Genomic DNA, 144,179 nt, shown 5'->3' with positions numbered 1-144,179 from the left:
TATGAATGTTATGAAATTATGAATGTGGTTATGAGACTGATGGAAATTAACTTTTATTTTAAAATAAAAGAGTGATTAAAATGGAGTTAAATTTCAGAACTGGAGCAACAAGAGGAGAAATTGGGAACTTGTATCACAGAACAAAAAAATTTCAGTGAAGCCCTTTTCTTTAAAAATAATGGAGTATTAGAAATTCAAACTACTTGAAGAACAATAGTTCAGCCAATCAAGGATCAATTTATAATGACAATATTTGATAGAAATGCATAGTTACTATTATAAATAGCTAAATCCTCTTTTGGCAAAATTTTCATAGATGCCTCCGTATTTTCTACAACTCTGGATGAGTTAAATTAATGTCTTCCTAAGAGTCAGACAGTGAACATCTGGTTTGCACCACTAAGATCTGAAGTGTGTGTTTGTATGTGTACAAAATAACTTCATTGCTGACCTCCTCCTTCATTGCTTGTCTTCTCTCTCTGCTTTGAGACCAGAAGAAAAGGAAGGAAAAAAAAAAAAAAATCACATGCCCTGTGATCTCAACACTTCACTGAGAGCAAGACCTCAGCTTCTCACAGGTTTCCTCTGAAAAAACATTCTAATAGAAGCGTCAAGGAGGAAAAATGAGACAGTCATGAAATTAGTCATAGCTGTGTATTTTCCATCTCCCAAAGATGTCAAATTTGGATGGTGTTTTCCAGCTGAAACTTTGTTTCAGAGCGTTAAAACAATCTTATCTGAACTGAGATAGTTCCTTTCTCCCAGACTCTCCAGCTGTATCCAGCTCTGTTGGTCTGAGAGGTCCCCAGGCTGGCTGGGCTGTGTTCTAGTGGACGCCCCTCTGCTTCAGATGTTTATCTGCTTTATCAGGAGGAGAGTCTGTGAACTTAGTGCTGAGAAGGAAAAGCTTTCAGATCTCAGAAACTTTGGACATGGCAGACAATAAAAATGAGGAAGGGAAATAAAACCAGAAGACAGAATTTTAAATAAACACTGGGAAAGAGATTTTGCTGGTGGCACATATGACACTTATTTTTATATATGCATGTATATCTCATATACTTTATATTGCTGATTCTGAATTCAATTTATGTATATAGTTATTTGGACAAATCACAACTGTCTTGCAGGCATAATTTTTCCCAAGCCTAGTCTAGGACTGGACTCTTTATCCAGGCAGCTGTACTGAAAATAATATCTTCGTAATGGAGTGTTAACTCAGCCAGGAGACACAGCTTCAGAGAATTAAAGGAATGGGACACAAAATCCCAATGTCCTGACACCACTTATTATCTCATTTATTATTCTCTGAGGAACTAACTGAAGAAAATTGAAGGAGTCACCTGCATTTTGCTGTTCTCTCTGCTTTGGCTGCTCTATGGTAGGTCAGGCTCAAGGTTGTGACAGTGCGAATACTGAGATCCGCTCTCCAAATATGAGTTAATGACCATGGATGCATGTAAAACATCACAATTTCTCCTGCAGAGCCTATGATCTTCCCTTAAATCCCAGACCCACCTTTCTGTCTTTCTGGGCCAAGGATTTAAAATGGGCAACCAAGCTGCCTCTGATGTGGAGTGCCCAGTCCCAAGCATGAGAAATCCTTGCCTTGAAGGTGACAGCCAGGCTTTCCCTGTGGACAATATGTCTGTCCACGTGCTTAACGCTTGTGGCATCTGAAATTGGCATTCCCTATGGGGACTTCCACACACTCCTGGGATCAGCAGTCAGCTGCATGAATAAAGCAACCTCACCATCTGCCTGTTCGGAGGTAGGTGCCATTTACATAATTGCATTGGAGAAGAAAGGGCATTTCTAAGGACAACCCTGAAGTAGCACTCCATTTTTTTCAACAGTGTTTATTCATAATTGATTTCTTTGCCAGTATTAGTACATAAAATCCAGCAGATAAACAGCTTTGCTTTGGCTTTCAGTTCTGCGGAGATACATATGTTTCCAATTCATCTGCCTCAAATATTAGAATATTATTCTGAATATGCGTCCTGGTATGCACAGTTATCAGTCTGGCCTCTTCTACCACACCCATGGGGTGATCAACTAACCCCATGGGAATATGAAGCAGAAGAGTGAAAGGGAAAAAAGGTTATTTCTGAGCAAGAGGATATTTTTCTCCTAAAGGAGTCCCACTGAGGCCTGGAAAAGTAAGGCACCTCTCTGGCCTGGAGACCACCAGATACTGAAAAAATAATATGTCAAAATTAACACCCTTGTTTGCCTCCTCTTCTGACCTGCACAATGACAATAAGGATTTTTAGAGGCGAAAAGCTATCAGACAATTAGCTATCTGCCAGTCACTGGGAATGAGTACCACTGCTGTCCTGCTCTGTGATCCTGTCTCAGGAGCTGGCTCAGCTCCTGGTGCAATGAGATAAGCAAAGCAGAGCTGGGACTTTTACAACCAACAAACATACTGGTATTAACCAGTCCATAAACAGATGGCTTGTAGCAGATCCACCCAGGCAAGCAAAATAAGCCTTTAACAAGACCAAAACTCAGGTAGGGAAACAAATATGATACCACAGCTTCCTCACAGTCCAATACCCAAGTAGTATTTCCCCTCCCTTCCAAAATATATTCTTTCAAAGTGACGGTTGTCCTTGTAGGTGACAGATTGAAGATCTGGCAGAACTTTCCTTAGTGTGGGTGAAGTCCTGTTCCTGGCAGTTTTGTTGTTACCACTGCTGTTTGTTTTTGCTTTGTGAAATAAAGCTGGTCTTTCCTCTGATGGCATTTATCTGCAGTTGCTGATGTTAAACTGAGAGATCACTTCACAAGCCTCTTAAAGACAAGCCTCTTCAAGAATGTGAAGGGAGTAAATGACCTTCGCTGATTTAGAACTATTTTCTCTTGACTAGCCTAACCTTTCCGGCTTCAGTATGTGAGTATTATTAATTTCCTCTTTAACTCAGCTTGAATCCTAGGAATTTCTACAGGCTTCACTCCTTGAGACATTTTAGCTAAGAATTACTAAATTTTTTTTGTCCCTGTATGAAGCAATATTGTCCCCATATGAAATTACTTAAATACATACAGGCAGAGGCTGCAGTTATTTTGAAGTTGTCCCATTCACCCCTGTGGGTTTTGGATTTAAAAAATCCCCCGAATAAAATTTATCAAATTCTCAGGGTCCACAGTTTTTCAGCCAACAAGCAGCTATGTTTGAGTTCGCAGCCACTCCCTCTGCTCAAATAACAATGATGTGATTTTGATAGTCATAGCCACAACAAATGTCTTGGGAGAGCTTTGTGAATCTTCAGTGTGTGGGTTTTTGCAGGACGCGGCTCCCTGCACTTTGGTGAGGAGGGGAGTTTTTATGTTGTGTTAATCCTTCAGCTACCTAAAAATGTTGTGAGACATTTAGGATCTGGTTAAACATACATTCCCTTTGACAATTACTGTGAGGGGAAAAAGCTGCATACTTTTCCCCATTCAAGCTATCTAATAAAGCTGGCTGGTGTTGTTATTTTGATTATATGTCCCACCTATTCTGCTCCTTGTGTGCCCTTGCACAGCAAATTGTGATGCTAAAAGGGGTCTGTTGGTTTGGACTACCTTCAGATTTCTTACCATTATTATTGTTGTCTTGGTTTAGAGGGCAATCTTCTTTTCCAAAAAAAAAATGATGTAACAACTGCCATCAAGCTCTGTGCTGGCACAAAAGTGCTGTATGCCACATCAGATCATTTCCTTTCACTTGCAGTAAATATGCTCTCCTAAAATAAGCTTAAGTGGTCCTCTAGCTCAAAGAGGACACTGGTGTTTCATTACCTCCATGGCAGCACCTTTTACGTGTATGGAGAAGTCTAAGGTAGAAGACTACCGCACTAAATAGAAAGCAACTCCAAATTTCTAAACAAAGATGTAAAGAAGATGTCTCATATTTCTCTAGAGGTTTGCAGGATAAGTTCCTGGCATGCCAGCATACAAAGGGGCTAACATAGAGCATTTGAGCCTACAGACAAAATTCCTGTTAATCCCAATGTTTCCCCAAAGGACTGAGTAGGTCTCTAGGAAACAAACACCAATAAACAAGACAGACAGCATTACCTTTTATTCATTTCTCCCAAAAACGCACTCTGATGCGTACATGCTGGAAGAGCTGTAGTACTTTTCATCTGTGGCCAAAAGAGCTACCAACAGCTTCTCCATTTTGTCACAGGCTCAACATTGCTCATCCCATCGATGAACATTTGTGTGCCATCACTAACACTTTCTCCAAGGAGTGCAGACTGTGAATTTGTAGAAAGTTTGACAAGAAGTCCAGCCCATCAAAGCTACCAAGTCTAGAGCATGACCCACCAATATATTATCTTCTTTGATACTTTTTCTCCAATTAATCTTAAATCCTATAATCCAGTTTTTGTCTATATAGACCTGACACTTATGCATGTCTTATAATATTCCGCCAGGGATGAAGAATTACTTCCTTTCTTACACTTGTTGGGTCCACCCGAGCAGGCTAACCACACCAGGATGAGTTTATTGAAGCATAGTTCAAGAAACCATGTAAGAGTTTGAACTGACTAGGAACACAACTTACTAATACATGTCTGAGAAAGGAGGATCTGGTACTATGAGCACAGGAGCTCCCATGTGAATGTTCCTGTTCTCCTGGGGCACAGCAGCTAGCCTCCCTTTGCCACACTGTACTAACAGGATGTAAAATTTTCTCTGTACTACACTTGTGCTGGGAGGGTGACCATGTGAGTCATCAGAAGGCGATGAGATGAGGTGATGACACTCACAATTTGATATGCAGGAAAATAACCACTAAATCACCTTAGTACTTTGTGCCATCATAGCTGCAAACATGAACAGGACAGCAGGTCCTAAAGCATCGGTGTGTATCAATGTGCTCCTAAATAAATGTTTACTACAGACTGTACTGAAGAAAATTATGCCAGAGAGGTACTTAAGCCTTCAAATCTCGCTTGCGCATCCTTGTTCATTTTCCCCCACCCCTCTGGCTCTGTTGAGGCTTGAAGTTGATCCAGGAGAAGAACTAGTTATGCAGTCTTCCAACACTGGTTCAAAAAGCTTTGTACCTTCAAACACCCCCCAATGGCCTGATCTACCACCCAGAGCATTTGAAACCTTTGTGTTTTCGTCTCACTGTCACACTCTGCTGGTGGGATCAGCGCAGCCTGAATGGAAACACACACAGAGTCATAGAATCATTTAGGTTAGAAAAGACCCTTGTGATCTTCCAGTCCAACCGTAAAACCAACATTGCCAAGTTGGGTTGGAAGGGACCTTCATGACCATCCAGTTCCACTCCCTGCCTTGGGCAGGGACACCTTCCACTAGACCTGGTTGCTCCAAGAACTGTCCAACCTGCCCTTCGATGCTGCCAGGCATGGGGCTTCCACAGCTTCTCTGGACAACCTGTGTCAGAGCCTCGATATCCTCACAGCCAGGAATTTCTGCCCATTATCCCATCTAACCCAGCCCTCTGGCAGTTTGAAGCCATTCCCCCTTGTCCTGTCACTCCAGGCTCCTGTCCAAAGTCCCTCTCCAGCTCTCTTGAAACCCCTTTAGGCACTGGCAGGGGCTCTAAGGTCTTCCTAAAGCCTTCTCTCCCCCAGGCTGAACACCCTCAGCTCTCCTAGCCTGTCTCCAGATCAGAGGGGCTCCAGCCCTCAGAGCATCTCTGTGGCCTCTTCTGGACTCACTCCAGTAGCTCCATGTCCTTCTGATGTTGGGGACCCCAGAGCTGGAGGCAGCTCTGCAGATGGGGTCTCACCTGAGTAGGGCAGAGGAGCAGAATCACCTCCCTCGTGTTGCTGGTCACGCTGCTTTTGATGCAACCCAGGATATGGTTGACTTTTTGGGCTTATTAGGACTTGAAGACACAGAGTTTGGAGCAGAGTCAAGGCTGGACAGGTTAAAAGCAAACCATTGACTCTAGAGAGTGATAGCCATAAACCACGAATACCAGCCTTAGACCAGGTCTCAGCCACTGCTCCTCTGGCTTAGTGGCATAGAAAGTATACATGCTCTCTTAGTAAGAGACAGAGCCTAGAATGACGTGCTTGTAACATGGAACGCACAGCTCATTGCCTATGTTTAGGTAGGATGAATCCAGGCCCTTCTAAAATGTTTACAGTGCCTTTTATTTGTGGCTTGAACCGGAAGATAGCAATTATACACATCCCAGATGGAGAAAGATGTTTAAAAGGAGACTTGGTTATACCAGGAACCCTGTTGCTTGCTTTTTCTATTTGGCTGTTTCTTCACTTCTCCTACAGAAGCAGCAGGAAATCTTCAGGGACTGGCTTTCCCTCCTCCCCTGATTCCAAGAAAGTGACCTCTTTGATCTCTTTTAGTAACAAAACCTGGGCCTGCCCTTTTTCCAGCGGAAGCAAGTGACAAACTCAAATGTTCACATCCTTATCTGGGTATAAATTGGCACAACATCTGGACTTCAAAGAAAGTCCCCTGATTTACACTTCTTGCAGACCACAATCCTCATGGTAGGTGGGAGCCTGTGTTGTCAACCTTGGTCAGCAAATTACTTAATTAGAAACAGTCATTAAATAATCTTTAGTCTAATGTTTATTTCTCCAAGCTGAAGTGGTTACACTGCTTGTTGCTGCACTGCATCATACTAGAGAAGGCTACAGCAAGGCTGTTCTGCCTTGGTGGTGGATTTCAGTGCCCATGCTGCTGGGATGTGTTTGCTCACAAGAAAAAGTGAAGTTTAATGTTTATATGGGGAGAGGGAAGCAAAAAACCAAACCACTGCAGAACTTCACTGTGGAAAACTTAGGCAAGCAATTTCTTCTTTTCTGCTTTCCTCCCTCCTTTTCAATGACCAAGTTTTACCTTGAATCTAAGATTCCAAGTGAAAGAAGCCCATGGTTTCCTCCAGACTGAGGTTATGCAGGTGATTTCTGCTGTCAGAGTAAGTCTGGGCTCATTTTACAGCTTTTCCCTTAGCCGGACCCTTTGCTGAGACTGTCTAGGCAGTTGGTTTTCATTGCACTGTCTTGAAGCCCTCTGGAACACATTCACTACTGGGTTTATAAAGAAGGGTTTGGCAAACAGATCCTTCTGCTACACATACATGCCAACTCATGCAATCCCACTGCCCTAGGAATAAGCCCCAAAGCCCATGCTAGCCATGCTGTATTTCTCACTTACAGTAAAAGGTGTATTCCCACCCCCAAGTTTGGAGGGGCCATGCCGTGAAGTCCTTAGGCTGAATTCTGGGGTCTCAGTTCCACAGGCAAGTCTATTTTGGAGTTCCAGGAGAAATGATATGCAGACGACCCCCTCCTATGACCACTGACTTTAACTGCCCAGGACCAGGGCCAAGTCCTCCAAGCATCTCATCCAAAGCTCAGCTTTCTTTTCTCAACTCACTGTCCCAGGAGCAGCCCCACAGCTCTATGTGCTCTTCATCACCTCTGAAGATGGGAATGACAGGAGGATGGTCTCCTTTGCACATGCCATTTCAACTTTTATCTTTTTTCCCCTCAAAAACAATGTTTATGCTCTTAAATCCCTATTCCTTCCATGAAGGCATGCCTTCAGCCTCCTTATTGGGCATTGGAGGAGAAAGTCTTGGCTCATTCTTCCCTCTATGAACAACATCTTGTCAGTTTGTAAGGAAGAATGGGATTATTGACACATGCTTTTATATGTATTTTTATATGAGCCACTTAAAAATGCAGTTTCAGATGTAGCTCCGCTAGGGATGAGTTCTCAAATAATGAGTCCATTCTTTCAGGAAGGTCATGCTGTCATAACAAACAATTCACCAAAATAGAAACAGTACCCTGGGAATCTGAACATCAGAGTGGAAAGTCAGTTTCCTGGCAGATATTTGTAAAGTGCTTTGAAGATGCGAAGAATGACACTGCTGCTATGAAGTATTTGTTCTCTTTTTTTGTACTATGATGATGCCGAGCTTAAGGATTTTTTTCAGTGTGTAACACAACAGAAGCAGCATCTACTCCACACTTGGGGATTTTATAAAAAAAGAATACAAACCAACCCCCCCAAATACCTCCCCCACTTATATAAGAAAATCTCTGTGATATCTCTGCTATCAGCAGAAACATAAACAGTCCTGATTTATGTATAGATTTTTCCATAGTTCTCACCACTGCGGTATCTGAATGACTCTACAAATATTTAATAGCTACAATATTATGAAAGAGTAATGTGAAGTATTGTTGTTTATATTTTGCCCAGAGGGAACAGAAGCACTGAATTAATTAATTAATTTAAAAACACAAAGTGAAACAGAAGATTAGATACTGAATGCTGATCTATTGAATCGCAGTTTATTGTTTGTTCCATAAGACAATGCCTGTTAGTTCAAAAAAAAAAAAAAAAAAAAAAGGAAAAAAAAGAGAAAAGGGCTTTATCCAGAAACTATTTAGTGTAGTTTTTTGGCATGAGTTGTATAACCCAGATAAGATTATCTCAAAGGTTCCAGATAGGTCCAAAGTCTTGGAAATTATGAACTTTCTCTAATTCCTTTGTATTTGGGTGTAAACCATTCTGGCCACGTACAATCCCCCAAAAGAAGGCTTTTGTGTGTTGTGAGTGGGTGTTTGTGTCCGTTCCATGTCTCAGCTGTGTCATGTTCCCATCAGATGGGCAGGAGAGACATCTTCCAAGTGCTCATCTGAGAATGGGGTAAGAGAGAACATTATAAATGACTCCAACTGTTGCCTTTCCCTGGTCTTAAAATTAAGAACCAAACATGGTTTAAGGGAAAAGGGTTTTTACCTCGGTGTTTATTTAAGGATCCTTAAGGTGCACCACTTTGTCCAGGTGGAATGCACCGAAATGCACTCCGAAAATGCATACGAAATGCACCTCCTGAAATTCACACACATGATAGGTCGCGTATACAATTTATAGACCTTGCAAATTAGCATATCTATCAAAGATTCCCCAATGAGAAGCTTAAATTAATAGCATGATATCCCCCCATCCAGAGGAAATCCCCCCTGGATGGGCCTATCTTGGTTTACAGGATGTGTTCTAGAGAGGACCTTGGTTTCTCAGGATAGCATGGGGCTTTCTGGCCCCAACTGTGAGGCCTCCAGGATGTTTGGTCTCCTGGCTTAACGGAATATTAGGACCATGCTAAGTTATTGGACTTCAGGAATTACAAGTATGCATGCTAAAAGCACTGAGGATACTTAAAAGCTATATAAAAGGGTATCTAAAAGGTATATAAAAGAAAAGGTAAAAAATCACCATGGCATCACAACAGCAAGAAAAATGTGAGTTAGAGCTCACCAGCTTTACAGGCACCGAAGGAACCAACCAAGAGCTGCAGCTCATTAGGAAACTGCGCTTTATAATTTCTTGTGTTTGTAGTACTCCTGGCATTTCAAACAGTGAGATGCACCTTTTACACTGTAGATGGTTTCTCCTCTGGAGAGGTGATTATCACACTATTAATTTTTAGCACCAGTGGAGTGTGATAGCAGAGTCTGGCTGCAGATGAGACACCATCTGATCTTCAGTTGTGGCTCAGCCCGATTAGTCATCCAGAAGGCAGATTTGGGTTGGTTTATGTTCATCACCTCTGATATGACCTCCAGCTACTCTGAAACAGTCCTCCCACAGCAAAAGCTTTGCTTTCCTTGGCTTGTATATCTCAAATAATCCAACTGTCTATTAGACTTCCTATTAGGATGGGGACAGTCATGCCCTGGTATCTACTGAGGTTCATGAGAAGGCTTTTGAGGGGATGGGTGGGTCAGTGCTCCCCAAGTCCTAACACAACCCATGCCACTGCTCTGGGGTGACTGCTACTCCACAAAGTTCAAAGAGTAGCCCTGGTGCATAAAAATGTTATCAGACCCTTGACATGACTGCAATTGGTCAGTTTAAGGTGATTCAAGTCAAGCTTCATATTGATGAAGTGGTTCCTGTGATTATGGTGAATAAAGGTTATTGCTCCCAAACTCAGCTGGAAGGGAGCTATCCATACCATATACACCAAAGAGATGATGGGAATGATAAATTTCCCTGGTTACCTGGAAATAAGCTTCAGGTCAAACCCCCCAAATGATTATTTTTTGCTTTGGACCCTTTAGCTAGAAAAAGACTAACAATAAATCAACCTGTCAAGATAGCTTGAACAAGCTTTACCAGCTCTGTTTAGGTAGTAGGGGATTTTATGAAGAACAGAGGGGGAAGCAGATTTCTTTTCCAGTGTTGCCCTTGTTTGCTGTCTATTAACATGGGGTCTGTTGTCAGAAGCACTCATGTTTTTACCTGTTATTCACTCTTTGTGGAGGAGATTAGGCTGACTATGAGTTGGCATCTCTTAACAAGCTGCTCCCAGCTGTTCCACATAGGAGCATGGATGAGAAGAGGCATAGCTTTATATGACTGGGTGATTTTTTGTTTCTTTTTCTTGTTTGCTTTTCTGTGACTTTTGAGACATTTAGAAAGACTAAAACAAGATACTTCTTTTGTTTTAATCCTACTTAGCAGGAAGACCATTTTCTTGGTCTGTAAGTCAGACCTGGTTGGAGGTCCTTAAATGCTGGAGCAACCCACGCAAAGTGTTTATTTCCACACTTGAGAAATGGTTATAACTGAACTCTTTCCAAGGACACAATTAAGAAATTATCTACCTTCCTGCCTGCCAGTAAGGGCTTTCTGTGTTACTCGCCTGGAAGGCTGTTGTTTATTGTGGTAATAAAGGAGATGAAATTTCTTCCAATGAATGATAAGAATAGATTGATTGTACAGAGAAATTGTGGTTCCCCCATCCCTGGAAGTGTTCAAGGCCAAATTGGATGGGGCTTGGAGCAACCTGGTCTAGTGAAGGTGTCCCTGCCCATGGCAGGGAGAATTGGAACAAAATGATTTTTAAGGTCCCTTGCAATCTGAACCTTTCTCTGATTCTATAGTTAAGTCCTGGTCAGGACAGAAAAGTATGATTTAAAAGTGCTTCAGTTTGTTACTTTGCTGTGGAATTGCCCTTGTTCCAGTATCTGCTCCACCAAGCCAGATGTTGCCAGCAGAAAGAAGTTTGTTCACACTCCCCTACTCCAAACAGTCACTGCTGACCAATGCCAGAGGCAGGAAAATGCAGTAAAGGGACTGGCAGGTATCACACAAGCTGGTATTTCTAGTAACTAAAGGAAACTGACAAACACATGGGTTGTATTCCATTACACACCAAATTCTGTAAAAGGAGTGGCCGAGGGATAAAAGACAAAGGCAGTAAAGACTATGTTGCGTAGATTAACATAAACAACCCTTTTCTCCTCAAAGAGAAGGCGTCTCTGAAGCACCCTTTAGGACTCAGTAAAGAAATGTTGGGGTCATACAAAATGAGTTCTATGAATATGTCAACTGAATACTCAGGAAAAACATTCAGGAAAAGCTATTATGGGGAAGTCATTACTTGGAAAGGGATAGAGAACTACAGGACGATGCCAGTTAAGAAATCACAGAGTATACAAGTCTTTTGCTCTCTGAGCTTTACTCCTTGTCAAAGATATAGCAGAATTAGAAAATATTTCAAAGGATCGGAATGAAGAATGTTATTTTCAGACTTGTATGAACACACTATGACTGTCCAGCCTCATAAGAGATTACATGAGACAGACACAATAAATATCTCTACAAAACAGGTACTCCAGGTCATAGAGAATAATTGCACATTGTTTTTAGTAATGGCAGAATTAGGGTCATCAAATGATTTTATTGGCCAGTAGGCTTATAAAGAGTCAAGATTCTGACTTTTCACAAAGTCTGGAGTCCAGTTATGGACATCCTTGTCAGCAGGTATTATGAATACTGAGCATTTATACAGATCCTAAAGACCACTGTTTAAGGGAAGAAATATACATAAGAGTATTCTGATATTCATATTCATACACAGAAGTACAATCTAGAGCTTCACAAGCCTCTAAGCCACAACTCTGTAGGCACAGAGGAGTTATTGGGGCAGTATCACTACCCACTGGTGTTGTTCGTATGCTTCTTTCCCACCCTTCCACCCCAGAAGGGATGGGGAAAGGGAACAGACCTGGCCTGATTCAACACAGTCATCGTTATGCTCTTAACCTGCTTGTAAAAGAGCTTGGAAAGGTCTACAGTCACTTTCTAGTCAGCAGAATCACTTGCCCAATGACCCAAACCTTTGCTTTCTTTCAGCATGTTGAGCCCTTGCAAAATCAGCTACTTCCCAGGAAGGTGGGAGACCTAGGGGATCTCAAGGCACCCCTTCAGTAATGTTGGCATGAGGAACTTATATCTCAGCAAGCAAGAGAGACCAGGGCAGGTTTTTTTCTTTGTTGCAGGGGAGCAAAGCCTCAGAGGGGAGCAAAGTCTCAGAGCCAGTTAAGCAATCTGGGCAAAAGCTTTGTGGGTAGGGACAGTGCAGAAAGAGTTGGATGCCAGTTTCCCAAGTTTTGATCCCATGTCTTGCTTCCTGCAGGTCTATGATACATCTGTGATGCTCTGCAAATAATTAATATCAATTCTGCACTAAAATAAAACCAGCAGTGGCTGAACAATGAGGATTCAGCCAGGAAATGCCTATTCCTTGACCTTTCACTCCACTTGCAGATAAAACCTAGAACAGACAGCAAAACTAATTCAGCTTCAATCTCTCTTACTCTGTGTCATCACTGGCCATTGTCCTCTTGCTCTGAGTGAATACTCATCTCTGCTACCCGGGAGATTTCTGGCTGTTTACATATTGAAATATTCTCCCTTTTATCCCTTGTGGTGGCTTAATGTCTCATTCCCTCTTGGCTTCCCTACATTCCTGGTTCAAAATTTCTCTATATGGGACCATTTCAAATAAGAAACAGCTCTGACCAAGGCAACTGCTGCCTCATCAGCTTTCATTTCTATAGATGATTACCAGTGCTTCAGTTATGATTGTGGTGGATTTTTGTTCTCTACCCCAGTGCTTGGAACACTGATACGGGATTTTTAGTCTACAAAGTTCTCTACATATTGGTCCCATTAGGACCTCATCTGTTACTGATGCCATCTCTGGATGCCATTGCTCTTCTCCCAACCATCCAGTTTAATTCATGTTGTTGACTTCTGTTAACATCCCCCTGGTTTACCGTGAGCAAATGACGGGGATTGGCATCACACCCTCCAGTCCTTGTGTGGGAACAGGCTACTCTCTGTCCTCTGGGATCTCCCCCAGCTTCACCATTTCTCCTTTTATATCTTCCAGTCATCTCTGGAGCCACCAAATGATGATATTTTTCTGTGGTCTGAGAATGTTAGTGACGGCTCACCCAAAAGGCTTATCACGGTGTGTGTGAAAGTTGCTTTTAGGAAGAAAACTCCTCCTGCAACTGACTGCAGAACCTCAAACAGAGTGAAAGCTTCAAGGCAAGTGAGGACCCAAAACCTACATCCAGAAAGCTCTCAGGGCAAGAATACTTCTCAAAATCTGAAGGGGGGACATGACAGACAGGGGACTTACACAGCTAAGTCCTTCACAAAACACCTCTGATTGTTCTGACAGCTCTCTAAGGGCTTGTGGCATTTGCATACAGACTCCTGACAACATCATAGAATTATAGAATTGTTTGGTGGGAAGTGACCTTTAAAGGTCATTTAATCCAATGCCCTGCCATGGTCAGGGACACCTTCCACTAGACCAGTTTGTTCAGAGCCTTGTCCTATCTGGCCTTTAATATTTCCAGGGATGGGGCATTTGCCACCTCACTGGGTAATCTGTGCCAGTATTTCATCACCCTCACAGTAAAAAACATTTTCCTTATGTCTAGTCTAAATCTACCTTCTTTTGGTTTAAAATCAATACCCCTTGCTTTATTTCAACAGACCAAAGTTTGCCTCCATCTTTCTTATAAGACCCCTTTAGGCACTGGCAGGGGCTCTGAAGTCTCCCTGGAACCTCCTCTTCTCTAGGCTGAACACACAGAGTTTTTCCTAGCCTGGCTCCAGAGCAGAGGAGCTCCAGCCCTCAAAGCATCTCTGTGGCCTTCTCTGAACTCACTCCAGCAGCTCCATGCCCTTCTGATATTGGGAACCACAGGGCTGGAGGCAGCTCTGCAGGTGGCATCTCATCTGAGCGGTGCAGAGGGGCAGAATCCCATCCCTCGAGTTGCTGGTCACACTTCTGGTGTTCCAGCCCAGGGTATGGTTGACTGTTTGGTCGACTCTTTGGTCTTCAATCACACATTGCTGTGTAATCTCCAGCCTTTCATCCACCACTACCCTCTAGTCTTTCTCAACAGCGTTTCTCTCAGTCATCAGCTGCATTACCAACAGATGCAGGTTGTACTCCAGCAGCTGCTACTGAGTAAACATTTGGTAAGAGATTTACTTTTCCCAAAGACCATCCCATGTACACCAGAAAAAGAAGGCATTTGATACATCTCCACTTTACAGCTGACATGCTGAGTAGGTTTGTTGGGGTTTTAGTTTAGTCCTAGTTTTTTTTTTTCTGTTAAAGGAATTCCCCCCCCCACCCCCCAAAGGTTGCTAAGGGAACAAATCGCTGAAGGCTGGATACTTAAGAAAACAAAGAGCTACCCACTGAGGGTGGGGTGTGCCTGGCTACTCTTTTGTTTCACCTGGGTGTGGGGTCAGTTCGCTCTCGGCGTTCAGAGAGAGAAGCTGCTGGTTCTTTCCGTCCGATTTTCTTTCTGCGGAGAAAGATCCCAGGATCCCGGGCCCACCTTTCCTGCCCCGCTGGGAGCTGGGCCGTGGCCGCCCTGCCCCGCCGCTGATTCGAACCTTTGCTACGTTGTAGCCGTGCTCGCCCTGCCTGCCCAGACCTCCGACGGGTTCCCCGCTTGGATACATCACGTCTGCCACCCGGGATTTGTGCTCATCCCTGCTGCTCCAGCCTGCCGTTCCAGCCTGCTGTTCCCGAAGGTCCGGCTGGACACCGGAGCCAGCTGTCCAGTGGTTTGTGAAGCCTTTGTCCCATCCCTTCCCGGGATCCCAGGCCACCGGTGCCGCGTGCTCGCCGAGCTCGCTCCGGAGCGCCCCCTGCAGCCGCGGGGGAACCATCGCACCTGCCCTGCTCACCGGGAGCCGCCAGCGCCCCTGCCGGCTGCGAGCGGAACTGCACCCGAGGGGAAAGGGCCTGACAGCCGAGAAGGCTGGCACTGGGTTTGTGATTGTTTGCTGTTACTGCCATAGTTATTGTTGTTTGTTTGACTGGATATATATATATATATATATATATATATATATATATATATATATATATATAGTAAAGAACTGTTATTCCTATTTCCCACATCTTTGCCTAAAAGCCCCTAGATTTTCAAAATTATAGTAACTCGGAGGGAAGGGGGGGTCGCATCTGCCATTCCAAGGGAGGCTCCTGCCTTCCTTAGCAGACACCTGTCTTTCAAATCAAGACAGTTGGGGAAACAAAGACCTTTCACTAGCTAGGTCAGAAAACGGAAACATGCTTGAAGCACCTCTAGCCAAGACATGACCCTCCTGCTTCAGCACCAGGCTTTGTATCCTTGCTGCTAAATTCCATTGCCCAAAATTTCTGGTCAGAGAATATTTCCCTTCCCATGACAGTAAGGATCTTGACAGCTTGTGTCCCAGGAAAGAGTGAGAGAAGCCTTGAATATGTCAGGATATCAAATCAAGTCTCTTCCTTATATCCAGTGGAGCAAGAATGAGATCCTGGGTCACTTGTGTGAAGAAGTACCCGTCCATACATGAACATTGTCACCTGGCTGTCCCTTGTGCAACGCGTATCAGCTTCTCTGTAGAATCAGGTAGCAGAAGGTACCAACCTAAGCCTTATCTTTAGGGCTTTGATGTAAAATCGAATCAAAGCCTTGGCTGGAAGATATGAACATTTTGGTGCCAACTAGCAGGAATGTAGTATCTTCAGGTCTAGACAGTAGTTGAGCAGCAGTTCTGTCTGTCACATCCATCACAACAATGACAGACAATTACTAATGTATTTAGTCCAGACCCGGCAAAGCATCTGTCATGGGTTAGCATAGCTGCGGAAGTGATTCCTTTGCAAAGAGGTGCTTACAGCTTCCTCTATGACCTAACAGAACCTATCAACTGGCTAGTTTGAATATTGACAATTTTTTAAGCCACTTAAAAGGCTTGACATACCTCTGTGGTCCACATTTAAGAATGGGCAAACCTCAGGAAAGCTCTCTCTTGCTTCCGGCCTTGGGACAGGTAACTGAGCAGGGTCTGTGCAGCCCAGAGGGCCCGGGCTGGGCCCTGCTCGGCCCAGGCCGGGCCGGGACACAGCCATCCTGGAGCTGTGCGTCCCTGTTCCATCTGCGGCTTTCCCCCAGCCCTGCTCTGTGCAGGCAGCCCCTGGTGCGGCTGGGGCACACCTGAGACCCCTGCCCCGATGCCCAGCAAAGATCATGTGACCAACAGTGATAAGTGAACTCCAGCTGCGGAGCCAGGTGAGATTAACACTTTTTTAGTGCTGTAAGTTTCTCCAGAACAGATGAAGCCTGCAGACATTAATCCTCTTCCGAGTCTGAGGAAAAGGGATGGTGGAGAAAACACCATAGAGACACCGAAGTCAGTAAAGAAGGAAGAGCTGAAACCCTGAGGGAGGAGAAAGAGGAGATGCTTAGAGGTTGAAATTCTGTTGTAAAGCTGTGGTGGTGATGGACTATGATATAATTTCACTATAATTTCACGAAAGCATGGGGGGTTGGAGCATTCAAACTGTACTTGTAAGCAAAAGTACCTATGCAGAAACAAGCAAATGCTGAAGCAGCTGTAATTTGATGAGAAGTTTGAACAGGGAGAGATGGAAGCAATGAGGATTCTTGCTCCAAATCGGAAGGACAAGACCTCTGTTCCTAGAGATGCTCCCAGAGATAGTCCTAGAGATGAAGATGATGAGGACCCTTTTGCTCCCAGGGAAGGGGGAGGGCCTCTATTCCTAGAGATGAAGATGCTCCCAGAGATGGGTGAAGAGAGCTTTTGTTTCTGAACAGCTCAACCTTAAAATGGTGCCCCAGTAGCTCAAGATTGGACCCCAGAAAGCAGTTGTGGGAAAAGCTGTAAGTCGGGGGAAGGGACTCTCACATACGAGCAGAGAACCAACCCGGGCGGTTGTCTTGCTGTGCTACTGAAGCCATGAGAGAACTTCTTGTGGAGATGTCTCCATAGCATGAGCAAGAGAGACTCTTCTCCCTTCGTGAACTGAATAAGGTTATTATAGAAGTGGTAAACTGACTGAACATCTCAAGGGTTGTCTTTTTACATTGTCAGTGGGAGAAGGGAGAAAGGCGGGGGAAGGAGAAGTGTTCTGAAGGTTTGGTCTGTTTTTTTTTTTTTCCTTTCTTTTAGGTCTGTTAATAAACTTCTTTATATTCTTTTAAATTTTGTACCTGCTTTGCTTTCTCCTAAACCTTATCTCACAGAAGGTAAATAAGTAAGTAATGAGTATTTTGGACTAAAAGCACTACACTCTAATTGGTGTTTCTGCCTGGTTTACAAACTGAACCCGCTACAGCATCTCAGCCAAGACTACTCCATGACAGAGCTGGGATCAAAATCTGATCCTTTGACCTCCAGTCAAGTGCTTCAACCACATGAACACATTTGTTGTGCTATTTTCTCTCCCTTTTCATCAACTTTTCTGTATTTTTCATACCTAATTTGTTCCTGCTCATAAGGAAAAAACTACCCCCTTTCAAATGCATATTGCAATGAACAAAAAACATATTCATGGTCCTCAAACCCTTTTTTTTCAGTCTTTGTAAAATATGTTCTTTGGGTGTTTATTAATTACAAAGGTTGTGAGACAGGAATTTTAAGTACACTAATAAATGCATTCAGTTAAACAATGATGCTGGGAATTTCATCCGAGCAGGGGTTTATGCCATTAGATTACAGGAAAAGTTTTCTGAAACACGTGGAGCAAGTCAATACTTCTGGGGCTTCAGCTACAAGCCGCAAATGTGCTGATCCCTCACACATTGTCTGCAGAACAGGTAAGTGGGACAGAAATACTGCAGCCCGGGCACCAAGGGGCTGCAGCATGTCTGGGAACTTGTTGTTGATGGTTAGGGACCAACAGATCCCCTAAATTGAGCAAGGGGTGGTTATGGGAGGTCAGTAGGTAGAAAGAGGCTCAAGGAAAACAGGGAGAAACACAGAGATCTGCAGAACCCGAAGTTTTTGGACAGTGAAATGAACATCCAAAACTGCAGCCTGGACTTAATGTGCTCTTCACTACCTCGAGCCTTTAGGTAATGCATCCTTATAAAGAGCCACAGTATTTGGTATTTAATCTAAACACCTCCTGTCAGTCCTACAGGTATTAACACAACTTCTTGTCCCTGCCCTGGTGGCCATTAACATGTTCAGTGTTGCATTTTCTGCCTCTCCATGAGGAACAAGCATCATGACAGCCTTTTCTATGACTTCCCACCAGGTCCTTTACAAGTCCCTCCTTCTCCCAAGGGCTAAACTAACTGCAAAAAAGATCAGCTACCAGTGAGGACAGCTTCATATCTCCCTTCATGTCTCTGCAGAAATAGAGACTTTGAAGCATGTGTGCATGCTGCTGCTTCACGTCCTTGCAGGCTTCTGTCTTGGGTACTCCTAATCTATACGCCTACTTGCCCAAACTTGTTTGCTGTGGCAACTCCAAGCACCTTTTGCCTTCTCTTGGAAGAAAAACTCCTCACAAGTGCTGTTTCAGATTCTCTCCCTGCTCCCTGTTCTTGCTCTTTACGACTCTTGGCATTTTCCATCTGTGCTATTTCAGCCACTTTGCCTTGTGTCTTTCCAGCTGGATGGGGCTAAGCTATAAAAGGGATCTGACTATCTTCCCTCGTTCCTTGGCTCAGAGCCTTGGGCTATACACAGCTTGGCTAAATCATTCCATGCATTCCTTTCTCTTTGTAGTAAGAGCATAATTCATTGCAGAGGTCTTTTTCACCGTGCCCTCCTGAGAGAGAAAATTACTGTTTTGCAGCTGCCTTGACTCACACATCTTGGGATGAACTTATCTCAAGCATCTTGTGTGCAGAAAGATTCCATGGCAGCATTGAATAATAAACAGATACTGAAAGTTTGTGCAATTTGCGAGTAGCACAAAAATGCTTTATGTTCCTAGACAGACATTTCTACCCAGATCTTCCTCCTGCTGCCATTATTCAGTTAGAAATACATGGTTTCACCCAACTGCTCAAATGTCAGTATTCTATGAAGCATGCTTCAGTTACCATTTGGTGGACCATGACTTAGCTGCCTTTTCCATTGCTGACTCTGATGAACCCATAGTTTCTGACAAAGCAGACATGATCACATTGCATAAAAGCCATGTCCCACTCCAAGGATAAGGACAAGCCACAGTTTTAGCTTTCCTCTATAGAAATTTGGGAAGCAATTGGAACAAACTCACACAAACTTCGTCATGCCAATGTCTTTGAAAGAGTGTCTCAGGATTAAGAGGGGCATTTGCCTGATCTCTAAAGCCTTTTGCAGGCATCAAAAGTCACAAGTACTTTACTAAAGGTGTTTGTCCTAAGGAGAGAGGGCTAGCCTTAGGGCGGGGGCCATGGGGAATTTTATTTCTGTTTCCAGTGCATAGCTGTTGGCACTATATATTCATACTTTGTGCTTGTGTCTTCTCAGAAAAAGCATTTGAATTCATCAACTCCATACTGCAGCCCTGATGATGTTTTACACTGTGGTGGCCAGAACATGTGTCTGTCTTTGGGTGCACATGGGAGTGTCCTGGAAGGGATTGTGCATGCAAGATTTCCTGGGAAGTGCTGGAAGACTGTGTGAAATGGAGAGTGAAAAGTTATAGAGTTGGCTCACTCCTAAAGATAAATTAGCTTTTCTTTACTCTGGATGATCAGGGAGGCAGAATTGGGAATTATTCACGGAGATAAATTATAGGATTACATTGACAATACCCATTTCCTGCAGTCAGAGAGAAATGTGTGGGACAAGGTAGCTAGAGTTTTCCAAGTGTTTTCACACCTAGTTTTATCTCCCAGAAGCCTTCCATGCCAAAAGCCCATCCAAGTCCCTTATTACTGCTCATTTTCAAACCCAGGCTGGATATCCAAAGTCCAAGATGGCTAAAATTTCCAAGAGCCATCCACAGCCTGGTTGTTTTGCCCATCCTGGAAAAAGAACTGAGAATACCCCAAATTTGTCTGATCATTTGGACTGAGAAGTTATATCCTTCAGCATCTGGTGTCATGGTGAACACAGGACCCTTCTGAGAGTTTCACATCTCCTTCCTAGAAGAGGACTATGTTTGCTTATTCACTCGCACACCAAATTTTTCTTGTGTTCAGAGTGGTAACCAAACGTTGTGGAGTGAATGCACATCATCTCTGTGGTTTACATAGCCTGCTTACTGGGAATTTGGAAAGGTCAGTACAACAGCATGCCTTTTTGCTTCTCTGTATTTCAAACTTCAGGCCTCTAGATAAATATTTGGCTTATGCTCTGGACAGCTGCTGGAATGCGGCTTCTGGAATACTTGGTTAGGGTGAGGGGGCATTGCCTTTCTTCAAAGGGTCTTATAACTGGAGAGATAACTTATTGGAAGAGCCTTGCCATTGTGCATGTGCTGGATGGTATGCCCAGAGGAAAAGGCTTTTCTCTAGCACAGTTAGAAATGTGACCTTGCAATCTGTGCTGGGGGTGCTGACCTCGTTAGGAAAAGGGCACTGGGATTTTCAATGAGAAGCTCAAGCCAGGAGGGAATAATTTATGTACTTTTTGATCATTTGCTCCAGGGCTTATAGATTACACCCTGTTCAAAGTGTCCATTTTTAGTAAGCACAGAGCCTTAATTCCATTTGAAGTGCAGGGGATTTAGCATGGGCCTCTCTACTTTGACAAGTCTGAAACACTGAACACATACTCAGTGTTCTGATGATTTCAGTGAGAAAAAACCTCTGGGGGTCTGCTCAAGTGGTGACTAATGAATTACAGTCATACCAATACAGAGCTTTTCCCTCAGCTCAGATGTGACTGTCAGATTTCTTGTTGCTGGCTCTATCTCAATTTCTTTACTAATGTAGCCAGTGAGGTCTATAAAGTGCTCAAAATACTAAGAATTTGAAGATTCTTGTCTGAAGATAGCACTACCACAGATTTTACTTCAATGACACATGAAGATATTTAGAATCAGGCAACAAACTTGCTCGCTGATACAAAGCAATTCAGAAAAAACAAGGCGACCTGTGAGGACACTTCACCACTGCTTAGTTTTCTAGGTCTTGCCCCAGTGACAGCGTCCGTGTTTGGGGGAAATGGCACTCCAGGTAGTGCAGGATCTGTATTTATAGAATCATAAAGTCATAGAATCATAGAATAGTTTGGGTAGGAAGAAACCTAAAGATTTTCCAGTTCCAATGCCCTGCCATAGGCAGGGACACCTTCCACTAGACCAGGTTGCTCCAAACCCCATCCAACCTGGCCTTGAACACTTCCAGGCATGGGGCAGCCACAGCTTCTCTGGGCAACCTGGCCCAGGGCCTCACATATTAAGATGCAATTTAGTTAGTTAAGGAGCTGATGCCTATGTAAGAGGCTGCTCTTGTGTAGTCTGATTCTGCTTGCAAGGAAGAAGGCATGTGCCTACAACCTGCTCTCCAGGATGTAGCATAAATATAGGACCTGCATTTTGCACCAGCAAGTCTAAAAACACCTGGGGGAAAAAAAATCCTTTTCATCTATCATCTTCAGGTGAGCAGGCCATGAACAAACACACAAAAAGAGGTCCCAAGGGCACCTGGCAGCACAGAACATAGTACCCAACACACAGTGGTGAGCACAACCCACCTGGCTACTTTGGTCTGAGGTTCTGCACGCACATAAGCAAGATCATCCATCTGCCCACCAGACCAGGACTGTGGTCAAAAGGCATAAAATGCTTATATATCGTTAAATGCAAATGAGATTTTAAGGATGTAAAAAAGATGAGGTCAGGATGACCTGGAAGCCTGGAAGATATCAACATCTTCCCACAGCATCTTCTTCAGCATCCAAGTTTTTCTGAGTTTTTCCATCTAGGCTATATGAAATTTTGCACATCCTTTCAGTTATGCATATTCGTGCTATGGCTCCTCCCAACTATGCCCAGATACAATATTTTCAACATCTTGGTGCTTCAGTTAATTGCAACTTCCTCTACTCTAGTTTTGATAAGTGCAAAACAAGGATTTTTGAAAAATAGTTTTACATAAATTGAACTGCCTCTCCTAACTTAGTATACCAATATAGGCTTCTTCTTTTTTTCTTTAGCTCATAATTAAACCAGATGGTTTTCGTACCTCAGGCCTCTTTATGCTTGTCCCACCTTCTTTTGGTTTGGATCTAAACATTTGGATGCCACCTACAGTTGATGTGTCCTTTTTTGCTACGTCCTAGACCTCTCAGAAAATCATACATGGACCTGGACGGCATGTTTCAGTTCCTGGCTGTGTCCCTCTTGTGAGATTTTTCTCTGTACTTCCGTTCCCACACAGTATACAGGAGAATAAATCTTCTTTGCCCACTATTTTTAACTACTTGCTCTAGTTATGCCATTTAGTCCATATTTGTAGAACATCTCACACAGCCCTGATCAGAGATGAAGTCATCAGACACTACCGGAACCTAAGCAAAAATGACATTTTTAGGAAAATAAATTCTATTATCAATGAGGAATTCCCAATGAAATGAGTTATTTGGGTTCAGAAATGTCTTCAGAAATACTAGAAGTATGTAGGTTAGGGTAGATAAACTATAATAAATATTGGATGCCTATTGTTGCTGTCATATGGGGCTGGAGCAGACACCTGAGGGTCTTTGTTATGAAGTTCACTAAAAGAAATCAAGATCCCCTGAGCAACAGAAGGAGGTATTGCCAACAGCAGACTGGACACACTGCAGATGTGTGAGTTCTTTTAATACCCTCTCCAATTCTTCAAGAGGAACAGTTAGCAATTCTGAACCTGGGGATATTTTGAAAGTATGTGTATTTATATTTTATTTACTTACATAATCTTTTTCCCACTCATAATCTGATCACCTTCATGTTCCAGGAAAAAAAAAACCCGAGAAAGCCCTGGTGCAAACAATTATTGCCCTAATAGTCAAGATTGTTTTCATTTACTCCAGTACAGCACAGACAAGTTGGGAAAGAAGTCTTACTCATGAATCTGGTGCTGCATGAAGGGAAATTCCTGGGGAGTGAATTAGCAAATATCTCAACATTTTTTTCTTCCTTTTTTTTATGAGCACTCTATAAGTCAGCGTCAACTAAACCTTTTTTAATGATTTGTCATCATTTTATTCTGATCAGCACTTCACATGGAGCAATTCTCCTCTGCATGGCCTTAGCTTGTGCTGATTTTACCTTTCTGGTATCATGATGAAGTGACTTTTTGCTGGGAACAGGAAAAAGGACAAGATTTTTCACCACCACCACCAGGCTCCCTATCTTGGTGGGTATTGGTAGGATGTGGTTCAAAAACTCATGATGGAGTGATCACCTTGCAGCCAGGCAGGTTCCTGACTCAAGTGTGTGTTTGATTTCATAATCATAGAATGGTTTGGGTTGGAAGGGACCTTAGAGATCACCCAGTTCCAGCCCCCTGCCATGGGAAGGGACACCTCCCACTAGACCAGGTTGCTCCAAGATCTGTCCAACCTGGCCTTGAACTCTTCCGGGGATGGGGCAGCCACAGCTTCTCTGGGAAACCTGTGCCAGGACCTCAGCACCCTCATGGCCAAGAATTTCTTCCAATTTAAATGTACTCTCTTTCAGTTTCAAGCCATTCCCCCTTGCCCTGTCAGTACGTGCCCATCGCAAAAGTCCCTCTCCACCTCTCTTGTAGACTCTCTTTAGGATTTTTCCATGGTTAATCTATGTTTTTATCTGTCAGCTTGACAGAGAAATTTGGCCAATATAAATAGTTTTATCAAGCCTTGGTATGTCTTATTCCATGGAAGAAAGGCTTTAAATGGTTCAAAAAGAAGCCAGCAAATTGTCCTGGGAAACACTACAGGAAACAAGTTATCAATACTGAACTGCAGATAGTCCAATGCCTGACCTTTGGTCATAATTTCTACATCTGTTGATCAAAAAATGTAAGGACAGCAGCATAGGTCATCTGGGGAAACCTGAGAACATGTTAATAGAAGGTAACATGAAAAATGTGGCTTGTTAAATGTCTCTCCATTTCCATTTGAAATTATTAAGGTGGAAAAAGCTTCAAACTGACAAAGAGAAGGATTAGATTGGATATTTGGAAGACATTCTTGGCTGTGAGGGTGGTGAGGCCCTGGCAAATGTTGCCCAGAGAAGCTGTGGCTGCCCCATCCCTGGAAGTGTTCAAGGATGGGTGGGGCTTGGAGCAACCTGGTCTAGTGGTAGATGTCCCTGCCCATGGCAGCGGGTCAGAAATGGATGAGCTTTAAGGTCCCTTCCACCCCAAACCATTACATGCTTCTGTGAAATCAGAGTTCAAATAGCACTGGAACCACTTAGATGTAATACTCTACGGCATCATATTTCACCCTTCTAGCTTCTGAAGCACTACCACAAATTAACTATAATAACTTTGTCTAACACATTCCATACCACATTTGACCACCCCAGGGCCTTGATAGTGAAACCACCAGTTGAAAAGTGTAAGTTATTCCCTGCATTCAAAGAGCACCGACATCAACCAATGTTGTCCCAGAGGGAAGGTGGGTCCATTTTAAAGAAGGGGAAACAGAGACATAAACAGGGTTGGGATCAGTCTGACCAAAAGCATGCTTGGGTTTGAGTCACTCTGGGCTCTCCTTATAACCCAAGGGAAGATGGTCCCGGAGTGCAATTCACCTTCTTGGGAAGGCAGTGCCTAAAAGACATGAGGTGAAACACAGCCTAAAAGTGCCCCCTTCTCTCTACTGACTGTAAGGGCAGTCATGGATTACTCAATCAGGTATAGACATCAACACAAATATCTAAAGTCATGTGTGACTTAGAGTCACATCTTTCATGGGTTGCCCAGGACCTGACTGCCATTTAGCAACTGCAGCAAAGTCAGAAGCTCTTCTTTAAGATAAAATAAAATAAAATAAAATAAAATAAAATAAAATAAAATAAAACAAGATAAAATAAAACAAAACAAAATTAAATTTTCGAAAAATATAACTGGTAATCTGGTCTGAGGTCCCATGACTTTATCTGACTCAGATCCTGCTATTTGTCATATTTACATCTCTGTAGCAATAGGAGGCCAACACATTGTGGACTACAGGAAATGTAACAACTTTCAAGACCCTGGAGGATCTGTGGGGAATCAGGCTCATGCTTTGTGTATGATGCATGCAGATGACGCAATGCCTTCACATCTCACAATATGTCATACAAAGCATAAAGTGTGAAAGCTTGATTCACCATGAGTGGAAAACTTGACCCCAAATATCCTGCAATGTATGTTTTGTACTACTTTTTGTTCCCTGAGTTACTGCTGCACTTCTTAGTTCAAAAGAGCAATGGAGAAGATGGACTTCTCTTACATCTTCCTCATGGAAGAGGAATAGGAATCTGACAATTCCCCCATGGATTTGAGACTTGACACAAATGAAATCTGCTTCAGAGATGGAACCCAAACACCACCCAGCCCTACTATTGCTATGAGCTGTGAGTTTTAGTAGAAAGTCAGTGGTAAGAAGAGAGTATTTTCATCTGGAGATGGTCCATTGGCATGTATTTAGTGGTCTCATGGCATTTCAGCAATGGTCATGTGCCTACAAGAAAAATCGTGACTCAGTTGATACTCCTCCAGGGCACCTTGCACCTGCAAAAGACTGCTTGGAGCTGTACGGGTTTCTTTAGCTCAGACAGTGGTTTTTTCTTGTCATGGGGATGGTCCCAACAGACACAGCATGGAGAGCTGTAAGAGATGAGGAATTTTGCAATATCTCTAGATTGAAACCACCAGAAACCTTGAAATGGCAGAAGGGTGCCTTCAACTGAAATAAGGTGGAAAAGACCCAACAAGGAGACTTTTCCTCATCCTGGTATGAGCTCTGCTCTTTGCTGGGGTGGCCCTGGCTGGATTCAGAGCAGGATGGGGAGCAATGTTCAAGTGTTGCTTATTTCCTTATGATACAATTTCTAAGGACTCAGTACCAGCCTCTAGGTTCTGGGCACACAAGAGAGTTAATAAACATTGTTACTATTGGTGCCTTTCCTGCAGGTGCCTTTGCTGCAACTTCTGCAATCAAATTCCTTGGTAAACCTACATTTCCCTGTAAAGGATCACAGCTACCATGTACATCTTTCACAAGCCCCTGAAGCTTTGGGGTTTGCTTAACTCTAGAGTTTCAGTTTAGTTTGTCTTTAGTTTAGAGACACAGTTCTACTGAGTGAAATTTGCAGGCGTATGAGTCAAAACTGGGTTCCTACAACCATGTTTAGGTTTTCTGAGAAATGTGATCTCATTCAGAGAAGTGTTGAGAAGTTTTCTGTGTCAATGGAAAGCAGAGGTGCTCAGCACCTTTGAAATATTATCAGCCTTGAAGTGTCTAAATATAGGCTTTAAGGTCTAATTTGAGAACATGGTCTAAAAATAATGAAATTCTGTGGTTTTTCTTTCCTTGAATATCTACAAAATATAGAAGTTCTAGTGCAACATACTATCAAATACTTGTAATTTTGATTATTTTGCTTACCAAGCAGCTGCTTTTCAGTAGACTTAAGGTATTTGTTCAGAATAAGTTTGATGTAATATCTCTGTTGTCCCATTGAATTTTGGGGAAATTTCATTTTAAATTTTTTAAATCACTATTTTAAGTATCTTTTATGAATAAAGTCCTATGAATCCCTTGAAGATGGAACGTATGAGTGATGCTTTAGGTTTTAACTTTTATATTTTTCAAATCCTGTACTGCTTAGTGTGTAACTTTGAAGTTTCTTGTAGCCTATTAACTTCTGCTCTCTCGTGCTAGGTAGACATAACAAAGCCTCTCCGGGCCTGCTCTTCAAGGACACCCAGACTGTTCTAGGCCCAAAAAGTATAGATCAAAAGCCTCTGGGGGGGGGGGGGGGGGGTGGGGGAGACGAGCTTAGGGAAACTGCATCATTAACTGAAACTTTAATTGGAGAATTAACCCTGATACGCGAATGAACCAAACCTATAAAAGTGTGAAGAACTCATGACCTGTCGTCCATCTTGGGGTCCATTTTTGGCAGTAGCCTCTGGCTCCCCAGGGGGTACCTTTGAAGGTCTTTCAAATAAATACCTACCTTTATTCCCTCACTCCTGTCTAGTCTCTGTTTTTAGGTGGCCTCTCAAGGCATCATGAGGACCTATGCTTTTTTTTTTTTGTATAATAAAGCAAGAATAAAAAAGTTGTACAAATGCATGCACATGCCCTATATCAGGTTTTAAAAGTAGAGAACATGGTTTTGGTAAGATGTCATTTAACTGAGACATCTGATAAACTTCCACTGAATGACATGCATTTGCACTCTTAATTTAGTCAAATATTCTGTCCTGTATTTTTGTTGGGAAATACTCAGAAGAGCAGTGCAATGATCTGAAATTAGAAAAAACACCCACAAGAATCTCTCAAACTTTACCCCTATCCTCAATAGCAGCGTATGACAGGAGAATGTTGTACCAGGAATGTCACCTAGACACTTGTACAGCCCACTGACTGTGATCCACGGCCATCATTTCGCGTGTGTGGCAGGGATGGAGCCAGGAGAAGTATGAGGAGGATCAAGAAGGATTGCAGAGCCCTGTGTGTGCTGGTAAGAGACTCAGGAGTGCAGATAGTTTTTTCCTGGATGCTCTTGGTCAAAGGGAAGGGGTTTGAACAGTCCAGTTGAATGTGGGGAGTCCATAAATCCTTACAGGACTAGTGCCACAGCCAGGGATTCAGATATTTAGACTGTAAGACTTGCTTGGAGAAATCTGCTCTGATGGGGACTGATGGGGTCCTTCTGTCAGAAAAGGGAAAAAGCAATTTTGGTTATAAGTTGGCCAGCCTGGAAAGGAGGGCTGTAAACTAAAAGTTGCTAGGGAAAGAGAACCTCAGTCCATCCCACTCCTACCACTTTGATGCCAAGGCTAGCAACAGATGCCCAGAACTTGGAGAGGGATCACAGATCAGCAGAAGGGCACCTGAGGAGCAGTACAAAGCTGCTCCAGCCACTAAGTCAGCTTAAATGCCTCTGTGCAAATGCACACAGCATGGGGAATACAAGAGGAGACATGCCCACAGCTGCAGTACTGCAAACTTATCAGCACCATGGAGATGTGGTGGGATGGCTGCTACACCTGGAGTGTTGGAATGGTAGGTTACAGGCTCTTTAGGAAGGACAGACAGCAGTGGGTGTTGTCAATGACCAGCTGGGGTGCATGGAGCTCTGCCTGGGGATGGATGAGGATAAGCTCATGGGTCAGGATCAAGGGAGAGAAAGGGACAGGTGACATTGCATTGGGGCTCTGCTACAGGCTGCCTGTACCAGAAGGAACAAGTGGATGAGATCATCTATAGGTAGGAGTAGCCTCACATTTGAGCCCTGGTCCCCATGGAGGACTTCAACCACCCCAATACCTGTTGGAGGGACAACACAGCAGGACATAAGCCAGGAGGTTCCTAGAAAATGTTGATGATTACTTCCTTCTCCAAGTGATAGAGACGCCAAGGATGAGAGGTGTTATGATGGACCTGGTTCTCACCCACAAGGAGAGGCTGGTGGGGAATTGGAAGCTCAAGGGCAGCCTGGGCTGCAGTGACCATGAAGTATTGGATGGAACTCAAGATCCTTACAGAGAGGAGGCCACACAGCAAACTCACTGTCCTGGATTTCAGGAGAGCAGCCTTTGGTGTCTTCAGGGATCTGCTTGGAAGAGTATCATGGGATAAAGCCCCAGAGGGAAGAGCGTCTTAAGAAAGCTGTTAAATATTCAAGCATGATCTCTTCCAAGCTCAGGAGCATTGCATCCCAGCAAAGAGGTATTCAGACACAAACACCAGAAGGCCTACATGGATGAACAAGGAGCACCTGGACAAACACAAAAAAAAAAGCCTACAGAGGATGGAAGCAAGGAGAGGTACCATTGGAGGAATGCAGAGAAGATGTCCGGGCAGCCAGGGATCAGGTTAGGAAAGCTAAAGCCCTGGTAGAATTAAATCTGGCCAGGGATGCCAAGGGCAACAAGAAAAGCTTCTAAATGTAATTTGGTGATAAAAGGAAGACTAGGAAAAATGTATGCCTCTTCATAAGGCAATGGGAGACATGGTTACCCAGGATGTGGAGAAGGCTGAGATACAAAATGATGTTTTGTCTTAGTCTTCACTGGCAAATGCTCCAGCAGAGAGGAGGCCACAGAGATGCTTTGAGGGCTGGAGCCCCTCTGCTCTGGAGACAAGCTGGGAGAACTGGGGGTGTTCAGCCTGGAGAAGGGAAGGCTCCAGGGAGATGTTAGAGCCCCTGTCAGAGCCTAAAGGGGCTTCAAGAGAGCTGGAGAGGGACTTTGGACACGGCCTGGAACGACAGGACAAGGGGGAATGGCTTCACAGTGCCAGAGGGCTGGGTTAGATCGGATATTGGGCAGAAGTTCTTGGCTGTGAGGATGGTGAGGCCCTGGCACAGGTTGCTCAGAGAAGCTGTGACTGCCCCATCCCTGGATGTGTTCAAGGGCAGGCTGGCTGGGGCTTGGAGCAAGCTGGTCTAGTGGAAGGTGTCCCTGCCCATGGCAGGGCATTGGAACTGGATGATCTTTAAGGTTTCTTGCAACCCAAATCATTCTATGACTCCATGATTTTATATTTAGCTGAAGATGTAGGCTTTGAACTCCAGGCCATGCTTTTTCTGTATTGGAGCAACAAATCAAAAGAAACGTAGCAAACTTACCAGTTGCTTATTGAAATCCCATTAAAAATTTTAAATAGCCTCTTATTTCTCCCCAGTTATTCTCTTGTATGGTCCCACTATCAGTCAGGAAGGAAAAAAAAGGTATGTCTGATGCATAAATGCAATTATCTCATTTTATATAGAATTATATAGCTATAGAATTTAACTATTTTTTATAAAAATAAGTGGGACTTGTATTGCTGGTGTGAGTTTTCAAAGGATACCTGCTGGGTTTCTGAGCATGTGTATTATCTTCAGTATGATGATATCTTGTCTGAGGCTTAGATATTTTAAGTCAAATTAAGACATGATTTACAATCTGCATCACTTTTTCCAAATGACCATGGAAAGTCCCCAGCTGTGAAAGTTTCACCAAAAAAAGTGATGAACTGCTATTTGGCAAAAAAACCTACAGACCATTTTAAAAATTAAACTCAAAAGAAAGGGGGGAGGGGAGGAATGTGTGGTTTAAAGCAGTTAACCAGCTTACACTGTCTCCCCCTGTATTTCCACAGTCTTGCTGCACAATCAGCTACATCCTTAAAAGAAACCTTACTTGGTAACAGAGTCATGTATAGAGTGGGACCACACCACACACCACAGCCATGATGATGCATCCTGGGCCTGATCCAGAATGGGCTGGTGGTGATGGAAAGACTGTGCTTGCTTCCTAGTCATCTCGCAGCACTTCGCAGAGCACATCATCACTCACAAGGGCTTCAGAAGAGAGCTCCCAGGGATCCCATCTCTGCTCTTCTCACCCACATCAAGTTGAGTCAAAATTGCTGGTCATCATCTCCAAGGCATGATGTTCTTTCCTGGTGTCCAGAAGCTCCCAGCTCCTCAGAGCAAACCCAAACAGAGCTCTGAAGTTTTGTGTATCAACTGCAGACATGTGCAGCATGATCTGCTATGTTTGAACACATCATTTGGTCAGATGATGTGTCCTGAGGTTCCCTCCCATCCCTTTCCCTCTAGAATGACCTGCACCCAGGTATTATCCCAAAAGACTGTTGAGATCCCTTATCCACCACCATGAAATAAGAGTATATGGTGTGGCTCCAGTAAGAAAACGGAGTTGGGATCAAACCAAGCATTGCACCAAGCCCCGCAGATTAAAGTGTCTTTACTCCAACAGCCGTACAAATCACAGGTACACCCAAGGAATTATAGTTGCATCAAAACGGCAAGCAACAAAGTGAGCTGTAACTGGCTGAATGTGAAGTATGAAAAAATTCCTTAAAAGAGAAAAAGCAGGCAAAAATCTTGTGGCAAGTTGTTGCAACAAATGTCTGGCCTTGCTTTGAGCAGTCCTTGCCAATTGAGGTGAAAGTGTCAATGGTTTCCTTAGGTGACTTGCTCCCTTCTGGCCTTGTAGTGGGAGCACTCCCTGGGAAAATGTGGTAAGAAGGAACAATTTTATTTTCATTATTCCAAAGACATGCACAAGATGATTTATCTTGGCAGCAACAATTTCTTAGGAAGAAACTACCACTCACTGACACATCTCACAGCAGACACATCCCAGATTGCCAGTTCCCTCAGAGTTTGAATAGCAGTAGACCTCTCCTAGGCAGAAGAATTCAGCTTAGGACATCACAGTGTCCTTTGTTTAACCTTTGAATACTCTGTAGGCTCCTTCCTGTTAGGTTCTGCTTATTACTATCAGACAACTCCTAGACAGACATGGTGTTTCTTTATGTTCAGTTTCAGCCAAACTTGGAACAGCATCCTAAGAAACCCAACCTCTCTGCAAAGCTTTATGTGAATCCATCCCATGCTCAAGGCTCCAAAAATCCCTTACAGGTTTTGGGAATGAAAAGTTTAAGTTAAGTTAAGTTGCCTTCAGACCTGTAAATCTGTGAGCTTCATAAGCAGTTCAGTTTGTGTGATGCTGCAATATTACTCTTTAACCCCTTTTTTGTGAACAAGACCCAGTTTCCACCAGACACGGGCATGAGATCTTCTCACAATGGGTTTGCAAGCAGGCACAATAAAAGTAATTAAAACGAAAGTGTTTTGAGGATGCAAAGGTCGCTAGGTGAGTGCGAGCAGGAGACTGCATCAGGCTAGGGCAGAGGAAATGAAGAAATGGAAGCAGTCTGTGCAATGGAGACCTTGCTGTTGGAGGAAACATGGCATCATATCTCTGAGTGGCGTCACTTGTGGTGGCAGGAGTGGGTTTGGGGGACTTTTTACCCTCCAGATCTGCTGGCAGGGGGATTGTGCTGACTGAGACCAGCTTAGAATCACAAAAACCTCTACCCACGCACAAAGGCAGAAGTGGGTTCTCAAGTATGTCTTGCCCTTCTCAGAAATTACTATCACAAACTAGCGGAAGATAATTTGAAATAGTTCTAAACCTTCTTAGGCCACAAGTCCTCAATAGCTAATTACAGCTGAGACACCTCTGAAAACATCTGGGCTACCAAACCCCATATCTGTCACACAATACATGTGGATTTTGCCTCAGATCATTTAGTCAAACACTGGACTCAGATAACTGAGTTCAGGGGTAATTTGAGCAGCAAAGAACCTCTACCTTTTTTTACCAGTGTTATGCAAAATTGAGCTTAGCAGCTGTCTCAAAAAAATCCACTAGAAAATCACATCAGTTGGATTAGGATTTCATTGCTTTACAAGTAAAGAGAAATCCACAGAATTGATCCCTTTTTCTCATTTCAAGCCCAGCCTTTGTCAAATCCTTGCTCTGCCACTTCATCCACTTCATCTCTGCCACTCCTCCCAGACTTCAGGGCAGTATTGCTCACACACCACCCAATATCAAAATAGTCCACTCTGTGCAGTGCAGTGAGTGGTGCCATGGGTGTCATGACCGTCATGGGTGAAGTGACACCTAACAACACTTCCTGGCGACACTGCTTGGCTCAGTTATGATCACACTCTTCCATCACTGTCCAGCTCCATTGACCTGCACAAGAAGAGGATGGAATGGTATTGCACTCCAGATGTTGCTGCAAGGACAATTGTGGACCCCACAACCTCTGGACAGACACTTCATTATCTCAACATGTGCAAAGTGAGGACATCCCCAGTGCGTGCCTTAGAGGCTGGTTTTGGGTGCCTGCTCATTAATAGCCTGGAAACCACCACAAGAGGTGATACTGATGCCTTAAATAACCTAGAAATGAAAAAACACACTTCTGAGAGAATATTAGTCTGGGAGGTAATATAAAGACTGGTCTTTACTGTAGGCCTCCAAGGGCCAGATATGGAAAATGCCTAAATGCTGAAATGCCCACCCCCACCTGGAGTGAATACAATTTTATAAGTTTAGCAAATTAGCATAATTGACAAAAATTACCAATTAGGAGCACATGTGGTAAGGCAATTCCTCCCTGGTTCAACCCCTTTCTAAATCCTTCCCCTCAGATGGGACTAAACGTTGTTTATGAAAATGTGTCTTGAAGAGCTGGTTTCAACCTTGGTTCCCAGGAAGAACCAAGATAGGATAGGGACCTTGTACCTCCTGGGGCTTGGAGCTCTGGAATGTGTTTTGTCTTTCTGCCTAGGGAAAAGGTAGGGAAAAGTACTGGGACTAGCTACAATTACAATAATAGACTACAGAGCTACAAATATATATGTAAAGAATATAGAGAATATATAAAAGCAAAAATAATTCTGGCAACATTACCACCATGGAGCTCAGCAGCCAGCCAAGGCACTCAGCTGCAGCACAGCACAAGGGCACCAGCAGCTGTGTAGGTAAAGCTACAAATTTATGTCACCCACCTGCCCCCCAGAAATATTGTTCTGATGCATTTTGAGGCAGTCAAATCCCTCTGGGCCCCCACTGATCCTCCTTCTTGTTCTTACAGGGCATTGAAGGGGAGCTTATATGATGAAATTCTTCCCTGTGAGGGTGGTGGCACAGGTTGCCCAGAGAAGCTGTGGCTGCCCCATTGTGGGTGCTAAAAAGAAGGAGAAGAGGAATTTTCCAGCTGCTGAAGCATTTGTGAAGTTTTCCTTTCTCATGCTTTAGCTGAGAAACAGTGAAAGAGGTTTTTGTAAACTAACTCTCTATCTTGCACCTGCACAGTCTTGTTTTGGTTTACTGAAGAAAATATTTTGAAATAGGCGTGTTAGCATTCAGCCAATCACTCTGGGAGGTGTATGGTCAAGCAGCCAATAATGCCATTTCTCTATTGCGAACCAAGTTATATAAACGAGGTGATAATTAATTAAATAATCCCATTTTATCCTGGGCTTGAATTCCATGTCATGATTCTCACCGTCCCTGGGGACAACAGCGACATCCCTTTCCTGGAAATGTTCAAGGCCAGGCTGAATGGGGTTTGGAGCAACCTGGTCGAGTGGAAGGTGTCCCTGCCCATGGCAGGGGTGTTGGACTACATGGTCTTTAAGGTCTTTTCCAACACTAACCATTCTATGATTCTATGAAACTCAACATTTTACATAAAGCCCTGGAGCCAGAAGCGACTTTCAGAAAGGACAAAGAAAAGTGTGTTTACTAGCAACCCTACACATTATTCCCACACACCAGATAAGATTTGTCTTTCAGATTAAAAGACTTTGACATTTACAAATCACCATGTAGGCTTCCTGGTAAATAATTTTAAAGTGGAAATTCCCCAGATATTCCAGGCCAACAACAAATGCTGCAAGAAGGAGAAAAAGAAACTCATAAGACTTTACAATGGTGAGATAGGACTAAAGGGCTGGAGAGAAGAAGCCAGTGCCCATATGTAATTGGGCACACAGATATCTATATTATTTGCTGTGAGATGCATGCAGCATTTATATGGCAGAAAGAGAATGAAATGGTGCTAAGAGAAAAGACAGGTTCAAGAGTACTCTTTTATGCAAAGGCAATCTGCAGCTTTGGTCTGTATTGTGGAGTGGGAGGCAGTTAGCCATGGAATTCAGTTAGTACCCAAGGCCCAACTTTTAATACCCACAACAATGCTGTGATCAGTTCCTGGATATGCTGGGAAGGAAAACTCCAGGATAACCAAGATTTCAGTAAGTGTCAATGAACCTTGTGTTGTGCTGGTTTCCTGGTACTGTAGGGAAAACAATCAATCTGCTTAGTCATTAGTAGTTATTTCTATCTACCTATCCACATTGGATAATGTGCAGGACGGTGCCATATTGATTGCATTTCTTACAGACTGGGTCAGGAGGACTAAGAAGTGCACCAGCTGCCCTTGATGCTTTGCCATGTTTACTTCAGGACAAACTTTAATTCCCATGGAGTGTACTGGTGTGAATCTGGGGAAAAAGGGAAAGAGCAACCACTAGTATAGAAACAAAAGCCTAAATCACTGAGACTGGACATGAATTAGAAATATTCATCACAGAATAACAGTGGTTTGGGTTGGAAGGGACCTAAAAGATCTCTGGTTCTAAACTTCCTGCCATGAGCAGGGACACCTTTCATTAGACCAGATTTCCTAAAATGGAAGCAAGATCTGTCCAGCCTGTCCTTGAACACTTCCAGGGATGGGGTAGGCACAACTTCTCTGAACAACCTGTGCCAGGGCCTCAACATCCTCACAGAGAGAATTTCTGCCCATTTTCCCATCTAGCCCTACCCTCTGTCAGTGGGAAGCCATTCCCCTTGTCCTGTCACGCCAGGCCCTTATCCAGAGTCCCTCTCCAGCTCTCTTGAAGCACCTTCAGGCACTGGAAGGGGCTCTGAGGTCTTCCTAAAGCCTTCTCTCCCCCAGGCTGAACACCCCCAGCTCTCCCAGCCTGTCTCCAGATCAGAGGGGCTCCAGTCCCTGGAGCATCTCTGTGGCCTCCTCTGGACTTATTTTGCATGATTACTTACCCATTGAGCAAATTATGCTGGCGTGCAGGGATAGAGGTATGATACATCACTGACTGTCTCCCTCTGCTGCTTAACAAGAACCCTGAAGCAATTTTTTCCCCATTTATGTCATTGCAGCAGAGCCGGTATTTCCCAACTGACCCAATACACTGACTATTACAATCAACAGACATATCTTATGATTATTCCAACCCACTTATTCCAGTCAGCCTGAGCAGAAATTAATTTCCCCCTTAAAAAAAGCCAATGACTTTTATTGTTATTTTGTTTCAGACTCTATTCAGCCCTTCAATTTCTATCTGTGCGTCAGTCCCCTCCAGCTGTGAATCTCTCGGCAAGTTCCCTGGCAAAGCAGCTTTTGTCCTGCCCTGCATTGCTTTAAGAGGATAAAAGCATTATACTAAGGGAACAATCATCTTGCTATTATTCTTAGCACCTTTGCCTTCACTCTGAATGTTAATGTGGACTAGAAGTGCCAGCTGGGGTGTTTTGTAGACTGAAGTCCCTGAGCAAATTCCCTCCACTACTGTAAAACCAGAAAGAGCATAAACTTGGTATAATCACATAGACATATTATCACAGATATTGAGTCCTCTTGGGGGCTTTATGGGTTTTGGATAAAGAACCCATTCCCTTCATTTGGGTGGGATTCAAGGGTGGTGTGAGAGATAGGTGTGGATAAGGCATAAATGAAAGTATGGAGTTCATAAGATTTAGCCTAGTTTTGTGTCCTATATTGAAGTTAATCCTGTAATATATAAATAATGGAAATTTCTCAAGGTCAGAGGGGTGGGTTGCACTTGGTTACATCTGGGCTGCACCAGTAAACAAAGTTTGCATTTAAATAAACAATTTAAAACTATGGAGAGAGTCAGACACTGGAGCTCTGAGGTCCTGATCCTGAGCTCAATGACACCCTCTTTTGCTATCAGAGAGACTTAGAGGTGCCTTTAGATAGACATTAACTTAGACACGTGGAAAGACCTCTGCCTACCCTGTTACAAAGCCGAATAACTGGCTTCAGAGCCCCATTTCCTTGTCTCCTACACATGCAGTTTCTGTAAAATCACTGTGCAAATTATAGATGAGCTGAAGTCTCGAGAGTATTTTTTAAGGTTCATTACTTTATTAGTTCTGTTTATCTTTCTGTTTCATGGTGACAGCCGAAGTAATCCCAGACTTTACGAATAAACTCAGCTTCACCTGTGTTTCGTTAAAGACCACGAGGTACAATACTTTCCACAAACACAGCCTTGTGAGGAGAGTCATACATATGCATTGTGCTGGAAATTATACTGTCCACATTTAGTGTCCATTTGGTGCCCAGTGAAGCCAGTGGAAACATAAAAATGCTGGCAGCAAATAAGGGAAACAGCTTTCTATTTTTACTTCTGCCAAAATCTCAGCTGAAGGTTTGTCAAGAGGTCACCAGTCCACCTTTCATTACAAACTTGCTGACTATGAACTTAGGTTGTTTGCTTGTTTGTTTGATTTTCTTAAGTGTCTGATAATCCATATAAAAGACTGAGAGAGTGTTACTGAACAAGTTTCAACTTTGAAAAGAGAAGCAATAGAAAAACAAACAAAAACCCCTCAATAAATCTCCAGCTAAAATGTTGCATCTGAGCAAACTACTGGCAGCAGTTTCTGCTCTAGGCTGAAACTTTATCCATCCCCCAGTGAGCCTTTGAGCCAAAGTCTTTTTTGGCCAAGTACAGTTTCTTCAGGAAGGTCAAGCCCTTAACCTCCAGTCCTTCTTCTGCTGGCAGCCTGGAGCCTGAATATTTTGGGACAGATATTCAGGGCTGTGGATCACTTAAAAAATAGGGGACCTGTTTGCCTTTCTTTGAGTTAGTCTGAAAGATATTATTCAAAGCTCTTTTTGCTGCATGATGGATTTTTCATTTTAGTTTTTAATCAAAAGATCTGTTACATGTTTTCTTGCTGCTAGTGAAAGAAACCACAAATAATTTTTCTCCTCACACACACACAAAAAAAAACAAATCAAAAACCAAAAAACCCATATATATATATATATATAAAAATATATATATAAACAGTGATCCTGTATGGGACTTTTAAGAAAAGAGCATGTAACAATCACAAAATATTCAAAGTATTCAAAGCAAGTGAAAAGCACCATAACCTTCATCCAGGAGACACTGGCTAACAATTTGTGCTACACAACTTGGCCTTTCACCCAGATGCTGCTCTGTGCAGGTTGTATGTGTGCACCAAGGTAGTATTTCTAATAATCTCCTTGGGGACAAAGAGCAGAAAAATTTACATCCTGAATGAAGCAGGGATCCAACAGAAGATTACACTGATGCCTGAAGATTACCTGGATGCCCAGGCTTGCTCCCCAAATCCATACTTGTAAAAGAGGGTGAAAGGAAAAGGGATTTTTGGCAGAAGGTCACTTATTATGTGTATCCTGAAACATCTGGAGTGTGAGATGGGCATCAGGGAACAGCAGAACAGTAGGAACAAGAAGCATTTCTCACTCCTAACTCTATGTAGGAAGGAGACCCAGCTGCACCCTTTCCTCTACTCTTCCTGTGCTGGTTTCCCCAGCAAGAAAACCTGCAGGCATGTGTGAGGAAGGAGCTAAAGCACCTTCCAGCAGGGCTCTGGTTGAGGTAGTTGGCCCCAAGTTAAGATACTTCAGTACACAATCAATTCAGATGAAGTAAGGGATCCTCTGTATTTAATGTAGCTTTAGTTTTCTATTAAGTTTCTGAAATAAATGTATGTCCTCAGTTTTTTAAGCACATCAGATGAATTTGCAAGAGGTTTTTGGTTTCTCTCTTGAACTTGGGTACCCATCTTCCAACTGGCATGTACCAAACACACCTGTGTCTTACCCAGGTTTTGCGTCCCGTTTCTACTAAGACCAATGACCACTGTTCTACCAGAAGGTTGCTTGGGTGATACAAAAGATGTTGGTATTAGCTGGTCCTTGGGAGGACAGTCTGGGAGGATCTTGGAATACCCAGCTGAGTGCTCAAGCTATCCATGCATTGAACCAGCAGTGTCTGAGAGGGCACACACTGCTCCCATACATGCCATGACACACGAGGCAGAAGCAGGAGCTTCCCAAGAGATGGGTGTGCTTACAGTGCTGACAAGGTAGGTCTCAGGGCTTCCTGACCATAGCCTGCCTGTTTGCCCAAGCACAGTAGCACATACTCCTCTCCCAACCTCTCCTCACACTAGCCAGACCCAGCAGAGAACATTTACACATCCTAGAATTAACAAGGTCAAAAGGAGAGCTGAGGAAGAGTCTGACTCCAGTTCTGGGGTAGAAGATTCAGTTGGGAGGAAGGGAAGATTTCCAGCTTTCTGGTCTCTTCACATAGGTTCTGCTATTTTCTCACTGAAATGGTGTTTCCTCTGGATTCCCTTCAGCTGTCCACTACACAACATAGACATTCCCATTCCTCAACCTCCTTACATGACTGTCATAGCAAAGACCTTTAGGCGTCATATGATGTCTTCAGCACTTAGGCTGGATGACGGTGGTGAGGACCTGGCACAGGCTGCCCAGAGAAGCTGTGGCTGCCCCATTTCTGGAAGTGTTCACGGCCAGGTTGGATGGGGCTTGGAGCAACCTGGTTTAGCGGAAGATGTCCCTGCCCATGGCAGGGAGTTTGGAACTGGATGGTCTTTAAAGCCTTTTCCAACACAAACCATACTATGATTTTATGAATTTAAGTATCTCAAATATAATCTTGTACTATTTACTCATAAAAATATGTTTGAAATTAATATATGTGGATTTATGTTGCCTACATAGGAAAAAAATAACAAATTTTGAGATGTGAATCTCTTCAACCGAATTACTGTTGGTCTCACTGTATCTCATTGTAATTTTTTGCTTTATTTTCTTTTCTATTATTTTGAACAATAATTCTCACATTGCAAAACTGTAAAACCAATTTTTTTGTCTGTCTTACAGGATTCTGGGAGCTTGCAGAAAAAATCACTGGAATTGACTGTCAGCTAAATGAGGCAAAACTGCTCTCCCAAAAGAAAAAACACTTTGGAAATATGTGGGTATTCACAGAAAGGAATGGTGCATTACTGAGACTTTTACAAGTCAAGGGGGTTTGGCCATTCTGCAATTGTTGCCTTAAGCCCCTAAAATCAAGAGCCAAACAAGGTTAAGGTGATAAAAATGCAGTTACCATTTAATGAAGGGTACCTCCAGGTGCACAACATGCTGACATACATGCCAAAAATGTGTCAAAAATGCACACGGGATACAGGGCAAGTACAGTTTTATAAGTTTAGCAAATTAGCATAATTTGCAAGAATCCCCAATTAGAAACACAGGTAATGAAATAATTCCCCCTCTTGGTTCAACCCCTTCTGAAGCCCCCCTCCTTGCTAGCTGTTTATTATCTAATACGTGGGCAAGTGTCTTGGGAAGGTGTCTTGGTCTTGATTCCCAGAAGAAGAAAGATTAGAACAGGCCTTCAGGAATTTGTTCATCTAATAGGAAAAGTATTGGAGTTAGGAAACTATATAACTGTACAATAATAGCCTACAGAGCTATGAATATATACAAAGAATATATAAAAGCAAAAATCATTTTGGCATCATTATGGTAGGCAAGCAATCTGCAAAGCTGCTGCTGGAAATTTGGTTGTTGGTGGAAGAAATACCTCAAAGAAAGGACAACAGTGACTCAGGATAACAGGTGAATGCTCCAGATTATGCTTACAAAGTTGTTTTCACACACTTTTTTTTGCAAGAAGCACAGAGCTGAGTCTCTGACTTGGATTCTCTGAGAGAAGAAAGAGGCAGTAAGGTCTCTTCATTCCCTGTGATTGGGCCAATGCAGAACACTATGTGGCACATGCATGAATGACATTGAGGTGCCAGAGCTTGTCCAGAGAATGGCAACAGAGCTAGGGAAGGGTCTGGAGCACAACACCAGGTTGTTTAAAGCCCCATCCAACCTGGTTTACTTATGCTTCTCCTGATAGGATGAGGAAATTTAAATGCTTTCCACACCAGCATTTCTCATGATGAAGATAAAGATCTTTTCCACCAAAAATGTTTCACTAGTCCTCAGATGAGAGACAAAAAAGACCCTTTCTTGCAAAAGAGGCTGGGAGCCTAAGAAATAACTAATTATGGGTCTAATTTCTCTCAGTAAAGATGCTACCAGTGAAAGCTGGCAGCTTGTGGAGCACCACACAAGTTTGCTTGTCAGCCTTTTATTGCTGTTGTGGGTTTTATACAGATACCTGCACAAGAAAATCAACGATAGACACATTTTTTTACCTTATCCTTAGCAAAAATAGGATTTATTAGGAAAAATCAAAGGTGGAAAGCATATTCTTATGCTCCTACATGAGAATGTGCCCTGTATCATAGTTTCTCAAGATATAGTGAGCAAAACCACATCTACTGAGGCGTAAAAGATCAAAGCCACATGTGCTGACGCATAAAAGATTAAGAATGATAGATCCTTCATAAAATGTTCGGTTTAAAGTAAGATGGAAAGATGCAGCTTGGTCTTAATGAGGTTTCAAGGATTTTGAAGGTTTGTGGTCCAAACTAATATGGAGCCTTTTTTTCTAGACAATCGGAAATAGGCAAGGACTGTCCAATTTCTGAAGAAATTATAGAGTATCAAAAAACCCTAGACGATAAGCAAATACCTTGTGAAAATTAATATCCAGTATAGTCTTTTGGGCATCATCTACTCCACTAAACTAAACATGATGAGGACTCACGCTGTCTCAGTGTCAGTGCTGCTAAGCTCCCCCCCCGGGGATGCCTCTGTCCTGGATGAACCAACTCCTTCCTCAAGTGCCACTAAGCACAGTCTGGGAAATAGCAGAAGGTGCTCAGACACCATGTTTTGGTCACAAATAGACTTCAGTAGTGTGGAAAAGGGGTGTCGTGCCAGTTGGTCTCAGTGCTGAAAAGCAGCCATGGGCAAGTCCAATTTGCTAATGTAGACAGAATCTTAGAGAGAATTAATTACTCCAGACACACTCAGGCAACAGAAATAACTAGGGGTCTTTGATGGGACAGCTCATGTACAACTACAACCCAAAAGAAAGGGAGGCTCAAAATTAGTTTCCTGAGCCTAACAGGAACAATACTTGTGCCTTTGGGGAAAGGGGTCACAGAAATTCCAACATGCTTTACTGTCTGGGAGGAATATGGATGTCATAATAGTTTTTCCTTGTTGCATCTTAGATCAAACACAGTGCACACGACAAGGCCTATCAGCATCCTAATTCTTTGCTTGTGCCATGCAAACACTCTTTTTTGCCACTTCAGAAATCTGACCCAGCTGCACAAAGCCAACAGCAACAAAGCTGAAGGAGCAGCTTACATGAGCACAGATTGATATTGCTTCACATACTACCTTGGTGTCTGCCAAGGAAGGCAGGAATCTCCCTTGGAATGGAGAATATAGTCCACTTCCTTCCAAATTACTATAACCATGAAATTAAGGGGCTTTCAGGCAAAGATATGGGAAAAGGAATAACAGTTCTTTACTAGAATATATATGTATAACAAGGCAAACAATCAACACCAGCAGCAACCACAAACAGAACCAGGAGCCCAGTGCCAGCCTCTCTCGGCTGTCGGGCCCTTTCCCCCTCGGGTGCAGTTCCGCTCACAGCCGGCAGGGGGCGCTGGTGCGCTTGTTCCCCGCGCCTGCAGGGGGCGCTGTGCCGCGAGCTCGGCCGTTTCTCTGCACTGGGGTAATGGCGGCGCAGGCGGCGGAAGGGATGGAAAAGGGGCTGCCTTTACAAACCCGTGGGGGGCGGCCAGTCCTGGTGCCCCTCTGGATGGCCAAATGAGCTGTAGCAGGAACCTCGGAAGCAGCAAGCTGGAACAGCAGAGGTCCGCAAAATCCCTGAGTAATAAACAAAATGTATCAGAAAACTCCACAGCTGTAGCAGGGGTCGCTGCGTGTCCCAGCAGAGCAGGGAGTGTGGGGTGTAGCGAAAAACAGCCCGAGGCAGCGGCAGAAAGCAGCGGGGCTGGGCAGCGGCAGCTGGGCTCCTCTGCAGCAGCTGCCCCACGCAGCTGGGGAGATGCGCCCTCCAGGAGGGGGTTCGGGGGTCGAGGTCCTGGTCTTTTCCTCTGAGGCACCCAAACAGATGGCAAGGGTTCTTTTTCAGTGAGGCAGGGTGCCAATAAGGTCTCAGTTCAATGGCTGCTCTCACGAGCAAAGGCTCACCCACAGCAGGAGAAGCAGTACAGGGCTGGGCTTAGGCAGCGGCAGCGAATTCTTCCCCCGTTAAGCAACAGCTCGATGATCCTCCTTCGATGCTGAGAGCAAAAGAGAGGACCCAAGCCCAACCCCTCATGACCCAGCCAAAATCTCGAGGTATCTTTGCCCTTCCTAAGAGAATGCACCAGCTGCACTCCTGCCCCTTCTCCGTGGCCACTTCTTTTGTCTCTCTTAGGTACCAGTCGTTATTTTCTCTTAGCAATAAATGGGAGAAAAGTCCCTGAAAGAAAACAAAAGGAGCAATCCTAATCTCCAACACGTGCCATGAGTGCAACCTGCTTCCCACAAGCCAGTGAATCAGTGGCAAAGCCAGAAAACAAACTTAGGATCCAAGTCCTAACCTGGTGTCTCCAGCAAACAAACACTAGATAACCAAATAAGCAAAAAAAACCCCAAATAAGGTAAGAATTTCTGGTAACTTTTGCCTAGAAATGTGGCTGCAGTATCTGTGGATAATTGATAACAACATAGACACAAAGCAGACACACTGTCCTGGTATTTGTTGGAAAGACTTGTCCAGCAACTCGATCCAAACTGCTGCAAGGAGGGTGAGATGGGAAGGGAGCCTAAACATGTTGCATCAGAGGAATTTATATCACATGCTATGCTTCACATGTGATGTTTTTCCCTCTACCTACTCACACAGTAGGTTTGTGACTTTAATCTGTTTATTTTTAGTAGGAAGTATAAATAGGTAAATACATGCTCTGAGCTGATATTTTAGGCAGGGAGGTTTAATTGTGTATGTGTGCTAATTGTTGTTATGTTTCTGGGTATTACTGATCTTGGACATGCTCCTGCACACTCCTGCACTGCAGGAGCATAGGTTGTTTGGCTGCTATCACAAACACTCCCTGCTACTACTGTACAAACTGCTCAGGGTGGAGGTTTTCAGCTGCCAAATAGGGCTTCGGAGATAATCCTCTTGTTTGTCTGCAGGATGAGTGGAGAAGAAACTGTGGCCGTGCAGGTTGTTCCTACACTACACTGGCAAAAGGCAGCCATCAAGATGGTCAAATGAGACACAGGCTCTTCTGTTGCTCTGCTTTTGCTTCTTTTGCTGCAAGAAGTGATGAAATCAGCTCTACCAGCACGGAAACTGGCTGAGAGCTTTGCCCACCTTGCTAAACTACGTGATGACTTACATCTCGCTGCCTCCAGCATGTCAGTGAAGACACTCAGGGCTCAGGTTAGTAAGAAACAGAGTTTTTCACCTACTGGCTATGTTGTAAGTCTGTAGCCACTCAAGTAGTTATGCAAGCACTTGGCCCCAGTTCCAAGTCCCACGAGCAGCATAAGATTCCTCAGTCATGCACAGATATCTTCTAGGACATCTTTGCATGGGAGCATTTGCTGAAGAAAACTTTATAACCTGGTAAATTTTCATTGAACTTGGAATCTTTACACAGCCCTCTCCTGATTCCCTATTTTGTTCTGACTTCCTGGGTTAAAAGCTCTGAAGGTGAATACCAGATTTTTTATAAACACTCAAGTTCAATTCCAGACAATTTACATGGTTTGGGTAATATCATCAAACAAAACAAAGTATAAATAATGCCAAACACCATAGTGCAGATATGTAAACAAATTACAAGGTCTTGTAAAATGACTTGATTTTGAGTAAAACCAAGAATAAAAAGGCAGTCCAGAGTTTGGTCTTCAAATGGCCCAGGTCAGCTTGAACTAGCTGAAGATCTATCAACCAAAGTGTTAACATGCTTCACTTACTTTCTAGACTGTAAATTAAACTGTAATTAGTCACCACCACCCCAAGCAAACAATCTCCTCTAATCACCTTGTCATGACAATACATCTTTGTAATATTGCAGATGCTCAGGGACAACTTATAAACAGGATGTAAGTGAACATCTATTAAAAAAATTAACTGGATTACTGCAGTTGCTAAATATTATTCCAAGTTTCATAATACTAAGTGCTTTAAGGCCAACATATAAAACAGCAGCTGCTGTTAGAGGAGTTTGTTTTTCTACGCATAATCAAATTTTGGCTTGTAAAAAGCTGTTATTTTTCTATCTTCAATTTTTTCCCAGGAAGTGTTATACCAAGCACAGACATAAAAAAAACAAAGGAGAAAAAAAAAAAAAAGCTGTCTTCCTGAATTTTTTTAATGGGTTTCTTTATTTTTCTCTGTAATCCACCCACCTCCCCACTCATCAGTTGCTGGTAGCTCTCTTCTGTTACATTGGTGCTGCTCATTCTGCATTTATGTTGTTAAACCAGGAGATTTCTCAGGTCCTGTGTCCAGCTAGGAGCCCCAAACCAGTTCCTGAATCCACATCATGATAATAATTTTTAACTCAGGTTCTTGTACAAATTAGAGCAACATAAAGGTGGAGTGTTCTTTTTGATACATATTACTACACCCAAGGGAGAGAGCTCCACCAGTCCTGCCAAGAGAAGGGTGATAACCCATTCTGCGTCAGCTACCAGGGCGGAAAACCTAGACCACGACACGGCTTTCCTGCATCACTGCAGCACCCTGAAGGTCAGCTGGAGGGTCTGCTTGACTCACAGTCAAAGAATAAAGCAAGGGGCAGACATGTGAACACAGACAGGGGAGCACAGGGAAGCAACAGTCATGCTCAGCAAAGGCCATCAAGGTTTCTGCAAGGTGTAGGTTTAGCTGACGGGGAATTTTATCAAGGATATGGCACAGAATGGAAAAGCACAGACTTGTGGTTTTGGAAGTCCACCTGATCTAGTGGAAGGTGTCCCTGTCCATGGCAGGGAATTGGACTAGATGATCTTTAATGCCCCTTCCAATCCAACCCATTCCATGATTCTATGGTAAGCAACAATGACCACATCCAGGCAGAAGCAGCTGTCCTCTCTACATTGGAGAAGACAGAAGGAACAATGTCTTTGACAGAACAAAGTTGAAGAAGGTGTCCCTAAACATTTTCCCACATACCTTTCTGCAAGGCTCCTCTAATCTTATTCTGTGTATTGGTGTTGGGCTGGATCATGATTTTGATCCTCCATGTTTACTTCTATCCACCTTCTCTCCTGAAGTATTTCATCCATGCTTCTCTCGCCATCCAACCATGATGGACCTTGGCATTGGGTTTTGACTCTCTTCCCCCTCTGTCTCAACACAGGGACCTCTCACTTCCAAGACCTGCATTTCAAACACACTTCTTGTTCCCAGAAGTGAACACACTTTCCTTCCAGATCCCACCTTTCCACCTTGGGTTGACTCACAGACCTCTGACTCTTTTTCCTCCTTTTCTGTCCTTGGTGCAGCACATCACTCATGCTTTTCTTTCATTCCCAAGTCCGCAGTTCCCTCTTGGAGACCAACAAATCACACGGTATTTAATCATACAGTTGAAGTTATAAACAGAGCTGTCCTAAGACCTCTCCTTTTCTACCTGCACTACTCCCCAGCCTTCATAACAGGAATTCTTCCACCCAGGACCAAGATCCAGACTGTTATTTCACAGTGCACTGGCTTATCTCTATCTTCTCATCTAATTTCTTTTTTATCTCTTCACATTCTTTGCCTTGTGCCTTTGCCTTTTCTCTGCATTTATCTGTCAAACACCCTCTTTTCTTCAAAGCACTGCTTAAAATTCAGCTCTCCAAGCAGCACTCCTCTTTTCTAATCCCTGGCAATCTCACATAATCCTTGTGATGAAATATTTTCTCATGATCTGCCATGTGTTTAACTTGACTACTTTAGATTTCAAAGTGTCCTAGACAGGGAGTATGTCTTACCTGTAATCTATAAAATACTGTTCACATCGAAAGTACCCTACAAATGTTATCTAATAAATGGAATTCATTGCACTGCACTTATGATCAGCTACAAAAGGATGAGGAAGACCAGCTAAGATGTGAAGTTAACCATTTAAAACCTAAAACAAAGAACCCAGTGACATGAAAACATGGATTAGGCTTTAAGATGAAGACAGGTAGATTTAGATTGGATATTAGAAGAAATTCTTCCCTGTGAGGGTGGTGAGGCCCTAGCACAGGTTGCCCAGAGAAGCTGTGGCTGCCCCATCCCTGGATGTGTCCAAGGCTGGGTTGGACAGGGCTTGGAACAACCTGATATACTGGAAGGTAGGGGGTGGAATTGGATGAGCTCTAAGGTCACTTCAAACCCAGATGAGCTCTACGGTCACTTCAAACCCAAACCATTCTGTGATTCTATAATTTTCGAGTGAGATTTCACTTTGCTGTATAAAGAGATTATTTTTTGCATTTGAGCAAAATTCTGCGTTTTGCTTCAGGGCTTCCACTCAGGAGGAATTTGCTCTGGGGCATGTGCCGAGATCTGTGAATAACCATTCCAGGTTGCTTTGCATGAATAGCAGTTGTTGTGTTAACAGTTAAGGTCTTAACAACTACATTGCCATGTTCTGACCTTGTCTGGCTTACTGGGAGAGTTGTAGCCCATGAAGTTAGGCTACTGGGACCATGTGTATTGCCGTAAGCCAGGAGAAAGGGAATAACAAAATATAAAAGTGGCTTTTCAAAATTCAGAAGAAACCAGGATGACCTCCAGTTCTTTTATAGTCACCAAAGTGGTACCTCCTGACCTTCTATGTAGTGGGAAGATCATTTGGGAATAGAGCGAAAGGCAGTTTAAAATATTAAAAAATTAATGGAATTGAAGTTCATAAGCAGGTTTCAACCAGTTAGTAGCTCTACTACCATTAGCATGGACTGGTTGATGTACACTCCCTTTGAACCCAGCTAAATCATCTTAACCTAACCCTGTAAAACACTTTTATCTCATATCAGAACTACTAACGCCTTGGACATCACTGCATGGTTGCATTCGTACAGTCATAGCTATGACTTCTAAGAATTTTTTTGTCTAACTCATAAACTTGGACTTGAATTAAGTAATAAGGGTTATAGACAGCGAATCTCTCTTTATATAAATAATGTATAATCTAATAGCAAAATAAGGCTAAAATTGAGCACAACTTCCTCTGAGGAGCAAATAGTGTCGGGAAAGCCCTGGAAGAGGATGTCAGTTGGGTCTTATTCTTCAGACATCACCAGGAACATCAGGGAAGGGAGGAATTGTGCTGGAAGAGAGTGATGATTTGCCAATTAAAAGCCGCTAATTAGGGAGAGAAGTTACAGAGCCCTGTGGAGAGCTGCTGAGTGAGGACACCAGATGAGCAGCAGCTTGGGATGTCAAACTGGCCCAAGGAAAGACACAGCAGTTGGTTAATTACATGAGGAGGGTTGGAGACAAAAGACTCTAGAAGATGCATTTTTCTATTTATGTACTTCTAATTTTGCCATAAGTGCCAACAGTATCCAGGCAACTCAGAATCACAAATGGATTTTATCTTTACACTACCCTGTGGAGAAGGTAGATGGCCAAAGGCTTTGGGAGCCAAGGCGAAGAGCAGAGCAAGTGATTTATTAGCCTGGGGTCACAGAGATTCTGGTGATGTGGGCCCTTGTTAAGCCTCTTCACCACAAAAGCATGCTTTCCCCAAAGGAGGGAACTGATCAGCAACCTACTGGTGCTTATTTGAAGAAGGGCCTGAGGATAAGGAAAACACTAATCATAGAGTCATTAAGGTTGGAAAAAGTCCTCTAAGATCATTGAGTACTCCTTAAACCAGCACCACTGTGCTCACCACTAAACCATGTCCCCGACTGCCATATCATAGAGAAGTGTCACACACACACAAAATCACAACCACCTTGTTATTATAACAGTTTTCCACTGGAAAAAGAAACACATTATTATAAATGTGCCAAGCTGAGGCAGAGCTCACACTGCATCATACTACTGGATCAGTGCATGAGAGACAGTAGTGAGATAGGTCCTGATGAGAGGCAAGATATTGGTCCACTACAGCCATTCATGTGGGTTTTTTTCCACAGGCTACATGAAAACGACTCCTGCATACTTCTTGACTTGGAAGCCACAGCTGGTCCAGCTGTGTTTCCCAGCATCTGAACAGTTTGGCGAGCTTAACACATTTTCCCCAAAACAACAACACTCCCTTGTGGCTTTTAGCCTGGCAGTTCAGTACTGATACAAAACCGATCATTGCTAGGTGATGTTCCTGCCACTCAGATCCAGCACAGTCTTCCTTGCTTCAGCACAAGCCTTTTGTGCTTAGAAGTTCTATTACAAATGTTCACCTGTAAAAGCAGAGTATGGGAGATGTGTGAACAGCAGAATAAAAAATTAAATGCAGATTGGTAAAAAGCATAATTTTTCTATTCCAGTTGACACATAGAATCACAGAATGATTTGGTTTGGAAGGGACCTTAAAGATCATCTAGTTCTAACCCGATAGTGAAGAATTCATTTTCATAGTGAAACATGCATATTTATAATGTCATGGTACATGGCACGGCCAGATTAAATAATTTGGGGATTTTCTGGTATTAACTTGATTTTTTGGAGATACTTCTTTTGTCATGAGATCATGAAGAAGACCAGCCTGCTACCACACTCAAACTGCAACATAAAAACTGATTAGGTATTGTTTTTCACAGGAAACCATTTACAGCATGATGCAGTTTGGGCTGTTCTGGCTTAGGTTTGCTGTGACACACATGAATGGGATTGTTTACACTCCTGGAAAACAAGAGACAGCTTGCAGCATGGCTGGAGAAGCCTGGCTACATTCCTAGAGAGCTTCATGCAGGTGGCATCCAAAAAAGACACTTGACCCTTTGCTTTGTCTTTTACATCAATAATTATATGTTTTTGAGGGGGACAGAGTGAAATCATATGTTGAATTCAGAACTCACATACATATTCTGCCAGCAAAGTCCTCAGCATTCATAAAAGAAAACCAGGTACATACAACATCATGGGCTCATGTTTCAAAAATGAAGCATCCAATTAAACGAGTCAGTCTTTCCCAAACAGCATTCTTTTTGCACTTCCATAATAATCAAGTCCTATTATTTTGGCAAAACTATTTACTTTTTTCATATGAAACAATTAATTCTGAGTAGCTGTACCTGAAAGCAAACAGAAGTTGAAGCTGTGGCAGAGAAACCCATGGAAATCCAGGGGGGATCAGGTACAATGGTTTTAAACTAAAAGAGGAGGATTTTAGATTAGAAACTCATTTCCCAGAGAGTAGTGAGGCCCTGGCACAGGTTGCCCAGAGAAGCTGTGGCTGTCCCATCCCTGGAAATGTTCAAGGCCGGGCTGGTCGGGGCTTGGAGCAACGTGATGTAGTGGAATGTGTTCCTTCTCATGGCAGGGGGATTGGAATGAGATTATTTCAAAGGTCCCTTCCAACCCAAGCCTTTCTATGGTTCTATGAAATCCGAAGTATAATTGGCCTTTAGTTTTGTGGTTTAACCCATCCACACTACTCATGGCCCTGAGCTACTCTTTGTCCTTAGTGTATTAGAAATTGCAGAGACTTCTTGCTTTTATTACACAAGCAAGCACTATCCTACATAGTTCAGAAGGGACTGGTGTTACCTGAACAGTAATAAAATAGTAATTAATAGTAACGGAAAACTAAATCTGTGTGCTAATATAAGACTGTAAGGAAAAGGAAGCAGCAGGAGCAAGGCTGAGAATTTCTTTCACAAGCAGTTCCCCTGCTAACTCCTCTCTGGTGAGGAGAAGATGGACCAGCACAAGGCAGTAACATTAAGAAGAAATTTTTCAAATGTTTGTGAAAGAACAGGAAAAATATGAACACCCCACAATAGCAAAGTGGGGACATTGCAGCCACAAACTAAGACAAACAAGACTGTAGCCAGGACACTGTGCACAGCATGGAACATGTTGTGGACCTCTGTAGGCTGGGTCCCTGCCAAGCCAACCAGAAGGTATCTACACTAAGCTCTCCCAAGTAGGAAAATTTGTTTTGGTATCGAGAAATTAAATGCAGAAATTAAATACCAAACAACATTTTGGTGATACTCCAACAGCAGCAATAGCAAGTGTTAGTTATTTTAAGTTGCTATACAATACACATCTGGCCAGGGGAAGCAGAAGACAAGTCTGATGGACAATTCATACCAGAAAGACACATACCAGAATTTCAGGAGTGAGACTATTCTGTTTCATTGGGCTTCTTGTACTGGTTTGGTGGAGACTTGGGACTCTACGAGAAAAAGAGGGCTCAAATCACAAGACTTTGAATTTTCATAAAACATCAAACCAGAAAGTTAAAACATTAGTTAGAAACAGATTCTTAAGTCTGTAAGAGAAACAATCACCATTTTCCATAGGAATATAATCCAGTCTGTCCAAGTGCATCCTAATGTTTCCATTGCCTGTTAAATTCCAGGCTCAAAAAATAATGCAGAAGCTGTCATTGCGTTAAGGGACATTGTCATAGGATGCGGCAGCAAATGGGATGGCCAGCAATGGGAAATGTTTTTGCAGTGTGGACTCATTTATTTGTGGAGGACTGCATAGCACCCTGCCAAAAAACAAGGTGAAGGATGAAGACACGCTAGCTTCCTCACAGGAGACTCCACAGGTCCTTGGGGGTCATTATAATGTCTGTCTTTGCTTTTGTACTGCTTAATTTCATCACATCCAGGACTCTTTACACATCCCACAGGAGAGTCGTAATAATTGTGTGGTCGATGTCACCACATATCTCAGTGGTGTGATTGACAACCTGAAGTTTGCAAGCTGATGTGTCACTTCACCTGCTAAGCTCACCAGGCTGCAGAAGGCATTCTCTTCCTTCCTGCTTCTCAATGGCCCCATGAGCTCCACTGACCTGTGCAGTATATGTCTCTCCAAAGAGTACATGCATGTGTAACACATCAACACCTTGGTCTGTGCCATGCAGTCAGAGTGCCACACACCCTCCTCCAAATCATAAACGACCCAATTATTTAGGTTGGAAAAGATTGAGTCCCACTGTTACCCCAGCACTGCTGTATTCACCACCAAGCCACGTTCACAGCTTTCGGACACTTTCAGGGATGGTGATTCCACCACTTCCGTGGGCAGCCTGTTCCAGTGTCCCATCCCACAGCAAATGTCAGTTCTGTGAGGCAGTCTCCAAGGCATGGAAATCCACATCTTCTAGGCCTGTGGTGAGGAAGCTGTCTCATGCTTTTTTCTACAGTCACCCTAACCAACTAAGGAATTTCTTGGCAATTTCCAAGGGGAACTTCATTTAGATTAGACCTAAAAACCTCCATTCCGTACATTACTGCTGTCCTGCTAATCTCTAGGCTGTAGGTTACTGCAATATGACCACAAAGTCAGGGATGAAAAGGACAGAGAAGAAGGGAAAGGGAAATCATGAAGTCCTTTGGAAATCACACAAAGGACACCCTTTCTGCCTGAACCAAGATCAAGAATGTGATTTGTAATGAAAACAAACCTCACTCTCATAAAAAAGTTGTTGAACAGGAAAAGTGATTTCCAGTAGCTTTAAGAATGAAGTTGGATAATTTAAGCTTTATTTTCTAGGAGTGGAAGGTAAGGAGAAAAGAGGTAAGGGGGGGGGGGGGGCATAGTCCACCTCAGTCAGTAACTTGGTAACTTTTTGAGTTCTTTTAAGTTTTGCAAACAATGGTACCAGTACCAAGTCAACCATCTATGTGCAAACCATGGTTGTGTCTCACCATAACAGGGGCTGCAGCTCTCTGTAGGTGATTTTGGTAGCTCTCCTCCAGTTGTCCTGCTGGCATCTGTACACCATCGTTTTCCACATTTCATCTGTACATACCACATACATCCAAATCAAGCAATTTCCCAGATCAGTTCTTCTACCCAACTTTTGCAATGGGACTAAATAGCTCTGGGGCCAGAGTTGTCCTTGTGCCATCTGCACCTTGACTGAAAGAATTTAAAGGATCCAGGTTACATTTACCCTCAAGTTTAAAGTTTGCAACCCCTGTTCCTCAATCCCAGTTTATTTCATCTTGAAGTTCCTATTTTATTTCCAAACAATAACTTTCCATAAAGCACCTGTCCTAACCCTAACCAAAAGTAACCCCAAGCCCTGTGGTACTTTCACAGTGGCTGATCAGATGAGGCAACTGCTCACTGAGTCCGTGCCCTACTATCAGTTGAACTTCATAGCAATTATTTGTAATGCCGCCATTTAGTAAGAATTATTTGTAGTAAAGCCTTATCCTGTGTTCTCTGTATTTAGCAAGCTCTGCTTTGCAGCATGTTCCTGGGTTGTCTTAAGATGCTTTGGCAGATTTTTATTATTAGTTTGGTCTCATTTCTATTTATTGCAGGAGAACTCATGCATCCCTCAGGACAAACTCAGAGGCGAGCACAGTCTGCCACCAAATGAGCTTGTGCTTTCTCAAGGAATGGCTATAGCAAGGCTCTGCCCTGACCAAAATCCCTACTTCACAGGGAAGACAGCCCTCCGGTTCTCAAATTAGTCATTCTGGGCTTGCATGTGTCACATTTACATGGTAGATTTGAAAAAAAGCTGTAAATCAAGAGCTGAAACTGGCCGTGGTCACCTATGGATCTATATTACGTATTTTCATGCAAAAAAAGAAGGCTGCACAATGCTCAGTAACAGCTATTACATCCAACTGTAGACTGATGCAGTTGGAAAAAACACTTCCAAGCATTCAAATCCTTCTCTGGACACCTTTTTAATATTAAGAAATACTAGAAAGTGACATCTGATTACAGTGTTTTGTTAGTATCCTGTGTCTCTGCAGTCCAGAAGTGGCAGGGAGAATTGAACAAGTTGAAGTCTGGAGAGGAAAACAAGTATCTCTATTTCTGGGAACACTGCAGCTACAACATTTTGTTCATGCTAAATTTGTGCTTCTTCCTTGTGGTTTGTTCTCATGCTGTTGTTAGCCTCTTCTCAGACCAATATAGTATTTCTATTTCACATCCAAAACAAACCAAGAGAAAAACCAGAAAACACAGCACATACTAGGAAAGAAGAAAAAAGAATGCGTGGGTGGCCACTGGAAAAAGTTGTTGAGTTTCCATTATGGTAGGTTTCCAAAAACCCAGCAGGACATGGTCCTGAGCAGTCTGACCCTGCTTTGAGCAAGAGGGTTGGACCAGATAATCTCCAGAGGCTCCTGCCAACCTCAGTGATGTGTGGGCACAAAGAACTATTCCCAGCTCCTTGCCGTATGCAGGTCTTGGGCAGCATCCTTAACAGCAAAAAAAAGCCTGTGCAAAGAGACTTCCAGAGCCTTTAGTTGGCCTCTGGTAGTGATGCCATGAAGATTTTTTTGCCTTTTCTTTTATACCCGTTGTACCTTTTTACAGCTTCTGTATTCTTAGTGCTTTTTGTCTACATTCTTGGACTTGTATGTTCAGCTAGGAGACTAAACATTTTAGAAGCTTCGTAGGTAGGGGTTAGTGTCCAGGGGTTGATGCCCCAGACACCAAGGTCCTCTGCAGAACACATTCTGTAAACTAAGATAGAACCATCCAGGGGAAGGTTCCTTGGGGTATGGGGCTCATTCAAGCCTCTCATTGGAGAATTGATAGATCTGCTAATTAGTAAGACCTATAATGTTATACTTGATCTTTTAGGGGTATGCATCGAGGTGTGCATTTCAGTGCATTCGACCTGGACGTGGTGCACCTAAGGATCCTTAAAATAAATACCAAGATAAAATCCCTTTTTCCCTTCTAAGAGTGTTTGACTCTTGATTTTAAGACCAGGAAAAGGTATCAGTAGAGCCTGACATGAAGGAAGTCCTGAAGTACTGGAGATCTATGAGCCTCTGGGACAGTTCTGACTATGAGCTGTGACAAGCTGGTTTTTTTTACCACATAAGACAATTTCTGAACAGTGTTTGCTCTAATGAGTAATAAATTAGGCTCTTACAAGTAAGGATTATCAAAGTTTTAGTAGAAGTGCCATCGAAAAGGATTCATGCTAGGTAGTTTGGGCATTCAAGTGACAGAATTAGATTATCTTGGTCCCTTTCTTCCAAGCCAAACCATTCTATGGAGTCTAAATCCCATAGGTAGTCCATGAGAAACTGGCTATTGTGCCTACCACTCTCTGAAGGGTTCAATGATAGCCCAAAAAGCCCATGGTCCTAATCATCCACTCACAGTTGGGTGATGAGAGTAGCTTTTCTAAATCCATTTAATAAAGGCAGTTACAGAAACCAGGATCACAGAAAATTTCAAAACTGCTAAAAAACTTAGGAGCTGGAAAGCTGATGAAAACACCAAAAATCCTTAACACCCCCCCCCCCCCACCAAAAAAAACCATACAAAAAAAACCACTAAAAAAAATTTAGCTTTCAAAAGAGGCCAAGGATTGAGCAAAACTAAAATCATAGGAAGTTTTGAGTAGGACCAGATCTGGAGTATTTGTTGGACATTTCTAACAGTCATCAGAGAATCGTAGAATGGTTTGAGATGGAAAGGACCTTATAAATCATCCTGTTTCAACCCTCTCCTGTGGGCAGTCCTGGGCTTCAAAAATGATTCAAGACCATTTGGTTACTCTTCAGTACACAGTGCTTAAAAACTTAATACCATTTCTGCACCAAATAATTCAAAGACTCTTTTCTCTAGAATTAATGAGCAAGTTCCCAGGTACGGATTTTCCTATTTTAACACTTCCGCAACTTTTCACCAAAGCACACTGAAAATACTCCCCCAACCCATCCAAGATGACCAAGCATCCCCACATGCCAGTCATAGCTCTATATGCCTCAAGGTACCACAAAATTCTCTTTTTTATTTTCACAGTTTAAATCCTTAGCATACCAATGCAACTCTCAATTCATTGCCAGTATCAGACATACGAGGCCACTAGATTTCAACCTGCAGCATCTGTGCTGGTTAGAGAGAAAGACTGCGTATGACAGAAAAGACTATACCATTGTCAATCCCAGTTAATTATCCTCCATCTTACTATTGATTTTTTAAAGTTTACTTTTCTTTTTTTTTTTACCTTCAGAGTGTTGAGGCACTGGCACAGGTTGCTCAGAGAAGCTGTGACTGCCCCATCCCTGGAAGTGTTCAAGGCCAGGCTGGATGGGGCTTGGAGTAACCTGGTCTAGTGGAAGGTGTCCCTGCCCATGGCTGGAGGGTTGAACTGGATGAGTTTTAAGGTTCGTTCCAACCCAAATCATTTGATGATGATACTCTGCCTCTATACCAGACTGAAATGCCCCAATGACAATTTCTTCTTGCAAAGGAACCCACAAACACTAAAAGTACTAAAAGTACTTCTTCCCTAACCTTCTCTTTGATAAGCTATGTTAAGCTCTAAATTTATCATAAGGTGTTTCTTTTCTACTGGAAGAAAACAGATTCAAAGATTCTCAGGACAGACTTTGAGTAGGGGAAAAACTCAGTCCCACAGTGTGGAAGAAAACCGTGCACAGGCTGTTAGCAAACATTCTTCATGGTTTACTTCAAAACTTAGGGAAAGGAGTCCAGCATAGACACACAAGTGCTAAACATACTTTTTTCCCAACACAGGCAAACCCCAAAGCAGTATTTTTCTAGTTCATTATCCTAAATTATGATCAGTCCTCTCTGGATTGAATGTTACCAAGCTGAAACCATCTGCCTTTGTGTGCCCCTGTGGAGATGCACAACCACCTTCACCTGTGAAATCCTTAGACTTCGGGAACTATTTTTACTTTAGAAACAAAAGCATTTAGTCTTAATTCAAGATTTTTGATTTTTTAAAAGGCTTCAGGTAGGTTTTTTTTGTTGTTGGGTTTTTTAAATCCCATTGATTTAGTCATGTGTTCTGTTCAAAGGGCCCTAAGGGCCCTTTTTCTATTTTGCCCTGAAATTTCAAAAGGTTGCTTTGTCAGTGGGAGAAGGACTGAGACTGAAAATACTTTCACCCCAATGGTTTAACCTTTCCAGACAACATGCAGTCCTCTGTGATTCTCTGCATCTTTAAAACACACATAAATTCCCCCTAGATTCAGTAATTCCTCTAACTTCAGTTCACTTTCTTAGCATCCTTTTTTGAAAATTCATGTGTTACTGCAGTGCCAGAGCACGTTCATTAAACTGCTGAATTCAAAGTGACTCATTAATGCCATTTCACTTGCTCTACAATTTATCCACAGCCTCCTGATAAGATACAAGCCTAGTGCCTGCTAATTCCCTGTACCAAAAATTAACACCACCATACCTACGCTTTCTTCTATTCCAAGGAGGGACATCAAATTAATTTCAGGAATGAAAATGCAGCTTATGAGGGAGATAGGATATGCAAATATTATCTTACATACGGATGTTTTATTTTTAGCAGTTTGCTGATATTTATGGGGCTGTGAGAAGTGGATACATGGCTGCAGATGGATGAAGTATCTCAAGGGCACGTAGGAAAAGCTGCACATCTGCCAGGCAGGACAAAAGAACAGGCAGTGATGCCTGGAGTTCATGCAAAGGAGAGAAGGCCAAATGCTCCAAGCACCTCGTCTTACTGTCATTATCAAAAATGATGTAAAAAAAAAAATTAACATATCTGCCCTACATTTTAGGTCATCTTGTCTATTTCTTATTTAGAATATACACATAAAGGTATTCATATGGTGAAGTGCTGAAACAGACAAATTCAACAGAAGAATCTGAAGAAAAACAAGTTGAAATTTGGGAAAGCAGCAAGAGAAGTGTCAAGAATTAACACATTAATTACCAAAGTTCCTTCTTCTAAGTTTCTTACATCACCCCTAGACATCCCCACCATGTGCTTCAACTTGCCAACCTGAAATCAATCACTTCTCTAAGAAACATGTAAAACTTTCAGGTGTTTAACAATTTGCTGTCTTCAAAGAACTGTCAAATAGTCCACTGTAGTTGTCCATACCTTTGCTCCAGTCATCACTAGAGAGGCAAACAAGTCTTACATAAAACAGAATAAATCGGACCAGAACTCAATATAGTAAATGCATCAGGTGTTGAATTCACCTTAGGCCATTTCCTGGTATCTGTTTTTGGCTGGGGAAAGCATATACCTTCACCTAAAACTGAAACTGTAACTTAGGGCAATGTTCTTGGTCATAACTGCTTAAGAAAAATCTTGCTCTCTCTTATATTCTCTTGGCCTTCCCATCCTAGACATGCCAGGGACACTCAAAGCACTGCAAGAGCCCAGGTGACAATGAAAATTTGATACAAGCCAGAAGAACTGTGTGTGTCACCTGCTTTGGGCCTTTCACAGCTGGGTATGAAAATGCAGACCATTCCTTATGCTGACTTATGCAAAGCACAACAGACTGTTCACTGCCAATAACATCAGTATTAAGTCACTTTTTGTCATTTTGTAGTAATGTGGAACTTTCACAACTTAGGCAATAACTTGTTCGCTTTTGTTGATGCCTGTGATTTCATTAAAATAAGAGTAAAAACTCCTGAACAGTTATCAAAACCTGAACTACCTACAATGACATACTGGCAGGGTTATAATTTAACTAAAGAAAGAAATGTGAAATGTTTCATTTATAACATTATTCTCTTCAATCCCGAGCACTATGGACAGCAGAACCCAAACCAATACTTATTTCAATATAAAGGTAACAAAAATAATTTGTTTCATAACCCAGTATTCCAGTATTTGCATGTCAAATTTATCAGAACACTTCTCCACAATTATAAACTACATTATTTTGGAATTAATGCTGATGGAAAAAGAAAACAGAAGGAAAAGAGAAGTATATGAAGGTCCTAGTGACTTTTATAAGGTAATTGAGGTTAGAGAAAACCAAGAGCCCCCTCTAGGGGTTACTGCAAGTTCTAACATAGGTGGATACTTGGGACAGGTATTATAAATGGTTTTTAGGGCTTGTATTTTTTAGTTTGAGTTACTCCAACTGGATTTTAACCTTAACTACAATATCAACAGTAAAATGACAGCTTAAAAAAAAAAGACTGATGCAAAAAGCTGTATTAGACTTTGGATGAAATCTACTTACAGTAGTACTTCAGCACCAAAACGTGGGCAGTTAAGCTTATACATGTATGTACAATTAAATGATATGTCAAAGTCATAAAATGCTTAGTTATTTATAATGAAATCTATACAAAACAGTTAAAAACATGGTTTTATATACATTTTGGAAAAAAAAGTATTGTCTTGATCACCAGAATGCATTAAAACTGGTTCTCTTGTCCCATCTGAACCCAAACCGCTCTCTGTGACTTTTAACTATCACAAAACCCCAATGTATTGCTTCAACAAGCCAAGGCATAAGGCTAATTTTGGAAACCTACCACTGTATATCCATTTAAGCTTTTAAACTCCCCAAATGGTCAACTTTAAAAACAGCATGTAAGAGTAAAATAGAGATCTTTAAAAGTCTTAGCTCACTTGTAAATTCTCAAGTTCAACTTGGAAAGATGTTGAACTATTTATCCCCAATTTTGAAAAACTCATTAATAGCAAAAGACACCTCCTTCTTCCTGGTTTGTACTAGAATTACTAAAACTGCCTGTTTCACAGGAGCTTTTCCAACAACTTGTCTCACTTGAAATTTTATATTTAAATAATTAAACAAAGGTTAACTAGAGTAGGTGAGCATTTTGTGTGCTTATGGCACAAAGAAATGCCTCATCTACCATTACCTGACTTCTTGTAAAGCATGAAAACAAAACTCCACTAGCAAATCCACTTTGCTATGAGTTAGTGATTTATTTTGCTTATTTCCAAACATTCACCAACTTGAAAGAATTTTAAAAATATATAGTTTTAGGCTTCTGAAAAAAATTTTTAAGTGAGCATGAGTGCAAGAAAGCTAACCAATTCCAAAATTCCTGGGGCTTTTCCAGCACTGTCAGAGACATTTTTTCTCTCACATGCTATTTGAAAATAAAAATAGTTATTAAATGTTTTCTATTTTTTTTTTTTAATGGTGTTTCACTCAACAGCTAAAAAGACACAACAAAATAATGATCTCTTTTCAGGGAAAGCTGTTTCAGTATCTGGGCATGGGCTTCAATAGCACAAGCTGTAGAATTCATTGCAGATTCGTTTTTGAACAGGAGTACATTCCACTCTCACAGGTTTACTCAATCTCGGTAACTACATCTTCTTTTTTTTCCCCAAAACAATTTTTAAGATGCAGCTTTTGCAATACTGTCTTGTTAAAACACACTGATGCTTCAAGAGTCCAATGAACAATTCTAATAGGCAAAGTGCTCTAAGACATCACAACAGAAGGGCATCTTGGATACTCAAAATCCCAAGATACTTTAAAGTGCACTCCAGTGTCCCTAATCCTTAAGATTGCTCAGCAGAACTTTGAGAGGGGCTGGGCTCAGTGCCGTCCTCAGTGCTACTGTCCACATCTTGCTCCATTGCTGTCTCCTCATCATCGAGGCGCTGACTGGTGAAGTTGTTGAGCTCCAGGAGCCCACTGGGTTCCACCACCACATTGGAGCTGGAGTGACAAGGGATGGAATAGTGAGGGATAGTCTGAAAGAAAGAAAATATTAAGTTTAATGAACAATTTTGAAGGTAAAGGCATCTGTGCAAGCACAGGCATTAATGGAAAAGGGATTATTTTCCCTAACTAAAGCTTCAAAGCACCCTTTCACTGGATTGGGTTGTGAAAGGTAAAATTTGAATAATCTTGCTCTCCAGGCAGTGATGTTGGCTTTTGATCTTCCCTAAAGGTCTGTGACAGCATAACAGATGCCCATCCACCATTCTGCAAACCCAAAGCAGAGATAATATTTTCTTCAGCCTTATCTTTTTCAGACAAGACATGCCGATAAAAGAATAACCCGAGCTAGAATGACTCACAAGGACCATCAAGTCCAACTCCTGGCCTTGCACAGGACAACCCCAAGAATCCCACCAGGTGTCTGAGGGCATTGTCCAAGCACTCCGGAAGGACTATGTTTTTTGTATACAACAGAGTACAAGGCCTGGCCCTGCTCAGAGCTGCAACTCAGAGGCTGAGGAAACACAATAGCTATTTATTTCTAAGATGATGATGATGATTATTGTTATTGTGGATTTTTGCTTGTACTTTCATAGATTAGAAGCTAAATCTGTGACTATACAACTGAAATTCTGGGCAGTATTTGACTTTTGAAACAACTCATAGCATGCCACAATGATAAATATTACAAATTCTCAAAATATACAAGTTTGAAGCAAAACAGAAATCTACCTTTGTCTATTTAAGGAGGACTAAATATGAATACAAAACTGGTAATTTCTCCAAAAGAAAAGTTAGCCCCAGTAAAGACTTCACAAAGTAGCACGAAAATTTGAAACCTCTGTACACAAATTGTTTCCTGCATCAGAAGCATTTTCACTGTAACACAAGTATGATACATATTAAAACAATTTCAATCCACACTACCATTTGTGTGAACGTATGCCATGCCAACTTGTCTACAAAGACTCACATAATACCACTTGGAAGACTTAACTATCTCCTCAATTGACATTCTGACAATTTATTACAACATACACCCTCATATTTAAGGCAGCAGAATCAATGAAAATATCAAGCATAGCAGTTAGGCAATGATTCAAAGCATTTAGGCTAAAGATCAATAGTAATTTTATCTCAGAAGTGGTAAGTCTGATCCTATGTGAAGTTAAAAAGCTTTTTTTCTGATTTCAGACCTTATTTGCTGAACTTTTCCAGAAAGCACAACCCTAATATGTCATTAATTTTACACTTAGAAGCAACTTTAATAGAGTATATAAAAGATTCTAGAACATAATTCCATACTAAGTGTTGAAGCAGTTTTAAGCATTTCAAATCAAAATAACTTTGTAAAATGAGATGAGCCTGGTTGTTTTCTCAACAGAAGAAGGAAGACACTGAGGGCAGAGTGAATGATACAGTACTAGAGAAACCTGAGCCCAATTAAGAATTACACTTCAAGGTAGCAATCAATTGCAAGATTAGAGCAGAAACAGAACCAAAACCTGGGGAATAAACCTACAAGTACTCGAACATCAGTGACTATCATCACATCAGATGTGTTTGCTCTGCTCAATCTTTGCCTTATTTGCTCTGTCTTCTCTTACCTGGACAACAATTTCTGATGAGCTTTCTTCAGCTTTCTTTTGTGATATATTCTGAATGTGTATAAACTGGTTTGTTGCAGGTATTCCTTGTGCATCGAGTTTCCTCTCTGTTAAAGTAGGACCAACAGCAGGAGGACTTGAGCTGGATTCTGCATGTGTCTGTTGCTGGGGGATGGAAGGTGCCGTCATCCCTACTGCAGCCACCCTCGGGCCCTGGGTACAAGGTGACGACTCTGCTTCACTAGCAGGTTTACTAGTGGACGTGGCCTTGTTTGGGGGATCCACTATCGTATGTTCTATGTTTGCATCAATCTGAGCTTCCACCATAGACACTCTCAATATATCTGCTACTGCTGTCTCCGTGGATGCCTGCATGGGAAATAGGCTAGTAACCAGCAATGCCAGTTTGGGCACAGAACTGCCACCTGCTGCCTTTGAAACAGAAGGAGCCTCATGCCCCTCAAAAGTTATCTCTGTGTTGCACCTGAAAATCAAATTTTTGTTGTGCATATTACAGTTAATATTTTTTAAATTGAAATCCTAATCAATATTTCCAAGGACAGAATGGCACAAACAACATACTTGCTTTTAGGAAGACAATTGAAACTCAGTGTTTTAACAAAGGAATTAGCAATGATAGGGCAACTGTTAATTGAAGCCTGGGGAAAAGCAGCTTTTTAGGCTGCTATATAAGGATTGTAGCAGTATAATACCACAGCAGCCTAATTTTCCTTTGGGATTTACAGCCCCATGGGGTGTTTGCTGGTTTTCACATCTATTCCTACAAGGGCCAAAAAAATTTTACTTTTCTGGAGTTACTTAAAATACATTTTTTTTTCCATGTTCCTCAGTCTCTACCTTTTTCCCTCCCAAGGAAAATCAAATTACTCCTGTACATGAAAGCCATATAACTTCAGGAAGATATGAACTACAAAGGAAGAGGAACAATGGAGAGCCTTAGGAGACTGCAGTGTATTCATGTTTTTTTCTACAGAAATAAAAAGTGCTATGGGAATGGAAATTAACAATGTGTTATATCTAAAAATTAAAAGAAAATAACTAGGGACAAATTCCATGCACCAGTAGTGGCTGAAATTAATAAAAACTGTCCAACAAAACAAGTTTGTGAGCTCTATGGATTTTTCCCCTATAACATGTGCTTCTCTCTCCTAGTGTCAACCTTCTGATGGGGTAATCACTACCAGCGGAATGAGGGATTCTCTCTTGCCAGGACAAAACACTGCTACAGCGACAGGGTCAGTGTTTAATTTTTTTCCTTGTACAGCGACGTGTATTTTGCATGCTATCAATATTCCGTTACCTGGCTTGCTGGCTGTTTCTCTGAAGAGGCAGGTAGCTGCATTTGACTCTGGGGGGGCTGGGGTTGCACGTAGATTTTTTGTGCCGTTGGTGCCTGTTGCAGTTTGGGCAGCTGCTGCGTGGTTTTTACTGCAAGCACCTGTACTACAGTTTGCTGTGGCTGTGCCACTAAGGTAGGGAGTTGCCTTTCTTTGGCCATCATATGGTGTGGGGGGTGCTGTGCATCTGGTTTGGTCTGTGCTTGCTCTTGCTGCAGGGGGGTTAGCTTTTGATGCCTTATGGAAAGTTGGGGCATTTGTGGGAGTTTGTGCTGGATTTGATCAGCCTGTAGGTGGATTGTCTGCTTCTGCTTAGTCTGGAAACACTGCAGAGTTTTCACTTGCAGTTGAGTCTGTTCCAGCTGCGGCTGACTCAGTTTTTGCTGTTTTTGTGCCTGCGATTGTGTCAGGGCAGATCTGTAGAACAGGCCAGTCTGAGGATCTAAGGTGTCCATCTCTTCCACTTCTCCTTCCTCAGTTCCAAGTTGTTCACTGTGTTTGGTAAATGCAGTATGACTGCTTAAGGCCTTAAGAAGAAGAATTTAGAGCAAGTTAGTAAAGAGAAATACAAGAATACACAATCTAGAAATAATTTTTCGTGTTTCAAATGGACTACTTTAACTTTTTTTACATTACAGACTCCCAATTCATGTATAAAAAGATACTCTTACATGGATATTTCACAATATATATGCAATTAAGAGCTATTAGTATCATGTTAAACTGTGGTACATCTCTATGTAAGAACATGAACTCCACAACTAACCCTCCGTGGGATTATGTAGATCTTGCTTGTGTCAGACTGAGGCTCAAAGCTTCCTAAGGTTGCCTGGCAGTTGGATATGAAGCAGCAGGAAGTAGCAGGTGGTTGAGCCAGTAGCTCCTCATTAAAGCCAGAGTCTCTCTGCACAATGAATTTCTATTCTGCCTCTTGAAAGCCTAGTCATCTTCTCTATGGTTTCTTCTGCAGGGGCCCACATAACTACAGGGTGTCCTATTTCAGCAGAGATCCTCTCTTTTCCTTCCTTTCTAAAAATTGTATTGCAATTTTTCTTGGGCATTACACAAACATTTGACTTTTTGAGGGAACAAGCAATCTATGCTTCGTAAACCAAAATGTATAAATGTAGTGACAGTGTTAGCAAGATGAAGCAGCCTAGTCCCACACCTGTGAAAATATACTGCCTGATTTGCGTTTATAACTCTAACACAGTGCTGTTCTGGACTGCAGCTGAAGCTCCTCAAGTTGAAGCACTGCAGAATTGAGCACGTCCTGATCAAAGTCATTCAAGTGGCTTCAGCAAGATTTGACCAGAAGCTGCACTGTTTGTTTGAAGTGTTTGGGATCCCCACAGTACTGATCTAAATGTGATCTGAGTTTTTGATTCAGAGAAGTTTTCCTATTCACAAACTAAAGCCCTCAAATGGAAAAGACACTGTGTGCTCTGTGTACTGACCAGATTCCATTTCAGCCCTCTTCCCCCTACACTACCAACATAACCTAAAGGGCTCAGGCTGCTGCAGTACTACAACCACCCTCTCCATCGGAACACAATCATAGAATGGTTTGGGTTGGATAAGATCTAAAGGAATATCTAGTCCAACACCCCTGTCATGGGCAGGGACACCTTCCACTAGACCAGGTTGCTCCAAGTCCCATCCAACCTGGCCCTGAACACTTCCAGGGTTGCAGCATCCACAACTTCCCTAGGCAACCCACGCCAGTGCCTCACTACCCCTCCAGTAAAGGATTTATTTCTAATATTTAATCTAAACCTCCTCTCCTTTGGCTTATGGCTATTGAAGCGATATTAAAATCATTAATTTGCCTGAACACTGAACATTTTTGGTGGCAGCACCATGATACATACATTCAGAACAAGCCCCGGTCCTATGTAATTTGTAAGACCTACTGCTGTTTATAGACTGCTGGGCAAAGAAAGGATCCAACCTGCTGCATGATATGGGTAATGGCACCGGTGGAGGATGCAGGAATAGATTTCACCACAACAGAAGTCTGCGTTGCTGTCTGCGACTGAGCCACGTGCTGCAGCAGAGTCCTCTGGGGCTGAGATGACTGGTGGGGCTGGGACCGATGACTGACTGAAAGTAAAGAGGTCAGTGGCACTTCTCCAGAACTAACTGCAGGAACTTCACCTGTTTGCTTTGCAGTTAAGCTTCAACTGAAAGCATACATGAGTGAAAAAGATCTCAGTATGAAAAATGTCTTTCACTGTGCACTAGCATTAACCTTAATGAGTAGATCTATTCTGAGAAACCTCTTAAAAGTAGCAACTCAGGGGTTTTGCTTTTGTCTGTTTCCTAAGTAACCACATTTGGTCCAAACCTCCTCTGGCCACCCTTTCCCAATACACCAATTCTGCAAGCAGAGTTTATACTTGATGTTCAGCTGGGTTCTTTATATAGCACCAGAATATTGCTGTAGAACACAAGTTATTCTGTGGTTTTTACACTGTTAAAACCACCTCCGCAATTGACAGCAGTTAAGAACAGCAAGCGTTGCTCACCAGATTTCTACCACTGATAAACGGCACACAATACTCCCCAGAGCATAGGCTAAATTTGAAAGATTAGCACAAAAAAAATGTTTGGGTACTATTAAATCAAGTGAAGCTGATCAGAAATTATAGATTAAAAAATGGAGACCTTGTCATGGGTCTTTGTCACTTCTGAGAACAGATCTAGCTTGAGTTACAGAGCTATAGTGAGAGACCTGTAATTAAACAATGAACCGACAGAAAAGTCATGCGCTGCTGAGAAAAAAACCCCACAAAACCATTCTATATTGCAGTCACTGATAAGATATGAATCCAAATTACTTTATACCTATCCATAATAATATGCAAATATTTGTGTAACCTAATTTCTTAGTTACAAAATATTTAATCACTTGCATCTTCTTGAAGGAGAACAAGCAAAGTTTAATCTCAGTTGTAACATAACTTAAAATTAAGAATTTTCTAGTGACCTTCCTGAATGTTTAAAGAAAAGTCAAATTTTGAATTAATATGGTAATTTTACTTTCTCACTCCAAGAAAGTTGGTTTATTTCAATACTGGCCTGCATGCTGTGCCAGATTTATCCTGGCTATCTCCCAACAACTCCTACACAATTGAAAACGTAATTTAAAAATAAAGTTTCTAACCTATATGGTTGTGTAGATATTCTTCCGAATGTGAACCAATACAGTGTTGTCTTCCAGAGTCTGCAGACAGATAAAAAATGGTGACACTAAGATGTGTGAATTGCTCCCTTCATCTCATGAGGAAGCACACGCTGAATCCCAGTTCCCAAATACCTAATCCTCTGGTCTAGGCCCATGCAGGACATTTCACAACAGACTATAGATTCTTTACGATCTTACGACTGAATTTTTAGCAGAAAATATAGCTATGTGGGCTACTGATAAATTCAGAGGAGAACAAATTAAACCAAAAAGAAACTCAATTACTTGCATTACCTGGCAATGTTAAGAGAAACTGGGGGAAGGGACAAAAATCTAAGTGCAAAATAACCACTTTAATGCTGTAGCAGAATCTGCTGCTGCCAACACACAAAAGCCTGCACTTCTCTGGTAGATTCCCACATTTCAAATCAATGTTTACAGGAATCCTAATATTTAAAATAGTATCTCCATATTGCCAGGAAATTTTTAGCCTTTGTACTTTGTATGGCTTCTAAGCTGCAGAAAAGTACTGAAGTCTACAAAGACACTGACTAATTTTCCATCCTCCCTGCAAAAGGCCCTGTTGTACACCAACTTCTCAGCAAGACCCATCAAAAACTGGAACCTTGGAGAGAAGGTCAATGCACGGTATCTGTGTCAGTGAAGATAACTGGACTGCTAATTGGAAAGCAGTTTAACACCATTTATTATACTTTGGAGTTTGTTTTAAAAGAGATCCAAGGGAGCGAACATTCAAAATTGAAGCTAGATACAGTAAGTGCTGTTTAAAGGAGTAATAGTAACATCCCCCCAGCTCCAATTTCACACAACTTAGGCCATTTAAGGGATGGGAGCAAAGGGAGGAGGTATAGAACAAAATGAAAATACCAGATCAGACATTTAGCACTAAAACCACTGGAGCTACAGATATGTACTAATACAGTCTAATACAGTTAGTTTTATTTCTCTTTTCCAATGTAGACTTTCAACACTCCTTCATTTTCCAAATAATATAGAGACTAATAATGTGGCTTTAAGAAATTAAAATAGAAAACAGGTAATCTGATCTTTTCATGTATGTATGGGAAGTGGCTCACATCGAGTGTTCTGAGATAGTAGGGAACATTGGAGAGACAAGAGAAAGGACTTACACAAAATGCATGTCCAAATAGGAGGAGTCAAGAATTTAAAGAGATTAATTTGAGTAACCTATTTATTTTAAAAGTGCAAATGTATTAGTTCAAAGCTTTCTAGCAAATTAAGAAACTGGGGCTACATTAGCATGCTAAATGCATACCTGGCTTTAACTCAGGACTAAATGGATTTTAACAAATTCAATGTCTGATTCCTTTCAGTATGTACAAAAACTAGGCTACAGTTCCTGTAGCTTCATTTTCTACTTTTTCTTTACTGGACATTTTCCTTCAAGGGTAGTGGGACAGTCTGTCTTCTACATCCAGGGAAAGGAAAATCTGCTCAAGTGGGATATCCTGAAGCAACCACCCTTTGTTTCAGTTAGAAACATTTTCCCCTAGGCCCCAGCAAAACAGATGCAATCTCTGTCCCTTGCACAGGGTCTCAGGAGTGGAAGACAAGACTAATTTCCTCTAAAGAAAATTTCAGCAAAAACATAAAAGTGAAACCTATTGTAAGAAAACTCCAAAATTAAGTCCTCAGACTTCAACTGCAAAGCCACCCTCACACTACCTTAGCCACTTACCAGTTGTGATATATTCAGCCACTAGTTCTGACTCTACAACAGCGATTGAAGGACTTTCTGGAGAATGCCTCTTTTCTTGAGTCATCTGGATTGGGACAGCCATTTGGCTCAAGTCAATGGTAGGCTGCCTTGGCTTTGATTCCAACTTTTCCTTGACTGCTTTAGAAGAAAAGCATAAAATCAACCTCTAATACATAAACCTTCATAATAAAATAAGCCTACAATATAAATGCACCAGCTTAAATAAATATAGTTAACACTATAGAATAGATGCAAACAAGCATACAGGATAAAAAGGAAGGAATCAAGTTGATTCAAGATAGGTGCTTTTCAATTGCAAAACTTAACTACAACAGGCTTTTTAAGCAAAAAGTAACCTCTAGAGTTATCCTAAACAATCTCATGGGTTTTCAGACCTGTTGTCTGCTGAAGTTCCAGCAAAGCTTTTATCGTGGAAGTAGCTGACTGAGATTCATTGGATACATCCTGGTAAATTATTGTAGGGCTTGTGTCCACAGCAATTTCATGTTCTGACCAATCTTGACTTCTTGAAGCAATCACATGGACTACAGGCTGAGAATCTGTTTGCAGAAAAAAAAAAGGCACATCATAGAATCACAGAATGGTCTGGGTTGGAAGAAACCTTAAAGCTCATCTCGTTCCACCCCCCTGCCACAGGCAAGGACACTTCCACTAGCCCAGATTGTTCCAAGCCCTGTCTGACCTGGCCTGGGACACTTTCAGGGATGGGGCAGCCACAGCTTCTCTGGGCAACCAGTGCCAGTTCAAGTCATCATAGAACCATTTTGGGTTGGAGGGCTCTTGTCCAACTTCTTGCTTTAAAGCAGGGTGATAGTTCAAAATTATACCAAATTACGCATTACTTACTAGTTTTGAACATTGCCAAGGATGCATACTCTCATTCAGCAACACTTTAGTTTCTATCTCAATTGATTCTTGAAGTAAAAGGCTGTTGATGTTATGAACAGTTTCCAGCAAAAAACCGAAAAGTTCTGTATCTTATTTTTTTTGTAAAAGATTTTGTTTGAAAAATCAAAGTTCAGCAGGTTTCTTTGTATGTTGAATTTGCCTTGGATTGAACTTTTTTCCCCCAGGTTTCAGCAGTTTGGGTGATCAGCATGTGTTCAGCATTCTGAACTAACAGCACATAAATTTTGGTAAGTTGGTTGAATCTTCAGAACTTTTTTAAAACTTAAATGGCCATATAGATCAACAGTTACAAAATTATACAGAAAAGGTACAAAGGTTTCACTGAGACATTTGCTTTTATTTGCTGTAGTGATACATATCATGATCACTCCCAAACACAGGTTGGATGTTGTTTATGCCCTACTATTTATGCTCCTCCTAGACACAAAGAGCTGCTTTGGCTTGAAGCCAGGGCAGAATTCCCATCAGGACTGCATGTCTGATATATGTCCTGATGCACATACACGTGTCTACAAAAGGACCAAGATTTGTGTTGACAGCTTTCAGCCATGCAGCAGAGAGATGCTTCAATACACTCTGTAAAGACAGTGGCAGAGCATGGACTGCCAAAATAACCTCCAAAACTTGCTACCCTGCCTACCTCTGGCAGACTCTCCAGGAAGAGGGAACAGGTTGCATTTTAACAGCAAGTTGGAGCCCAGCAAGACATCTTTATCATCACTTTTCAGGAGAAATGAAAGCATATAGTAAGTAGCTCAAAAGAAAGAAAAATATAAAAGTAAGGGAACAATGGCACTTCACTGCAAACAGATGGGGTGAAACCTGTGCTAAAAGGAGACACAGAGAGCTCTCTGGAGCCAGCTGGCATTCTTGGAAGACAGTCTACTCATACATTATGTGACACCAAGACAGACCTTGAGAGCTCTGGGAAGACTCTGTAGAAGAAGAGCTACTGTCAGTGTAGGTTTGTGGTTCTTCTTTCACTTCTGGGAGAGAAGAATTTCCTGTCTCTGCTACCCTTGATGCCTGCTGTAACGTTTCAGTCACCAGCTGTCTGGTTTGTTCACTCACAACTGTTGCTTGAAATGTCACTGGCTTTGGTTTTATGAGGACCTAATTAGAAAGGTAAATTTTGTTTAAAGTAAAAGCACTCAAGAAAACACATCTGAGCAATCAGAGTACAGGGTGCCACTCAGATCTATTTACACCACCTATAACATATTAATATTTTACTTTAAAAGTCTACCTCTAAATTCAGCAACTTTGATTATTAAACCACAAAGCCCAAGTAAGTGGCAATGCACAATAATGTACTTCTCACTCAGTTATTTGAAGTACTTAACACAACAAACCACTAAACAGTGATTTTTCAGGACTAGATAAAACTAGTGTGATAAGACAAAGCTATGCAAGTGAGCTGGAACATGTACTGCACTGATAAGGACAAGCACGTCCACAATAAATACAGTCTTGAACAATCAAAACACACAAAATGTTACATGTGATAAAAGTTCTTTAAAATAGTAAGTGCAGCCAGAGAAAAAGCTGAAACTGAAAGCATCCAGAAATAAGCCAGGTTCTCTGTACCCAGCCCCACCAACTACACAAGGTTGCAGGGACAGCCTGAACAGGTATTAAGCAGAAAATAAACTTCAGTAAAACCTCAGATGTGATGGATGACCTATGTCCAGACTCTGCATCTTTATTTCTCATGGTCTAACCATTAGCTGTAAGATGTAAACAAGTATCTGGAGCCATGGCCAGACAGTTTCAGCTACAGAAAAAGCTTAATAAATCCTTTTGGCTTGCTCTAGGCCTCCAGAAAAAGCTAACAAGTGCAAATACTGTGCTTGAGAAATCAGAATTGAGGCCACCTCATTACACTAAGTCTCATTCCCCACAGATATATACTAAACCTGGAACAAATGAGGAAATACATTGAAAAATTATTTACTTCCCATTAAAATTTAGGGGTACATTCCAAGACAGAAAGGGGTCCTCACTGTACCTGTGTTTTCCCTTGCTGACCATAAACAATTTTAGTTGGGATGATTTTGGTGGCTGGCTGGACCGTGGACCCTATTCCTTTTGGCTGTGTAACAATCATTTTTGTGATGGGTCTTGTGGCAGTGATGATAGCAGGTTTTGCTCCTGCTGGCACTGCCTGAATAGTTTTCTCCCCCTGTAGAGAAGTCAAAGTTTACAGGTTAACTTAATGAAATTGTTCAGTGAGACCCAATTCTCTAAAAAAATACAGTTATATGTGAGTGTGTGTACCATGAAATAAATCTCCCGCTACAACTACGTTTATTGGATACAAAATACATTAGAAGACCAAGAACAAAAGAACCTATGGTTGTGAATGAAAAAAGCTACCAAAATCCACTTTCCATTACCTTACCTTTTGAGCAGCTCTGAAGGGGTGAATAAAAAGAAGAAACTAAAAGACATGAAGTTTTTCAAACTGGAACTTTGTCCAAATCCTTCACAAATGTTTTTTAAGACCACCAATTTCTATTAACACTAACTTTGGCAAGACATCTACAAAGCTTGAACTGAGATTCTAAAAAGAAATTATTTAAATATAGATTTTCATATTGTCTTCAGGACCAATACATTAATTATGTATGGACTTCTTTTAAACTAAAAGTTCACTTCAACAAAAAATGCAGATTCACAGCTGTTTCACAGGAATCATTTGACTGTGGAATAGTGTTTACAGATGACTAGACTCCCGATAGCTTAAGAAGAGCAAAGGCATTGAGCATGTTTTTTTAAGCTCTGCACAGTAACAAACCAAGTGAGTAACAACATTAGTAGCCAGTTCCTACCAACATCCATGAAATAGCTGGAAAGCCCCCAAAGCACACTTGTTTCAAAAATACCATCCCATTCTGGTAGCTACTATTGTGTAACATCATAAGATTTCCACTTGTCTGCAAATACACCTTTAATTCTAAAACTAGGAAAGTTCAAGACCTAAAACAAAAATCATAAAAGATTTTAAAAACCCCCTCGGTGGTTCTGCTACTCAAGCAGCCTTTTAAATTTTACAGGACTGTGACATTAAATCTCACAGTTTTATCTAGGAACATTGATCATTTTTATTTACTAGTACTTCCAGGTAAGCTCAGCTGATGCTGGAAACTTGATTTTATTCTTAGGTATACCTCAGGTTATAAAAAAAAAAAAATTCACCACTATACAATAGTCAGGGCACAGGATGTCACAATGTTACACACCACATAAATTTAAAGTGGTTCCCCTACTGTGAAAACAGAGTTTATTTCTGCCCTTTATACCCAAAAGACAAATGGTTGGAGACGCAAGTTATTAACACAGGACCCTGGTTCTCACTGGAGCAAACAGGTTAAGATTCTAGTTATTTTCATCTCCTTAATTGCTTCAGGAATACAAAATCATTATCCATGGGAAAAAAGCACATTCAAAAGTTTCTATTTTCCTTTAACTTTGAAAAAACATCCCCAGTTTGCTTTAAGCATGGAATTATATTCTGCAAACCACAGTCACTTTTCAAACATCCCTGACATTAAGGCATGCTGGATCTGTTAAGGAGCTCATGCACAGTTTGCTTTTAATCAAGCCTTTAGCAGAATGAATGCTTGCCACTTGGGTCTTCATTTGAGACTTGAAATGATTACTTACCCCAGCATTCAACAGTGTTGTGACAACATTTTTGCCTGGAAGCCCTTGAATTGTAGTTCCTTTTCCAGTAGTTTTTTGCACAACAATCACATTGGGTTTTGATGTCATTGGAATTGTAGTGATTTTGGTTGTAGTTCCTAAATTTTTGTTGGAAAAGAAATAATGTGCAGTTTATCACATTTTATGTATTTCCTTTCACCATAGAAGTTGGTGAGCTATAGAGGAATCATTGTATTTAAATCTGACAGCACATCAAGAAACCAGCAGCATCTGGAATCGGAATTTATGTCACCTAAATCAACATGGAATGACTAGATGCCAACTCGACAAATCTTTCACCTACAGTAAAAACAGGTGTGCCTAGGGGAACATAATATATTCTGTATTAGGACAGGCAACCCCTTCTCACAAGTTACAAAGCAGACTAACACAGCTTTCTCAGGCAAACATGTAGAACTTTTCAAAGGCTGGAGTTAGGCTGGGGTAAGCACATAACTAATACTAAACTCAAGATCTGATTTGCACAGACAATCTCTTCTACGGATGACCTCTGTAGAAGAATCTACGTACCAAGGATGTATCTCCAGTCAAGAGAAACACCAGCTCTTTGTGTTCTAATGTAAGTGATGAGTAGTGGATTTAAAGAAGGAAAAAAGAAAAACATGCTATTGTTTCACAACCAGTCCACAAAAGTTAAGTTTAGAAGTGTGGGGTGCTTTTTTTGTTTTTGAAGAGCTGTCTTGGCTATTTCTGTTCCTATGTTGGTGTTTAATTAGTTCCATTCCCTGTATCAGGTTTTTAATTACCTGCAGTGACAGTTAATTCTGGTCAGCCTTCCACAGTATACAGAAGTTACATACACTGGAATCAGTCATCAATGCTATCAGACTGCCACTGCAGTAGCTACTCAGACAGCTTTTTATCAACGATTTCTCCTTTCTCCAGAGGAAAGCACCATTCAGTCACAACAGAGCTGCAAACCCAAAGATTTCCTTTACTACTTTCTACCCATCAGTCATACCTGTAGATACTTCGCAAAGTATTTCAGATTAAAATTTCTACTAATTCTAGGAAAGGGAAGACATGCTGAGACAGGATTATGATTTATTTAATCCTACTGACTTCAGAGGCATCTAAAGACTGCTCCCTTAGCAAAAACAATTAAGCAAACAAAAAGAAAAAAGCAGGCATGCTTTCCAAACTTGTGTTCTTTCAGGACAATCATTATTATCCTCGTCAGGATCACCCACAGGTTTCTCCACATTAGCTGCTGCTCAGAAGAATACTTCCACCTGTGTATAATTCATTAGAAGACCTAAAAATTGTCTTAACAATTCATCATACCCACAACAGGCTAAAAAAAGTTACTTATTGCCAAAGAAGATGCTGTATCATCACTAAATATAATTTTGTAGAAATCAAAAACTGCTCTACTAGATTACAGCCCAAGAGTACATTTACTTGATAGCTTGTGCAGCACCTTCAGGTGACTGGAGCTGGCTGGTGCCACATCAGGTCTTTGCTAAACAAAGTCTAAGTCCCAAACATATACTAAGAAATTGTTAGTGGTAAGTGTGCTTGGTCCCGGTCCTAAAGAGACTCTATCTTTAGAGATGATAGAACCACTGAATATTTTGGGTTGGAAGGGACCTTGAAGCTCAGCCAGTTCCACTCCCTGTCAAGGGCTGGGACACCTTCCACTAGATCTGGTTGCTCCAAGCACCATCCAACCTGGCCTTGAACACCTCTGGGGGTGGGGCAGCCACAGCTGCCCTGGGCAACCTGTACCAGTACAAAACCAGCAGGGAGAATGAGGGCTGGTCAGCAGACTAACAAAGATAAGCAGCAGGGTCTGCATAAAGCTGGGAGGGGAAGCTTAAGGCAGAACACGGGCTAAAGGAAAGACAGGCTGCCAATGATAAAATATCAAAGTAAGGTGGAGACTGCATAGCTGAATCTAACATATACAGGCCATTTTTATTCTGGTTCTTTGGACATGCAGTGGAACAGAGAAGGGCAGCATTGGGATTATAAAATGCTTTAAAACGGGGGCCAATAGTGTTTTCTAATCTTTCTGCCCTCCATACAATGTACTAGTTCCCCACCTCACATTTCTCCTTCCTCGCAGTTTTCCTTCACATTTGCTGTTTCCTTCTTAAACATAAGAACTACCACAATCCTTAAGAACACTTCACCTTCAAACTTCTACTATCTTCTTCTTCATGCTCAGCTATTTTTCTTCTGAATTTTCCAATAAAGGTCCTAATAACTATTTGAGCATGTAACACACAGAAAAGCCCTGAACAATTAAAGAAAGCCCAAAGTTACTTTTAAAATAGAAGTCTTAACATCAAAGTACTCATATGCCTACCAGAAACAATATTACTGCTGATGATCTTCCCTCCTAGAGTAGCCAGTGATTTTGGTACTACGGTAATGATGCTACCACTTGTAGTTTTCACGTAAGTAGCAGCCCCTGGAGTTCCAGCCATCCGAGCCCCCAGAGAAGGACTCACTGTTGGCCGTGTATATGTTGCTTGAGTTCCTGTTTTAAAGAGAGAAAAAAAAAGTTCACTGTTACAACACAATCCTCTACTAATATTTGTGAGAAAATATGTTAGTTTAGGAATAAAGTGACAGATCTATTCAAAGATATCCCACACTGCAATCTATTACCACCCTTTACAATTTTTCTAGTAATTTCTAAATCCACAGAGCAATATTCAAGTATATACAAAATTTAAATTAATATAACAGTCTTCTGAGTATTTTAACAAATGTTCCATGACTGCCTTATTTTAATTAATGTCCTTGTGCATAAGATCGTAATTTTCAATAGATGTGCAGATTCTGCGTGTAGGTTTGCCTCTTGCTCCCTTAGATGCCCCAGAGTCAGCCATCTGATGACACAACCAGAACTCATCCCTTCCTCTCATAAATGACACTTCTCCTATATGACCGATTGTTTATAAAGAGAACCACTAATGACTGGTCTAAATAACACCCTTAGAGAAAAATATAATTTACAATGATGATGCAATTTTATGGACTTAGCATACAGTGGCACAAAAGAAACCTCTAAACATAGTATAAATGCTCTTTTTTCAGAAGCAGTCCTTTTCTGGATGGAAAGAGAACTGAGTCCACAAAAGAAAATTGCTCAAAAATAGTAACAGCTACACAAACACTGGAATTCCATTCTGCTTGTACTGCTGCCGCTAGTGCCCTTAATTGCTAAAGATCACAGAGCAAAGCAGCTTGTTTTGTCCAGAAAGGTGCGTTCACATCCAAGAGAACACAATACAGATTTTACCAACTAAATGAACTGCAAAACTTCTGGGTTTTTTTCATGTACTCAAGAATTTATCTGTGGAGTACTTTAAAAGTTATAAACAGAATATTTACCATTTTACCATTAGTTTATGCTAAGGACAAGAGGAGATGGCCTCAAATTGTGCCAGGGGAGGTTCAGGTAGGATATTATGAAAAAATTGCTCATGGGAAAGGTGGTCAGGCATTGAAACAAGCTGCCTGGGAAAGTGGTGGAATCACCATCCCTGGAAGCATTCAAAAGCTGTATGGATGTGGCACTTGGACAAGGTTTTTAGTGGTGAACATGGTGGTGCTGGGTTAACAGTCAGACTTGATGATCTCACAAAGGCTTTTCCAACAGTAACAATTTTATGGTTCTAATATTCCCAGCCCATCCTAAAAAAAAAAAAATCAGGAAATAAAGAGTTTTCTGAAAACCATGATAAAGCTACCTTTTAAGTTTTCCTCATCCAAGTTTATAATCTGAACAGTCTGCATTATTATCTATTACAAACACAAATACAATTAGATGCCCAGAAAAACACTGGGAGCTTAAATTTCAATTTACTGGTCTTTTTATAAATTCACTGCAGGACTATGAGCAAGTCACATGTCTTCTGAAGTCCATCTATGCAAAATAGGAATGGTGCTGACCTGTCTGCTTGAGTTAAATCAGTAAAAATCATGTAATATAAGGTGCTACAGAAGTGCAAAGTATCTGTATAGGTTGCAAGCAAACTTCCTTTAAATAAACCCAATGGGGAAAGAACAATGATATTTTTGTGAAACAATTCAAACAGAGGAACAGAAGAGCACGCAGTGCAAAAATCCTGATCTATAATAAGTAACAGGATTGTGAATGTGCCATTGTGCCCACTGTTCGAAAGAGATAAGTGCTTTTTTATTAACCCTAAGAAACCATGTTTGATCACCTGTATGTCTGGGTTTACCCTCCCTTCCCTTCTCAGAGGCGTAACTTACCAGTGGGAGTAGTGACCAGTTTAGTTGTCATGATAGTCCCATTACTGCTAACCACCATAATGGGTGAATTGCTACTGCTGGGCAAGGTCGCTGTAACTGGTTTGGGAAGGATTTTACTGGGCTGCACCTGTTGAGTGATTATTTTAACACCTAGGAAAGGAGAAAGGTCACTGTTAAAATACAGGCACGATAAGTTACCTTCTGAAATGCTTTCTCAGACCAAGGCCTAGTGGGCAAGTAGCTCCACAAGGCTTCAATTCTGAGCCCATGTATTCTTGATCATGAAAAAAATTATTTAATTTTTGACTTTGTTTTTTTTTTTTTCTCTTAGTTTTGGTTGGGTTTTTTGTTTGTTTTGCAAATACCAAGAAAGTCATCATCTTTGCCTTTCATGTGCCTGTTTAAATTCCTAGCTATTTCCACTGTCCATTCCATCACTGATTTGTTGATGTCATTTTTAACTTTTCCTGGTCCATGATACAAGAAACCATAGTGTTTCCCAGGAGGCAACAGGTTACAATCAAGACTGAATTGGTTCATACACCATGAACCATCTAGAAGCAAAGTAATTCTTCATCAATTCAGTCTGTAAATCCTAATGTGTCTTAATTAGCCTAGACAAATTTCATCACCCTGAATAAATTTAAAACATTTCTGCACAAGGAGTATTAGTGACTGTAAGGAAGCAACTGTGACACTGGCTAGGGAAGGTTACTTTAAGTAAACTGCTCTCTTTCCCCTTGATTTACTGGTTATCTTAAAGCCACAAAGAAATTTGGCTTAAGCTATGAAAAGAATCAGCAAGAATGAAGGATGAGGGCACCTTAGTACTGCCAGGATTCTGCTCCCTCTCTCTCCATTTTGTGTTGGGGAATGGGACCTCTGTGAGATTCACTTCTCAGTTGCAAACCAGCAGATTCCCAACATCTGTTCAAAAGGAGATCCAGGAGATGTGCATCCAGGAGATACGCAACAGATATTATCTGTTCCATGAGGTAAATGCACTGCACTGTGGTGGCCAAATGCCATGGAACACACAGCCTGGATGAATCCCATCTAAGTGAAGCACCTAATTTGTACACAAGTATTTCTAGGTGAAAAATTTTGTCCACTTGAGATGTGGAACATCCTCCAGAGAAGTTTTCTTCTCTCTACACTGAATATAAAAGCAGTACCGAGCAAGTAAGCTCCAAACTGAAAGAGAAATTGAAGTCTCTGCATCATCCAGACACTGGATGAAAAGTCACCATGAAAACTGATTCACATCTTCCAGAAAGAATTGGTATCAGATGGTATTTCCAAAGAAACTTTTAACTAAAAAGCACATTGAGCCTAAATCCATTGTAGAAGACAATGAAATGAAGCTCATATTGATACTGTTCAGTGGCTGGAAGCCTTTTTTACATCTTAATTAGTAGCTATTACTTTTCTTAAGCAGTGATCCTATAATCCAAAAGGTAGTTTTATCAAAGGACAGGAGTAGGGCTGTTTATTTTTTCATTCCATGGTCTACTTTAATTCCTTGATCTAAATAGTACGATATAAAATAATAATTCTACTGACAGGATTAAAATACTAATTTTATATTAATATACATAAAAGTACTATTATACTTTGCACTTTTATAGCACGTCTTTGAGAACTGGATAACTTTGCAAGCTTTATTTCTTACTACTTCTTGCTGAGATAAGAACTGTGTGCTACAGCAGAGAAAAGCCAAGAAAGAACAATTACATGACTTGCCCAAAGTCAGCTGAATTAATCAATGTTACAAAAAGAATCCAGTCCAACTTCCAGATCTAACTGTATTTGTTTTGACATGTACCTCAAAAGTATGTTTTGATTTCTGGACCAAAGAAAATAATTAAAACATGGAGTAACTTCTTTTTCCAGATGATACAGTTGAACAATTCTGGGATCTTCAGAAAACCGGTGTGTTTCAGGTTACCAATCACATTACTTTTGCAGTTATTTACATACCTCTCAACCTCTAAGATAAAACATATATACCTAGAGCAAGGTCTGTAATACCAGAACAAAACAAGAAAAGTGAAACAACCAAATTCTTTAATTACTGTTACTTGAAAACATTAAAACATCCTTCACTATCTACTTATATTCATGTTTAAAGCCAAATCCTGCACTCAAGAAATCATGCCTTCATGACCACTCCCCCATGCACATTTTGGGACAGAATTCTGCCCTACTTTCCTGAGTTACAGTCAGACCTCACCAATGTGACCCAAGAAAAACTCCAACTACCTGATTCCTGTTTGATCTGAATGGTGGGCTTGATGCCAGCTGGCAGCTGAGACTGCTGTGGCTGCTGCTGGGCTACAGAACATGGCACCAGCTGCTGCTGCTGCTGTGGTTGCTGCTGCTGCTGCTGTTGGGCCTGTTGGACTTGGTGCAGCTGCTGTTTGGGAGACTGCTGATGCTGTTTGGGAAACTGTGCTAAGATCTGAGTTGGATTCCCAACCAAACCTTTTGGGGAAGGTAGTCTGGTAGAGGCAACTTTAATTGCTGATGTAGACACACCTGTGAAAGAGTAAATCGTTTAAGACTGAACAGTGCAATGAGAGAAAAATACTATAATTTCTAAAATAATTTTGCATTTCAACCAACTTTACTACTGAAAAATGCATTGACAGATGTGAGGAAATAAAGTTCCCATGTAGCAGAAGTGCATAGGAGGCAATGGAGCCTTATACAGAATTTCAATGTGGCAGCAGAACAGCAGCTAATGGAAAGACCACAAACCCAGTCTACTTCCCCACCTTTTGTAATACAAATAATTCAATAATATTTTCAAAGTCTTGTCTTTAAGCTTCAAGACAGCAAAATACCTATAGTGAAAATATTTTAAATATGTATTTATAACAACATGGTTTAGTGGAAGGTGTTCCTGCCCCTGGCAGGGGGGCAGGAACTAGATCTTAAAGGTCCCTTCCAACTCAAACCATTCTGTGATTCAATGATTCTAAAATGACAATGACGAAAAGTTGGCAATAGGAGGATGTCAAATATCAAACCCATCAACACTGGAAGGGGGTAGCTGTTAGTAAAAGAGTTGGTTGGCATTAAAAAAAAATCAAGTAATGTTATGTAAATTATAAAACTGTGTGACACCTGTTTTGTGCTGTTGGGTTAGGTGGTCTTAAAAGTAAAAGTGATTAAAAGAAGTTTACAGTAAGATGGAAATACAAAGTTCCCAAATAAATATTATTATTTATTTCTGTCACTCCCCTACATAGCTGTCAAAATATTTACAGCAAATTTGGCTTTGTATATAATTCTAAACTACACATCTGTAAGCACCAAGACAGACAAAGTCCGTATCTTATGAAGGCAATTTTTAACTAAATCCCAGTTGTAGTGAAAACCAGAAACAGATGGCAGTGATAATGACAGAAATTACAGTAAAGGTACAATTCTGGCAATCTAAATAAGCAACCTCACTGCATCATTTAAGATGGTTACACCATTTCCTTGGGCAGCTCCTTTCATTCATGAGTTCAACTCTACATTTGAAGAGATTATCAGTTCACGTCACAAAACTTTTCACCAGCATCTTCTGCAATGACACTGACAGCCTTGGAAAAAAAACCTTTTAGAGAGATACTCCACCTATGTACTTTAGAATTAAAGTCTCTTCCATGATCAAACCCAACTAAAAATCAACGGTTCAAAAAATATTAAAGCCTGCTGTGAGCCCTTCTTCTCCATAGATTAATATCTGATCATATTAATACAAGCAATAGGGAAGGAAAATGCCTCCTCAGCCTTGATACACCTACCCAATATTTTGTGGAATGGAACAAGAATGGAAAATACAGACCAGGAAAAATTGTGACACTTGTCACTGTCAGGCAGTTTTTCTTTCAAGTGCTGCTCACTAAAGTTCATTCATTCATTCATTCATTCATTCACAGCTTCCCTTTCAAACGCTAGCTGGTGGCTGTGAAGCTGAAACAGTCAAGCTAGCATACACAGCTGGAATTTGAAATCAGAAACCTACGAATTTTAATCAGGCCCACTCAGGTCTTAATTATAAAGGACTTTAAAACTGACATGCTGATAAAATACACTGATAAAAAGTTGTAAACACTTCTCTACCTTTCAGAATTGTCATCTGGGCATGTTAATAAGTTGTACTTATTTGATGTTAACTTTGCATGTCTTTGTAAATCAGGCTTTTAGAGATGCAATAACCTTCAAATATTGGAAATATACATTTTTCTATGCAACAGGAGAAGGTCTTAAAGCCAATCATTTTGAGGTTATATTGCTTTAGAGCTAAGTCACGCCACCTCACCTCCTCTTAAAAAAAGAGGATCTGCACATTAACTGTTGAAGTAAAGAGGAAGAGAGTTCAACAAGAACTTTTGTGGAGACTCTTGGATTAGTTTCATAAGCACATTTCTTTCACATGTCCTGTGCTTTACTCATCATATGTAAACAAAAAGCGCATCTCCCCAATGCTATTCTCAATGCAAAGTCCAATTCCTCAGTGAAAGAGCCTTTATAAGAGAATTGCCATACCTTGTGCTACTGTTGACATAACCACTGATGGTGTAGATGACACTACAGCAGTCACAGCAATAGTATTTGCAGTGCAGGAAGGAGTGGAGCAGCTGCTGCTGCTGCTGCCCACAGAGGACTGGGAAGCAGTGATAACCACGGGCTGCTTTTGAGTAGTTGAGGCAATGACTGATGTTGGAACAAGTTTTGTAACTGCTGCGTAGTTGTGGGACTTGGAAAGGATGTTGGGTACAAAAGTTGAGCTTGGAGAGGTGGTTACTATTATGACCTGAAAAAAGAAAAAAACAAGAAGAAATTCATTTGTTCTTTGCATCTATTTAGAAGCATAGAATTTCAGTAACATGTCTGTTTGTGTATTTAGGTTTAGGGATACATGTTTATTAAGAGCTTGTAAGACTGTCAATCACATTTGCTTGCAAGAAAAAATTTCAATTATTTTGAGGAAGTGGTGATTAATGTTTCCTTAAAATTGGGCAGATTTTTTAAGGAAAACAATTACTATCCAATTAAAGTAGAATTTTATCTCATGTTTGAAGGCAAACAGACAGGAATGAACTTGACTTCATTAAACTGGGCCAGGAAGCTTGAAACCTATTTTAAGAGAAACTGAATGGATTTCCAGCAAGTTTTAAGTGCCACTCTCCCAAACCCCACGAAAGTATCAAGAAACAGCAATGAGAGAAAATAGATGATTTTTTTTCAACAATTAACAAGCACTTGCTGAGTCAGTAATGGGAAATGATCTACCAGGTTGTATGCAATATTTCATCAGTGAGAGAAAAATGGTTTAGGTTTGAAGCAATTTCTGCTTTATTTAGTGCTCTTAATAACAAGAAATTCTTTCTGATTTGTCTGAAAATGCTTTCTCTGAAGAGAATAAACATCACCCCTGTGCGAGTTACAATTACAACTCCATGAATCTGATCTGACATAGAAAAACACAGAATTCATGACAGCATTGGAAGAAGTCTGTCATTATGCAACTGACCTAGAAAACTAAGCACTTATTGAGTAGCAAAAATGGGGACTGTTTACATAAAGAAATTCCTTTTATTCAACTTCTATGTCGCTTCTTGTACTTACACAGTTAAAATAGAAAAAGAAGCACAAAAGTACAACATTTTCAGTTTATCAAGCAAGAATATTGAGAAATTATTTTAATAATGCTATTGTCCCAACAAAAATTTTGTTTATTAAAACCTTGAAAATTTAAGCTTATTAATGATTCAATGTAACAAAAGCTGATAGAAAAGTAAGGTACAAAATGGGCAAAGGAAACCTGTGTCAGCTCACACACAAAGTCTTACACAGCTAGCCAAGCACTACTGAAACCTTGCCTGATAAAGAAATAATACGGTAATGGCACCAGAAATAGACTTAAGCGACAGATCAAGCAGCAAGAGATTACGAGTTTATAATTTGCTTAAAGAAAAATGAAAAAAAAAAAAAAAGGGAAACAGCCACATGGATGGAATAAAAGCATTATTAAAAAAGCAAATTTCACCACCATGGCTGGTTCTGCTTCTCCTTTTGCCTCAGTTCTTAGTTTGATGGTCTCTACTGCTTAGATAAACCTTTAATACCTTGATCTGAGGAAAATCAAAACTTTACTACCCCCACAAGCTGTAGCAGGTTGACCACAACTAATCAGTGTCTGAAGGACAAGGTTTCCACATTCTGCTGCTTTTTTGATTGCATTCTCCAGTGAGAACATTTTCTCTGCATCAGTCTTATTTCTGCATTCTGCCTAACCTTGATTTAATCATAACACCTTTCTCAAATTGCTCTTAGGCTACAAACACGCAGATGAGCTGAACATGACACAGCTTGTTCTAGTGTGAGAATTGGAAGTGAAAAGATTCTATGATACGCCCCTGGAGTTTTATTTTGTTTCTTAAACTGTCAGCTAACACTTGGAATACTTCCCAACTGTCTGAAGTTAGGGTCAGCTCCATTCCACCCAGGGTAACTAATTTAGGAATACAGTCAAAGGACAACTTGCAGTTAAAATAGGCATATTACAGGTTAGTGTGAATATAAACCCTACTACAACAGGGCAAGTTCAGCATCACAACTAAGTACAGATACGTAGAATGAATTTGAACATAACTGCAACTCCTGCAGACCACTGCATTTCCTTAAGTCCAAGATTATCACTTAAAAACACTTTATTTAATTAAGGAAGGAATAAAGCCTGTAAAGCATTACAGTTCAACAGTGACTGCTATACTGTGACTAAGCAGGTTTGGGTCTATCTATTCTATCTCATCTTTCAAAATTAAAAGAGCAGAGCAAAGTTCAGTAATCTTCATGTATGAAGTATATCCAGAAAACATAAAATTCAGGTAAAAATTTAAAAATTAAAGTTCAAATCACAACCACTTTATTTCTGAAGTACTGTTTTCTCATGTACGTTGAAATGATCCAAATAATTTCATCTTGGGTACCAAAACTGCATCCCATGTTCTACAGCAGAGAAACTGCCTAACTTTAAACATACACACACACACAAATCAAGGTGGTAATTTTGTTGTTGTTGCTTTTAATTGTTACAGTAAAATCTAATTCCCAACATGTACTGAAATTAGTCCTGCCAGCTCTATTTTGAGAGATGCCAAATTTAGTCCCTGAAAAAATAAAGGTATTGTAACTGCCGGAAACTTCACTAGCTAGATTCCTTCTGTGTCCTAGACAAGTGACTTTATTACAAGAGAATCCAGAAACTGGAGCTGTGACATTATTAGTTGTTACAACACATCTTCCTCCAACCCACTGAAATGTCAAAACGATTCAAAGAGCTGGCATGCAGAAACACAGAATTTCATTCACATATAACAACTTACACTCAAATCAGAAATGTGCTGTTGGATATGAATGAACAAGACTGACATTTAAATTAAAACTACTAAAGGGGATTTCTCCCACCAAAATCATCCAGTTATATATTTTGGCATATCTAAATCCAACAAAAGAGGGCAGTGTGACAAGTTCAGATACAAATGCTACTCTGGCTGCCTAACAAAACAAGCACTGATTTTCCTGTCACTGCAGATTAGTAAGACAAATAATAGAATGCAAAGTAAACCCTAAAATTTCGATGTCAGAACAAATGCAGAGGCACAACTGCAGGAAAGGTCCTATCAACAGTCCACTCTTTTGGAGACTTAGTACACTGTCTTTAATTTCCATGATATATAACACCATACTTAATACAACCCTACACGTTTGAAGCAAAAATTTCTTCCTGCACAAATTAGAACCCTAATGTGCAATAAGATGGATAGGTTAAGCCCTGTAGTAGCTGTGGATTTGCTGCACTGAATGCAGAACATTTAATTTGATGGTTTATGATCACTCATGGATTTCTCTTATCCACTCATGTATTTAGAGATGAAATTTGATTAAGGACACTGTTAAAGAACAGTGAATCAAATGAAAGCATCTTCCCTGGAGTGGGAAGAGGTCAGAAAGCAAGATCTTTATTGCACATTACTTCAGTTAATCTTACTCGGTTTTAAAGTTTCCAAAAATCAGGACAGAGGAACTCTGCTAATCCAAAAAGAGGCATAAAGCAATTAAGAAGACTAGTAGAAAAAATACCATGCAAAGGTTTGAGCTCAATAGTCAAACTCTCACAGTTGGAAAAAAATGCTTGTTAGTGGCCAGCCTACTGTAAGTCTGTTGGTATCGAGGCGAAATTAATTCCACAGAGACACTAACTCTCCCTGAAGTCTGCTGTAACTAATAACTGTACCAAGAATGAACTTGGTCTGAACCATTCATCTTTGTTTTTACATCTTAAGAACAGAAAAATAGACACAACTGAATTGCCTCCTAATGAATGGGAATATAGTCATGCCATAGATTAGGCACTTAAAAATCTAAATCCAATCCAAAATTTAAACAAGGAAAGCCTTTTCTGCACACTGCATTGTGGTGAAAGCTAGGCACAATCAGCTGAAATAATGACTGATTTTGACCACTGTAACACTGTTAATGTAGAATGAGAAATGGCACACTAGTACTGAAAAGAAAATAAAGCCCCCCGGACTTTGACCAGCTCCAAGAATGCACGTTATAGACCCCAAAAAACTAGTCTCTAGATAAAAGGCTTGGCAAGGGAAAGCCCATGCCATCTCTCCTGGAATTCTACTACTGCAAAGAATAATTATAAATAAGGAAAATAGAAATAAGAAAGATTACCTTTGACCAATAGTTGTTACCATCTGAAGACTGTTCAGTGGCCTATGTGATCCAGTTCTCAGTGGACTAGTGTCCATATCACAAAACCCAACACCACAAATGGTACTAACTGGTAACCTTGTTGGCAGTCTCACCAGACAGGCCAAGAATTGAATGAGCATGGAGACTGAATCCCCTCTCATCCCTAGAAGTGGTCCCTTCAGGTCAGGGTTGAGGCACATTGGTGGGGCAGTCTGGGGGAAGCTTGCACTCCCGCTGCCTGTGCTGTACCTGTTCTGTGGATAAAAAGAGGGCTTCAGTCTCCACGGCTGTCAATCCAGGTCCTTTCACACACAGGTGAACTAAATTCATACAAGAGTTTGGTTTTCCCTTTGTTCGTTTTAAAGAGGGATTACCTTATCCCAAGATCAATCCTTAAAAAACAGCTAGTGAGACCATAGAAAGGAAGAGTCAAACATCACATCTCATTCATTGATAAAACCAGAATAAAGTAACATTTGGCAGCTTCCCCCACATACCTTCTGTGTTGTGGTGTTTGTTGTCTGTGTTGAGGGCTTAGTGAAGGTTATTTTCACAGGCGACATGTGTGGTGGTAAGGAGTTGGCAATGCTCTGCATTATATTACTCATTTTGGGGCTGCCACTTACAGGCACTGTGATAGTTTTAGTGACAGGAGTCACTGCCTTCGGGACTTCTTTCAGAAGAACAGGGGAAGAACTAGAAGAATTCGTTCGCCGTCTTTTGCGGGGTTTTTCATCATCATCTGAGCAGCTGACACCTGGAAAAGAAACACTTTCTCTAAACTATGTTTCCCCTGTCTGCAGATCTCAGCGCTTTCTGAAACACTACACCCTTTTTGAGTCTTGCACTCTCTTTCAAGTAAGATAAAAAGAAATAAAGGATAAATTACATCTTACGGTCACAACCAACCTGTATCACACCTCAGATGATCTTAGTCCTTGATACAGGCCACACTCACAGTGCCATGAATCAGAGACAAATCACCCAAAACCCCTAGCTATTCAGTTACTGGGTTACTTCATTCTGTTTGAGAGATTAACGTAAGAGCCAGTTCAGGATTTTCATTCTGTCTCCAGAAGTTTGACTAGTGAGACTACACACACAAAGGGATTGGGATAATGCCACACACAGTTTAAAACTTTACACTACTTTGGGTTTTTTTGGTGGTGGTTTTGTTCACAGCAACTGGACTATCAAAGTTTAACCCCCTATAGTTTTCTCAGACTTCAGCCTTTGCACCTACTTTCACGTCATGCTTATCCTTACAGTACCCTTCTGCCTTTCACCTCAATACAACATCTTGGGATATATATATTTTTTTTTTTTTATTATATAGTTTAACTGTGAAGGTCAATCCTCACTTTATCAGCTTTTGCCTTCTTTGGTGTATTTTGTGCAACAGATATAAAATGGCACCTAACACACAATCATGAAAAACATAAGAAGTCCTGGCTCAAAAGAGTTCTTTCTTCCTCACAATCATATACTGCACACAAAGAATCTGCTGCAATATTCAGTTCAGCAAAGGATAACAGGATGATTAATGGATCTTAAAACCAAATGAAACTTGCCAAAGTAGGCAACAGGTTCATAAATTGGTCTAGATTACAGACAGACACAGTTTAATGACCTTGCAAACCTCTTACAGCTCCTGGGTAGCACTGAAGGCAGGAAGGCTCTACAGAAGGATCTGGACAAGATGGATCAGTGGGCTGAGGTTAAACAAGGCCAAGTGCTACAGCGGGGATTACTGTAACACACATATATCAAACCAGGAGTCTCGTGGAAAGCGAAGTATATATGGACAGATTCGTGGTAGATGTTTCAGAGATGTTTATTTCTCCAGCCGCATGGCCGGGGCTCTGCTCAGGAACTCCCCAGTCACGGGACCCGAGGGTCCTTGGCCACACCAGGGAACCCAAACCAACCAATGGGAAATGAAGCTGACCGGGGGCAGGGAAACCCCGTGTCTCCCCCCCAGGGCCCCTCTCCCAGGGCTCCATGGCAGGGGAGGGACCCCAACATCTCACCCGTTTTATTTTAATAAAAGGAGAATGAAAACAACTGGATAAACATAACAAGAACAGTTTCAAGACAAAACAAGCCACCCTCCTGAGTCTTTAAATGTCCAAACAGATTCTGTGGAACATCTTAGGGCTGACACAAAGGAGACAGAACTCTCTGGGCATGCTTTGTGGGGAAACTGAGGCAGGAGAGGGTTTAATTTCTTCCCTCCCCCTTTTCATCCCCCCCTCGGCATCAGAGAGGAATTGTAGGGAAATGGAATTGTATAGGGAAGCCATGGGGTGAAAAACGGATTAGGAATAAACTGGGGATAGGGTAAACTTAGGAAGGGGTTCATATTGGGTATAGGGTAAAAGGGGGAAGTAGGCTGTGGATAGGGAAATTGCAGGGATGGATATTGTTTATAATTTTGTGCGTAACGGCTGCCTTTGACTGGAATACCTCCAGGCCCAGTAACATTCGCTGCTTGTAAACCCTTCTTTCCTTGCACTATATCAAACTGTACAACTTCTCCATCTCCTACACTTTGCAGGTAATTTTTAGGGTTATTCCTTTTAATGGCAGTTCTATGGATGAATAGATCTTCCCCTGTATCATCTCGTGTTATAAATCCATAGTTGTTTTTTACATTGTACCATTTCACAGTTCCTGTGACTTTCGTGGCTACAACTTCTCCTATCACATGCCTGCGTGCTCGTCATGGCTGCTGGTCAGCTTCATTCACTGTCTTTGAGGGGTTGCTCTGCTGCTGCTGGACTTGCTGCAGGCTGTTCACGAGCACTGCCTCGATCTGTTCCTGACAAGCTTTAAGGCAGTCCACATCTGTGTTTGTGATCTTGGCCAGGAGGTCTGTGAGGCTGTCCCCATCATCAAGCTGAAGGCCACAGATGGCTGCTCCCACACTTCCAGTTGCTATCACTGATGGTGGGTACATGGCAAAGTTAAAATCTGTGGCACAAAGGGCGATGAAGGTTTGTGCATGCTTCTGGATCAAAAGCAACTTGTCTTTAGGGAGAGGCACCTTCCTTAGGATGTGTTCAATGAAATCACGTGGGGTGACGGCTGCAAGGTTCCACTTCAACTTTTTTGTTTTGTTGTAGTAACAGCAGAGGTATCCTGCTCACTGAGCAATCAGGCAGGCAGCCCCTATGCCTCACTATGGTTACCAGTATTAAAGACCAACACTGCAAAACTGGAGTTATGAAAATCAACACTGCAAAATATACTAGCAGGATGTGATATTGACAGAATAAAAAAGGCTCAAAACTTCCTGGAAATTTTGGAAACAACACCACTGAAGCAGCTGAAGACAGAATCAGATGTGCCTTTTTATGCAGCCTGGAGAACAGGAGGCTGAGGGGGAACTTTATTGCTCTCTACAACTCTCTAAGAGCAGATTGCTGGCACCTTGCAAAACACGAAAAAAGACAAATATTGTCTTAGTCTACTCGAAATGTTTCCTTAAAACAGAGTGAAATCTTTTCCTTTGTATTGGAGGTCCCACCATTTTAGTCTTCTAAATTGAAGCTGACCAGGGGCAGGGAAACCCCGTGTCTCCCCCCCAGGGCCCCTCTCCCAGGGCTCCATGGCACGGGGAGGGACCCCAACAGCCCAGTGCCAGGTCCTGCCCTTGGGTCACAACGACCCCACACAGAGCTACAGGCTGGGGGCAGAGGGGCTTAAGGGCTGCCCAGAAGGAAGGCACTTGGGGATGATGGTCAATAGCCGGCTGAATATGAGCCAGGTGTGCCCAGCTGGGCAAGGACAGTGGCACCCAGCCTGTACCAGCACTGGTGTGGCAGCAGGACCAGGGCAGTGACCATTCCCTGTGCTGGGCACTGGTGAAGTACCTCCAGTCCTGGAGTCACTTTTGGGCACCTCATGACAAGAGAGAGATTGAGGTGCTGGAGTGCATCCAGAGAAGGGAACAGAGTTGGGGAAGGGTCTGGAGTGCCAGGAGCAGCTGAGGGAACTGGGGCGGCTCAGTCTGGAGAAAAGGAGGTTATAGGGGTACATTCTTGATCTCAACAACTCACTGACAGGAGGGTGTAACCAAGTGGGGGTTGGGCTTTGTTCCCAGGTAACAAGTGACAGGACAAGAGGAAATAGCCTCAAATTGTGCCAGGGGAGGTCCAGATTCAGTATTAGAAAAAAAATTTCGCTGGAAGAGTAGTCAGGCATTGGAGTAAGTCTGGAAGTGTTCAAGAGGTATCTGAATGAGACATTTGGGGAGGTAGTTCAGGGGCAATTATGTTGGTGCTGGATTGATGGTTGAACCTGGATGACCTCTAAAGTCTCTACCAACATCGACAAATCTGCAATCCTATTATTTATGCTTACCATGTCAACCTGTGTCAAACCATTTAAAAAGAAAAACAATCAGAGAGAAGCTGAAGAGATACAATCCTGCCTATGGAGAAGATGATTGAAAATCTTCTTCCATGTGCCTGGGACTTACAAAGAACACCATCACATCAAAAAGCAGTCTTGCTGGTAATCAAAGCAAACTTCGTTCGTAGTCAGTCTCTAATTAGGGCCAAGATCTAATTATGGCCAATCTCTAATTAAAATTACTAAATATTCTGGCATTCAAAAAGTGAAGATTCAAGAACTAATATGGACAAGAAACTGCCCAGCACCACAATAGGCAATTTCTGAAAAATGGTATCCTCCCTCAGCAGAAGTAGCAGCTCATTTGCAGGTATGCTTCCAAAGGCTAACAGTTGTATCCACAGAGACAGGAAACTGAACTAGGGAAGAGAAGCAAACTTAAAAAATGTAGCTTTAGTTGCCTGTAGCAGGACAAGTGAAGTGTGGATCTACAAGACTAAATTTCAAATCTCTAATCAATAATTTACTTTATGGTCCTGAATAAGCCTCTATAAAGGTGATGTCCCTCTATAAAGCAGAGGTTTGATTACGTAACTTTAAGGTTTATTATGGACAGGCTTTTAAGTGTTACTGTGAGTGCACTAATCATATTGAACATGTGCAGGAATTTAAAAATCTCAGAACCCATTTAAATCCAAAATCTGCATGTAGCTAGGATGTTAGGACACAGTTGTTATTTTGGTGAGGCACCAAGAAATAGAGGAAACTTTGTGGCCCTCATGCACAAAAAAACCCCCATCAACCAATCAATCAAGACATAAGAAAGTAACATTAAACTAGTAGAGCATTATTTTATGTTATTATTTTATGTTACAGCTCATTTCACCTCCTGTTTTCACTGCTGGGGTTTTGCAAGAATGTTATTCCTACCATTTCATATTAGCAATTGCTGTACAGTTTTCCACAGACATTTAGTTAAAAGGTAATACAGCTTGACTGAAACTCACACTTGATAAGTAAGGAAGCAAGAGTCATAGAAAGGTTAATGACTCAATCAGACTGTGACTTGGAAGAGGTTACACCACAGACCAGTGGCAAAGTCCTGACTCTAACTCAGATCTCCTGAATTTGCTCCCAAGCAGGTCTGTTAAAATTAATGTGACTGATGTAACATACTCTGAAAGACACATAATTTCTTTAAAAAAAATAAACAATAACAACAAAACAAAGCACACGAAGTAGGGGAAAAATTAAATTTAGGGACAGACAATAAAATGATCATCCCTGTATCATGTGTCTAGACTCATTTGATACTCATTACCATGTAATAATTCACTAAAGTTTACAATAAAATTTTAAGATGTTAAGAACATTTCCCCCTGAATCTTGAAACTAAAGCCAAGTGATTAGTGCATAGATCAGAAAAATGAAAAACCTCAATGTAATGGGTTTAATGGGTTGACAGAGCCATTAATGATGGTTGTTTGCGATTAACATTATATTTATGTACTATGTGGCATTTCTGACTACCTAGAAGCTTATACAGATGTATACATATACCATAAAGACTAAAATAGATTTTAAAATATTAAAGGTATACAGAGCAAGCATTTATCTACTTCACTATTAATCTTTGTTATTTTGATAGAATCAAGTAAGAACGGAAGGAAACATTTTAACAGGAAAATAAAACTACCCATGACAAGGGCGTATATATGAGAACATAATCCCCTTTTAGAACTAGCTGACTTATTAGCCAAACAAAGATAGGGACACATACACACTCTCAAGAAAAAAGACTGTTTCTAGATTCTATGTCCTGAATTTTCAGATTTAAATATGTGAAGATGGGTATCTGATAGGAATTCATATGAAGTTTTCGCAGCTGCTGAGAAACACAAGCCTCACCAAGACTGACTTCCAGGTAAATCACAAAATTACCAGACACAGTATGTAAGCACAAACCCTTGCCAAACTGCATTCAAAAAGAAAAAAAAAAAAAAAAAAAAAAAATTCCACATCAACTGTGAAAGTGGAAAAGAGGAACCTTTTCTAACTCAAGTAAGTGACTACTATGCATTAGCTCTCAACAAGATGGATCAGAAATTCACTGATATACAGAAATGTCTATATTTAATTTTCAAAATATTTTTCACTTGCTGTCCTTGCAGCTTTACTGCTCCTTACAGCATTTTGCAGTGAGTGGATTTATCCTGAACACTATTTCTCGAAAAAGGGAAGCAATAAATTCATTCTCTAGACTAAACAAAGGCACAAAGGCCTTAAATGACTTGTCCAAGGTTGGAGTGTTTAATTCAGTCTTATGCTTCAGCCACACTGTCCCTTTCTTTCCCTTTTGTTAATCAGTTGCTAGTATCACTTACTTTTGACGTAAACAGTACTTCCACTTGGCAAGACGACTACATTGGAGGCTGGACTGGCAGGTCTGGGGGACTTCACTGTTGCTACACTGCCACTTGGAACAGGGGTGGATGTTGGGGTTGAAGTGGTACTTGTGTAGGAATAGCAAACCACCACTGAAGAGGAGAAAAGACACCTTCCATATAACTGAAGTGCAGAATCCCATTATTCTATCACTATTTTTCAAATGAAATGGAAGCCAAAGGCTTATTGGGTCATTATCTGTGTATTTGCCTCTGCAATCCTGTTACTATGGAATACTCCCCAATTTGAGCTAAGCATGGCCACGGAATTAATGGTCTTCAAAGACAACACAGAAATCTAACCTCCCATCCCCAAAAATCTCTACTGCCAATGTGAGATTTCTTTTTGTACTGATCTTTGTTTTACTTTATAATTTGTTATTTTAAATTTGAGCATTAATTCAATACATCAATCTTTTTGCTTTTCTGTAAATGACTAGGAACTGACAGAAAAGTGCTATTGCCTCTACTCAACAGTACACCAGTTGAAAAAACCAGTAGTGAAGAACTGATGGTGCTAATCAGCTTTTTTAAACTGCTTTTTTAAACTATTGCTTTTAAGTAACAGCACAATGATACAGTATTTATCACAAAACCAGGATAAAACAGCTTTTTTCAAGCAGTGTTACACATGCTCCACTTGTATGAAGCCTAATCCAAGCCTGCTCAGCCAAGCTAGTTGGAATGTGTACTACCATTATTTAAAAGCACAGGGGAAGCAGAAAGCAACCTTTTTACTTGTTACATAGTACATTTAATCAGAAGGAAAAAACCCAAAGCAGTATTTTCTTGACTTTCACCAAAACCTACTTGCATTCTTAAAATAAAACATTCTGAAACATCTTTCATCACTTACAGAACTTTACAAAATCTTAAGCCATTAGTCCAAGTTTTTAAAATTTACAGAGCTGAATAAATTAGTCAGCAAATGTCATTTCCTGACAAACTGGATTGTTTTTATATTTCAGTTGCTAGAGTGTCAATAACACAAAGCAGTCAGATTAATGCTGCAGATACCACAAAGGGTTCTTTAAAATAAGGGGTGTTTTATACTTCTGTGAATAAGGTTTGTAAGAAAGATTTGGATTTTTTTTCATAGGTTCATAGAATGGTTTGGGTTGGAAGGAACTTTAAAGCTCACCCAGTTCCAGCCCCCTGCCATCAGCAGGGACATCTTCCACTAGACCAGGTTGCTCCAAACCCCATCCAACCTGGCCTCTAAAAAATATCTTTTATATTTAACACTTTAAATCTAAAACACCAATTTCCACTGTGACATTGTTTTTACATTCCCATAGATTGCAGCAAAATCCCATCCTTCTCTCACCTTCTTTGTTCCCAGTTTCTGCAGGAATTGGAAGAGATGCATTGTGCTGAACGGCTGCATTGGCAACAGCATTCGCAGTAACAGTAAAAGCTGTTTGTGGAACAAGTCGTGGCATCAGTGGCACCAGTCGACGGCCTTCTATGGACCACTCGGAAGAGCTGTTTGGTCCAGACATACTAAAGAGAAATGCACATTCTGTAAGTATTTTGACAAGTTTCCAAATATTCAGTATCTTACTCAAATACATTTTTTTTCCCATAGTGCAAGTCTAAAAGGCAGTTTAAGACACACTAGAGCACTAATACACAACTTCCTTCATTTCATGAAAGCCCTTGCATTTTTGTCACCTGATATAGAAAACCTCCCATTTTAAATTAAAGAGTTGATTCTTCTTTCATTGTTCTGTTTTACAGAGCTGTTCAAGGGCCAGAGGTGCGTGAATACCATACTCAAACACCCCACATTAGGTAAGCTACTATTCAGGCAGAGTTGGTATACCAACTCTCTACTTCTGTAATATGAAAATGCCAATAAACCAAATAGATTTCATAAAAGACTATTGAAATGGATTATGTTACAGGGAAAAACTCTTAGCTTCTAAGGCAAATTTTGTTTCACCTGAACAGAAGCATTTCTGATGTTTATTTAAGTATTCCCAAACAAGGTCACAGAACATGAAATTATTTAAATACACCCTGAGCATCTTCCTAAACAGAAAGCTCTAATTAGCTCTTAATAGTACTTACATCCACACTAGAATGTTTCATAAAAACACTGTTCTTATCTAGATGGGGAAGTATTTTTGACTGTTTTACGTGAGTCATTTATCAAATCAACAAAACCAAAATGGCAAATTATTTTTCAATGCTGTAATGTTCTTAAGCAAATCAACCCATTTAATGTATAATATATTCTAAAAAAGTAACTTCTCACATGAAATATTTCAAGCAAGTTGCAGCAAGAGCTACTACAAAGTAGTTTGTAAAATGCAGAGTATCTGCTCTGTTGATAAATCTTGAAATGCTTCAGCATTCCTCATACATACGCATAGTGTATAAAGAGAGCTACATAAGCTGAGGTAAAAATACATTTTAAAAACAAAAAATAAAGGGCACAAAGGCTAGCAAAGTAGGCTTTACTAATGACTTAAGAGAATTATGTAAGTGAAATACTATATTACCAACCATCACTAAAAAGGAATCACCACAGGAAAACAAAGAAAAGAAATAAAGAAAAGCAGCACTTCAAAATTGCACCTTGTCTGGATTATAGTATTTAATTGAAGTGCAACGCCTCAGAACAAACTATTCGTGTTCTGCAAAATGCTAAGACCAGAAGTACTACTTAAAAGGAAAACTTGATTCAGGAAAAGAATCCTGATATGACAACTAAATGCTTTTCGTTATCCTCCCTCTCATTTCTTTAAAGGGGGGTAAGAAGTTGGTGGGTTTTGTTTGGTGAACAGCATACTTCTAAATCTTTAAAATCGAACATTAAAACTTAAATGTCCCTCTACAGCACTAAACCAGTATGCTGATTTTGACTAGTCTTGTATCAAACAATTGCTAACTCCAACTGTCCTGCTATTCGTATAATTTCCTTTTTTTCCTCCTCAGAACACCTAAGCTACAACAGTCAAACTTAAAAAAAAATCAACAGTTGCAACACAGAAAAAGAAAAAAACACAGACATTTACAATGCAGCTCTGTTTAAAGACAGTCCTTAATAGTAAGACTATTAAGTAATCATGAAAGATACATAACCACTTGATCTATTGCTCCTCCACCTCTCAAAATCATGTAGTGCTTGTGAAAGCAAATGCAAGGAGGAACCACCCCAGCTAATGCCAGCACAGCAGCTGCATCGCAGAGTGGTGGACACTGATGTCATCAGCTTGCTGCAGCTTCTTCTACTCTGACCATTTTTTCCTTTCTGTGCTGATACATGTTTTCCACTAATCTGCCACCTCTTGCCCTCTCTTTGTCTTTCCTATGTAGTTTCCTCTTTCCACTTAATACAGCCTTTCCAAACTGATTAAAATAAAACTAAAAGCAAAACAAGCAAAAAAAAAAAAGCAAACATGTTCATCCTACTTAGCAGCTTCTCTATTTTCTCATTCTCTGTTTCTTCTGGTCTATCTTACAGAAAGGTCTCCATGCTAAAAAACTGCTTCTTACATTGTACTTGCACAGTGAACAGGATGGCCTTGGATCCAAAATGTACTACATAACTGTTTCTACATCCCTGTAGATCTGATACAGTAATTCCTTCATCCATACAGTGTTATATAACTACTGGTTCTTTAAACCACCATCAATCTTCAAAATTCTAACATTCAGTTAAGGCATAATGGATTTCCCAAAGGGCACTTTTGGAAATCATGGACAAAATGACCTGGAACTTACTTGTGTGCAATTGTTGTTAGTCGTTCATCATTTACTGCTCTCCGAACTTCAGCACGATGTCGCTCTGTTGAAATACTATTAAAAAAACAATAAAGCAATATATTTTAATCAGAGGAAGACATGAACATTCATCTAAAAATTCCAGCTAAAATTAAACTTATGAATAATCTAAGATAAGAGAGGGAACAGGACTTCACATTTAAGAGATTGTCACTTAACTCCTGCTATCACAGTGACAGAGAATCAATTGTATTATTGCTCAAAAATATTACTCAAGAATGAAAAGAACATTACTGCTCATAGGGTGACCTTGAAAAACAGCTAGAATCCAACCTCCTAATGAGAGCAATACATTTAAAGGATATGGCAGAAAAATTCACACAGGACATGCAGCATTCTTTCTTCAGGTACCTTGGGCTTAAAGACCTTGAACTTCTACCTTGACAAAACCACAAGCCAGTGTACATGCATGACCTGGCTGTAATCCTTCTAACACTCAGTATCCCATAAAGCACCAACAAACCAGTAAAACTTCTACCACAGAAGCATGCTTGTTTTTCTTATTAAAAACTCTAAGCAGAACAAGAATGAAACCTCTGAAACATGGAGAATTACTGCTCCAAATTCAGACTTACACTGTGATTCCGGTGAAAGAAAAAGCATGCAAAACCATAAAAGAAAACAGGACAGGTCTTAGTCTAAAAAGATCAGGGTTACCTAAGCACTTTAGAGAGTTCTCCAAGAAGATCTTTCTTCTCTTTCGTAAGGTCTCCCTGTGCACGCAAGGCACTGATGACACCTGCATAGGCCTCCAGTTCTGAAGAATTAGAGCAAATAATATTTCTATTTAATGCTCACAGCAAAGGGGAAAAAACCCCATGTTTTCCACATTACTGATAGTATTCTGTAAATTTTCAAAATCTTAAAGAGGAACATGTCTTTCAATTATTTAGTGCTTTTCTGAAAGAGATTGATGATTTAGAACTCTCCCAGCCAATTACTTTGCAGCATAAACCATTTCTATGAAACAATTGTCTCATCAGAGAGGATTATCTAGTTTATAAACCCAAATGAATGTGTCAAGCTCTCTCTGACCTGACAGTTCAGGCTAAAAGCTTGAAGAAACTGTTTGGAGAGTAGTTCAGAATTCTCTTAACACATAGCATAATTAAGAGTTCTATAGAAAAGCTTAGCTTGGAAAAGAAATAAACCATCATTAGAACAACTGGGTTTTTGGTAATGCCTTTCCTTAATTAGCATGGAGAGCATCAGCTCTAGTTTGTTAAATATGATCATCGTAATCTTTTATGCCTATTTACTTGATACGGTACAACTGCTTGAATCTGAAAGAAATGAAACACAGAATTAAACCTGCCCAACACAAAAGAAACAATCCAGCTATTCTTAAACATAGAGCCATCACAAAGACTAACTCACAAAAATGCAACTCTGGTTTACCAGAAATGTCAAATTCCAAGTGACTGTGATGTCATGCCATCAGTGTTTTAAAAAATGGAACCATAAAAGGCTACTAATACTTTTGAATTTTGTCCTACTAAACAGGTTGAAGACATACCTAATGCAAATAATGGAGCCTGCTAATTTGCCAAAGAATGACTTGCTATTGTCAGCTTCACACGGTTTAGGGAAACCAGAAACACAAATTTGTTTGATCCTTACATAGGTGCCTTTCATTTGACACCCCTATTTCAGCTGCCAACCCAAACAACCCCACAACAGATCCCAGTTAACCAAGACCAAGAATAAAAGGTGCAGGCCAAAACCTAACATTACTAAGTTTGCCGCAAAAGAAAAGACTGGCACTATTCTGAAAAGCTTTCAGTTTAGGATTCCAAAGAGCTAATTTAGAAATGAAATCAAGGAATTGTGCTGAAAAGAAATCCTGCTCTCCTGTCCCGATTAAGCAGACAAAACAAAAAGCAGAGTCATTTTGGTTAACTATGCAGCCTGCACAGGGATGCTGAGTGACCTACAGAAGCATTTTCAGCTTCAGTTATAAAACATTCACTAATTAATGCAATGGTTATTACTAATATCAGCATTTATTTAGACAACCATGTTACAATATTTACGATACTAATTATTTGCCTCTGTTAACAACTTAAAAGTAATTCTCAGATGCAGCCATATAATTACTTATCAAGGGCAAACTTTTTTTCCTTCTGCATGGTAAATAAAGATCCTCTACACCAGAGCTTTAAAAATGCACATTCTGGTCTTTTGGAAGCTAGTAAGGATTACAGATCAGCTGTAACTTCCTCACCCTTGTGTCTGTGCAGCGATCATTAGTGGTGTGCTCTTTCCAACGCAAAACACATGAAATACCTAAAATGGGTTTGGGAAGTAAATATCATTATTGCTAGTGTTAGGTGCTACAATCATCACCTCGTTCAGTAATAAACCACGATCAGCACCAGGTCCTGCATACCTCGAGATGCATTTCAGCCTCACCTACATCCCTGCTTCACTCCTTACGGAGTATTCCCACTACTGCTGTACCATCAGCCAAATGAGATGTTGGGCTGTGAGCTGGAAAAGCAGGACCCTCTAAAGCAAATGGCTATTGCTGGATGTGAGTGTCATACAGCTATTGCCTCCACTGCCTGTGCTCCTTCACTCCCCAGTCCTGTGGTGTGCCTCCTCTCCGCTCAGGGAGGCACTGCCTCAGCCTTACCCTGCTGGCAGGGCCCCCTTGTGGGGACAGCTCATGCCAGCAAAACAAAAATGATTTTTTTTTTTCCTTCCTGTCAGCCTAGGTTATGTCATTGAAGGAGGTGTAGCTGCAGTTCTGTTTGGCTCAGCTGCACCAGCAAGGTTCTGCCAGCACACCACCGTCAGCTCGGCTGCAAGTTTTTTTCCATGCTTCCAGCCAGCACAGCTACATAAATGAAATTTAGTAGCACAGATCTGGTCAAAAGCTTTTGGTATTCTGCACTGTCTCCTAGTTTTTGTACTTCTTGAGCCTTGCTTAAGACTTAGGGCTGTCACCTTAACAGATAGCACAGCTTGTTGCAATGTCGCATGCAACATCTGCATCACTGTTTCAACAGAACGCAAATCCCATATTCCCAAGAAATGAAAGAAAAAGGGCAAAGGGAGGGAAGATAAATTCTCAACTCTCAAAAAATAAAGTCAATGGCTTCACAATGTATGAGAACTTTGGCACAATTAAGAAATACAGCACACTGTCTCTTAGCATTCAAGCAAAATGAGAACAAGAAAAGCTGTCACTTGACAGTCACGGGAAGTTAGAGGGAGCCTCAGCTTTCTTCCGGACATCACCTCCTAGATTATGGTCTTAAGAAGAAAGTCTGAAAAATCTAAGGCTTTTTTTTTTTTTTCCCTTCTAGTATTATGCATCATTTAACTGGCAAAACCCCAAACCCTTAATTACATAAATTCAGCCCTAAGAACTCAAAACCAACTATGTCGGATCAGATCAAAGATCTAACAAAGGATTCTCTCTCCTGCAGTAGCCAAAAACAGATGTGTGAGGAAAGAGCAAATGCTTTTACTACTTTCCAAAACACAGAAGCATCTCTCCTCATACACTTAGATCTACAAGGACAGAGCACAAAAATATCTCCCAGTGTCTATCTCTTGAGCAGAGGCCTCAAATACTGAGCTACATTTGAAACAATTAAAAAGGCTCCTGTGCTTATGGCAGCTGAGCAAGGGCATTGTTTTCCCACTTCCCTGACAACCTGCGTAACTGCAAATCACAAACAACATCTTTTTAAATCCTGTTTTATGTCTTCACAATAGTAACTTTAATACTTGAATTCAGCCCTACAGTGCCAGTTAAACCAGGATTCCTCTATATTTTTTTGAGGTACAAAAAGGTTTCTAATACAGAATTGAGGAAAAAACCCAACCAAGAAACACAACAAAACAAAAAGCAACCCCAAAGGCTCTCCTTTCACAGAAAATCCTGTTGCATGTTAATAGTGACAAAAAAAACCCCAGCCCTGCAGCATTGCAGCTAGGACATCCAAGAGAGATTCAACCAAACTAAACCAATTCTTCTCTACTTGTTTTGCTAGGGCTGAGAGTGTCTGCCAAACACAATTTTAAGCCAGGGCTGTCAAACCAATGACACATGGAAAATGCAGGAAATCACTTGCAAGCTGCCTGCAGACCTATTAAAATATTTAATGTAAGCAGCATGAAGGCAAATCTTAAAAGGGCAAAATACAGACCCACAAACTGTATCTTACTGTACCCAGTTTGCGAAGGATCCTCTTGCACTCATCCCTACTGAGGTCCAGAAGAGTTGGCCACACCACAGGCATCCTTCCCTTGTGTCTGTGCTCCCACAGAGCTCAGCCTCGCTGGAAAAGAAATATAAACGCTCAAGCCCACGATTTACTGATTTCCCAAGCCGATTAATGTAAACTCCTCTCAGCCTGCTCACAACTCCACCGACACATTCGCTCCCATCCTTTGTAGTGGCATGAAGGAATTCGGCAGTTTCACAAGGGCATGGACTTCCTATACTCTCTCGCTCAAATGCATCGCCCAAGCCTGTTTGCGGAGTTTCCTATCTCTTTCTCAAGCATTTTTTCTAACGCTGAAACGCTCCCCGAATTAATGTTCAAGTCTCCTCCCTCTCTTTAAGCACAGAGTACCTATTAAAAGAACTCTTCCAGTGAACCGCACGCTCCCCCTTTCCCCCGGGGAATGTATTTTGCTCCAGCCTACATTATATGACAGGATGGCAAAAAACATCCTGTGTGAAAATTTGCTCTCCACGTACCAACACCAGCCCCCTCCCCGCAAAAAATAAGCCAAACACGGGAACACCTCCCTGCCGGATCCCAACGCAGCAAGATTCCGGGGATGGCGGGGGAGAGAGGGCGCATCTCCCGATGAGACGAGGATAATAAAGGAAAAAGAGCAGCCGGCGGGGAGCTGGGTAAGCGGGGGTTTGGGCCGGGCAGGGAACGGCACGACGGGGGGGTGGGGAGGGGTGGGCACCGGGAACAAAGCCCTGGCGCCGTCGCAGCTCCCAGCGGGGGGCTGGAGGGGGGGGTGGGGGGGTCTCCTACAAGGACGCCCGAAAGCAGCCGCCACCCGGGCACTCCCCGTCCGCCCTTCCCCGGCCCTGGGCGCGGGGGACCGGCCGGAGCCAGCGGCGCTGAGTCCCACGCCGGGATCGGGGAAAGACAGGGAGGGAGGGAGCGGGCCGCGGCTGACGCTGCTTTCTCGCATCGGGCGGAGCGGCAGCGGCGGCGGGGCGGGGGCCAGGGCTCTGCCCTGGGCCCGTGAGGGGGCGGCGGGTGCCCACCGTCCGGGGAAGCGGAGCTGCCCCTCTCCCCGAGGCGGACCACCGCGGGTAGGGCGAGGAGCGGGGACCCACCTGCCCGACCGTGCCCAGCACATCGAAGGCTCCACAGCGGCCGCACCACCCCCCCCGTTGACTGGTGCCGCGCTCGGGTTTGTTTAGTGGCGGCGGCGACGGCGTTTACTCGGGCCAAGATGGCGGGTGAGCGCGCTACGCATGCGCGGGCGCCGCGAGGCACGCTAGGAATTGTAGTGTCTGCCGCCGCTCGAGCATGAGGAGATGGAAGAAGCGGGTGCCAAGATGGCGCTCGAGTGAGCACTGCGTATGCGCGACGACGCGGAGCATGCTGGGAGTGATAGTTCTCTCCGTGTTTCTCGACGCGTGGGAAGTGGCGCCCACCGTCCCGCCATGGCTCGGCGGGCGGGTACGGGTAGGCGGAGGGGGACAAAACACGGTGCGCGTTCTCTGCCCGGGCTGGGGCGCGCTGTGCGGTTCGAACGCAGTCGCGTACCCCCGAACTCTAGGAATTAACAGCTGGCCACCGCTCCTGGAACGAAATCTGGCAGGAGAGAACATCACCCCGACGCCATTTGGCCGTTTGCACCTTTCTAACTTAAAACGGACGCCGGTGGCTCGCGTGACTGTAGCGAACCGCGTGTAGGGAACAATAAGGGTTCCCTAAATAAATTCTGCACCTACAGCCCCCTCGTAGCTGCTCCGGGGTGTCTCTGCTCCCCGAGTACAGCAACCACCTGCATCTCATTGAAGGGAATAAGAAGGAGGTGTCTTTACAAACAAACTATGGGCCTGCTGGTAGATAAAGCCGGATGCCGAGAGGTGAAAGAAGCAGTGGGAGGAACCAGAATTTCCACAGGAATTCCACTAAATTGACACAGACTGTTACTCACTCAACATGGTGCTAATCCCTGGATTTAGAGAAAAAGAACAGACACAAAGAAAAGTATTGGGGGCGGGGAGGGGTACACATTAGAAAGGGGGTTTGTATTAAGCGATTCGGGAAGTCTGTACCTCTCAAGTATCTCAGCCAGTGGGGAAAGAGAGAGGGAAATGCAGCCGGGAAATTAGGATAGAAAGGCGGCTGTGTCCTCTCACAATTTAAGAGACCCCAGGGGAATGCCCCATGGCCTCTCCCTTTATTCGAATTAAGTAACAGGACTTCTCTGTCTCCTTTTTGGACATAAACCTCTGGTGTTTGTGAATTAATTTTCCTGACACCAACACCGTGAGTGCCAGTGTTAGAGTCCCGGGCCTGGCTGCCGTTTTGAATATTATAGTGATTATATCTTGTTTTCCTGAAGATTTCCATGAAAAGCAGTAAATGTTATCTGTTTGAAAGTCCTCAGATCAAATTAGAAATAGAAGATAAAATGTCTCTGGGGTGCAGCTGAAAAGCAATGCATCCAGTTGCGGCTGCATGTTGCAGCAAGAAAGTATAAAAGAATCCAATGCATAAAACTACCTGCAAGGAAATTGCTGGAAAATCACACCCAAACCCCTTCGGGATGAGGCTTGCTCCCGGCTCTCTATCTCACAGGGCTCCATTTTTGCTGCAGCACTTGTTTAGCATGCTTCCCGTCTTGGATGCATTCTGGACACGGGTGCCTGGGGCCAGGCAGTTTCATGAAGAGTAACGAAGGGCTCCTCCTCGTTCTGCCCTCTCCCAGAAAATCGTGTGCTACAGTTTGCTTTCAGAATGCCAGAAACAGCTGGACCTTTCCCGAGGAGGATGGATGGTGTGCACTGAATCGCAACACCTATTTCCAGCAGATCCGCAAGGGCTGTTTTTTCCACCTCCTTATAGATAGAAATGTTTCTTCCCTGTGACCACAGATGAATTTTTTCTCACTTGCAGTTTCCTATTATTCTTCACAGTGGTATAAATGTCAAGTACTTAAAAACAACTATGCTGAGCAGCACAAGACAGCTAGAATTTTTTTTTTCTCCTTTTAATGCCTTCCTAAACAAGAATGAGCTGAAGGCAAGTAGCATCATCTTTGCATACTATTGCCTAATAAATGTCCTAAGATGTGCACAAATGGGAAGATGCAGGTTTGCGCCAGAAGTTGAAGTTTTCCTTGCCAGGTTAGAGACTCCACTGGAAAGGAAATCACAAATTCCAAAAATCACAGAATCCCAGACTGGTTTGGGCTGGAAAGGACCTTAAAGCTCATCCAGTTCCAAACCCCTACCATGGACAGTAACACATTCCCCTAGACCAGGTAGCTCAAAATGTGTCCTTTAGTCAAACTACTCTGGTCAATAGGAACAGGCAAGGACAGCCTTGCCACTTAACACAATATAACCTTTTAGAGGTTTATTCATCAGTTGTAACAGAGTATCAGTTTTATTGCACCCAAGATGTCTAACAGCCAGCCCCTGTATTTGTAGAATAAATTATTCCATGAGCAGAAACTACAAAACCAGCCTCTTAAAACGTATCTAACTAAGATCTGGATTTTAGCTGCATGTTATGTTTGAGTTTGTGTGTTTATGAAAGTGCTCTGTTCTGAGTGAAATCAGTGCTGACGATGCAGCTCAGAGAGAGCAGAAATACTTTTTTCAGACCTGCTTAGTAGCTAAATTCATTAAACGTAATTAGATCTATTTCATATTTATTTTTAGCTCTCTAATTTTTTTTCCAGCACAGATGAAAGTAGCCAACAGAATCAAAAGTTACTGTGGGTAAGGTGGACAGACATACACTGACACTCATATATGTTCATATGCATGTATTCAAGAAAATCGTATTTGCTTCATTTCCTTTGGCACACAGAACAGAAAAGTGATGTAAAAAATGAGTCAGTTATGTATGTATGAAGTGTCTGAAGCTGTGATTGCTGCATTTCTTCAGATGTCCTAAGATGATTTCCAAGAATATTTATTTTTATTAAGGATGAAGACCCAGACTTGGAGATGTATGAGAGGTTCAGAAAGTCCAAAAGCCAAATTTTCCTTGTAGTCAAAGCCATGATGTTACCATTTACTTCAGACTAGCCTACAATCAATTCTCCATTACCCAGAAAAACAGGAGGGCTGGGATAGTATGGACAAAGTAAAAAAATGCTCAAAGCACATAAATAATGAGTCCTGAAAAGCATAAAAAGGCCAGAGCCTTGCAGCGGTTGATCAGCTTCGATCAATAACCAAGGTTGTCCTAGCAGATGCACGAGAATTACCCCCAAGCCCAGCAGGGTCTGGTCAGGAGGGTCTTCTTGAGTCAAATCCCACATCAAATAAAAATCACTACACTGCTCTCTTAACCAGTCCAAGAACAGCACAGGTCTTTCTGTAAACCTGACGAAGGGTTATCTGGATTCAGAATGACTACACACAGCTGGCTCAGATCTCCTAGCCTAATCCAGGAGACTGAGACTTGACAGCATTTTTTTCTGCCTGAAGACCAAAATATCAAGTGTTCCAGCTATAGACGAAAAAAATTAGAAGAAAAAAAGACAATTAGGCTTACTCAATACATACTTCATTAATACAGAAACATAGCTAAATGTCCCACATTCTCTCACTAAACTCATATAAAATAAATGAAGTCACTGTAGGTAAAGTAAGAAAATGCAGTGTGAAAATGCCAGCATTTTTTGTAGCCTTAGGTGCCTCAGAGATACTAATAATTTTCTCAGTTCTCATTACCTACATCCTCTCTCTCTGAGTCATCATTTAAGGAGGCCCAAAATTAGAGCACTTTCTGAGTGTCCATAAAGTAAAACAAAAGGCAAACTCATTGACAGCAGCATTTCATCATCTTTCCTAAGGAAGCAAAGCTCAACAGTGTAAAAAACCCACAAGTGAAATTAATTTGTTTTGTCGGTCAAGGGGAGCTAAGAACTCAAATCATCAAATCTGGTGGTGACCTGATGAGCAACACTGTGCAAGTTGTTGGGACCTCTCTTGTGCCTTCATTTCCCACTTTTATAATACATTTTACAAACTAACAACAGACAATGATACATAAAAGCTAGGCATTATTTGTAGGGTGGTGAGGCCCTGGCAGAGGCTGACCAGAGAAGCTGTGGCTGCCCCATGCCTGGAAGTGTTCAAGGCCAGGTTGGATGGGGCTTGGAGCAAGCTGGTCTAGTGGAAGGTGTCCCTGCCTATGGCAGGGGCCTGGAACCAGACGATCTTTTAGGCCCCTTCCAACCAAAACCACCCTGGGATTCCATGATTAATTTTCTAAAAGCATACTGCTGAGTAGTCTTTTTCAGAATTTGCTCAATTATATGCATTTAAACAAAATCTGTTTCTCCTTCCAGAAAGGGAAATAAATGACCATCAATCGCTACTACTTTCTGTTATGTTCTCTACAACCCAACAATTTCATATACCCTATTGGCTTAAGTAATATGAATCTCATCAATAACACACAGTGGTCTAATTAACCACATTTTCTGATGGCCCGAGGAAGAGCTGTGATTTTCCCAGGGCAGTGATTTGTATGCAGCCTGAGTAACCAGGACAAAGCTGTGCTTCTCAGCTCTTTGGGAGCTCATAGGAAATGAATGGAGCAGCCTCGCTGTAGTTCTTGATGGGTTATTAACTGCATCTCCCCTCACATCGCTAGACCCTGATTGATACAGGTTCTGCAATGATCCTTTTTCTTCAGAACAGCCTTTCATGAGTAAAGAGAGGTGCTTCAGCTTGGTACTATATGGGAACCAGGCACAGCTACTGCAGCTGCTGCTTCTATGAGGTAAATGGTGAATTTCCAGCTTCCAAGAGACTTACGCTGGTAATTTTAAAAGTATAATTGGAAAATCAAGGGAAAAAATGTATTTGTTTCAGTCTGCCAGAAATTGAGAAAGAAGTAAGAAATCCACTGTGCTTTTGATACTAAGAGGAATGCAACACTGTAGATAATTTCAAATTTTAGGGAATTTAAGGATAGTTTAAAGTATCTTCCATGTCTTGCCTAAGAGAGAAATATCTTAGATTTTAACAGAAGTTAAATTATTTCTTGGCCTTTTTTTTGTTTCCAATGGAGTTTCCCCTTCTCCTAATAGGTTATTCAGTGACTCAATACATTTTCCTGACATAAGCATCTCTATTTTAATGTCATTCTTCTGCCCTCAGACCACTACTAAAAACTCTCTTCCTCCTCAAACACTTTCCCATCACATTTTTCCTCCTGGCTAAGAGAAAAGCAGAAGCCTCAACAAACGTCTAGGTGCTGGCAGCTTGCAGAGAAGCTTTTTATACACAGCCTTGTCAGACAGATTGTCACCTAGGACTATTTGTATTTAAATTCACAAAGATATTTCAATTACTTTCACTAAAGATAGCTTTGTGTTGCCAGTCAATAGCTATTTCCCCCCTCCCCCATTGTAAGTAATACATATTCTATTCAACAAATGCTTTTGTTTTACAAATCCTAACAGCTTCTGAGCTGAAAGTATCTAAATTCAGCAAGCATTAAAAATTCATCAGAATGCCACTGTGTATCGAGATGAGCATCTATTTAAACACTTTGCTACACTTGAGGCAAAACCCTGACTATATAACCTCAGATAATGAAAAAAATCACTTGTGTCATTCTGTGGCATATCAAAGAAGGAATTAAAGCTGGTACCTTCTGCAATCTTGGGAGGTAGATGCAAATCTCCATCCTCTTTGTGGCTTGCTGTATTGGCAAAGAACATATAAACTTGCTGGGAAGAAAGCAAAGCCACTTCTCAGAATAGGAAGCCACTTCTCAGATTAGGAAGCTAAGGAATAAGGCGAAGTATTGAAGTTATTGCTCCACTGAGCCACTTGAGTCCTTATCTATGGCCATATATGTGTTATACAAACGCTGGGTATCTCTAACAAGCTTCTGCCATTCAAAGAACATATCCCAGGTCGCCAATTAGCAGAATTAAGTCACACTGGGACCCAATTTGCATTGTACTTTAGGGAAGCTTGCATTTTCTCTTTCAAGTTGCACTTTTAACCAATCAACAGACTGTCTCTTGCTTTAAAGTTCAAATCAACTCACCAACAAATTAATTGCTCCTGATTTTGACTTACTATTTTTACAAGGCTGGGTATGCTATAAATGCTGAGGAAGGAAGTGAATATTAAAGATTATATAATCCTAATGTAAGAATTAGAAATTATATCAATCCTGGAACACCTTGCAAATGGAAGTTTAAACTTACAGTATTGTTGTAGGGTGACAACAGCAATGGAAAAGAAATGCAAGCTGGTGCTGCATTTGCAAACCAGAAACTAGCATTATTGTCACTGCAATTTTCAGTTAAACTTTGGGCAAAGTTCACGTGTTTTAAGAGGTTGATGTTAACACTGGGGATTAGCAAGGCTTGTGCAGACAAATAAAGACAACCCTGAGCTGGGGCAAGCAAATAGGGAAAAGATGACTCAGACACTCACTCCTGACTCCTTCATGGTGGCGTAATTTCGTACCTGCAGCACAGCACGGAGTGGGGAGGCTGTGATCTTGGGCTGGCTGGAGCTTCAGAAACTGCAGCAGCTCAGGTGGAAGCCTGAACTAAGTGCAGCTGCTTGGAATTCAGATGGCTGCTTCCCTCTGCAGCAGGGAAGTAGCTGTAGCCCAGAATACACAGCTGAGTAAAAAGAGTAAGAAGTAGAGCAGATAAGAATACAGACAACCTGTGCACAAAACCATGGTTTTTGGGCAGATCCTCACATCAAAGTCCAGTGCTGCAAAGACAATGGCCCTCTGGGTTTCCTCATAAAGAATATCTGATAGAACACCTATGAAAATCAACATTCTTTGAATCAGAACCATAAAAAGAAAAAAGATCCCAGTGAAACAGGGAAAATGCAATGGGAATTGGGTCTGATAACCTTTTAATATCATCACAGACATTGTTATTTGCAAAAAGCTAACCTCAAGGGAGGAGCTGGGATGCTGCATTACTGTAACTTAGGTGGGGGTTAAGTTGTGTTTTGGCCACTAGTATTGCTTACTCAGCCTGCATTTACCTGTCCCCAGAGGTCTGACACACACTGTATGCAAGACTTGGTTACTCCCCACCTTTGCCTCCCAGTTCTCCAGAACAGCAGGTAAATGCTGGACAGTATTTATTACAGTTACCTGTGAATAGATACTTCTGGATACAAATCTACAAAACTAGCTCTGTGGGATTAGCCTGATGCCCACTTAGGTCTTACACTCAGGTTATTCCAACAACAGGGCTGTAAGACTTGCAAGAGAAATGTAGTAGTAAAAAGAATCATGGAAGCATTTCAGACTTTAAATATTCTCTTGCAAATAAATTTTTCAATAGCAGGAAACCTGCAGGAGTAGACCATCACACTTCAACAGTACTCTCAGAAAATTAAGGCATACCAACTTTCACCTTTGGGAAAGAGACATACAGTCCATTTCCAGAAGCACACAGAAAAGGTTATTTTATACCCACTATTATGTGAAAGAAAATCCTGTATTTAAGACACAGCTAACCTCTGAAGACACAACAAAGAAAAAAAGCGACTAAAAAAAAAATACACGTGAACACACAAAATTCCTTTAAGAATAATTTATCAGAATACAGATTATATGTTCAACACTAATACAGTATATAATCCCTGTTCAATGTTCAATAGACATACTTGGAAACATACTGTGAATAGGACTTAAATAATCAAGAAGATTGTTTAAAACACAAAATCACCAGCATACAAATTATATATGTACACTTCAGAGGCTACTGTGCAGGAAAAATGGTTTCAGGGATTTCTGCACTCTACAAGAGAAAATAATTTTTGAAATTTCCAACTAAGTAGTAATGTAAACTAATTTTTAAATAAAGTGCTTCTAGTATTACTACTGGGTTTTGAAAACTATTGAGTCCATTTTCTTTCCATTACATAGAAAGCACTTAAGAATTAGTCTTCATATAAAAATCACCATCCAGCAGACCTCAGTAAGACCACTTTATAAACAAATCCTTGCCTTCATTTCATTAGGAAAGCTCCTATGCAAATATACACACATCTGGAAGGTAACAGCCATAACATACTTGTATAGTGCTTCAAATGACACAATCAATATCAACTGAGACTTTGGTCAGAAGTGGCAGCTCAGAAATATGTGCAATGGCTAATTTCATTTTAATACTGCCATGATAACATTCTGGTCTGGCTTGCTCAGAGCCCCAAAAAGGAGTTTAGAATGCAAGTACTTTTGTTTGGTGAAGCAATTGGGAGGAGAAAAGGTCTTTCAATATTGGGCAGAAGATACCATTTTCTTATTAGTTATGTGAGAAGTAATTTTTTCCTACTGAAATAGATTTTAAATGTTTTAGAATTCACTCTAACATTATGCAACCGTGCTCCTATACTATTACTACAATTGAAAATGATCCTGCTCTCTTTTTTGTGTTCCCTTGTATCAGCATGAACATTTATGCAACCTGCACCGCAGATCAGACGGCAGCTACCTGGACTAAATCTAACCTAAATTAGCTTATTTTTAAAAAGATTACTTATCTGATCAACTAATTTAAACAGTTCACTGTCCATGAATGCTTGTGACTGCCCAGTAAAGTCAAACCAGTGGGGTGCAGCCACAGTGATCTTGAGCATTAGCTTAAATGATTACTCAAAACTACTTCAGCTGCATATCTAAGTTAGAATTCAGGAAAACGATTAACACCAAATAAACTGATGTTATTATAATTGGTCAAGAGCACTTGATGACAAGACTTCCTCATGTAAAAGACAGCTTTAATCCTGCTCATATTAAACAAAGAAAGCTTAAAATATTTGAAGCTCAGAAGGAATCAAATGAGTAGGGGTTTTTTTGTTATTTTTCCTTTATGCACTCTTTTGAAAACACACTTTTGACTGTTTTGTGTCTTCGGATTATCCTTCCTAAAGCCCAACACATCTCCAGGACAGGAGGACGTTTATGTGAAGATATGTAAAGGATGTATCACAGCTGAATTCTTAAAACTACAGCAGTATTACACCTAAAATAATCATCACTTGCCATCAGCATTTATAATTTCACAGCAGCTCTGCCTACTTTTAAACAGGAAATATTTGGTGAGGGAGCCCTTACCTACTTCCTACCATCCAGTTTTCTGTATACTGGTTTTTTTCTAAGCTTTTTTTTATTTTTACCTAATCATGACTTCAGACCAGGTACAACCTCTATCTAATTATTCCATTACTTAAAAGCTTGTGGCTTTTACCATTATCTCTTCAACTACCTGAAAGGAGGTTTTAGCCAGGTGGGGACTGGCCTCTTCTGCCAGGCAAACCAGCGACAGGATGAGAAGACATGGTCTTAAGCTGTGCCAGGGAAGGTTGAGGTTAGACATCAGGAGGAATTTTTTTCACAGAAAGGGTGATTAGATATTGGAAAGGCTTGCCCAGGCAGGTGGTAGAGTCACTGTCCCTGGGGATGTTTAAGGAAAGCCTGGATGTGCTCTGGTCTACTTGACAAGGTTATGAACGGTCATAGGCTGGACTCGATGATCGCAGAGATCTTTTCCAACCTAACTGATTCGTGATTCTGTGTGTGATTATCCATCAGGCTGCAGAGTAATGACATCCTCCTAGAGCCAAACAAAAGAAAATAAGACAAGAGAACAATGTTATGGCCTTGATGTCCACCCTATGCCTGGTTTTAAAGCAGACACAGCATAGCACATGTACAGATGGGGAGCAGCCCCAGCAGAAGGTATGCCAGCCCCGCCCTGCTCCACTCACCCACCCCTCTGAGAGTCTCCTCAGGGAGGAAACTAAGGGAAACTTAGCCACAAATGATCAGAACTGTAACAATGAGGCTGGCCGGCTGGAGACCTGTGGGTGGTGACCAGAAGCTGTCAGCAAAGAGAGGGAAACCAGTCGTGGAGTTTATGGGGGAACTGGAGGTCCTGTGGTTGGAAACTGGAGGTTAGATGAGAAAATTACGTAGGGCTCCAAATACATGAATGAAAAAAAAGGGATAATGTGGCAGGAGAGAGCAGGAAGACCGGACTGACATGAATAAGTTGGAGCGGAGATGAAAGAGCTGGGGAAGTTAAAAAAGTGCTTGTCTGTTATGACGTCAAAAAAATGTTATGATCTCCCTCCTACACTGTTTTGGAGTGGCCACGGTGTAACACACGTATGGCGTCACACACGAGCACACGGCATCACATGTACGGCGCAACGCGCGCAAATGCACATGCCGTAACAAACACACGGCGTAACACAGAGACACACCCGGGGTAACACACGCACGGTGTAATGACCACACGCGGTGTAACACACACAGTAGAACACGCACACGCTGTAGCACACAAACACACCCCGATCCCCCGCGCATGCGCTCCCCCGTCTTGTCCGCTCCCCGCGCGCACGCGCAGGGACATGCCGTGCCCGCGGCGGGCGCGCGCGGTGCAGTGTGGGAAGGAGGCGGCCCCGGCCCGGCGGAGCGCGGCGCTGAATCCTCCCGGCCGCTCACAGCACTGTGGAGCCGCTTCTCGCCCTCCCTCCCCTCCGGCCGCCGCTACTACCACCGCCGCCGCCGCCTCCTCCTCCTTCTCCTCCACCCCACACACGCACCCTCCCCCCCCCCCCCCCCTCCCGCCGGCCCGCGGATTTAAAGGGGCCGGCCGGGGGAACCATGCCGAACTTCTGCGCGGCGCCCAACTGCACCCGCAAGAGCACCCAGTCCGACCTGGCCTTCTTCCGCTTTCCCCGGGACCCGGCCAGGTGAGACCACCTCGGGAGGCACAGGCTGGGGGAGGAGCGCCCGGCTCTCCCCCTCAGGCCCCGCCGGCCCACAGCGCTGCCTGCCTGAGACACCACGCCGGGGAGGCGGCTCCCTGCCTCCTACTCGCTCTACTTCCCCCGCACCTCTCTCTCCGCGCCTCCTTACCCGCAGGGCCGGCGGGCGCTCGGAGCTCCGGTGGTGCCTGCGGAGGCCGCGCTCGCTGTGGCGCCGGCGGGGCGGGGCCGCGGGACCCTCCGGGCTGTGGCGGGCGGGCGGCTGCGCCTGCGCCGGGACGGCCGCGGCTGCGGCTGCCGCCCCTCGGGGGAGTGGTGGGGATGGGAGCGGTGTCGCTTCGGGACGTAGCGGGGAGGGGGTGCCTGGCCGAGAGGGGACTAGGGGCTGCCTGGCTGTGGGCAGGGTGGGGTGGTAGTTGTGTGTGAGGCGGTGTAATGGGATGTATGGCTGTGAGAGGTGTGGGGCAGCTGGAGGGGTGCCGGAGCCATGGGCTGAGGTGGGGGAGCTCTACACTGTGGGGAGCCCGCGCAGGTTCTGCACTGGCTCAAGCAGTGAAGGTCTATCAGTCCTGCTCTGTATTAGGCGATGTGGTGCTGGACGATGAGGTGTGTGCGTGGCAAATGCGACACAGGAGCTGTCACAGGATTGCTGGGATGGTGGCAAAGCATCATGAGCAATAGAAGAAGTGATGGGAGAAAGGGGTGAAATGGGTGGAAAGCGGGGCTGGTGTACTGGTAGAGCAAAAAGTATGTGAGTGAGAGACAGTGAAAAATAAATCATGTACTTAGACACAGAAACTCCCATGTAAAAGGTCGCCCTTAAATCGAGATAACACTCTTAAAATCACTTGATTTAACATGATGCCCACAATTTTGAAAGGTGCATAGGCATAGAGCAATATCAGTTATCTCTCTTCTAAGAGTAGGTAGTTAAGGCTGAATTTTTTTATGATTTATACATGATATTTGTTTGCTTCCTTCCTTGAAGCTGCTTGGCCTGATCTTTGGAAAAATCAAAACCCCATGGGAATTATGCATATGCAGTATTTTCTAAGGAAATAGACCCTCCAAGCGATTTCAAGTGAAGATACGAAAAGCTTCTATAGGTAGTAGCTGCTCTCTAAAGCTGTGATTTCAGATATGTTACGAAGTTCTCTTGGATGAATGCAATGCTTTGCCATAAAACTTGGCTATCCAGACCTCTTCGTGATGCCTAGTACATGCAAGGTATTGTAGTACAATCCATATTCCATATGCTTTTTCTTTTAATAAGAACTGAAATCAAAGTGGTTGGGTACCTATTCTTTCATTTGTATGATTTGCTCCTGCTGTTGTCTCTTTCTACCTTCTGTCCTGTGAGACCCTCAGGAACTCACACAAAGGAATGTCTGCTGTTTGTGTGGAATTGAAGAAATTCGGTGCTGTCTCAGCTTCAGTCTCAATTTGTAAAGAGGTCCATGCTGTAAAATGTGAGTCACATCAAGCTGTGCAGAATTGGTTAATAGGTGACAGTTTATTGTATGAAGAAAATACCCTCTAGAGTTTATAATTTTTCTATGGAAAGACATTTTGAATGAGTGTTTTCCATGGTAGCAATGCGGAGATATAGTTAAATGTGTGCAATTAAATGATTACATATTAAAGATTTACTTTTTTGAAACTGTATTTTATAAACTCTAGGATGGTTTAGGTTGGAAGGAACCTTAAAGCTCATCTCGTTCCAAGCCACAGGCAGGTACACCTTCCATTAGACCGCCTTGCTCCCAGCCCCATCCAGCCTGGCCTTGGAACATGTCCACGAATGGGGCAGCTTCATCTTCTCTGGGCAACCTGTGCCAGGGCCTCCAAACCCTCATTGTAAAATATTTCCTCCATATATCTAACCTAAATTTCCTCTCTTACAGTCTGAAGCCATTCCCCCTTGTCCTGTCACTACAGTTCCTGATGCAGAGTCTCTCTCTGACTTCCCTCTAAGGCTCCTTCAGACACTTGAAGTTGCTGTGAGGTCTCTACACAACCTTCTCTTCTCCAGGCTGAACAGCCACAACTTTCTTGTCCTGTCTCCATAGGGGAGGTGCTCCAGTCCTCTTACTGACACTGAACCGTGCCATAAATCAAATCCCTCCTGATGGGAGAGAATTTTCTAAAAGTCCTTGCAAGGCGTTTCAAAGATAAACCAAGACTTTTCCTGGAGTTTCAGTGTTGCCGCATAGTTGTTTATTAAGTCTTACCAGAGGAACAGAGCCACTAGCGTGACCCAGGTACAGCATAGAGCACAGAAAGCAGGAGAGAAGTCTAATTATCAAGATTTACATGGCCTTTTAAAGATAATTTAACCAATAGTTACTAAAAACGTATATTATTTTCACTTTCCTACCAATTATTCAGTAACACGGGCAGGAACTGCGGAATTCTCTATCCAATCATTCCAAACTACTTTTACTGCAAAACATGGAGTAGTAGAAGAAGAAAAAGAAGGTTTAAAGAACAACAACAATCCTCCATTTTGATATTTTTTACTCTTAACTATTTACTACAAAGAGAAGCCCAAAACCTCTAAATTTTTCACCCTGTGACAGTCTTACACAGTAGTTGTGGGAGCTTGGGGTGGGTCGGACGGTCGGGATGGACAGAGATCTCTGAAGTCAGATCTTGGAACATGCGGTTTATTGCAAAGGGCATGGGTATAGGGGCACTGCTTAGAGCTGCCAGCTGCAGCTCTGAGCAGGCCCAAGAGAGCAAGAGAGTAAGCGGGTAAGAGAGAGAGAGAGAGAGAGCGAGAGGAATGAGAGTGAAAAAGAAGTGATGAAGTCCTGGTTACAACACAATAAATCATCTTCTGTACTGAATATTCTAATTGTCACTAACCAATCTAATACAAGATACAAATCCTATAGCATTTACATACAGCCTATAAGAGTTCTTATATTACCATAGAGTGTTACATCTTAACTTCTAAAAACTACTCTTTGGACCCCTTCTGCTGAGCTAGTAGGGTCTGCTCTGACCCTTGGACCTGCCTGCAAGCAGAGGGTATTGTTCAATCAAGAGGGGATTACCTTCAGTCGGCCATACCATTGTTTTCCAGTTGTTCAGTAACTAATACTTGGTATTTCAAAAGTGGCTTTCATTTCACTGTCGCCTGTAGTTTTCATATTCCCAAAATCTTTTGTGAGGCAATCATATTTATAAGGCTTTCCTGTTTCATCTTCCCCAACAAGTAGTCTATCACCTAAGTCACACCACCATATTTTCTAGTTCTTGTCTGATCGTTGGTAATTTTTCCCAAGGTTGGAGGTTAAAACAGTGTTGTTCAGGGGGGTAAGAACCCTTAAAAACTGGCAGAGAAATATTCTCGGCACTCTGGGTTCCTACATCTTACCAACTTTGTGGTCTCCTCTGAACTTGGTCCAACATTTCCATGTCTTTCTTTATATTGGGGCATACTGTACACAGTATTTCAGATGGGGTCTCAAAAGAGCGTAGTAGAGCAGCAGAATCCTCTGTCCAAAGGAAGGAGAAACTGTGAGTATCTTTGTGCTCTTAAAAACACTCAGTGACAAAGATAATGTTCTAAGTTCTCTAGAGGTTCCCCCCCTTAATATCTTACGACTTTCTCTCCAAAGTTGATAATATATTCTATTTTACCCACAGCATTTAGAAACTGATAAATCCATGCATCCTTTTGGTTTTACAGACTTGAGGGTGTTGGTTTATTCTGTGGGTTGATGTACAGCACTCTGCAGATGGAAATGACAATGTGTTCCTTGTACTGCTTGCTCTCACTTTTATAGGTCAGACTGGGATGGTGAGCAAAGTACTTTGTGCCAAAATGTTATTTGCACTTGGCAGCTTATGGTGGGAAAGTTGAAAGTAAAGTTGTTAGAATACATCTTCAAATAAATTTTAATTTTAAAAAATCTTTGATGGCAAATGGATAGTCCCAGGTAAATTGTTTCTATTACCTTACTGTTTTCAATGTTTCCATAATAGCTGGGTAATTGCCTTTAGTGTTTTCCCAGTTCAGTGCTAAGCAGTTCCAGTTAGACGCTCCAAGTCTGATCTTTCAGGTATTAGGAAGTTAGTGAGAGCTAACCTGTTAAGACTACCTTCTTTCATTGTGGCTGCTTGAGACGATAAAGGGTTCAGAGATCAGCCTTTGGAAAGGAACCACCAGCATTTAATGGGTGGGATGTTGTCTTTTCAAATCAAACTAGTATAAGTAGCCTCTGTTACCTCCATAAGGTTGTGTATTTTATAGTGTTATGCAGTCTAGGCAGTGATCCCCACAGTAAGATGTTTGCTTAACTTTCATCTGTGATTGTGGCTCTGTTCATCATGGTGGCTTGAGTTACAGTTGAGATATGAGAGTTTAGAACAAAATACTTCTTAAGCAAAGAGATGCTGTTCTATTGCAGTTGACCAGTACTGAGGCAATGGCTGCACCTCTGTAAAATGCCATTTCAACTTCCATGAGATGTCAGCTGATCTCTGAAAATGTAAAGTTTGTGACTGAAGAAAACCTTCTTAAAAGCTAATGAGCAATGCCTAAGTGGTCTTAAGGAAACTTTCCTGCCTGATCATTCAGGAGCCACTGTGGGAGTCAAATTTTTGTGAACGAAGCCTCTCCAGGGCAGGTGGCTCCAGTGAAGCAAAGAGTGCTGTTTGACTCCTTGGACATGCCTACAGTCATGGTGGCAGACAAGTTTTCCTTTCAGCCTCAAGCTTGGGTTTTTTGTAGCAGAGTGTCAGATGTCTGGTTCCTTTCAGCACTTTAATCATAACATAATAACAGCTCGAACTGATGCTTCTGGGGATTGACCCTGAACCAAGAAATCCCTGGGCTTTTATATAATCCCTGGGCATATATGTCTGTGCACCCATTCTGTAACTGCTGCCTTTATGTACAGCATTATTCAAAGTAACAAGTATAACAAAGCTAACAGGATTACCAGGGTAGAGTACAACATTATAGATTCCTGTGAACAAATACTTAAATGATTACCAATATAAAATCACAATCAACTGGTTGACCATCCACTACTTGTTTGATGTGAGAATGGTGTATCCAGTTTCCTTACCTAAAACTTAACAGCAAAGAGTATATGACAGTGTGTGGTCCCTCCTATTTAAGTTCCAATTTGGATTTTCCTGAAAATACCTTAATTAATCCTTCCTCTCTAGGTTGTACGTCATGTAGCTGTATTTTATTTTATTTATCATTTATTACTTTGTGTGAAGTGGTCTCCAACCATTTATTTTCTAAGAGGCTGGTCTGAGGTATAATTTTCTGCCCAAATACTATTCCTGTTGATGACCACTCTAGAGGTTGGTGAGAGTTATGTCCAATATCTCGCTATCCCATAGTACTACTCCTAAACTTCAGGCCATTTTAAATCTACCTGACTACAAGTTTGAGCAGTTTTATTATTTCTTTGTTTCACAGGAGCCTTTGGTATGAGCTGGACAGTGTACTAGAGCAATTTCTCTTGTAAGCTTGCTAGCTTCCAGCACCACTTGTATTTCAGTTCCATTAGATACATTCTTTTCTGCCAAGGTAAAGAACTCTGGTTCTTTCCATAGCACAGAGATTGTATGACACTCTTCAAAAGCATATTTAGAATTAGTATAGTCACTCATTAATTACATCCCCACCAGGCTGCTCTTCCTAACGCAGGTCAATTCAGCTCCTTGGGCATTCACTAAGGGTTGTAAAGGTTCTGCTTCAGGTGCCTCAAAGTTTTTCATCCCTATGTAGGCTGTGTGTCATTTTCCGTTCATGTATGAAGATCCATTGGAGAATGGGATTAGATCCAAGTTCTCTAGAGATTGATCATGCGTATCTCCCTGTAGGTGGCTGGAGTGAAACACTACCTGAGCACATCATGATGCAGCTCACTATTGAAGGGAACAGGAAATAAAGTTGCTGGATTAAAAAAAAAATCTCAAAATAATATGTATATTTAAAATAATTTATTCACAACTATATGCTCTCTGTGGGGATGATGCTTGTGAAGCATGTTTAAGAATCATGTCCACTTAATGTACACATAGTTGTTGGGTGACTCAGACCTAAGTCTGCTCCTTTTCATGGTAATTGCTGTTGCTGCTATTGCTTTTGACATAGGAATTATTCCCTGCTGCTACAGCATCCAGTTGAGTTGAGTAATGACTCAGGGCAGCGATGTGGATATAGGTTTTGAGTAAGGACTTCACAAGCTCCATAAGCCTGTCTTCTCATGCAAAAATAGTTCAAAAGGCCTTGGAGTAATCTGGCAATCCCAATGCCAGAGCAAAAGCTAAAACTCCTTTTAATAGCTTGGAAAGCTTTTTCTGTTTCTGGACCCCACTGCACAGGCTCCACATCCTCTGTCTTGGTAGTGTTAAGGAATCCATTCAGTGCTGGCAGCTCAGAGGCAGCTGCAGTGCCAGCTGCAGATGGAGCTCTGGAGGCATGAGGCAACTGCCGGCCCTTTGCCCAACAAAATGGCACAGGGACCTGTGGCACAGCCAAGCAAATGGATGCTCTGAGACACTGCAGGAGTTGACGAGACCCAAACCTTCCCACACTTAGACTGGCAAGAGGACTTAGACTTGTTTGGGGTCCCTTCTCAGAGGCACCATCTTGAGCTGCCATTTTACTGCACTGTGATGAAATTATTTTAAGGATTGATATAACTGAAACTGTGCTATGGGAAACCTAGGGTCAAGCTGCTGAGGAAACTCAGTCTGACTATGGGAGTGTGGAGCATGGAGCTGCCAAGGGGCCTTGGTCCCAGCTCAGGTGGTGCGAGTGATAGCTGGAGTGGCTCCTGGGTGGTCTGACAGGGAAGTTTCCTTAGCAGTACTCTCTGCCAATGATTTACTGAGCTGCTTTACCCCGGTATATCCAGAGTCTGCCATATCTTTCTACCTCTAAGAAATCCTCACAACTGTTCTTTTTTTGTTACTGGTTGAGTAACCACAGCCTGGTTACCATATCCTGGACTTTTTCTGGGTCTCCTAATTTTTGTCCTTTTGTTAATATAAATCCTAAATGTTTTACTTCCTGACAACACGGCTGAAGCTTACAGAGATGCATATAGTGGCCTTTTCCTTCTAAAGCAGTGCATAGACAAATAGTATCTTTCGATCTTCATATGCCTTGCTGGCAAGTAACAAATCATCTACATATTGTACAAGTATCAATTCACATGGTAGTTTTATACCTTATTGCATTGTAGTAGGTGTCAAAATTCTCTGCATGTTTAATAGACCTAACTGTCTACCTCCTGAAGACCGCAACAGAACTTTAAAGCATTTTCTTATATCTACTTTTTTTTTTTTTTTTTTTTTTAAATTAACGGAAGTTTTTTCCTTTTCTTTTTGCTGAAGAGGCAATATAAAGTCTTAGGCAACAAAACACCAGTTCCCTGCTCAGACAGGACCCTTTGCATATCTTTGTCCTGGATGAAAATGAAACTGTGTCCTCCAAGTTAATATAAATAACATTGTTTTGAAAAGTAAAAAGATTTCCTGCTGCTGTGACTGTGCTGCTGACCTGGGTCACACAGGCGATGCTTGCCATTTATGGATAACACCAAATATTCTTGAGACAACAACTGTTCTCTTTATTCTAGAGAAAGTAATTTACCTCTTACCTATGTAAAAATCCTCTTACCTATATAAATGTATATGTCTAAAATATGCATTAATAAATATGCTTTAAAACCATACACAAAATTACCACCATTATAAGCAAGTACTAGTCTACAGAAAATCTCACATTTGTACAAAACGTGCTGGAGAACTGCTGCTGGAGAACCGGTTCTTGGCATGGTACTTCAAACTGACACCCTGACAATCCATCCAAATAGCTACAACCAAATCTGAATTCACAAAAAGGATAACTTTTCCGTAAAGAAGGATACAAATAGCACACATTTTGAAGACGAACATTTCTCACAAGCAAGTTTTTTGAAGGGAATCCATGTGCACCTAATAGCAGCACACCAGAGTGAACAATTACTTCAGCTGGTGTTTTCTGTGCTCTCCAGAAATATGTTTTGTCTGTGAACCAATTGCCTATTTACTTTCAAACGAAGAAAATACTTTTACAACCCCACAAAAAAGATAGTAAATGAACTCTTAGGTTAAAATATCTTGAAAGAATCACCATATGTTAAAATGCTGTCTATAATGTGCATGTAGTGGCATGAATCATTACTGTAAGAGTTTGGGTTGCTGCACTTCGGGTTTTGGGGATTTTTTTAAATATGAACAACTTTGCTATCAGTCTTGCTCTCTGAACCAGGTTTAGCTAAGCCTTTAAGTTACCCCAGTATTCACAAAATAAAGTCACAGAGACTTAAGGTTAGAAAAGCCCTCCAAGATCATCAAGTCCTACTATTAAGCCAGCACCACCATGTTCACCACTCAACGCTGTCCTCAAGTGCCACAGTAGTGGTAGTAGTGGTAGTCCTTTTGAGGACTACCAGGTATGGTGATTCCACCACTTCCTTGGGAAGCCTGTTCCAGTACCTAACTACCTTTCAGTGAGGAAATTTAGCCGACCTAAACCTCCTCTGGTACAACTTGAGGCTGTTTCCTCTTGTCCTGTCCCTTCCTTGTTCTCTGGGAGCAAAGCCTGACCCTCACCTGGCTGCACCCTCCTGTCAGGGAGTTGTGGAGAACAAAAAGGTTCCCCCTGAGCCTGGTTTTCGCCAGGCTGAGCCCCTGCAGCTCCGTCAGCTGCTTCTGGTGCTCCAGACCCTTCCCCAACTCCATTCCCTTCTCTATACACACTCCAGCATCTACACTGAGGTTGCAAGGAGCCCAAAACTGACCCCAGGACTGGAGGTGTGTCTTAGTTTGAAAGACAGGTGTCTGCTAAGGAAGGCAGAAGCCTCTCTTGGAATGGCAGATGCAACCCCCCTTCCCTCTGAGTTACTATAATTTTGAAATCAAGGGGGCTTTTAGGCAAAGATGTGGGAAATAGGAATAACAGTTCTTTACTATTATATATCTATATGTGTATAACCAGTCAAACAAACAACAGTAACTATGGCAGTAACAGCAAACAATCACAAACCCAGTGCCAGCCTTCTCGGCTGTCAGGCCCTTTCCCCTCGGGTGCAGTTCCGCTCGCAGCCGGCAGGGGCGCTGGCGGCTCCCGGTGAGCAGGGCAGGTGCGATGGTTCCCCCGCGGCTGCAGGGGGCGCTCCGGAGCGAGCTCGGGGAGCACGCGGCACCGGTGCCCTGGGATCCCGGGAGGGATGGGACAAAGAAGCTTCACAAAGCCCTGGGCAGCTGGCCCCGGTGTCCGGCTGGACCCTCGGGAACAGCAGGCTGGAAACGGCAGGCTCGAACGGCAGGGATGAGCACAAATCCCGGGTGGCAGACGCGATGTATCCAAATGGGGAACCCCCCGGAAGTCTGGGCAGGCAGGTTGAGCACGGCTACAACGTAGCGAAGGCTCGAAGCCACGGCGGGGCAGGGCAGCCATGGCCCCGCTCCGAGCGGGGCAGGGAGGGCGGCTTTGGGATCCCGGTGCTTTCCAGCACAAGGAAAAGCAGCCGAAGAAAGCAGACTCCTCTCTGTCCGAAAGCCGGAGACCTAACTGCCCACACACCCAGGTGAAACAAAAAAAGCAGCCAGGTCTTTTGGTTTTCTTAAGCACCCAGCCATTTGTTCCCCTAGCAACATGTGGCGGGGGGGGGGAAATTCCTTTAACAGAAAAAAAAAAAACAACCAAAAAAACCAGGAGAGCTCCTAAAACCCCAACAAGGTGCCTCACCAGTGCCCAGCACAGAGGGACATTCACTGCCCTGGGCCCGTGGCAACACCACTGCGTGTACAGGCCAGGTGTCCTCGGCCTTCTTGACCACCTGGGCACGCCAGTGTTCAACCACTGTTGACTAGCACCCCCAGGGCCTTTCTACCAGGTAGCTTTCCAGCCACTCTGCCCTAAGCCTGTACCTCTGTGTGAGGTTGTGGTGACCCAAGGCAGGACCAGCCACCCCCAGCCAGCCAGTGCCACAGGACTTCTTGGACTTTGTTAGGCGCAAGGTCAGTGCCAATTCACAGCCTGAAAACACTGAAGCTACTTGCATTAGGTGTATTCCTCAACAGCAGTGGTGTAATATATTGCATTGAGATGGCTTTTTATTTGTGCCAAATGTATTGCAGCTGAAGAACTTGTGTAACAATACATATATGCATTAGTTGAATACTGAAAGATTTGAGAAAAGTTAATACATAATTTTATTCTAAGATCTTTCTAGTTGCTGCTTGGATAATACCATGCAGAGCTATAGCAGGTGATCTCAGGGGTCTGACTTCCTTTTGCTTTGTTATTCCATTCCTCAGAGAGTGTTCTATTTGGAACCAAACTCACAGTGAGACTGAAGGGCTGAATTCAGACTCCAGTGGAGTTTGCAGGTTTGAGTTCAGTCATATAACCTGCCACTTCCTTTTAGTCCTGTAGCTACTTGAGAGAATGTCAACATTTCAGCCTTTGCCAGTAGAGCTTCCTAAATTTTGAGAACTCTGATTGCTGATCTGCTGCTCCAGTGGGTTGAGAAGTTTGGTGCCCATGTCTGATCCATGATATGAAAGAGGAGAAATTTAGATTAGGTATTGGGAAGTGAGGGCTGTGAGGGTGGAGAGGCCCTGGCACAGGTTGCCCAGGAAAGTTGTGGCTGCCCCATCCCTGGAAGTGTCCAAGGCCAGGCTGGACGGGGCTTGGAGCAACCGGGTCTAGTGGAAGGTGTCCCTGCCCATGGCAGGGGCTGGATGGGCTGTAAGGTCCTTTCCAACCCAAACCACACTAGGATTGTGTGGTTAGGATCCTCAAACTGGGGCTCAGCACACCAAGGGCTTTTGGATCATGTGCTCAGGTGATGCCTTAATGAACCTAGAAATAAAACAACACACCCCTGAGATAATATTAGTATAGGAGGTAACACAGTGGCTGGTCTGCATTGGAGGTCTCTAGGGGCAGATAGGGAAAAATGTCCACAAAATGCCCACTTCCCATTGGGTGAATACAGTTTTAAAAGTTTGGCAAATTAGCATAATTGACAAAAATCACCAATTAGATTGAAGTCTATAGAACTTAGGTCAAAGTAACAAAGTGCTTATAAAGCTTGGGTTATAAGATATCTATGTAACCTTAATATCAATATAACCCGAATCATGACTTTTTATCAATATAACCTGAAGAATATCAATATAAGAATATAAGCTAAAGTATAGCCTTCTATAGTTATATAGCCTGAATCACAGCTTTTACTTATGTAGCCTGAATCATAACTTCTATACCTATGACCTGATGCTTATATAACCTGAATCATAACTTTTGATACCCATATAATCTAATATGAATAACTTTTTATACAATGTAATGGCTAGTATATAGTTAACTAGTTGCTTATGTGCAGAATAGAGAAAAAGAGAAAAAGAGAAAAAGAGAAAGAAAGAAAGAAAGAAACAAAAACTTACCAGGTGTATAGTTTTAGAGATAGATAAGTGTAGTACTAATGAGAAATTGGCAAGCCAAAGCCAATTAGCCACAAAACAAAGAATTTAGGCCGGTTAAGCCCAGATGGACTGAAGAGCATCGCAACTGCGCATGCCCCAAAGACAAAGTTGAAAAGTTCAAGTGTGAAGAAGACTCTAGAAGCCTTCATCAAAGACCCCCGCAGACCCCCGAATTGGGGAAGTGTATGCACAGTGCAAAGAATTAGCTAATAACCATGAGATCATGCTATGTAAATTAGTTCCGGCACGTATGTGATGATGCTGTAATGACATAGCAACATTAAATAAAATTTACTGTATAAATATACCACAGCACTTGATGAAGGCAGGTGAGTTAGGAGGAAAAATCCCCCCTCACCACCTGCGCTGCAATAAACAAATACCTGCTCTATAGACATCAGTCTATGGGGATTTATTTCCAGCCTATCTTTCGGGCATCAAGATACATAAGAGGTGATGCTATTTCCCCTGGTTCAACCCTCTCTGAATCCTGCCCTCCCCCTTAGATGGGAACTAAACATTGTTTATGAAAATGTGTCTCGAAGAGCTGTTTTTCAGCCTTGGTTCCCAGAAAGAAGCAAGATAGGATAGGGGGCCTTGGAATGTGTTTTGGTTTTCTGCCTAGGGAAAAGGTAGGGAAAATACTGGGAAAACTAGCCACAGATACAACAATAGGCTACAAAGCTACAAATATATATGTAAAGAATGCAGAGAATAGATAAAAAAGGCAAAAATAATTCGGCATCACAGTCAGCGATGTTTACTTCAGCACAAAAGGCAGCAAGCAGCCACAGCCAGTTTTTGTGCAACTGTCAAAGAACTTGATAAGGGAAAGGAATATTGGGTGGTTAAGGAAATCAGTGTGAGACTCATTTTTGAGTAAGCCCCCTCTGAAGAGCTGGTGGTATCTTTTGCTGTCACTCACTGATCTGATCCTTGACTATTACTGGTACCTACTTAGCTTCTCTGGTTGGCATCAACACTGGAGGACAAGGAATTCAGGCTGATATTTGTCTGTCCTTGCCAGCTGTGTGCCAGTTCTAAATGCACCATTGCTGCCACCAATTTGTCCCCCTGTGGTTGCCAGGAGATGATTCAGAGGAGTTAATGTAATGTAAGGAGCTCTGGCTTTGCTCTTTGTCAGTGTTTGTCAGCTTCCCTGAATCACTGAGAGAAGCAGGTAACACCAGGGGTTAGGCTCTTTCTTTGGACTGAAACCCTCCCCACTAACTATTGAGGAGGCTGATCAGCCTTTGTGATCACATTTAATGAGTTGTTCAGTAGTCGACACCCACTGAGAAAGTCTGAGAGCCAGGGTCAATACAATTTACATGCCAGTCTCCCACTTAAAAAGAGTGTTTATATAATTTGTTTAAGTGAAAAAAGCTCCCCTGCTCTCTTTTTGGGGTGATTGCACTGCTCAGACAAGCGTGCAAGATCTGTTGTGCCAAAACCCCTGATTTTTTAAAACATTTTTTTTTCTTTCCTTATTTTAAGTTGTTACTAAGGATACTCTGTATGGATCTCCAAGAGCAATATTAGAAATGATTCCTGACTTACGGCATTTGCCACCACTGTTATTTTGATATTTTGCATGAGCAAAAAATTGAGATTAACAAATGGTTCAGCCAGCAGAGATCAGAATCTAAGATTCTACTCTTTCATCTGGACAGTTGCCCTTTACTGTGCTGAAGTAGAAGTGAATCCACTCAGACCTGTGATTTACTCATTTGGGCTGCCCACCAAAACATCTGACAAGACAGCCTTTGTTCCTTTATTGTTGAGTAACCTCTAGTTGTTTTTCTCCCTCCTTACTGCTATAAACAATAATTTCATGTTTGCAGTCAAAAATAATAGTAAAATTGCTTTCTCCTAACTTCTAGCAACAGAACGAGTAACCTTATTGCTCAGAGAGGGATGGCATATACCCCATTAGCAGAAGTCTAAGCTGACTTCTGCATTTACATCAATTACTGCAAGTGGTTTACTCACCAGAGGAAAGAGTCTCTTGCATACCTAAATGGAGTCCTGTTAGTAAGGGAAATATTTCTTTATCTTTGTGTTATACCTTGGAGAACTAATCCAAAGCAGAAGTAAATACGTTGTAAAAATATGTATCTAAGGAGAACTTTCTTCAGGCATGGAAGCACTGTCTGTAGAATGGTTGTTTTTCTATTGTTATTATTTCACTTTCATAAATCTACTCTCAACTCCCCAGTGACCACAATAAATAAGAAGAATACTGTATTTTCAAAGGAGGTGGAGAAGACAACTATCTTGAAAACTGCTTTGAAAACTTTATGACTTTAGACTACAAGGACATCTCTTTGGTTTTTTTTCTTTTTAAGAGCAAATTCTTTAGAATTAAGTAGGTTTCATGAGCAACTGTCGCAATGACCGCCACTGACCACTGTGCAGGCTAGCTCCTGCGGTATGCGACAGGAGTGGGGAGCAGCTGGAGGCTCTTGGCTTTAAAGCTGCTCCTCAGGAGTTCAGCTCTGCCCAGGGGAGCTGAAGCTCCAGGCACAGTGGCTGTCAGCAGTCCGGACGAGGGAGAGGATAGAAAGTTGCAAGGAGGCTTGCCACACGGGATAATCCAACTTTATTGGAGGCAACTCCCAGGAGACAAGCCTCGAGCAGTTCCAGGGAACCTCTTATAAAGGGAGGTGTTACAATGGGGATGGCTTAACTGGGGACCAATAGAAATCTCTAAGGGAGGGATATGGACGAGGATAGACATTTCCTTGGGCCAATAGCCTCAAGGGGAGGAGGGAAAGGGATCACATGCCCCAATGGGACATCGAGGTTTAGGGGATTTCCAAAGGGGGAGGTATCTAGAGGGGTAGGGTCTCGGGGGATTGACAAGGACCATATAAGGGTAAATTGGGAGGTTTCAGATGATGGATGCTGGACTTTTGGGAACAACAGGAGGGGTTTGGGTGATTGATAGGGAAAGAGCTAGAACAAGGGGAGGAGAACAACCATGTAGGGAGCACCGGGGGAGCGGCTTGGGTCTGGGGCAAACCAGCTGGGAGTAGGAGTGGGGAAGGTAGGGATGAACCATTGGGGTACAGAAAACTTATATAAAAATACAATAAAGGTATCGCATCACCACAAGCAACTGTGCTACAGTCTGCTCTGTGTGTGTCTGTGACAAAGGCAAGAATACATAAAGTAAGGGAAAGGATTCCTGAAACTGGGGTGATGTTGAGTGGTGAGCAAAAGCAGAAAAAGTAGTTTTTACAAAGGTTTGATGGGGTGTTCAAAAGGAAGTTGTAAAGAACTTTCCTAAGCCTTGCATCAAGGTCTGGGCTCACTTCTGCTCCAATTTTGAGTATGGTTTGAAATTTTAAGGGAGTTTGTTTTATCCTAAGATTATCTAATTCTTCTCCTTACATGCAGATGTCAGAGATGGGTAGAGAACTGTCGAAGGGCAGATTTAGAAGATAAAACTCCAGATCAACTCAACAAGCATTACAGATTGTGTGCTAAACATTTTGAGACTTCTATGATATGCAGAAGTGTAAGTAAAAACAAGCATTTGTTTGCTGCATCTTGCAAAATGGGACTGACATTTTTCACCAGAATGCTGCCTTTTAATCTTTGAGCTCCTGGGTAACTGGAAAATTAATCTCTTAGTCTTAATTGGGGTCACTGTCATTGTCTGGGGCTCCACACAGGCTCACAGACATTGAAAATGAAAATGAACAGTTGGAGGCGAGAGAAAAAGCAGTGCCCCTGCTGGTTGAAGGTGTTTGTTGAACACTGGCCCTCACTGCAGTGCTTTCCTCATGCTTGTTTTGTTTCACTAGAGGTTACAATATTATGTAAGTTTATTTGATGTAAGTTCGCATATCTCTAATTATTTAAACTTATTAATGTCCTGTTACTGAAGTGTGTACATGGTGTGATTTGGTTAAATTACACTCTGCTCTGGCCACAAGATTTAAATACTCTTTACATCTGTCAAGCTTTAATTTCCTGTTACATTTTTTCCGGCTAAAATCAAAGCACTGTTTTTGTTAATGAAATAATAGCTTTCAATTCTCTTTGTCAACAAGATAGTATGATTTTAACAGCTTGCACAACAGTAGGAAAGGGTAGACTTGGGACTTTGTATCAAATTTTAATTTCTAGGCTGAATTTCACTCTGGTACATAGGCAAAACCAGTCTTTTAGTTTTGAAGGATAATTAAAATATGCAGGTCAAACTCTGAAGTCCTGGTGGTATTACATGTGATGGGGTCTCTAATTAGCCAGCATCCCAGAAACAAATGAAAATTTGAAGTAATTATGACTCTGAAAGAAGCTCTATGAAACTTGGTTTGTTTGAAATGTTGTTCAGTCTAATGACAGATGACGTCAGTTACAATTTTGTGCTTAATGGAAATTAGCCAGTATATATAACTGTTTACAGTTATATATAACTGTATCCAAATTACAAAATTCTACTTAAAGTATTTTTTTTAACTGGAAGCATTTGTATGATCATCTAGAAGTCTTTTCTTCTTTTTGTTTATTCATAGATAAATTTTCCTTCCATATGATCTTTCACAGTGGTGTTTTGTGGACTTCGTAGTTCTACAAAAAGAAGCAATTGAACGTTTTCACAATTAAATGTTTCTGGAATTGTGAAATAAGTGATAAAACCCAAAACACAATAGTAACAAAATGTTTCCTTCCTGATGCATAAATGTCTTTTTATCCAGAATGTTTACTTTTAAAAAACCATAATATTGCAGTAAATTAAAATTATTGCATCCAGGGTCTTTGATATGAAGATAATGGGGAGGAAAAAAAGCATTTGCAGTTCGGGTTGGAGTTTTCTGTAGTATCTGTCTACTTCTCACTTTCAGTGTTCTCTTGATATCCCTGAAATGTGAGTTGCTTAGCTTGCTCTTTGGTAACATCAGAAAGTCAAAGTACTTTAGAATAATAAAATAAAGGAGAAAAGAAGGAGAGGAAAAAAAAGGCACAGTGTCTGAAATTTCTCAAAGAATTCCCTAATCTAGATGTCTGTCTTCTTACAGAGCCCATACAGAACTGTGTTACGGGATAATGCTGTGCCAACTATATTTGATCTTACAAGTCACCTGAACAATCCCCACAGCAGACATAGGAAAAGGATAAAAGAGCTGGTAAATTTTTAATGTAAAATTACTGGTTTATTATTAAAAGAAAAAAAGGAAAGTAAGTTAATGTGAAACTTTTACACAAAAATATCAAATAATAATATTTAGCGCTTGAGTGTTTGTATTTTCTATGCTGCCTATTCATGTATCTCTTTTTGTTGATTATAAGTTAAATGCATGACAAAAATTTTGTCTACTAAGGAAGTTGTTAAGAAATAATCTGGAAAATTAAATATGTTGATCTAGAGCTGATTCTTTCATCCAAATCAAATGTATAGTTTTCTTTTTCTTGTTACTTCAGTGCCAACTGAACACAACTGATGCATGATACTCCAAAATTCTTGCTGCATTATTGATTGTGATCTTCGGTTCACACATTTAACTTCTGAAATCTGAATCAATTCAGACATGCTTGTTTTAGCTTATTGTTCTGAAAAGATGATCCATGGATAAAACCAAGATTGAGAAATTTTTTTGTGGGATTGTGTCTTGTGTGTCATTTAGGGAGAAAGTGTCCCTGTGGTTATAAGTATACTGACAACTAGGGGGAATTCCACTCATAATCTCTGTTTATGCTTGAAAAATTGCAGACAATTTCTAAGTACTACTTTGTGAGTTTGGTTGCATCTGTTGACTGAAAATGGAGTTAAAGATAGTTCTATCTACTGACAGTACATTATCAAATTGCAGTAGAGTCTATTTACTAATAATTATACATATTGAAGAACCTCCTAATACAACTGTTCTCATGTAGTTAGTAGATACATGTCATGGCAGCAATAAACTACCTCAAGAAACTTCCTGGTCTTGGAGTTTCTAGCACTTTTTGGCAAATGTTAACTGGTCTTATCTTCAGTATTCGTATCTGATCTTGATGTGTTAATATTTTAAGGTCACGTGTTAGACATTGTCATCAATATAAGTTATTTTTGTTTGTTTTTTTAAGAGTGAAGATGAAATAAGAACATTGAAGCAGCAAAAGAGTAAGTGGTCAAAATAATTGAGATAATAACTTTATTTGCTAAGGCTGACAAGGTAATGAAGGACTTATAACTATTAGTTTATATATATCAGGAGGATAACTGAGTTCCTTCTTGATTCAGCCAGCCAGTCTAAATTTTTTCCAAAATACTCATTCACTTTTAAACTGGAAGCATTATCCTCTGGACTCTGGTAACTTAAAGATAATGAGTAAGTAAATGTTATGTTTTATTTTTGACACAGTATTTCTCATTTTGTAGTTGATGAAGCTTTTGAAGGAAAACAGGCAACTCAAGAATCAAATGAAAACAATGAGCAAAGTACTGTCTCGGAGGAAGGAGGGGAAGAACAAGAGGAAAAAGCTGTCCCCTTAACACTGGAAGAAAGAGAAAACAAAGATTACCTTAAATCATTATTTGAAATTTTGATCCTAATGGGTAAACAAAATATTCCATTGGATGGCCATAATGTTGATGAACTTCCAGAAGGTATTTTTACTTCCGATAACTTTCAGGCTCTACTGGAATATAGAATAAACAGTGGTGATGAAGTTCTGAGGAAACGATTTGAGATGACTGCAGTCAACCTTGAGTATTGTTCAAAAAGTCAGCAGAAACAAATGCTTGAGATCTGTGAAAACTGTGTTAGAGAGGAGACACTGAGGGAAGTAAGAGACTCACACTTCTTTTCTATTGTTACCGATGAAGTAGTAGACATAGCAGGAGAGGAACATTTGCCAGTGTTGGTCAGGTTCGTTGATGATTCTCACAATCTAAGAGAAGAATTCATTGGGTTTTTACCATATGAGGCTGATCCTGAAATTTTAGCTGTTAAGTTCCATGCGACTATTACTGAAAAGTGGGGTCTAAACATGGAGTACTGTCGGGGTCAAGCCTACATCGTCTCCAGTGGGTTTGCTTCTAAAATGAAAGTTGTGGCTACAAGACTCTTGGAAAAGTATCCACAAGCTGTGTATACACTGTGTTCCTCATGTGCCTTAAATGTTTGGCTGGCAAAATCTGTTCCTGTTGTTGGTGTTTCCATTGCATTAGGAACAATTGAAGAAGTTTGCTGTCTTTTTAATCAGTCTCCACAATTACTAGTAGAACTGGACAACACAATTTCTGTTCTTTTTCAGGACAATGAGGAGAAGGGTAATGAGTTGAAGAAGATCTGCCGTTCTCAGTGGACAGGCAGGCATGATACTTTTGAGGTTTTAGTGGACCTCCTGCAAGCATTGGTACTGTGCTTGGATACTGTGAGCAGTGACTTGTCTGTCAGGTGGAACAACTTCATTGTCGGTCGAGCATTTGTACTTTCAAGTGCATTAACAGATTTTGATTTCATTGTCACTATTGTAATTATGAAAAATGTTCTGTCTTTTACAAGAGCATTTGGAAAAAATCTCCAGGGACAAACATCAGATGTGTTCTTTGCAGCTGGCAGTTTAACAGCAGTATTGCACTCTCTGAATGAAGTGATGGAGAATATTGAAGTTTACCATGAATTTTGGTTTGAGGAAGCAACAAATTTGGCTACAAAACTGGATGTACAAATTAAACTCCCAGGAAAATTTCGCAGGGCACAACAGGGGAACTTCGACCCTGATACGACATCAGAAAATTATTACAAAGAAATCCTAAGTGTCCCGACAGTAGAGCATATTATTCAAGAATTAAAAGATATTTTCTCAGAACAACATTTAAAAGCTCTTAAATGTTTGTCGTTAGTGCCCTCAGTCATGGGACAGCTCAAATTCAATACGTCTGAGGAGCATCATGCTGACATGTTCAAAAATGACTTGCCCAATCCAGACACACTTTCTGCTGAGCTTCACTGTTGGAGAATCAAGTGGAAGCACAGAGGAAAAGATATTGAACTTCCAGCTACTATTTATGAAGCACTTCACTTGCCCGACATAAAGTTTTTCCCTAATGTTTATGCATTGCTCAAAGTCTTGTGCTTACTTCCAGTGATGAAGGTGGAGAATGAAAAATACGGAATAGGGCGAAAGCGCTTAAAGGCATACCTGAAAAACACCTTGACAGAGCAAAGGTCAAGCAACCTTGCTTTGCTGAACATAAACTTTGACATAAAACATGACTTAGATTTGATGGTGGACACTTACATTAAACTCTACCCGGATAAAGTGGAATTTCAAGACTGTATTCCTTCAAACAATTCTGAAGTAACAGATGATGCCTAAATTTTTAAGCTCTAATTGATCTATTGAAACAGCTTGTTCTTAATTAAGTTTCAAAGCTGGGGAAAAAAAAATGTTGAAATCTTAAAAAATCACTGCAATTGTGTTTCCATTTTAGGCCTTGGACTGAACAAGCTGTGGTCAATGACCTAAATTATGTGTTGTAAGTCCATACTAAATGTGTTTGGCAAACAAAATCAAGGCTGACACAAGCCCGTGCTCTTGGCAGAGGTGCTTTCTACATCTGATTGGCTTAACTAGGTGCTCGTTTACTCTATTGCATTGTGGAAAAAGTACATTATGATTGTAGATCTGATGGGGCTGTTACATATTCACTGATGAATTAGGATAAGAAAGAAACTCAAAATATTAAAAAGAGTATAATCTATTTCAGTTCTGTTACTTAGGATTTTTAAAAAAACCCCAAACGTTTAAGAAAGTCCTTGATGTATATTTAAGTGGCATTTTGGAGAGTGGATTCAGCTATTGCATGATCCCCATGCTGTGGACAGGTCTCGGTGTAAAGTGAATGTCAGTGATATAGGGGTACGTTTATGGTTTTGTTGGAAGAGTCAACCTCTTTAATCTCTTGATGACTGTTTACATTCCTTTGTGTCAGACACAAAACTTTTTTTCTTTAGGCTTAACAGGCATGGCAGGAGTATTTAAATTCCTAAAAGACACAAAAAACTTAAAATTTATTTCACAAACATTTAAATCTGTTTGCCCCGACTCTGACGCAAACCCATGCATCTTATAGTATGTTTATTTGTAAACTCACTCTGGAAAGATTAAAATAAGAGTGTGTTGTTTGTCTAGGAGTAAGATTGAAAATATTGCTGTTATTTTTGGTGAGAATGAAACATTTTTGTACAGTTTATTGAAATTTAAAATAAAATGTGAATTGCTTTTTACGTAGTATTGGATTTCTTAGTAAACCTGTGCCTCTGGGAATGTGTTCTGTAAAGGTGCCTTTTATTTTAGCAATTTTTTCTCCATTGTTTTGCAATTCTATTGAGCAGCATTGTCTGAAGACAGAGGAAGCTGTGTGATAGTACTGCTGATCTGCATGTTCTGCAAGGTTTTTTAAAGTATTTTGAGATAGCACTAACTATAGTGCTTTTACTGATGGAAGTTCTGTCAATCAGGGAGAAAGAGATCAAATTTGAAATGGTTCAAAAGTAAAGTTTTGCAGCTATCCTGATGCATGACAGTTTTATGACTTATTTATCGAATCAAACATCAAAAATCGAATGGTTTGTTTTGGAAGGGACCTTAAAGCTCATCCGGTTCCACCCCCTGCCATGGGCAGGGACACCTTCCACTAGACCAGCTTGCTCCAAGCCCCATCCAACCTGACGTCGATCACTTCCAGGGGTGGGGCAGCCACAGCTCTGGGCATCCTGTGCCAGGGCCTCACCACCCTCACAGCCAAGGTTTTCCTCTGTGTATCTAATGTAAATTTCTCCTCTTTTAGCTAAAAGCCATTCTCCCTTGTCCTGTTACTACAGTTCCAGATGCAGAGCCCCTCTCCAGCTTTCCTATAGCGCCTTCAGATGCTGGAAGGCCCTGCGACATCTCCACACAGTCTTCTCCAGGCCACAACTTTCTCATCCTGTCTCCATAGGGGAAGTGCTTCAGTCCATTAATAACTTCATGTCCTTCTTATGTTGGGGGTGGGTGGGAAATTACAGTACTTTTATGTACTTTGCAGTTGCAGTGAGAAAGGCCCCCAGCAACAGCAAATTGAATGATTCTAAAGACTATGAGTTCTTAGTGCTCTAACATAGTCAAAACAATAAGATCAAATTTGGAAAAAACTCCACCTTTTCTAAGTATTACCTTTTCTTTCCACTAGGATTTGTATATGCTTTCTGACATGCTTTCATGTTATTGCAGTTGTCTCAATAGTAAAAAGTGTTTTAGCTAATAGCTTTCTCTGTTCCTCTGAATATATGAAAATAGCTCCCAAATCTTGGTTAATGCTATTAAAAAAAGACATTTTAAAATTAGAAGTCATATGGAAAATTGGCTCTTTTAAAAGATGATCTCAATTACAATTTTAATAAAATAAGTTTAAAAATCTTTCCCGTCTTGGAGTTCTGTGAGTTCCCCTGTTAAACACAGCAACGTGGTGGTCACGACCTCAGAGATTATGAGCCCTGTGTCACTAAAGTCAGGTTGGATGACCCCAGGCTTACAAGTGCAATCAGAGAAGGAAAATTGATATCCGGTGCCATAGAATTGGCCAAAAGAGCCGAAGACTGCTTTCTGACTCTGTAAATGAGGCCTTTCCAACCAATGTGCTGAGACAAATTGAAGGAGGGAAGTGCAGTAAAACTGTCCTTAAGTTACTGAGTGTCTACTGGAGCTCAGCTGAGACACATGCTTGTGATAAGTGTTGCTAATAAGCTGGCTCAATCTTTTGGTATTGCACTGCCTTTCATAGAGATATTTAGCTTGTCTGTGATAAATCAGGACCTCCTGATTTATTACAATTTGATTTGTCCTTCTGGTAAAGAATCCCTTGATTTTTTGACACATCAGTGTGTCACCTGTAAGAATTAGTCTGAATATTGATGATTTGGTAGAATCCTGAAAACTAAAAGAAGGGAGATTAAGATTAGATGTTGGGGAAAATTCTTGTCTCTGTGTGTGGTAAAACGCTGACACAGTCTGCCCAGAGAAGCTGTGGCTGCCCCATCCCTGGAAGTGTTCAAGGCCAGGTTGGACATGGCTTGGAGCAACCTGATCTAGTGGAAGGTGTCCCTGCCCATGGCAGGGGGTGGAATGAGATGGTCTGTAAGGTCCCTTCCAACACAAATCATTCTGGGATTCTGACTGGTTTCTGATGTGGAGGAGCAAAGGCATAGCAGGCTGCAATGATAGGTGCCCCTTTAACAGGAGAGATTTCTGTGGAAGAAAACCATTTACTGAAACTATAGTGTTTCCCATCTGATTTCTAGGGGTGCACAGAAAGAATGCAACTGAAGTGTAATGCAGTCATACAATTTTGCTAGAGCAGGTCTGAGACTTATACAAATGTGTCTGCAAATGAAACAATCACTGAAGATAAACTTTGATTCTGTGTTGTTGAACAGATTCTGGAGACAGGGAATTACAGTTTTAAAATATTCTGTCAATTTCAGGGCAGTGTGTATTTCCAAGGTGTATGTGAGGTATTTACCTTGGTTTGATCTGGCATTTTGGCACATTCTATGTAATGAAGGAATTGGTCTGGTAAAATTAATGTAAGTGTTGCTGCTCAGATATAATTTTAGTAAAAGTGCATTTCCGTAACTGCTCAGGCTATCATGCTCTGTGAAAGCAATGCTTGTTTTAATACACAAAATCTAATTCCTTTTCCCATGCACAGAATTCCTACTAGAAACCACTATTGATACTGGCCTCTGTCAAGCATGTATCATTTTGTCTCCTGTAGTGTTATTTCTGTCACTGTCTTCAGAAATCCTGTATCCACTTGCTTGGGTGCCAAGGTTGTGCTGTAAAGAAGTGGAGGAGCAGAACCACTTAAGGATTCTAGGTGCAGCTATTCTGTCTTCCACACTCGCTTTTTGTGCAACAGTGCAAATCTCAGAGTGGCCAGAAACATCCCAGTTACTCTTAAGCAGAGGAAAATAAATCTCTTCCTTTATCTGTTTCAAGAAACAGCCAATAACCTAGAATAAAAATAGGTGTTATCCCAAAGAAGCGTAACATTCAGTCATTTCCAGACCTGTAATGATCCCTAGTTTCCTTAAGGAAAACAGTTCCAACAAGGAATAGGAATCTCCCCAACATTTTGCCTAAATGTAATTAGTGAGACATCAGCAAAAAAAATTAAGTTGGAAGTTTTAAACATATCTACAGCAGTTTCAAAAGATGTTAATGTTCTTTGTAAGTTTTCTTTACTTTGAAAAATAACTCTGTTAATCAAACAGAATTTAATGTGCATGTTCTATAACACAGTAACTGTTCATTTTGTTATTGCCATATTGTGCACTGTTTCTAATAATTTATTTTCCTGCAGCAAGCTTGCTTTTTTCTTAAAACTGTGCCTGTGGGTCTTCTGTTTTAGCTGGCAAGAGTTACCCCTGGAAGTGTCCTTGCAGGCAATGAGGGTACTAGTGCAGTTTGTTCAGGGAGATTGAGAAGCAGCAGTGACAGAGCAGATGTCCCTGCAATCCCCTGTTCCTCTGTTTTGTAGTGTCCCAAAGTTAAATATATCAGTGAGTAAACTGGCCATGTGACTGCTCATGTGATCTTAGAGTAAAGGATACTCTTGTGTTGCATAAGGCTTCCAATGCCCCCCATGCATGTTAGCCGGCATAAATACTCTAGGGATAAATTTGTTTTCTAGTTGTAGAACTTGGGGTGCAGAATAGATGATGGCTGCTACCGTCCCCCAAGGCCACCCAAGCAATCTACAGACCTTCCTCATGGCCACAGGCTCCAAAGAGCAACACTATAATAAAGAGATGTTTTTCAAAAACAGTTATTTTATACAGGCGCCTACACGGGTGCCTTCTTGCTACTGGCACATGGAGTCCCAGCTGGGGCCCAGGCTTCCCTTGCAGCACCCAAGAGAGGGGCCTGTGGCAGCTTCACCTTTATTAAAAGGTACTGAGAAACACTGATTTAAATTTAAAAATTGAGATCCCTGTGAAAGCCAATGCTGGAGGCAGCTCAGCACACTTGCCAATAGTTTCAGGTGTCTCATGGCATCTTGCACTGAGGGTACTGCTGAGTCTCTCATCATCTGTGGCAGTCTACAGTTGGAGCTGGGACCACACACGCCACTGTTAAAGTGAAAATTCAGCTTCTGTCACCTCTTCAGCTAGTAAATGTCTGAGGATCTGGGCAAAGGAGTGTCTTTCCTTGCTCCTGGAAGAACCTCTAGGAGATCACCAAGAGAATACTGTTTGCACAGCCCCTGAACCTCAGGGTGATTTCTTAGCAAGTAGATTCTGGCAGCCAAGAGTCTTCAGCATCTATTGTCACCACGACGCAGAGATTGAGGGGCAGAACTTATCAGGACCTTGGGTTTTTTTGTTCTGTCTTACCCCCCAGAGCAGCGCTTCAGTCTTCATAGCTGTTTCCTAGTGAAGCATTTCCTGGAAGCTCCTGGTGTACACAGACATTTCTGTACAGTAAGCACTTGCTGTCTTGGTGAAGGAAAGATACTTGGGAACTACTGAAATGGGTTTGAGTCATTAGGGAAGTGGGAGAGAGATGGGGAGATATGTGAGAGAGGTCAAGGGCACCATTTTATTGGTAGTGTGATGCTGGAAGCTGTTGTGAATTCTACATCAGAACTAAGCCCAAATGGAGTCCTGGTCTTCTCCATCTCCACCTGCAGTGGTGTCAGGCTGAGCAGGCTTGGGCCAGAGGGCTTTGTGCTGCTGACTGAAGGGAAATCTCACACAAAGCATGGAGGAGAGGGGGCTGCAAGGAGGCTGATGGTGCTGGAGAGTTTGGACCTGTGCCCATCCCAGCAGATCCACCATCACACAGGCAGCTAGTTAAAGGCACACTTGACCTCCTTCCTGAGCTGGGGTACTTAAAAAGTTAAAGGCAAATCATCTGGTTTATTAGGTCAGAGGCCATTTCAAAGACAGCAGCACAGTTATGCTACATGTTGTACATATCCTGGAAAGAGTATTCAGGGAGAAGTAGGATCTATATGGGCACATCCTTACTGGTGAGCACAGTCCTGCCAAAGAACAGCCTTGGGTATCTGCCTGCAGAGATCAAGCTTAACAGGATTCAAGCCTTAACTCTTAATTTATAGTGTTGAACAGCTCTTAAGAAGAGGGCGGGATTTGTAGGAGGTACAGTAGGAAGCGGACTACGCTATGACATGCATTTCCCCACCAGGGAGTGAGGCCTGCTGGCTTTGCTTTGGTGTGAGTCTACTCTAGGAATAAGCAGGAGTATCATGGTTTGGCCTGAATTCCTCCCTGGAGGAAAGAGACAGATGATATCATTGTTGGCGTTGTTTGGACATCATGAATGTACGAAGTCAAATGAGAAAAATATGGGTTTAATTCCCTTTTTAATAAAAAAAGTAATGGAAAGCTATGTATGCCAGGAACCACACTGATAGAAGTCTTTATACCCTGGAGAACTCTGCCCAGTGAATAAGCACTTGTAAGTAATCTTTTGGTTAATTTTTTTTTTGTGTGTATGTATATATATAAAATATACAAAGCCAAATGAAGTTACTTCTTTGTCTTGTGGATGTCAACATTGCTGAGCAATGCTTTAAGAAGAAACATGCCCAGAGTGAAGGGCACACAGCTTATTCCTGGAAGACTTTGTCCCCACAGCTCCTCCTGAAACCCTGTACCCTAATGTCCAAGCACACAACCGTTTAATTAGCAAAAGACCTGAGCCTAAACACGTGCTAAGTATTAGATAGTTTCTACTTCACTCTGGAAAGATTAGGTGGAAGTGTGCAATTGAGCATTAACTTTGAGACATTGCAAGTTCATAGGACAAAACTACAGTGTCCAAACCAGTGTCATGCATAAGGCAGGAGCTGCAGAGATGGCAGAAAGCTTGCCAGGTGAGAATAGTTGTCTTCCTTTAGCTGCTCTTACAAACCTTAATCCCACAAGTATTTCATTGTTGCAAAAGATGTGTTTATTGAGAAACCTGTGGCTTCGGTGTGGGTTTTGGCATAGATAAAGGCACCCTTCTGTGTGATCGTAAAAGCTGGGTTTGAAAGTACTTGTGAAACATATAATTTAACATCAGGTGTTCCTGTATTTTCCAGACTGTTTCACATTCTTACTCTAGCAACAGGGATAATGGAGCAGATTCACAAGTCTAATCCTGACTCTTTGCACCCTTCAGGCAGGACAATACAGCTAGAACCTGGATGCAGTTTCGCCTCTGAGAGTGCAACATTCCTCCTGGGAAACTTGAAGGAAAAAAAGTGCTGAAAATGCAGACAGAGCCATTTTCTCTCCTATTCGCTTCTCCAAGTTATGCATAAGCATAAGCTCCTGAACACCTTTCTGGTGTGGTCCTTCAAGTCTCACCCATCTTCTTTTCTTCCAGAACTGACTGATACGCAAAGAGCTACAAGGAGGACAGGTCTTTTTCCAGGTCTAGGTGCTATTTTTCTGTGCCTGCCTGGCCCATAGTTTTGTGCCCAACTTTCTGCCTTCTAAGATCACGTGTTTTGAAGGTCAGTGTTCTTAGCTGCCTGTGTTTTACATTTTCTGTCTGGAGGTGTATTAAAAGGCTGTGGGTTTTAGAAATTGTTTAGCACTACCCATCTCTGTGGAAAGGAACTTGAAAGTGATGTCAATCTGGGCATGCACAGTCAAAGGCAGGAAAAAGCACACATTTTGAAAATCTCCATTTTCTCTGAATAGAGCACTGGGGCTGTCCTTGTTTAGCTACCTTGGTATCTCATTTCATTCCCCAGGTGGCTTTCTGTAAATACTTTGAATTTTAAATTTTTCTAAACAATTTCAAAATTTGCCTTTTTGATATATCCACTCATTTTAACGGTGCATTGGAGATTAGAAAAATCAGACTATACTATGTTTCTGCTATTAAATAGTACATGTGCTGTTATTTTTTCCTATTTTACGCCTTTTCATTTCCCTTTCCCAAATTCAGGCCAACAGTCCTCCATTTCGTTTGTCTACAAAGTAACCTTCTCTTCTCAATTTCAGTTTTCGTGTTGTCTTGGTTTGAAACAAATTGGAAGATACATCCTCTGATAAAAGGCAGGTTTCAGCTACCCCTCCCTCACCAGGTTCAGAAAGAAATTCCTTGGAGGAAAGTGAAAAAAACCTATTTATTTAACAAGCAAAGTGCATGCAGGCAGGGAAAAAGAATAATGTTAAAACCTCTCACTGGGGAGAAGACCTGGGAAGATTTTCAAAGTTCTGTAGGTCTGTCTCTCTCTCTCTCTGGAGCTGGGGTTCAGCGTGGCCGGGGTGTAAGGCCTCCCATTGATGTTCTGGTGTTGCTGAACAGTCCAGAAGAGAAGAAGCCAAAGTCCCAGGAAACTCTGTGCTTTAGCTAACAAACAAGAAGCTAGCAAAAAAGCAAGAGAATGCCACTCTCTTCCCTGCTGCAGAGAGCGGAGAGCTGGGAAAAAGCAGGAAGGTGCTTTCCTTGGCTCCGTAGCAACCGGAACGCAGGGGAGTGTATGTGTCCTTCAACACAAAAACGCTCTGAAGAATTTGCCTGGCTTCTCTCTGTCCTCTCGTGAGAAACAGCTTAAAGACACAGGAAGGCACAGGATTCATGTCTGGCATAGGGCAAACGATGGGGAATACAGTATCATACAGTCACCCCAGGGCATGTATTGATCAGTCATTGCTTCTAATCTTTACAAGACTTTTTTCTATTCTGACCAGGATATATTTGCAAAATGTGTTGGGTTAGGTTTACTGTTTAAATAAACAAACCCATAAGTTTTCTCACCTAGCATTCTGTTCTCCCTCTCATCCTAAAATGATGCTTTTATGGAACTCAAATGTAGATAAGCGGAAAGTTCCTCTTCACTTTTCTTAAAATACCAATGTTCTTCAAATATTAAGGAAAGATTTGTGCTTTCCTCCTGCAACCTTGCCTGTGCAGGGAACTATGCTTTGGGGAAAAGGTGACCTTATACATCTCAAACTGATGAAAAAATGTTCTAGGCTTTACACTGGTGTGTCTCCTTATCCTCTCTGCTCTGGTTCTCAGCTTTTAAAATGTTGATTTGTATCATGTGCCACTCCCTAATCTGCATGAATGGCCTTGCTGAGTATAGCCTGCTTTGGTGTCATACAGGTCTCTGGTCTTTGTAGGCACTTCACCCTGTGCTCTGCCCATGGTGCAAGGAGACTGGAAAACAGGAACCTGCAGTTGAGTCATTGAATCCCGGACTGGTTTGGGTTGGAAGGGACCGTAAAGATAATCCTCTTCCACCCCCCGCCATGGAGGGACACCTTCCACTAGACCAGGTTGCTCCAAGCCACCTCCAACCTGGCCTTAAACATTTCCAAGGATGGGACAGCCACAGCTTCTCTGGGAAACCTGTGCCAGGGCCTCTCCACCCTTGCAGCAAGGAATTTCTTCCCAGTATTCCATCTAACCCTGCCCTCTGTCAGTGGGAAGCCATTCCCTCTTGTCCTGTCCCTCCAGGCCCTTGTCCAAAGTCCCTCTCTAGGTCTCTTGGAGCCCCTTTAGGCCCTAGCAGGGGCTCTAAGGTCTCCCTGGAGCCTTCTCTTCTCCAGGCTGAGCAGCCCCAGCTCTCCCAGCCTCTCTCCAGAGCAAACCTGCTCCAAGTGTGGTATAACTTTCCAGAAAAACTTTTGAAGATTTAATTGCAGCATATGGGAAGTCTGTTCTGAAGCACACACACCTATCTCAATAACTCCAGGAATTTTGCACATACAAAATCATTTTGCATTTACCTCAAATATCACCTGTGTGGAAACCAAAGTTTATTTGCCCACTTTGCATACTGAGTGAGAAATTGTCACTGCCATATTTTTCCTAGATAGGGGTTTTTGTTCTTAGCAATTTTTTTAATACAGGAAGGAAATGTAGGAATGTCAGGTCTAAGGTGACTGCTCTGTAATGAAACACACATTTTAATTTGCCATGGGAAAGTAATCGCAAGTTGTTCACATACCAAAAATGTTTTCCCCCTCACCCTGCTGCTGTAACACTTGTTACTTATCTAAAAGTAAGCAAAGAACCCCAGCCCTAAACAAAAGATTTACTCACTGCTCCACTCTGCCTTCACTCTAAATCAGATGAGCAATGTAGTAAGTTCAAAAAGCCAAACAAAACAAAAGAAAGATCTAATTTGTCTTTATTGTGAAAGTGAGTTGAATCAGGGTGGTAGTGGTACAGACATATAGACAGCATTAATCCAAGTTTCTCAGCTGAAATTTTCTCTAAATTGGGAAAATTATGTGTGAATTGCATTGTTTTCCTGAATGGTTCATTCAGGTAGAATGGAACTCTGTTTTTAAGATGAAATATTTTAGTTTGATGATATGTAACCACAAAACTTTGTCTTAATCTGTCTTCAATTTAATGCTGAGAGGGTTAAAAATGTATATTTTTTCCCACAACAGACTGTGGCTTTCTGTTCTAAAAATTTATATTTTTTTATTATTCAGGATTATTGTTGAATAAAAAATACCAACTATTTTATAGTTCTCTTTCCAAATTTTTTCTCAGCCCAGGAGAAGTAGTGAAGTCAATGATATATCCAAATACCCCTAAAAAAATTCCAAAGCTGCATACTCATAGCTCTTTATGTCTTTAGCACATTGAAACATCTACTGTGCAGCAGCTCTGTGACAAGCAAGGAATGCAAGACACATTTTTATCTGATCTAGCACAACTCTTACATGTAATATGATATTACTAAATTGTCTGTAAATGAAAATCCTAGTGGAGCTCTGGTTAGCCCAGCTGAGGTATCACAATACTTCAGGAAATACTGATTTGCTGAAGCTAAAGAGATTAATTTTTTTTTTTTTTTTGTAATTAGATTAACATGGAAGTTAGGTTTCTGAGTCAGCTTTGGATATTTAATAATTTGAATGGATGTTACTCACCTATGCACCTTCCTTACACTCACACTCCTGTCACCAACCTGTTCCCACCTTCTTTTCTGCAGAGGAGTCATCTTAGGTGTGTTGGTGTGAGGAGGAAGATGTGAAGTGGAACCATTCAAACACTGCTGTCACTGCGAGAGGAGACAGTGCTGTCAGGGAGAAGAAGTTGCTTAAATAACCAAAGCCACATGGAATGAATTTCTCAGATTCTTCCTCTGCCAGTGATCCTTCCTTGTCCACTGCTGACAAAGCATGAATCCAAACTGATATTCATGTTAGGAGGGGCTGTCTTCTTAGTTTTTATGAACTGAACATTCATTTACCCCAAACTAACTCACCCGTTACCCTTGTCTTTAAGTATTATTTGTCTTGTTTCTACTGTCTCTCATCATGTCAGATCTGTAAGTATACTGGACTAGAGACATTGTTTTACTGCACTAGGCAGGGGTTTGGGAGACCTTGACAGAGTGTCCTGTTTCACTGCAAATTTTTCATGTGACCAGGTCACATGGAGGTCATAATTCCTTCAGATATTTGATAACTGGGCCTTATATCACAGAGATTTTATGAAAACAAATTAATCAACTGAGTAGAAAATATTCCAGAAATGGGGATCATATAAATATCTATGATTAATAGCTTCATGGTGTTTTGCATAAAGAACAAAGTGAGTCCAGCAGTGTCCCTAGCCAACCAAGAATCCTGGAGCCCTCTCCTCATCTGCAGGAGTGTGTATTGATCCCGCTTCCAAGCTTGACCTGACCTGGCCATGTGTGCTGGCAGCCCAGAAAGCCAGCTGTGTCCTGGGCTGATCCCACAGCGTGGGCAGGAAGGTCAGGGAAGGGGTTCTGCCCCTCTGTTCTGTTCTGGAGACACCCCACCTGCAGTGCTGCCTCCAACTCTGGGGCCCAACATCAGAAGGACATGGAACTGCTGGAGCAAATCCAGAAGAGGCCACAGAGATGCTCTGAGGGCTGGAACCCCTCTGCTCTGGAGAGAGGCTGGGAGAGCTGAGGATGCTCAGCCTGGAGAAGAGAAGGCTCCAGGGAGACCTTAGACCCCCTGTCAGTGCCTAAAGGAGCTCCAAGAGAGCTGGAGAGGGACTTTGGACAAGGGTCTGGAGGGACAGGACAAGAAGGAATGGCTTCCCATTGACAGAGGGCAGGGTTAGGTGGGATATTGGGAAGAAATTCCTTGCTGTGAGGGTGCTGAGGCCCTGGCACAGGTTTCCCAGAGAAGCTGTGGCTGTCCCATCCCTGGACGTGTTCAAGTGCAGGTTGGACAGGGCTTGGAGCAACCAGATCTGTGTTTGACATCTCTAGCTGTTTCCTGAGTTTATTTACTTTTACTTTTAGGAATAAACTGCGCCCATATCCCATT

At 41.6% G+C, this 144,179-nt stretch overlaps 2 protein-coding genes and 1 long non-coding RNA gene across 10 annotated transcripts; 1 reads left to right on the top strand and 2 right to left on the bottom strand.

The window, feature by feature from the left end:
- Positions 1-56,254: 56,254 nt before the first annotated feature.
- EMSY (EMSY transcriptional repressor, BRCA2 interacting) lies at positions 56,255-101,840 on the bottom strand. 8 transcript variants are annotated; one of them, XM_039556906.1, is made up of 21 exons: positions 101,734-101,840; positions 100,597-100,705; positions 97,071-97,170; positions 96,354-96,428; positions 93,949-94,124; positions 92,562-92,714; positions 86,319-86,578; positions 81,598-81,865; positions 79,318-79,593; positions 77,056-77,205; positions 75,134-75,307; positions 72,763-72,899; positions 71,105-71,278; positions 70,011-70,209; positions 68,562-68,726; positions 68,146-68,304; positions 66,405-66,464; positions 65,190-65,341; positions 63,202-63,765; positions 61,881-62,249; positions 56,255-60,302 (listed from the first exon to the last, which is right to left on the bottom strand). In XM_039556906.1, the coding sequence occupies exons 2-21, from the start codon at positions 100,664-100,666 to the stop codon at positions 60,108-60,110; spliced, it is 3,876 nt and encodes a 1,291-aa protein (XP_039412840.1). In that variant the 5' UTR covers positions 100,667-100,705; positions 101,734-101,840; the 3' UTR covers positions 56,255-60,107. The 8 variants fall into 8 exon arrangements, 7 of the variants coding, with proteins under 7 accessions (XP_039412840.1, XP_039412848.1, XP_039412869.1 ...); XM_039556914.1 differs by having other exon boundaries at positions 68,146-68,301; XM_039556935.1 differs by having other exon boundaries at positions 86,448-86,578.
- Positions 101,841-109,175: 7,335 nt separating this feature from the next.
- Positions 109,176-112,624, bottom strand: LOC120410466. The gene is made up of 2 exons (XR_005602648.1): positions 112,526-112,624; positions 109,176-111,215 (listed from the first exon to the last, which is right to left on the bottom strand). It is a non-coding gene; the product is annotated as an uncharacterized LOC120410466 (long non-coding RNA).
- Positions 112,226-133,414, top strand: THAP12 (THAP domain containing 12). Its single transcript, XM_039556952.1, has 5 exons — positions 112,226-112,359; positions 127,297-127,417; positions 128,925-129,032; positions 129,973-130,009; positions 130,268-133,414. Exons 1-5 carry the CDS (start codon positions 112,271-112,273, stop codon positions 132,211-132,213), a joined length of 2,301 nt encoding a protein of 766 aa, XP_039412886.1. The 5' UTR covers positions 112,226-112,270; the 3' UTR covers positions 132,214-133,414.
- Positions 133,415-144,179: the final 10,765 nt, after the last annotated feature.

This window comes from Corvus cornix, chromosome 1 (genome assembly GCF_000738735.6).
Source record: "Corvus cornix cornix isolate S_Up_H32 chromosome 1, ASM73873v5, whole genome shotgun sequence".
In the NCBI taxonomy this organism is placed as follows: Eukaryota; Metazoa; Chordata; class Aves; order Passeriformes; family Corvidae; genus Corvus; species Corvus cornix.
The sequence above is the reverse complement of the archived record's forward strand: the minus strand, read 5'-3'. Positions and strand labels throughout refer to the sequence as shown.

What these genes read in the sequence shown, in the direction of transcription:
- THAP12 (XM_039556952.1), top strand. Translation starts at nt 112,271, where the DNA reads ATGCCGAACTTCTGCGCGGCGCCCAACTGCACCCGCAAGAGCACCCAG. An exon ending in CTTCTATGATATGCAGAAGT is followed by an intron (nt 127,418 to 128,924) that starts GTAAGTAAAAAC and finishes GTCTTCTTACAG; the next exon opens with AGCCCATACAGAACTGTGTT. An exon ending in GGAAAAGGATAAAAGAGCTG is followed by an intron (nt 129,033 to 129,972) that starts GTAAATTTTTAA and finishes TGTTTTTTTAAG; the next exon opens with AGTGAAGATGAAATAAGAAC.
- EMSY (XM_039556906.1), bottom strand. Translation starts at nt 100,666, where the DNA reads ATGCCTGTGGTGTGGCCAACTCTTCTGGACCTCAGTAGGGATGAGTGC. An exon ending in AAGTACTGTTTACGTCAAAA is followed by an intron (nt 86,579 to 92,561) that starts GTAAGTGATACT and finishes TTTCTTTTCCAG; the next exon opens with GTGTCAGCTGCTCAGATGAT. An exon ending in CAGCAGTAATATTGTTTCTG is followed by an intron (nt 72,900 to 75,133) that starts GTAGGCATATGA and finishes ACAAAAATTTAG; the next exon opens with GAACTACAACCAAAATCACT.